Source organism: Gymnoscopelus braueri (genome assembly GCF_963280865.1).
Source record: "Gymnoscopelus braueri genome assembly, chromosome: 4".
Lineage (NCBI taxonomy): Eukaryota > Metazoa > Chordata > Actinopteri > Myctophiformes > Myctophidae > Gymnoscopelus > Gymnoscopelus braueri.
The window spans coordinates 9523656-9647007 of NC_137605.1; the positions used below are offsets into that span (position 1 = coordinate 9523656).

At 39.3% G+C, this 123352-nt stretch overlaps 4 protein-coding genes and 3 long non-coding RNA genes across 10 annotated transcripts in view; 4 read left to right on the top strand and 3 right to left on the bottom strand.

Moving 5' to 3' along the window:
• The window catches only part of LOC308084732 (protein S100-A1-like), a 1591-nt gene extending 1214 nt beyond the window's left edge, over positions 1-377 (bottom strand). The window contains exon 1 of the mRNA XM_080427579.1: positions 198-377. Coding sequence (XP_080283705.1) covers positions 198-347 — 150 coding nt within the window. The 5' untranslated portion in view covers positions 348-377. The remainder of the gene's footprint in view (positions 1-197) is intronic.
• Positions 378-3490: 3113 nt separating this feature from the next.
• LOC308084731 (ictacalcin-like) lies at positions 3491-22150 on the bottom strand. Of its 2 annotated transcripts, none has more exons than XM_080427578.1 (3): positions 21991-22150; positions 4702-4853; positions 3491-3806 (listed from the first exon to the last, which is right to left on the bottom strand). In XM_080427578.1, the coding sequence occupies exons 2-3, from the start codon at positions 4849-4851 to the stop codon at positions 3666-3668; spliced, it is 291 nt and encodes a 96-aa protein (XP_080283704.1). In that variant the 5' UTR covers positions 4852-4853; positions 21991-22150; the 3' UTR covers positions 3491-3665. The 2 variants fall into 2 exon arrangements, with proteins under 2 accessions (XP_080283704.1, XP_080283703.1); XM_080427577.1 differs by lacking the exons at positions 3491-3806; positions 4702-4853 and adding exons at positions 16778-16968; positions 17297-17445 and having other exon boundaries at positions 21991-22144.
• A 30513-nt stretch (positions 22151-52663) lies between these two features.
• LOC308083763 (prosaposin-like) lies at positions 52664-60186 on the bottom strand. Its single transcript, XM_080426100.1, has 7 exons — positions 59427-60186; positions 59130-59242; positions 57938-58118; positions 57607-57690; positions 56999-57102; positions 55288-55460; positions 52664-54498 (listed from the first exon to the last, which is right to left on the bottom strand). Exons 1-7 carry the CDS (start codon positions 59704-59706, stop codon positions 54444-54446), a joined length of 990 nt encoding a protein of 329 aa, XP_080282226.1. The 5' UTR covers positions 59707-60186; the 3' UTR covers positions 52664-54443.
• A 437-nt stretch (positions 60187-60623) lies between these two features.
• LOC308084736 lies at positions 60624-100870 on the top strand. The gene is made up of 2 exons (XR_013933112.1): positions 60624-60664; positions 99948-100870. It is a non-coding gene; the product is annotated as an uncharacterized lncRNA (long non-coding RNA).
• On the top strand, positions 76705-80641 carry LOC308084734. The gene is made up of 4 exons (XR_013933110.1): positions 76705-76791; positions 79810-79894; positions 80066-80114; positions 80503-80641. It is a non-coding gene; the product is annotated as an uncharacterized lncRNA (long non-coding RNA).
• Positions 96412-97913, top strand: LOC308084735. The gene is made up of 3 exons (XR_013933111.1): positions 96412-96552; positions 96669-96743; positions 97792-97913. It is a non-coding gene; the product is annotated as an uncharacterized lncRNA (long non-coding RNA).
• Positions 100871-106034: 5164 nt separating the features above from the next.
• Positions 106035-112892, top strand: LOC308084728 (tumor necrosis factor receptor superfamily member 14-like). 3 transcript variants are annotated; one of them, XR_013933109.1, is made up of 9 exons: positions 106035-106148; positions 107335-107454; positions 107617-107710; positions 107885-108010; positions 109405-109554; positions 110627-110714; positions 110811-111225; positions 111328-112580; positions 112684-112892. XR_013933109.1 is itself a non-coding variant. In XM_080427574.1 (8 exons), exons 2-8 carry the CDS (start codon positions 107413-107415, stop codon positions 110834-110836), a joined length of 570 nt encoding a protein of 189 aa, XP_080283700.1. In that variant the 5' UTR covers positions 106035-106148; positions 107335-107412; the 3' UTR covers positions 110837-110974. The 3 variants fall into 3 exon arrangements, 1 of the variants encoding a protein (XP_080283700.1); XR_013933108.1 differs by having other exon boundaries at positions 110811-112580; XM_080427574.1 differs by lacking the exons at positions 111328-112580; positions 112684-112892 and adding an exon at positions 110129-110172 and having other exon boundaries at positions 110811-110974.
• Positions 112893-123352: the final 10460 nt, after the last annotated feature.

Consider the following 123352-nt stretch of genomic DNA (forward strand, 5'->3'; position numbering starts at 1 on the left):
CACTAGTCCTCCCTAACACTTGTGTAGTTTTTATTTGTTGACAGAATTGTCAATATATTTATAGTCATAGTTTGTCATCATGGCTACATTTAGTTTATCAGTGAAAAAAAAGGTAGTCGATTAAAAAAAAAATGGGTAACAAAATGAACACTGGCCAAAAGTAAAAGGAGTAAAAATAATTAAAAAAGAACACTCACACTTGTGAAGTCTCCCAGCTCGGACTTGAGCAGGTCACTGAGCTCACCCTTGCTGAGTGACTCAGCGTCTCCGTCCTTCTTGGCGAACTTATTGAAGGTGTCGATCATGAGGATCATGGCAGCGGCCAGTTGAGGAACTTTCTGAGACATGGCTAAGGGGGACAGAGGACAAACATTAGAAGTCAAATGGAGAGGGAGAGAGAGAGAGAGAGACACACGCAGGAGGGCCAATGTCACACCCCAGGTTGGGGGAGGGTAGTGTGTAACCTTTAGTACAACTACACATGTTCTCAAAGATGGCAAGAGGCACGCAGATAGGCAAGTTTGAACACGTTTTTATTTCCCCCAAGTGTCAAGAATAAAGTATCAAAATACAATGGAGACCAGGCGTCTGTAAATCAGGACAAAGAAAACCTATAACTCAAAATAATCCAATATTATAAGTCAAGTATTATTACAATAGAAATAAAATATAACAAATTATCTAATGATTATAATGAGTTATATAATGACAAATAAACAACAAATGCATTTAAACACCAAAATACACACCTCCTTAGAGACTGGACACTGAGCACCTCTCTCAGCAGAACTCTGACAGCAAACTGCGAGAAAATGGACAGCTCACCCCTATATAGCCCCATGGCCCCTCCCACCAGAACAAACCAAATACTCAGGGTGATTTCCGATACTGTCACTTCTCTTCACGAGCCATAAACAGACACAAAATACTTTAGGTACATTTCATTTAAGATTATAAGATATTTTTTCCCTTCAATGTAATGTCCAGTGTAATGGCCAGTGTTCCTCTTCAACACCTCTTTTACGAAACCTTGTCCACAGACAAGGTGGCTTGGCCCAATCAGTGGTTGCAGGTGTGTCTCCTGACAAACCTACAAATTGGCCTGAACCCCACCTTGACTCTTTTCTAATCCAGTCCAGAGCCATGGTGAGAGAGAATGATTTGTTTTTAATGTCTGAATAAATAACCTTAAACTCTGCTTTTGGTGGTTTCTGTTTGTCCATACGACCTTACAATTGTGCATCATTGATAGGCCATGTGTCAAAACAGTGACAGTGTGTGGTCACACTGTCACAGCCGTCACACTGTGAAATGTCATCTCCTGAGTCCAGACACCAGAAACCACATCTACTGCCCTCTAGTGGTCCATGATAAAATCATGCACCAGATTTTTTCTACCTTTTTCTGCACCGACGCTTTGTCTCTCCTACACAGCTGTCTGTCTGTCCTAAACTGTCCAGTTAAACCAGTTATATATATATATATATATATATATATATATATATATATATATATATATATATATATATATATATATATATATATATATATATATATATATATATATATATATATATATATATATAGAGAGAGAGATTTTGTAATACTGCTCACCACCAGTGGTGGAAGGAGTACTCAGATTGTTTACTTAAGTAAAAGTAGCAATACCACAATGTAGAATTACTCTAAAGCCTGTATTCAAAATTGTACTTGAGTACAAACGTTTTGGCATTATGTACAGCATGGCCCATTTCACTTTTTTATTGCTGATCTCCAAGCTCACCACGCGACACATTGTGACACGTTGTGAGCTTGTAGATTCGAATTCTGAAGTATAAATTAGGGTTAAGAGGATAATTTGTTTTTGTAATAATAAAACAAGATACGGACCAGGATACTGACACCAGGACCATGATACTGACACTAGGATACTGACACCAGGATACTGACACTAGGATATTGACACCAGGATACTGACAAGGATACTGATACCAGGACCATGATACTGACACCAGGATACTGACCAGGATACTGACCAGGATACTGATACCAGGATACTGACACAGCTTCACAAATAATAAAATATTAGGCTTGTCTGACCATTTTGGGGTTATGCAGTAATGTAGTTATCACACCAGTAAACTATCTTTAATGCATGAGGACATTTCCATGAGGCTTCATTTGCTAGTTGAGGCAAGGTGATAAGAGGTCCCCGTACTCTGCCTCTCATTTGTGGTTGAATTTGTTCTGAGGGTAAGCCAATCAGAGGCAGAGTAGAAGTGTCATCTCACTATTTTTTCTTTTCTTCATTCATTCCACAGTTTATAAACCTGTGTAAATGTTTAAAATATGTCAATTTGAGAATTAAATGACATATTCTATGTATTTAAAATACAGAAAAAAACAAGATCTGAAAGAAACTTGATACAAGTACAAATCTATATTTTTTCACGTTCCAGCCAAATAAAAAATGCAAAAAAAAGTGTTAAATACGTATTTCAACTACATGTATTTGAAATACTGCCCATCTATGGCAACAGTTGACACTATATGAATGTCACATTGTAATGCAGAAACCGCAACATCAACATATCAGGAATTGACATCACAGACAGTGACCAAACCTCCATCATGAAGTCAATAATGTTTCTATTATACACATGTAATATGTAGATTAGATGGCTTGTCATTGTCAAGTGCATTTAACAGGAAGATGTATAAGTAGTACCTGTACTTTGTCACAAGATGGGGCACTTTCCTAACATTAGGTGTGTTATCATTAGTATGTCCAAAATGAAGCATAGGCCCTATGTATGCGCTCAAAAGTATTGTGGAAAACTGCATGCTGATACGTAGCATGTGATTTCGGACGCAACCAGGACCTTCTGAGTTGCTGCCCCCTGTCTCTGGAGAGTTTAAAACCTATTTTAACAAAACTAAAATCTCTTACACCCATTATTTGAATTGTTAACAAGGATGCTGGTGTGACAAGGGAGGAACATAGATCAGGGGTCTTCAAGGTTTTTCAGGCCAAGGACCCCTTAGCTGTGAGAGACATGAAGCAGGGACCCCCACTACATATTGTATAAAAATGTGTTGCATATTAAACTTTTTCATAGATTTCATAGACTTTGTTTGACAGCCCTGTCATCAGTGTTGTGTAAATTAATGTTTGTTTTGTGTGTATTTAACCACGCAAACCCTCAATTGTAAACTTGACATTTGGCTCTGTACTTGGTCTGCTCTTTTTTAACCTCTACAACACCAATTTTCTTCACCAAAAATAGCTGATCTACAAGCTCACAACAAGTGAGCTTGTAGATCGGTTAATAAGAATAATAGCGATGCTAGGGTTCAAGTGGTTAATGTAAAAAACAAAGTTCCTATCACAAAAAAATTTGCCGGCCCCCCTGTAGTAACTCTAAGGACCCCCCAGGGGTCCCAAGACCCCTGACACAGATTAAGTTATAAGGAACATTGAGGCAGACAGAATTGTATCAACAATGTTTATTTGTGTTATGAAATGACATGTTACACTTTTTCCCCCCCCAACTCGTGAACATGCGTTATTGTTTTCTCCATGAGTCACAGCAAGGTATAGACCCCACAGCATGGTCACCCATTCCATCATCCTCTCTCTCTAGATGGAAGTTGCATTGATTGAATTAAATTCCTTTCTTGGACAGTCCCTGGATCATCATGGTCAGCGCCGCTGTGAAGACCATGAACTCCTGGAAGGAGATGGTTCCGTCCTTGTTCTCGTCCAGCTGGTTGAAGAATTCATCTACCTTCACCTTTTCACCGCCCTAGAGAGAGCAGGAGGGAGTGAGAGAGAATCAGAATCATCATTGTTACATCACAGGTTTACAGAAGTGTTGCCATGTCCGCTTTTTATAAGAGACTTTGGGCTTGCTTTTCTGTGCTGTAAAGACGCTTGTGAATATTGGTAGTTGCGGGTTGCGTTGCATTTTTTGGGCTCGTTTCTAAAAGTGTAGTTGCGTATTTGACCTTGCTTGCTAAATGTTGTTTACAGTGGTTCTCAAACATTTTCATGTCAAAGACCATCAAATTAATACAGTATGTAATTATCCACGTATCCCCATCTGAATAATATTTGTGGCCCATACCAGATTTGTGTGGTTAAAATGTTTCAAAAATATATCAACTTTTTCCCTGTTTGCCTGCTCGGGATGAATTAAATCTTGACCTTCAGGTCAAATTTTGTGTCAAACCAGAAACAGGATGGTGTCAAAGGTCATGTCTCACCTATAGACACAGGATCTAAATGTCTCAATAGAAGAGCAGGGAGACCAAATACAACCATCCCAATTGTATAAGTTATATTGTATTAACATATTCTACCATACAGATTTGACATTACATTTTATTCTTTTTTTTACATGGTGTCGCTTTTAGTAAATGCTGAAGACTTCTTCCATCACTGCACTTGTGAAGGTCCTATACTAAATCTGTGTAGGACCTTCTACTAGTCTCTTCTCCACTAGTCCTCCCTAACACTTGTGTAGTTTTTATTTGTTGACAGAATTGTCAATATATTTATAGTCATAGTTTGTCATCATGGCTTCGTTTACATTTAGTTTTTGTCAGTGAAAAAAAGGTAGTCGATTAAAAAAAATGGGTAACAAAATGAACACTGGCCAACAGTAAAAGGAGTACAAATAATTTAAAAAGAACGCTCACACTTGTGAAGTCTCCCAGCTCGGACTTGAGCAGGTCACTGAGCTCACCCTTGCTGAGTGACTCAGCGTCTCCGTCCTTCTTGGCGAACTTATTGAAGGTGTCGATCATGAGGATCATGGCAGCGGCCAGTTGAGGAACTTTCTGAGACATGGCTAAGGGGGACAGAGGACAAACATTAGAAGTCAAATGGAGAGAGGGAGAGCGACACGCAGGAGGGCCGATGTCACACCCCAGGTTGGGTGAGGCCGGGTAGTGTGTACCCTTTAGTACCTTCAAGTACAACTACACATGTTCTCAAGGATGGCAAGAGGCACGCAGATAGGCAAGTTTGAACACGTTTTTATTTCCCCCAAGTGTCAAGAATAAAGTATCAAAATACAATGGAGACCAGACGTCTGTAAATCAGGACAAAGAAAACCTATAACTCAAAATAATCCAATATTATAAGTCAAGTATTATTACAATAAAAATAAAATATAACAAATTATCTAATGATTATAATGAGTTATATAATGACAAATAAACAAATGCATTTAAACACCAAAATACCACACCTTCTTAGAGACTGGACACTGAGCACCTCTCTCAGCAGACCTCAGACAGCACACTGCGAGAAAATGGACAGCTCACCCCTATATAGCCCCATGGCCCCTCCCACCAGAACAAACCAAATACTCAGGGTGATTTCCGATACTGTCACTTCTCTTCACGAGCCATAAACAGACACAAAATACTTTAGGTACATTTCATTTAAGATTATAAGATATTTTTCCCTTCAATGTAATGTCCAGTGTAATGGCCAGTGTTCCTCTTCAACACCTCTTTTACGAAACCTTGTCCACAGACAAGGTGGCTTGGCCCAATCAGTGGTTGCAGGTGTGTCTCCTGACAAACCTACAAATTGGCCTGAACCCCACCCTGACTATTTTCTAATCCAGTCCAGAGCCATGGTGAGAGAGAATGATTTGTTTGTTAATGTCTGAATAAATAACCTTAAACTCTGCTTTTGGTGGTTTCTCTTTGTCCATACGACTTTCCATACGACCTCTCTGATGACAAGGACATATATAGACAGCGTCGGAAGCTGTATGCTCAAGGGAACATGCTGTGTCGCAAATTTAGCATGTGCTCAGTACCGGTGAAGATTTCACTATTTAAATCTTTTTGTACACCTCTGTATACTGCACACCTGTGGTGTCGCTACAAGCAAGGCAGCATCAGACGACTCACAGTGGCTTATAATGACTGTATGCGGCTGCTGCTGAGAGCTCCAAGAAGCTCCAGTGCAAGCCAGATGTTTGTTAGTGTTGGGGTACCCACCTGCCCTGCTGTGCTACGCAATCTTATGTATAGATTTATGTGTAGGGCATCTGAGTCAGTAAATGACATCATTTCTGTCATAAGTAACCCGTTACGTAGTTCTGTCAGGTTCTCCTCTAGACTGTGGAACCATTGGCGCACTTGTCTGTATGTTCAAAACTGAACATGGTGGAATTCTTTTTATTGTATTTCTTTTTCTTTTGTTATATTTTGTATGGTGTTTTTTTATTTTGTGATATGGATCGCCTTGGGTCTGAAATAAAGATTGAATTGAATTGAATTTACAATTGTGCACCATTGATAGGCCATGTGTCAAAACAGTGACAGTGTGTGGTCACACTGTCACAGCCGTCACACTGTGAAATGTCATCTCCAGAGTCCAGACACCAGAAACCACATCTACTGCCCTCTAGTGGTCCATGATAAAATCATGCACATGATTTTTTTCCTACCTTTTTCTGCACCGACGCTTTATGCAGTAAAAGTTTTACTTTTACTGCAAAGGTCATGAAATTGATCCATGAAGTGACTCACCACATAGGCAAAAAAACGCCTACCCTGAAAGTGGGAGCTCCAAGTAAATCCTCTGTCATTTTCTACCTGCTGGTTGTTTTTAGATCATACTTGTACAGATGGTCTACAGGTAGTGTCCCTACATCCCAAAACAATCAGAATGCCAATTTGTGGTTCTATTGTGAATCAGCAGTCTTTTATATAAGGCCTTAAATAGGCGGAAATAGCAAAAAGTTTACTTTTCTGAGCAATATTTACTTGTAACTTTGGTCCAGCTCTTTATCAGGGGTAGAACTAGATGTGACATTGTTTTTTTCATGTCTTTAAGATGTCCTCTTGCTGAATGATAGTCAGAAGTTTTACTTTTACTGCAAAAGTCATGAAATTCATCCACAAAGTGACTCACCACTGCCAAAACACGCCTACCCTGAAAAAGGGAGTTTGAAGTCAATCCTTTCTCATTTTCTACCTGATGTTTTTTGTTTTACATCATACTTGCACAGATGGTCTACAGGTAGTGTCCCTACTCTCTACATCCTAAAACAATCAGAATGCCAATATTTGGTTCTATTGTGAATCAGCAGCCTTTTATACAAGGCCTTATTACAGGCAGAAATAGCAAAAAGTGGACTTTTCTTAGAAATATTCACATGGAATACTGGTCCTACTCTTCTATCAGGGGTAGAAATAAACGTCACTTTTTTTTCCATAACTTTGACTTGTCCTCTTCATGAAATGGATGGTCCGAATTTTTTCTTAGATGTCGAAATTCATGAAATGTATCCATGAACATTTGCAAAAAGAAAAAAACAATGCCGAAAAGTCCCTACCTACCTAAGTTAATCCTGCTTCATTGACCACCTACTGGTTGGATTTACATCATATTTGCACAGATTGTCTACAGGTAGGACCCCAACACCCAAACAACCAGAAAGATATGTCAAAATATTCTGTATTGTGAATCAGCAGGATTTTAGGCTCCTAGGCCTTGTTAAATATTATATATGATTTTTTTTTTCAGAGTTACTTCTAATCCTAATATATTACTGTAAAATGCCTGCAAACAAAATGACTGCTTACTAACAGGACATGTATTCTGATACCATGTTTTTACCCACTCCATATTCATGTGGAATCTAAGGATGTTTCTCAGGTAGGCCAAATATCCTGATGCCTCAAAACAGATGGAATGACAAAATATAGTTCTATAAGCCTTCTATGGTAGCCAGACTTAAAATGCAGTATGGGCTAAGTAGAATACACTACTGTGTGCCATTCTTAATGAATAATCATCAATCAGCAGCTTATTCTCAATTTCATATATTTATTAACTTTTTTGAGCAGTGTGAGGGGGGGGGGGGGGACTGACTGACGGGGGCCAAACCGTTTTCCATAAGCTGCTGATTGATGATTATTCATTAAGAATGGCACACAAAAAGTGTATTCTACAGCATGTACTTAAGCCATACTGCATTTAGGTTGTATGAGCTTATAGAAATATATTTTGTCATTCCTGAGGCTTTGAGGTGTAGAGATATTAGGCCTACCTGAGGATCATAGATTCCATATGAATATGAAGTGGCAGGGTAAAACATGGTATCAAACTGTATTCCCTGAAGCAGTCATTTTGTTGTATTTGTAGGCATTTTACAGTATTAATAGATCAGGATTAGAAGTAACTCTTTAGTAACTCAAAAAAAAAAAAAAGCCTTTAACCAGGCCCAAGAGCCTATAAAACCCTGCGGATTCACAATACAAGCCAATTTTAACATATTTGTCTGGTGGCTTTGGGGTGTAGGGGTCTTACCTGTAGACAATCTGGGCAAATATGATCCCTTTTTCATGCAAGGTTGGGGGCAGTTCTGCATTTTCTTGGTGCAGACATTTTATTGAAGAATTTCATGACCTTTGCAGTCAATGTAAATAGTTTGATGGTTGATAGTTAGATGACAAGTCAAAGTTATGAAAAAACAAGACCAGGAGACCTGGGGCCTGTTCCTCAAAAGGTGAATTAGAGCTAAAGCCTGGCTTTACCACCTATCCTGGCTTAATTTAGCCAGGATTAGAGCTGAATCGGTTCCACAAAAGCTGAATTATCTTGAAGATTAGTTTAGCCAGTTCACACTGGCTAAGTTTAGCCTTATCCGATTCCACAAAAGAGAATTGAAGCAAGCCTAGCTTAGTTACCATGGCAATTTAGCTGTGAAGTTAGCCTGGTCAGGAGCAGGCTAACAGCCAAGCTTACTTAATCCAGTGCCTTGTTCTTGAAGTTTTTCCACAGTTAATTCAAAACATGTGTTTGTATATGGACTCATTTTAATGACCCTGCATTCAAATAAAATGAAATCAATACAATAAGATATAATCAATGTAATTATATTACTGAAATAGTGTGTGACCATGAATCATAATTGTTTCACAATGACTCATGTGATATGTCATTGTCACTCTGTTAACACTATAGTTGTCTCCGCCAGGCCGAAAGGCATGGCGAGAGAGTATGTTTTCCACCCCGTCCGTCCGTCCGTCCGTGTGTCCTTGTGTCCGTGTGTCCGTCCGTCCGTCTGTGACCAGCTAATCTCTGGCACCGTTGTCTTGATCGCAGCGAAACTGTGCACACACACTCCCTGGATGCCAATTCAGAACCTTTGCCCCAAATTCTTCTCATGGGCCTTTTATAGCGCCACCAGGAGGCCGATTTGTGCAAAACACATTTTTTGACAGTACTCCTACAGATTTTGTCCAAAAGTCACGCAAATCGGTACACCGTATCTCTTTAGTCATTAAACGAAACAGTTCTTTCAGATTTCTCATATTCCATCCTGATTGGCTAAAAATGTCTTCCAAAGTTTGCAGGAGTGCTCCGTTTTGAACAAAATGCCTCAAATCATGAACACAGCATGCAATTTCCGTGAAATTTTGCACGCACAGTCCCACTAGACCGAGGAAGAACTACCATTTGAATTTAGTCAAATCAGCCTCATGGTGGCGCTATAACAGGCTGATTCGTGTTTTTACCTATAGCTGCACCGATCTGTGTAAAACTTTGTATGCACACTCCCTAGAGGTCAAGGAAAAACCTTTGCCCTGCATTTTTCACATCTGCCTTTTATAGCGCCACCAGGAGACCGACTTATGTAAAACACATTATTTTATACTACTCCTTCCAATTTTATCCAAATTTCACGCAATTCGGTACACATGATCTCTATAGTCATGTGATCACGACGGATGTGTTTGATTTTTCATATTCCATACTGATTGGCTAAGATTGACATCTAAAGTTTGCATTATTGGCTTGTTTTTAACAACATTCCGCAAATCATGAACGCAGCGTCCAATTGCGCTCAAACTTTGCACACACATTCACACTATGTTGAGGAACAAATGCCACCCTTTTAACATTGGCCTGTTATAGCGCCACCAACAGGTCTAATTTAGTGAAACAAATGTTTTTTAACAAAATGCCTCAAATCATGAATGCAGTCAGTGTCCGATTGTCGTGCAAGGCCTAAGAAGAAATGTCACCCTTTTCACGTTGGCCTGTTATAGCGCCACCAGGAGGCCACAATAGCCTACCTGACCTGGCGGAGACCTGTGCTCCGAGGAGCACTTTTTCTAGTTCATATTGTTGTTAGATGTTTGGTAATATATTACCAATTTTTTTTAATATTATAAAAAATGTCTAACACATACATAACATTCATTCACAGAGCCTCTGTGTAAGTCAATAAGGAGCATATTTTAAATTATCAATTTCTAGTCAATGGAGAAATAGTTTTTTATTTCTTGTCCACCTTTGGAGTTACATCATGATGGCAAGGTAACTACACAACCCAAACCTCTACCAAAGTGGTCTTGCAAATGTGGGGTTATTGCGTGTCTCGTCCCGTCCCCCGCTCATCCCGTCGCGGTCAACTACCCCCCACCCCCCCCCCCCCCCGGCCCGTCCTGTCCCGTCCGTCCGTCCTGTTGCCCGTCCGTCGCAAACACACACACACACACACACACACACACACACACACACACACACACACACACACACACACACACACACACACACACACACACACACACACACACACACACACACACTCTGTGTGTGCTTGCAATACTTTGCCACGCTTTCTCCCTGGATTTATTAATAACGGCCGTGTTTCCTTTTCTGTTGATAACATGTTTCACTTCCTCATATGCTTGCATGAGCTGCTGCTGTTCGGCCACAGAGAAAAACGCTGCTCGAGTTTTGTTCCCCGCTGCCATGCCCATGATTGGTCAAGTTCAAGGAATCTGCGCTCGAGTTCATGGTCTTTTATAGAAATACGTCGCCGGCGAATCGCCGCCCATTCAGCCTGGCTGGACACAGCCTGGCTTGACATAGCCTAGCTCGACAAAGTTTCTCCTTTTCAGCCTGGCTTGGCGTTCGAGGAACGGAATAAACGAGGCTTTTCGGACCCGACTTTGTCAAGCCTGGATTTGGCTTAAGGCCAGGCTTATTTAATTCACCTTTCGAGGAACAGGCCCCTGGTTTTGCCAGACCCAGACTTCACATGACGTGTCAGCCTGTGTCTATGCCCATGTATGGACGAAAGGGGGACAGACTTTTATTATGGCTGGGGCCTAAGGGCAAAGTGACCAAAACCTGTTTTTTGCCCATGTATGGAGAAAACAGGTACAAAACATGCCCATGTATGGACGAAAGGGGGACAGACTTTTATGGCTGGGGCCTAAGGACAAAGTGACCAAAACCATTTTTTTGCCCATGTATGGAGAAAACAGGTACAAAACATGCCCATGTATGGACGAAAGGGGGACAGACTTTTATGGCTGGGGCCTAAGGACAAAGTGACCATGCCCATGTATGGAGAAAACAGGTACAAAGCCTCATGTAAGCCAGACCCCCTGGGTCCGCCAACAAGGTCAGGTTTTGTTCTACCTCCGACCAAAATCACAAGTGAGTATTCCTATTTCTGCCTTGAATAAGGCCTTATATTATATAAAGGGCTGCTGGACACTACCTGTACGACCATATGTGTATAAGTGCAGTGTGAAAACAACCAGCGTGTAGAAAATGAACTCCCTATTTCAGGGTAGGTGTGTTTTTGCAGTGGTGAGCCACTTCATGGATGAATTTCATGACTTTTGCAGTAAAAGTACAATTTGGGACAATCCATTTCATGAAGAGGACATCTTAAAGATATGAAAAAAAAAACAATGTCACATTTTGTTTTACCGCTCAAGGGTCCTTCTGGCCGATCTTCACTGTCACAACATTTTTCTGTTCTGGCCCCACAGTGGTTGAATGAACTCCCCACTGATGTCAGGACAGCAGAGTCACTGCTGAAAACCCACCTCTTCAGGAAACACTACCCTTCCTCTTCGCCTTGCCTACTTGTTGTTAACTAGTTGTACAAACTCTTGTTTTATTGTTTTATTGGATCTTGTTTATTCGATACACTTATTTGGTTTAGCACTTGCTCATTTGCATTTGATTTTCCTATTTTGCCTCATCTGTTTATGAAAGTAGGTAGCTGATATATTGCACTTTTACTTTAGCGCTAGGTATACTCTTGGTTGCTTGTTTTAGAAGAGAATGCACTTAATACTTCTGGGTGATTAGTAGTTTAGTTCCCTACCTATGTTGAATGCACTTATTGTAAGCTTTGGATAAAAGCGTCTGCTAAATGACTGTAATGTAATGTAATGCACCCCTGATAGAAGAGTAGGACCAGTATTACATGTGAATATTCCTCAGAAAAGTCCACTTTTTGCTATTTCCACCCATAATAAAGCCTTATATAAAAGGCTGTAGACCATCTGTGCAAGTATGATGTGAAAACAACCAGCAAGTAAAATGAGAAAGGATTGGCTTGGAACACCCTATTTCAGGGTAGGCGTTTTTTTTTGCAGTGGTCACTTAACCCTCCAAGACCCGCAGTTGTAATATTACAACATTTGTATTTTATCAAAAACATGGTATAAATCATTTGTTTTCCTGTTATTCTTTCACCTAAACATCATCATTGGATCCTATTGTTTAGTCTTGCAATGTCATTGGCCGGGATATTTGCATATAAATACCCCCCACAGAGGCAGGAAAAGTCACAACTTGAAAATCCTTGAAGGAAGAACAATCTCTTTTTCACTGGACAGGATTTCTCACAAAAAAGTAAGTAAAATGTCTTCAATATTTTTTTTGGTGATCATTAGAATGTCTAGAACATGTACATATGATATTATTGGGAAAGATATCCCCCAAATGTAAATTAGAGCATGCTTTATACTTGTTGTTTTTTTACAACTCTGGGTCATAGTGGTAGCAAATAGCAATGCCACCTGTTCACCTGGCTAAGTGGAGTCTTATAGTTTTCACAATACATTTATACAATTATGTGTATTTTCCCCACATTGCATTACTATATATATATATATATATATACCACAAATAACCACAAACATGTAAACCAAAATGTTTTGCTAAACCATTATAGGCAATGAAATGTTATAACTTATAAGCTAAAGCAGTATATTTGTCTTCGAGTACAATTGGTTAAAACATACAAATTGGTATATGTGTGTGTGTGTGTGTGTGTGTGTGTGTGTGTGTGTGTGTGTGTGTGTGTGTGTGTGTGTGTGTATATAAATATATATATATATATACCAATTTGTATATTGTAACCAATTGTACTCGAAGACAAATATACTGCATCATTAGCTTATAACATGTCATTGCCTATAATGTTTTAGTAAAACATTTTGGTAATGTTTGTGGTTAGCAATCAGTGTATGGTAATTGTTCATATGGGAGTCGCCCAGTTAAGAATCTCTCATCATTGTTCATGTGATGGGTGTTGGGATTGCCCACTTACAGTCATCCCCAATCCCTTTGTTAGGCTAAGCATCATCATTCATCACTGATGGTGCTAAGTATCATCACTGATGCCACTTGTGAGGATAAGCAAAGTACAATAGGTTGGCCAGACAGTATTGTGTGACTTGTGAAATATGTACCTGCAGTGAGATGTGCTAGTACTAATGTACTAATGGTATTTCTTTATTTTCATTTCAGAATGCCACAAGCAAGGAGAGAGCCTCGCTTCACTGCAAGGGATGTGTTGGATATTGTAATGAATGGAGAGAGTGATGTGGACATCGACTTTACTGAAACTGATGAAGAGTCGGATGAAGAGGCCTGTGGAGAGGAGTCCAAAGAAAACCATCCACCCAGTGAACCCAGTGAACCCACTGACCCACTGCCCCCCCCCCCAACCGGCCAAACACGCCAAACCCAGTGAAAGATATCAGTGGCAGAAGAAGACCTTCATCAGCCCTAATACAGACTTTTCTGGTCCACCTTTGACTGAAGATGTGAGTTCACTCCACACACCACTGCAGTACTTCCGCCGGTTTGTGTCCGAAGACATGATTGACTCCCTGACAACAAACACAAATGTGTACAGCCTTCAAACATCAGGAACATCAGTTAACACAAGTGGAAAAGAAATAGAGCAAATGATGGGCATGCATCTGAACATGGGCCTTGTACAAATGAATGGATGCCGAATGTACTGGGAAGCCAACACACGATATGCCCCTGTAGCTGATGTGATGCCACGCAACAGATTTCAGTCTTTGATGACCTCGTTACATCTAGTTGACAACTTGACAGTGCCAGAGAGTGAAAAGAAGGACAAACTCTGGAAAATCCGACCATGGCTGAATTCGTTCAGAGAGAAGTGCCTACAGGTGGTGCCAGAAGAGCACAACTCTGTGGATGAGATGATGATTCCATTCAAGGGGAGGTTCAGCAGCATCAAGCAGTACATGAGAGGCAAGCCACATCCCTGGGGGTTCAAAGTATGGGTCAGAACAGGGATCAGCGGCATCATGTGTGAGAGGGGGTGCCCGTTTCATTTTGAGCAGGTGTGAATTGGTCTTCGGTGGAGGGCTGTTTGCATCACATTGTGACCAGTGTATATTGTAATTAGGTTTCTTTAGTACATTCATTGTACTGTTTTTCATTTTGTTCTTTTAATAAAATCAAAATTCTTAAAAATATGGCTTATTGATGTTATTATTCATAATGTACTGTTCTGAGGCCCAATATTATTCATAATGTATACTGTTCTGAGGCCAAATGATAAACCATAACCATATAAATGAACCCTTAAGTTGTTTTAGTGAAGTATATAGACATTTGCCATGTTATTCTGACAGTTAGTAAAAATGGCCTATAGGAAATTCTGCTACCCGTTAGACCCACTGTTGTAATATTACAACATTTCAATAAAACCTTACGAAAACTATTTTTTTTAAAAAACATTATATTTTCCTCTCCAAAGTACTCCTAAAACACCATCTGAAAGGTTGATTATTTTTTTTTGTAAGTAGAAATATATCCGGGTCTTGCAGGGTTAATGGATGAATTTCATGACTTTTGCAGTAAAAGTAAAACTTCTGACCATCCATTTCCGGAAGAGGACATCTTAAAGACATGAAAAAACAATTTCACATCTAGTTCTACCCCTGATAAAGAGTTGGACCAAAGTTAGAAGTATATATTGCCCAGAAAAGTCAACTTTTTGCTATTTCCGCCTATTTAAGGCCTTATATAAAAGATTGCTGATTCACAATTGAACCACATATTGGCATTCTGATTGTTTTGGGATGTAGGGACACTACCTGTAGACCATCTGTGCAAGTATGATCTAAAAACAACCAGCAGGTAGAAAATGACAGAGGATTTACTTGGAACTCCCACTTTCAGGGTAGACGTTTTTCAGTAATGTAGTTATCACACCATTAAACTATCTTTAATGCATGAGGACATTTCCATGAGGCTTCATTTGCTAGTTGAGGCAAGGTGATATGAAGTCCCCATACTCTGCCTCTCATTTGTGGTTGAATTTGTTCTGAGGGTGGGTAAGCCAATCAGAGGCAGAGTAGTCATCTCACTATTCTTTTTTCTTTTTTTCATTCATTCCAGTTTATATGTGTAAATGTTTAAAATAGGTCAATTTGAGAATTAAATGACATTATGTATTTAAAATACAGAAAAAACAAGATCTGAAAGAAACTTGATACAAGTTACATCTATATTTTTTCACGTTCCAGCCAAATGCAAAATGCAAAAAAGGTGTTTTAAATACGTATTTCAACTACAGTACATGTATTAGAAATACTGCCCATCTACGGCAACAGTTGACACTATATGAATGTCACAGTGTAATGCAGAAACCGCGACATCAACATATGAGGAATTATATCACAGACAGTGACCAAACCTCCATTGTGAAGTCAATAATGTTTCTATTATACACATGTAATATGTAGATTAGATGGCTTGTCATTGTCAAGTAGCCTCGGAAACCCACGCCTTTTTTTTTATTGTCAAGTGCATGAAACAGGAATATGTATGTGTAGTACCTCTGCTTTTTCACAAGATGGGGCACTTTCCTAACATTAGGTGTGTTATCATTAGTATGTCCAAAATGAAGCATAGGCCCCTATGTATGCACTCAAAAGTATTGTGGGAAACTGCATGATGATACGTAGCATGTGATTTCGGACGCAACCAGGACCTTCTGAGTTGTTGCCCCCTGTCTCTGGAGAGTTTAAAACCTATTTTAACAACAAAACTAAAATCTCTTACACCCCCATTATTTGAATTGTTAACAAGGAGGCTGATGTGACAAGGGAGGAACATAGATCAGGGGTCTTCAAGGTTTTTCAGGCCAAGGACCCCTTAGCTGTGAGACATGAAGCAGGGACCCCCCACTACATATTGTATTGTATAAAAATGTGTTGCAGATTAAACTTTCATAGATTTCATAGCTTCATAGACTTTGTTTGACAGCCCTGTCATCAGTGTTGTGTAAATTAATGTTTGTTTTGTGTGTATTTAACCACGCAAACCCTCAATTGTAAACTTGACATTTGGCTCTGTACTTGGTCTGCTCTTTTTTCCCCTCTACAACACCAATTTTCTTCACCGAAAATATCTGATCTACAAGCTCACAACGCATCACAACGCGTGAGCTTGTAGATCGGCTAATTTCGGCAAATAGGAGAGAATAATAGCGATGCTAGGGTTCAAGCGGTTAATGTAAAAAACTAAGTTCCTATCACACAAAGATTTGCCGGCCCCCCTGTACTAACTCTAAGGACAGCCCCCCCCCCAGGGATCCCGAACCCCCTGTTGAAGACATAGATTAAGTTATAAGGAACATTGAAGCAGACAGAATTGTATCAACAATGTTTATTTGTGTTATGAAATGACATGCGTTACACTTTTTTTCCCCCCTTGGACATTTCCCCCTGGATCAACATGGTCAGCGACGCTGTGAAGACCATGAACTCCTGGAAGGAGATGGTTCCGTCCTTGTTCTCGTCCAGCTGGTTGAAGAATTCATCTACCTTCGCCTTATCACCGCCCTAGAGAGAGAGAGAGAGAGGGAGAGGGAGGGAGGGAGGGAGGGAGAGAGAGAGAGAGAGAGAGAGAGAGAGAGAGAGAGAGAGAATCAAAATCAACATCATTGTCACGTCACAGGTTTACAGCAGCGTTGCCATGTCTGCTTTTTATAAGTGACTTTGGGCTTGCTTTTCTGTACTGTAAAGACCCTTGTGAATATTGGTCTGGCGGGTTGCGTTGAGTTTTTTGGGCTTGTTTCTAAAAGTGTAGTTGCGTATTTAGCCTTGCTTGCTCTTGTGATTCTCAAACATTTTCATGTCTAAGACCCCCAAATTAATACAGTACACTTACACTTGTGAAGTCTCCCAGCTCGGACTTGAGCAGGTCACTGAGCTCACCCTTGCTGAGTGACTCGGCGTCTCCGTCCTTCTTGGCGAACTTATCGAAGGTGTCGATCATGAGGATCATGGCAGCGGCCAGTTGAGGAACTTTAGACATGGCTGAGGAGGACAGAGGACAGAGGTAAAAGGTCAAACATTAGAAGTCAAGTGGAGAGAGAGAGAGAGAGACACACAAGAGGGCCGTCACACTGTGAAATGTCATCTCCAGAGTCAAGACACCAGAAACCACATCTACTGCCCTCTAGTGGTTTATGACGGAATCATACACAGGAGGTTGATACCTTTTTCTTCAGCGACACTCTGTCTCTTCTACTGCTGTCTGTCTGTCTGTCTGTCTGTCTGTCTGTCTGTCTGTCTGTCTGTCTTTCCTAAACTGTCCCCCTCCCAAAAAGTTCAAAGTGGCTTTATTGGCATGAGAAAACATACATTTCCTACATCGCAAAAGTCAAACAAAACAGTCAAACAGAAATAATTAATCTTACAAAAGCATAAGAATTGTGCATTTACTGTCTCCCTCTCAGCTGCCCGACGGTCTGTCTGTCCTACACTGTCTCCCTCTCAGCAGGCCCTGCTGTACTGTATATCTCTCCTACTGTCCTACACTGTCTCCCTCTCAGCTGTACTGTCTGTCTCTCCTACGCTGTCTCCCTCTCGGCTGTACTGTCTGTCTCTCCTACACTGTCTCCCTCTCAGCTGTACTGTCTGTCTCTCCTACACTGTCTCCTTCTCTGTTTGAACAGTAGAACCCACTGTTGGAGGTACAGGGCAAGAGTCACGGGAGGCTTTGCATGTGGTCTGGGAAAAGAGGCTACGTGGAGACAAGGTGTGGCTCACCTGTCGACAAACTAACCCCCGCCCTCCGCCCACCTGTCCTGGCAGGTGTTCCCTATTAGGCGTGTCCATGGATACTCTCTCATGTGGTCCGTGTGCCATTTGATTGTTTGTTTTAGAGTTATCTGCTTTGAATTCATGCTTCCGGGAAGAAGCCAAAGGCAATGCAACCGCTTTGATGGGACAATAATGATTAACCATCTGCTGTACGCATACTGTATGCCTACTACTTTGAAAATGTCATTAAAAGCATGTCTGTATTACGTCTTCAAAACTTTTGTAAATGCTTGAATAACGTTGTATTTTTTTGCTGATGCATTCAAAGCAGTTGTTCTCAAAGTGAGGTCCACAGACACTCTGGATTCTGTGAGGGAGTTCCAAATGGACCCTTACAGGTCTGTAACTCTGAGAGTGTACAAATGGAACCGAATGGACCCGTCACGGGTCCATTCGGTTCCATTTGTACACTCTCAGAGTCACGGGTGGCCTCGAAATAAAAAAAAATACATCAAAAAGGTTTGAGAACCACTTAAAGTGCAACAGTTCTGAGTTCGGGACATCTGAAGATGCAACCCTGTCTGTCGCTCTGCTGTTCACTGTATGCGTGCGCATGCATGTGAGAGAGAGAGAGATAGAGAGAGAGAGAGAGAGAGAGAGAGAGAGACAGAGAGAGAGAGACAGAGATACTAGTGTGTGCTATCGTGATCAAACTACTCGACAAGACAAAAGAGGGAGTAGAGAGAAAATTAAAGGAATGAAAGAGGCTGGCACAACCGACGCCAGACTGATCCTGTTTAAACACAAACAAGAATGTCTCCCCACCACACCCATGGCATACACCACCCCCCCCCCTACTCTCTCTCTCTCTTTCTCTCAGACTCTCCCTCATCCGTACCCTCTCTCTCTCTCCCTCCCCCCCTCTCTCTCTCTCTCTCTCTCTCTCGTTAAGGGCGTGGTCGTGGTTTTAATGGGTTCGAGACAGAGAAACCCGAAACAGATGAAATTCTGGTCTCATTACAACCATGTTCTATAAACTCCACACTGGCATTGCAACACTTCTAGACATTGACATGCGGTCATTTTTGTCTGATCTCGCTCGCACACACAGTGGCCCGTTCCTCTTTTTGCCTCTATACTATAGCTTCTCTAATTATTCTTCCTCTCTCTCTTTCTCTCTCTCTCTACAGCCCTACAGTATACATTTCCGCCATTTTAAAACAGCCGACCTACAAGCTCAAAATGCGTCGCATCTTGTAGATCTACTATTTTCAAAAGATGTTTATACATTTGAAATGGGACATTCTTCATAATGAGTACTTTTACTTTTGGTACTTTAAGTACGTTTTGATACAAATACTTTTGTACTTTTATGTAAAAAAAAGTTAAAATGTTGAGTACTTTTTTCCACAACTGTCCCTGTCCCTCTCTCTCTCTCTCTCTCTCTCTCTTTCTGTCTCTCTCTGTCTATCTGTGTGTCTGTCTGCCTAGCTGTCTCTGCCTCTCTCTCTCTCTCTCTCTCTCTCTCTCTCTCTCTCTCTCTCTCTCTCTCTCTCTCTCTCTCTCTCTCTCTCTCTCTGTCTATCTGTGTGTCTCTCTGCCTAGTCTCTGCCTCTCTGCCTCTCTGCTTCTCTACCTCTTTCTCTCTCTCTCTCTCTCTCTCTCTCTCTCTCTCTCTCTCTCTGATGTGAAGCGCTGTGAGCTTGTACATCTGCTATTTTCACAACTTGTGTGCGACAGTCTTGTATGATGTATTAGGGCACTGATTTACTAAAAAGACATACAAAGTCTCCTCCTACTGGTGATATCTAAATTCAATGAATGGGGTAAAGCTGGGGGGAGACTATTCTGAGATTTAAATAATAACAGCTTCACAGAGCCAATGCAAAGACTGGGTGGTTCTTATGGGGATGGTATCAGGATTGGTTTTCAAAGCAGTGGGCGTGTACAGGTTTAGTTACCGCTGGTTTTCTTTGTCGTCCAATAAGCCAAGTCCATACAACTCAATTCAGTTCAATTCAAAAAGGAGCTTTACTGGGCATGAGAAAACTTGCGTTTACATTGCCAAAGCAAAGTGTCAACATAAAAACGTATTAAAAAAACTATTTCTTAGTTTTTATTTTGACACTTTGCTTTGTATGCACAAATAAATTGAATATGGAAATGTGTCAACTTTAAAAAAGAAAACTAGCTAGCTTACAAAACCACTAAAATGCTAATTTGCTGTTAAAATAGTGCATACAGATATATCTGCTGTCAGACAGAAACCAGCTATGTTCAAAATATTAACTTTTCAGGAAATGAAAAAAGAAAAAACATGTTTTTAGAACAACACAATACTACCTCATCATCATCATCAAAAATGTGTCCTTATATTATCATCAATTTACCCAAATACAGCTCAAGTGGAGGTTTTGACCACCTAACTCCACAAGTTGGAGTTACAGTAGGTGGTTTGTCCGACAGTTTTAGGAACCAATGGAGTTAGGAGGTTTAGTCAGAAACACTTTTTTAATAGTTTTCATTGGTTAAATATTTGTAAAAACCCACACACAGACGTAGAGGGTGTTCAATAGCACTGATTTATGAAGACAAATTCAAAAGTTGAAACATAGAGATAGCCGGTTTCTGCCCGACAGCGATGGGTAGCTATTGGCGCGAAGCTTTTTCAAAGAAATATAGCAGCAATCTTTTCTAAATTAAAATAATGTAGATTTCCCCACAGACACATCGTCAGTGGGCCCAGATCTCTGATCATCTCAATACGTAAGACAAAACCGTTCCTTTGTTCATCATTATTGTAAAAAAATAAAATAATAGTGAAAATAGCTGATCTACAAGCCCACAACGCGTCGCAGCGCGACACGTGGTGGGCTTGTAGATCTGCTTTTTTAGTGCAACTTTTTGTGCAACACTTTTGTATGACGAAGTAGGGCATTAATTCACAGAGAAAAAAAAGTACAAGGTTGAATTATGGAGGTACAAGGTTTCTGCCTGACGACAACGATACAGAACTACATCATAAATATATACAATGTAGAACAAAGTATACACTAAACCAAACCATAGTGTAGAAATACATAATTATAGAGCATGATCAAAATCACATTTTTTTCACCAACACTGTCTGTCTCTCCTACACTGTCTCTCTCTCAGCTGTCCTACTGTCTGTCTCTCTTACACTGTCTCTCTCTCAGCTGTCCTACTGTCTGTCTGTTTCTCCTACACTGTCTCTCTCTCAGCTGTCCTACTGTCTGTCTCTCTTACACTGTCTCTCTCTCAGCTGTCCTACTGTCTGTCTCTCCTACAATGTCTCCCTTTCTGTAAATCAGACTGAAACAGAAGTGCTCATCGGATGAATTTATTATCAATAGAGCCTTTTTTTTGGTATAGGTAAATATATCCAGCACCGACAGAAAACAAAGGAACAACATCAAATACCAAAAGAATAGCAAATAATAGGACAAAATCATGAATATTATAAATCCAGTTCGAAGGCATACTTGAAATGAACTTGCAGTGGTTCTCAAATTGAGGTCCAGGGACCCTTGGGTATCGTTGGCGGGGTTCCAAATGGACCCTTACAGGTCCGTAACACGGAGAATGTGAAAATGGTACCAAATGGGACCCTTATGGGTCCCATTTGGTACCCATTTGCACTCTCTCAGAGTTATGGGAGGTCCTTGCAATAAAAAAAAAAAAGTTTGAGAACCACTGGAGTAAAAAGAAATGGCTGTTGTCCAACTTTCATAACAAAAGCAAAGCTTTTTTTTAAATGTGATAAAAGATTTAAAGTTTCTTAAAAAGTGTACTCACTGCAGAGCTGGGCGGATGAAGACGAGAAGAGAGAGAGAGGAGAGTGAAGGAGTGGAGTTGTGGAGACAAGGCGAGGAGAGGAGAGGACAGGAGCTCTTTATATCGAGGTGCACACGCCCCTTCTCTCTGATTCTCCCCCCCTCTCTCTCTCTCTCTCTCTCTCTCTTTCTTTCAACCCTCTCTGTTGGCCTGTGTGTGTGCCTGTGTGTGTGCCTGTGTGTGTGCCTGTGTGTGTCCATGTGTGTGTCCATGTGTGTGTGTGTGTGTGTGTGTGTGTGTGTGTGTGTGTGTGTGTGTGTGTGTGTGTGTGTGTGTGTGTGTGTGTGTGTGTGTGTGTGTGTGTGTGTGTGTGTGTGTGTGATCTCCATGGCGACTATTTGCCTTTCATCACCTGATGGGCAGACAATCAGAGAGACAGACAGACAGATAGAGAGAGAGAGACAGACAGACAGATAGAGAGAGAGAAGGAGGGACAGAGGGAGGGAGGGAGGGAGAGAGAGAGAGAGAGAGAGAGAGAGAGAGAGAGAGAGAGAGAGAGAGAGAGAGAGAGAGAGAGGGAGGAGGGCGGGATGTGTGATTTGACTGTGTTAACCTCATCGTGTCGTTATATAACCCAACTGATGATTCACTGGAAGAAAATGCATCTGTGTGTGTGTGTGTGCATGCGTGCGACCGTGCGTGCAGCATTGTGTAACGTAGATCAGAGATGGTGACTAGTGGGTTCTTGATACAAGGCAGTGAGTGCGGGAAGCAACAACTACAGTTAAGTAGAATAAACTCAGATGAACTTCTGTTGTTTCCTGGATACCAAACGACAAAGCCTGGTTGGTCAGCTGGTAGCTTGAAGCTGGCTATTGCTCCTATGAGACAGAGAGAGAGAGACAGACAGAGAGAGAGCCAGAGAGAGAGAGTCAGTGTGTGTGAGAGAGAGAGAGAGAGAGAGAGAGAGAGAGAGAGAGAGAGAGAGAGAGAGAGAGAGAGAGAGAGAGAGAGAGAGAGAGGGAGAGACAGAGACAGCTAGGCAGAGAGACACACAGATAGACAGAAAGAGAGAGAGGGGGAGTCTATAAGTGGGAGAGAGAGAGAGAGACAGTGTTGGAAAAAATACTAAAGTGTTATACTTAAGTAAACGTAAAAGTAACTATTAACTATTAACTAAAGTTTTCAAATCATTGTAGTGGAGTAAAAGTACAATATTTGCCTCTGAGATGTAGTGGAGTAGAACTAAAAGTACTGAAATTTGGAAATACCTTGGTAAAGTAAAAGTAACTCATAATTGTACTTACAGTAAGTAAAGGCCAAAGTGCAGTTTTTGGACACGCCCACTTATTTGTGTATCCCAAAGGTCAAATTAGCCTTCGTGATTTTGGGGGATGAACAATTACCTCAAGAACAGATGTACATTTATTGTAACATCACTTATATGCCGATATCTCATTTGGCTGACCAGTTGACTTTTAAACCTCTTTTTCAGTGATTTTCCCCCCCCGTAGTTACTGCATTTTGGCTTGGCTGTAAATGCACTTAGTTACTTTACACCACACCACAGAGGGAGAGCTTGTTTTAGAAATGGTTTCACTTCACTTCAGTTCAGGCCCACAGTGCATGCCACCTGCAAAACGTGCTGCATTGTCTTTGCAGCTCAACAGGTGTTATGGCCAAACCCTGGCCAAACATCCTGAGGCTCGCCTACAGCCACAGAGCGACAGTAACCTGACCAAAGAGCAGACTAGCCTCCAAGTACTGTAGCTTTGGGCCTATTTACTCCCGTTCAAAATGCCGGGCAACAGGTACCGCCATCACAGTACTGCGGTCATAGGTTGGTGTCCAACTATCACGCCACCTGGACAGCAATATGTAACAATATATGGAATGTGACGTATACTGAGGGCACAGACGTTGTAGAATGGCCTTCTATACTCTGACAACGTGTAGCAACGATCAGCTTCACATCGATCATTTGGGAGAAATAGCGCCTTGAGCTAGCGCAGTGTTTTTCAAACTTTTTTGGGCCGGTACCTAAATCCCCATACTGATTACTAACCATGACACTGTCATGATACTGACTATGATACTGACATGATACTGACATGATACTGGCCATGACACTGACCATGATACTGACATGATACTGACATGATACTGACATGATACTGACCATGATACTGACATGATACTGTCATGATACTGACATGATACTGACATGATACTGACCATGATACTGACATGATACTGGCCATCACACTGACCTTGATACTGACATGATACTGCCATGATACTGACATGATACTGACATGATACTGACATGATACTGACCATGATACTGACCATGATACTGACCATGACACTGACATGATACTGACATGATACTGCCATGATACTGACATGATACTGACATGATACTGACCATGATACTGACATGATACTGGCCATGCCACTGACATGATACTGACATTATACTGACCATGATACTGACCATGATACTGACCATGACACTGACCATGATACTGACCATGATACTAGAGTCCAAAGGGAAGCACTATGAACTCTGCAGTATGTGGTTAGCTCCGTTCTCTCTACATATATACCAGGGCTTGCAGTCTGCAACAAAGAGACTGCGTTCAAATGCATTCAATGCACCCATTACACTCGTTTCATGCTGGTACAGGCTTCTACACCAGGTATTTAATAAGGTAAACTTTTTGACCTGTGTTATGCAACTGTAACTGCAACTGCAGATTAATACGCCTCTGTGTTCTTTTGTTTAGCGACCGTCTTTTGCAACCAGTGGGGGGAGGGGGGGCAACCTCACCAGCACAGCACATTTTGTATTTTTTAAATTGCTTTTGAGTGCCTTTTGCGTTTGTTCTTCATTCATGCTTATAAAACGCAACTGTTTTCACGTCCAACCTCATCGCTTTGAAGAAAAGAGAGTCGAGTCAATTTGGTTTAATAAGCTTATACAACACGTTGTGCAATGTTCACTTCAACACTAACCCATTACGACCTGAGGCCGATTCTACAAATACCTTCTAAATCAGCAGTTCACACGCTTTCAAGATTTTTTAAAATGTTTTCAAAAATAGCAGATGTACAAGCTCGCAGTGTGGCACGAAGTGACGGCACTGTGAGTTGTGAGCTTGTAGATCTGCTATTTTTCAATAGCCAAGGCTAAAAATCTAAAATGACCCAGACGCTTTCCCGGTCATGAAGCTAAGTCTTGAGGCCTGGAAGCACACACCTGGAAAGACTCACTCTCACTCTCTCTCTCTCTCTCTCTCTCTCTCTCTCTCTCTCTCTCTCTCTCTCTCTCTCTCTCTCTCTCTCTGTAGTTTCTTACTGGCGGCAGACCAGGCTGTATTAGAGAGGCTTTTTTAATTAAGTCAGTGGTGCTATGATATAACCACTGGCTGAATGAAAGACCTTGGATGATATTGCATGCGGTCGCAGCTTCTTCTTCTTTTTTTAAATGTCAGTTACTATGTGTTCCTCTATTGACACGACAATCTACAGCATCATAAAGGTTAATGTTTTGCCATTGCTGCGTTTTTGACTTCCCTACAGTATATAGCGCCAGTAAGTGCTGATGCTCTGGAGAATCAGCTTTCGATTTCAGTGTATTATCTTCATACAGTTTACAGTTTAGGCATTTAGCAGACACTCTTAATCCAGAGCGGTTTACAGTAAGCAAGGACACAACATAATATATCAATAATACATCAAATGCATAAAAATATTAATCTAATAATCAGTGGTATAAAGTAACTAAGTACATTTACTATATATAATAGAATATGATGCATTATAGACCCGACCTTTAAGTAAAGTGTTACCTGGTAGTTATAATGTGCTGTTCCACTGAGTTTACATAATGCTTTATGACCAGCACTTATAAATTATATTATTATAAGTTATAATACCTCATAAACCTTGTTATAAGTTATGTGCATAATTATAAACATTTATAACGAGTGTCATAATGCCTTATAAGTGCATTACTGCATTATAATGCATTATAAATGTGGTTATAATGCATTATAGACCCAACCTTTAAGTCCATATTTTTTAATAAATAAGAGTGAGATATAAAGTATCAAAACAAACATGTCTACTTTGTTTAAGTTTATTTAATAGTGCTTAAATTCTTCTTAGCCTTTCTTTTATTTGGTCATGATCTCTCACTTTTTGGGGGGCAGTTCGCAAAGTCTTTGCCCACGACACATACAATTGCCCTTAGTGTCTAGGGGCGTTACCTATGCCAGTGCAGACATTTTCCTGTCAAGGACCCCCAAATTGATATGTATTTGGCCGGGCAGGATCCCCATCTGAAAACCTTTTTGTGCCAACGTGCCATAAGACCCCCATGCAACGTGTTGTGCGCTTGTAGATCGCTCGTAGATTGTGGATTTTCAAATAGTCTATATAGGGTTTTGATGGGGACCCCCTGGAACTTTCATACATGTTTGGAGTCATTTTATCATCTACTCTGACTTTTGTGAGCACCCCAGACAAGTTGCTTGATTCAGTATTTAGATATTTTATATTAATTTGATCAGACACGCCCCCTTTCTATACAAACACATTGTGACTTCAAACTCCATTTTAATGTTTAATCTTAGATTAATGAAAACACCTGTCCTTGGTTCTGGTGTCTGATATTGTCCTTCTAATTCTTGAGGAGTTGAGTTTATGTTGTATAACTTTGGAGGGAAATGAAAAACATATAAATAAATTGAAAAAGTAATTGAAAAAACACGGACCCCTCACGTATTAGAAGGACAATATCAGGCACCAGAACCAAGGACGAGTGTTTTCAATGAATATAAGTTTGAAGTTACAATGGGTTTGTATAGGAAGGGGGCGTGTCTGATAAAATGAACATCAAATATCTAAATACTGAACCAAGCAACTTAAAAACTGTCTGGGGGTGCTCACAAAAGCCTGAGTAGGCAATAAAATGACCTCAAACATGTTTGAAAGTGAATTATACCTTTAAGTTCTTTAGCAATCTAGTGCCAGTGGTCTTGTGGCTGCGGAGCTACTTTCCACGTGGGCAGAAGAGTATTATATGAATGTAGTCCGTTTACCACTGACTGCATGCAGGGAGAGGCATCTGGTGCCAAATCAGAGCAGTTCAGGGGGACATGTGACAGCGGTGAGGGGAGGGGACATGGCAGGGGAAGGCCCAGAGGAAGGTGACTCACCCACTCCAGTATCAACTGGCACAATAGTATGAAAGCTAAACCGTGCGTGTGTGTGCGCGCGCGCGCGCGTGTGTGTGTGTGTGTGTGTGTGTGTGTGTGTGTGTGTGTGTGTGTGTGTGTGTGTGTGTGTGTGTGTGTGTGTGTGTGTGTGTATGTGTGTGTGTGTGTGTGTGTGTGTGTGTGTGTGTGTGTGTGAGAGAGAGAGAGAGAGAGAGAGAGAAGAAGAGAGGGAGAGAGGGAGTGTGGGAGAGAAAATTTCCACTACAAACTGGAGGCTGACGCCAGAACGGAATTCTGTTTGTGTGTGTATAGTTAGTGAATGTAAGTACATGTGTGTGTGTGTGTGTGTGTGTGTGCGTGCGTGCGTGCGTGCGTGCGTGCGTGCGTGCGTGCGCGCGCGTGCGCGTGTGTGTGTGTCGTGTATGCGTGCGTGCATGTTTGCTACGTGCATGTGCACGTGCAACTAACTACTAACTATGTTAGAGACGTTTACTATGAGGAAGAGGCTTAATTATGGAAGTCAGTCGAGGACACAGCTTCTACTAACCAAACCCAGATGACTCTCTCTCTCTCTCTCTCTCTCTCTCTCTCTCTCTCTCTCTCTCTCTCTCTCTCTCTCTCTCTCTCTCTCTCTCTCTCTCTCTCTCTCTCCGTTGTCCCCTTTTTCTTCCAATATAGTTGTTATGCCAGTTCCCAATTTTCCCCACAGATGTACAGTCCCTGACCCTGCTCACCCCTACAGTTAAACACGTGGGAGGGTGTAGACCAGTGTTCCTTATGGGTCTGTAACTCTAGGAGTGTACAGGGCCTGACATCCATAGCCTGGCATGGCCAGACTAATATCACTGCGTGTAGATATTAGTCTGGAATCTCTGTGTGGAACCTGCATTTCCAAGGGACGAATTCAAAAAATGCCTCTGGTGATAAATCCAATCACAACCGAGCGGGGCCAGACCAAATCTGCAGAGGTCAATTTGTTTTGTTGCACTCGCAGATTCATCTGGTTTCCAGGCTGTGAAAGAGCTGTGACAGGCCCTGTCACAGGGATGTCAGGCACTGTCACAGCCCTGGTACATGATACTGACATAGTCAGTATCAGTATCATGTCAGTATTTAGCGAGGGGACGCGTTGATGACGCTTCTATTGTCGAGCAGAGAAGAGCCTCCCCTCCTCCTCTCAAGGTGTTTGGAGAGAGATATAGGGCGGATTCACACTGTGGTTTAAAAACATATTGCTTCCAACGTCCTCCCAGACTTCTCTGTACCGCCCCCATTGATAAACCCTAGTATAGATGTACAAACCAAACTATGATGCAAATAAATAAATAAATGAATCAAATGCAACCACTTGGTCATGAAGGCAAAGAAAAGCAAGCCAACCACCTCCCCTTAACACACACACCTCCTTCACACACCCCTCACACACACCCCTCACACACACCTCCTTCACACACCCCTAACACACACCTCTACACACTTCTACACACTTCTACACAACAGAACACAATGGTTTCTTCTGTTTGTCTATATAGTTCATGGCTCTGTTCATGGTGATTATGTTGGTCTTTTTGTGGTTCGTGCCTTTATGTGTGTGTGTGTGTGTGTGTGTGTGTGTGTGTGTGTGTGTGTGTGTGTGTGTGTGTGTGTGTGTGTGTGTGTGTGTGTGTGTGTGTGTGTGTGTGTGTGTGTGTGTGTGTGTGTGTGTGTGTGCGCGCGCGCAAGCAAGGTGGCTAGATGCCGACCGCAGGTGATTGTATTAACAAAATCTCTCTCTTTCTCTCTCTCACACACTGTAACTTCCATCATTAGGAAGCAAAAGTTTTGATGATTTCCACAAGTGTGGAAACACACACATGCGCACACAAACACACTGTGTGTCTCTGATGCCTTGCAGTGGAAAACTACAACACTGCCCACCGTCTCTCTCTCTCCGCCCTCTCTGTATCACTCCTCCCTCTCTCTCTCTCTCCTCCTCAGGAATCCCCCCCCCCCCCACACACACACACACGTAAAGGCACAAACCACAAACACACAACTTCAACACACACTTTGTACTGTAAGCTGAGAGACAGACAGTGTGGAGAGACAGACAGTAGGAAAGCTGAGAGGGAGACATAGGAGAGACATACAGGACAGCTGAGAGGGATACAGTGTAGGAGAGACAGACAGTAGGAAAGCTGAGAGACAGACAGTGTAGGAGAGACAGACAGTACATCTGAGAGGGACACAGTGTAGGAGAGACAGACAGTAGGACAGCTGAGAGAGAGACATTGTGGGAGAGACAGACGGTAGCGGAGAACGTTAATGGCCGGAAGCGAAAGATCAGTCACATGAAAGACGGAAAGCCCTCCGCCCTTCTTCAAGAATACTTAGAGGATGTGTGTGTGTGTGTGTGTGTGTGTGTGTGTGTGTGTGTGTGTGTGTGTGTGTGTGTGTGTGTGTGTGTGTGTGTGTGTGTGTGTGTGTGTGTGTGTGTGTGTGTGTGTGTGTGTGTGTGTGTGTGTGTGTGTGTGTGTGGTTTGAAAGAGAGAGAGAGAGAGAGAGAGAGAGAGAGAGAGAGAGAGAGAGAGAGAGAGAGAGAGAGAGAGAGAGAGAGAGAGGAGTGGAGTCATTCGGCCAATCAAAACTCTTGTTCCTTCACTCTTTCTTCTGTATTGTGACTCACTCCTGAAACACTTTTATAATTACCATGGCAACCACAGTGATAGTGACTGCACCTATTTATTATTGTTGTTTTTATATCCACAACCGTTTGGCACGCCTCTCCTCCCACAGTGTTTTTGTGGCACATACCAGGCCCGGAATTTCCTCATTTCTGAGGGCAAGGCCACTCGGCCTTTGGTGGCAAAATACCAGAGAGGGCAGCAAGGCCGTCAAAACAGTGGTTTTAACCCATTAAGACATGAGGCCGATTCTACTAAGTGAGCTTGTAGATCTGCTATTTTTGAATAGCCAACGCAAACATCTAAAATGACACCTATCCCGGTTTTAACTTTTAATGGGTTAAATCCACAGAAATGAATTTAGCGAGTGTTTACAGTGACGACAAACGAACAGAACAAAACAGCCGCCGCAGCAAACCATGAAAAAAACAGCAAGATAGGAAGACACATACAAACAATAACTAATAAATAAAAGAAAAATCTAGATACTAAAATATGTAAATGAAAAACTGCGTAGGTTAAAAACTATTACAAACAGATACACAATGGAGCATCATCGTGGATTTGAACAGTTCTAAAAGAAAAGGAGGATTCACCAAACTCAGTGTGCGCCCTAGGATGTTCAGTAAAAGTACGTCATTTGATCTTGTACAGCTCTCATTTTTCCAGGACAACATCTCAGACAGATACAAAGGAAGTTTCCAGTGGTGGAAAGTAACCAAGTACTCAAGTACTCAAGAAGTAGGGTACCTTTCAATACTTTTACTTCTACTCCACTACATCTCAGAGGCAATTATTGTTGCTTACATTTTTCATTATTTTTTTATTTTTATTATTGTATTATTAGGTTTTTCATTTTCCCCAAAACTATTTAAAATAAATGAAAAAAGTAGTTGAAAAAACACACAATATCAGTCACCAGAACCAAGGACGGGTATTTCCGATTAATCTAACATGGTTAAAATGGAGTTTGAAGTTACAATGGGTTTGTATAGGAAGGGGGCGTGTCAGATAAAATGAATATCAAATATCTAAATACTGAATCAAGCTACTTAAAAACTGTCTGGGGTGCTCCCAAAAGCCTGAGTAAATGACTCAATTACTCAATTTTCTAAGTGAAATATTCCTTTAATATAATATCCATCTATCCATCTTGAACCGCCTATCCAGAATCGGGTCGCGGGGGTAACAGTTCCAACAGAGATTTCTAGTCTTCCCTTTCCAGAGCAACATCCTCCTGGGGAATCCCGAGGCATTCCAAGGCCAGTGTGGAGATGGAATCCCCCCATCTGGTCCTTGGTCTGCCACGGGGTCTCTTCCCTGGGACATGCAGCGAGGATCTCCCGATCGAGACACTTGGGAGGCATCCGTACTAGATGCCTGAACCACCTAAACTGGCTCCTTTCCAAGTCAAGGAGCAGCGGTTTTACTCCGAGTTTTTCACAAATGACTGAACTTATACAACTGGGGTGGTTGTACTTTGTCTCCCTGCTCTTCTATTGAGACATTTAGATCGTGTCAAAGGTTGTGTCTCACCTAGACACAGGATCTGACACACATTTTGACCTGATGGTCAGGATTCAATTTATCCCCTGAGCAAGCAGGCCGGCTCTATTAGATCAATGGTAAAAAATGTCAGCACTTGCGCAGGAAACCACGTTCAAATGCGGGGCAGAAGAGAAAAGTTACATAGTGCAGCTTCAACAAAAGATACTTGTTTCTACAAAACCTATTGACAGGACAAGAGGCGGAGGGGAAAACGGTTAAATCAGCTGAGACAATGTGGGTGCAGGGTTATCAAGCCCACCGCAGCCTCGGGGCATAATTATACTTTTCAGAGTGGCATCAGGCCAAACCGAACGGGCACGCCACTGACCATGGCCTCCATGAAATTCCTGCACTGGCACATGCACTACACATGTGTATCGTTGTTGTCGGGCAGAAATCTCTTTAACTCCATATTCTAACCTTTTGTGTTTTTTCGTAAATGAATGCCCTATACTTGATCACACTACAGCGTCACACAAAAGTATCAAAAGTAGAAGATCTACAAGCTCGAAACGCGGCGCAAAGCGGCGCGTTTTGAACTTGTAGATCTGCTACTTTTAATACTTTTGAATTTGAATCCTGAAAAGTAACCGTTTTGTACATATGAGGTTTCCACCCGACAGAGACGATATATTCATGTCTGCAGTGCGCTACATTTTCCAATGCGCACATTTGAGCAGTGCCATTGTACCTGTCAAACTAGGCCTACTTCAAAAGAGTGAGAAACGCCCACACCAGAGGGAGCTCCACTGATCTCATTCCACCAAATTATATATTATGCCACCAAAATGTGGAATGCACTGCCAACAGCCATCAAAAAGTGTGATTCCCTACCCTCCTTAAAAACCGGCCTTAAAGAGCACCTGTCTGCAATTTACACCTGGACCTAGACAAGTCTTCTAGCTTGCCAAAATAAATGCTTTTCTGTAAATATACTTTTTGGTGATTTCTTCTGTAGTGTTGTATATCTTTCAATGTCTTGATGCATTGAATTCGTAGGACCACAATGGGAACAAGCCCTCAGGGATTTTTGTGTTATCCTTTTAGCATTATTGTATAACTGTACCTCTGTACTTTTTGCAAACTGTAGATAAAGCATTCAATCAATCAATCAATCAATGACAGCTCTTAAAAGTCGCTATGAGTCAGATACCATAAAGCTTGATCTAAGACGTAGTTGTTCTCTTCAAGTTTATCGTCACATCACAGGTTTACACGTGTAAAAAACAGAGTGTGTGAAACTATGTTCAGTTCCGCTCCATCGCGGCCTGGAGGAATGATGAGTATGAGATTATTCGTTCACAAAAATGATACCGTTCAATGTGAAAGATATTATCTGGGGGTGGAATTCCTTGGCCTGCTGGCGGTGTGCACAAGACATGACTCTGATCTGTGACGTAGTTTGTGAGATTAGCCACAGACAGACAACACAGACAGACAGACAGACAGACAGACAGACAGACAGACAGACAGACAGACTACAGAGTGCACCGCCCACAAGCCGGTTTCTCGTCTGACCATAGGCGCCACAAATGTGATAAGTTCGACCATAAAAGTCGTAGAAACACAATTCCTCCCTGCAGTGCAGACTCTTGCATCGGGGGAGCACCCACAATTTGCAACATCTAGAAATTGCCAAATTTTTTATTTATACTGTTACATCCCATCTTGATTTTGTTGGGTAATGTAACAATCTTTCTCTTAATAATACAATGCCTTTCTTTCTTGCTTGCTTGGTCTGCCTTTGTGATGTATTCCAATTCGGGCTCTAATATTATTGCCTCCAAGGTGGAGGATGTTAAAACGACAGGTTAGAGGTGAGATGTCTCGTCTAGATATAGTAGTCCCCACCTGTCTCTCACTTTGCCTTCAGGTATAGTCTGAAGATCATGTGCAATGCATGTTGGTTCACGTTGGCCCTGTAGTTCAGACTCAGAGTTAATGTAACATGCAGAGGGAACTGAATTGCTTCAGTTGACTACACTGACCATCAATACGTTTTGTACATGTACCAAAAAGGAGCCAAATTCTGTATTACCCAGTCTTACACCCTATAAACTTTGTTGACTGGGGTCTCCCAGGGGTTTCCCCAGGGGTCCATGCTTGGTCCCCTCCTTTTTTCCCTCCACACCAAACCTCTTGAATGAAAATAGCTGACCTACGTGTTGCGGCGGGTTGCTATTTTCACCAAATATTCAGCTAATTCCGCCAGATGTTCGCCTCTCATGACATGTCCAGACTAGGGACGATGAGGTTTCATGTGGCTAACTCATTTCCAGTGGTGTAAAGTAACTAAGTACATTTACTCAAGTGCTGTACTTATAGGTACAATTCTGAGGTACTTTTACTTTACCGGAGTATTTCCAATTGTCTATACTTTTACTTCTACTCCATTACATCTCAGAGGTAAATACTTTTACTGAACTACAATTATTTGAAAACTTAAGTTACTAGTTACTTTGCGGATATAAATATATTACATTATAAACATACATTAACCACTTAAGCCCTATTTTATTCCTAGGCTATTTGAAAATAGCCAATCTACAAGCTCACAACGCGTCGCGATGCGGCGCGTTGTGAGCTTGTAGATCTGCTATTTTCAAACATTTTGGTACTTTTACTTTTGGTACTTTAAGTACATTTTGATACCAATACTTTTGTACTTTTACTCAAGTAAATTCTGAATACCAGACTTTTACTTGTAACAGAGTACTTCTACATTGCAGTATTGATACTTTTATTACGTAAAACATTTGAGTACTTTTTTCCACCACTGCTCATTTCCATAGGATGACAGGCACCTGGGCCAACAGCTCATTTGCAAAACGCCACCAACACAAGAGAGAAGCTTGTTTCCCGTTTGCATAGAAATCTAATCCAGTGCTTGTGTGACGCTGCATTCAGGATGATGAATGCCTCGCACTATGTCAACTACATGACACACATTACTGCAGTTTAGTTGGGCGTTAATCTACTTGACATCAGTTCAGTCAAAGCGGCCGTCGTAAAAGGATGAAGAAACAAACGGCTTCGCCCGCGTCTCGTGGAAGACATTATGCAAATGAGCAATAAGACCTGAATGTGAACGTTGACTGGTCCAGGGTCTTTTTTACATTTTATGTTCTGTATTTACATCAGAGGCATGAGACTTGTGTTGCCCAAAACCACTTTCATACTGGTCAGTCATTAAATGTCGTCATAGAAATATGATATAATATTACTGTTTTGGCAGAGTAATACCTTACACTACTGGTTACTGGGTAAAATAATAATATTACAGTAATATTAAAATTTACTTGTTACTGCCGAACACTGCACAGGAGGGACACAGTATGGAGCCTAAGTATAGGTTGTAAATGGACCAAAATACATTTTAGTCGACTAAATCAACTGTAGATTTAGTTGACTAAAATCTTATGATATCTATAAATAACACTAGACCAAAAGTAAAACATTTCAGGTGACTAAAATATGACTAAGACTAAATGGAATTTTATTCAAAAGACTAAAACAAAATCAAAATGAACTCTGCAGGGTTTGTGCGGTTAACATGTTATGTGGTTAACAAGCAGCCCTTTAGGAATGAAGGCGGTGAGCAGAATGTTTGTTTGATCTTGATTGAACCACATACAGTAGCAGGTATAGGAGTGGGATAGAGTCTCAGGGACTCTTTCATGAATGGAGGTGCAAGAGGTGTTGTCTGTCACATGTTCCTACAGGTATGTGAGGGGAACGAGGGTGTGGCGGACCCCGCCGCAACGTGATAACAACAGTGGTGGAAAAAGTACTCCGATATTTAACTTAAGTAAAAGTAGCAATACCACAATATAGAAATACTCTGTTACAAGTAAAAGGCCTGTGTTCGAAATGTTATACTTGAGTAAAATACAGTACAAAAGTCTTGGCATCAAAATAAACTTAAAGTACCAAAAGTAAAAGTACTAAAATGTTTGAAAATATCCGATCTACAAGCTCACAACGCGTCGCATTGTAGATCGCATCTTTTCATGTGGAAAATAGGCCTATAGTGGTTAAAGTATGTTTTATACTAATAATAAATATTTGTTAACTTAACGAGGGGTGCTTAAGTAACTAGTAACTAAAGCTTTCAAATAATTGTAGTGGAGTAGAAGTAAAAGTACTGAAAAATCGAAATACTCCAGTAAAGTAAAAATACCGAAAAAAGTACTGTACTTTAGTAAATGTACTTAGTTACTTTCAACCACTGGATAACAATATATCGTCTCTGTCGGGTGGAAACCTTGTATGTCAAAAAACATTTATTTTCTTTTATTATTACAAAAAAAAAAAAAACATTTTAAAATAGTGAAAACAGCAGATCAACAAGCTCACGCGTCGCGGCGTGACACGTGAACGAGCATCGTTCCCAACTGCATCGGCGGCCTAGTGTTGCATTATGCAACTTTGGGATTGAGTCTTCCCTGTTACTGAGGAATGATATCTATCTGTTGAATTCTATAGAGACGGAGCCCACCTCACAAGACGGCGCCCCCACCTTCCATTGAGTCCAATGAATTAGGTGATCTTGTGAGGTCCGCCGCTGTTAACCCATTGAGACCTGGAACTGTCTCATTTTTTGATTTGAGCAAAAAAGCATTATTTTACACATTATTTTACACAAAAATAGCAGATATGCAAGCTCATAGCGCGGCACCGAGTGCCGCGCTACGAGCTTGTAGATCTGCTATTTTTGAAAAATCGTCAAAATGTGAGCAAATCTTTGAATATATATATTTTTAAAGCAAACATTTTTAACTCAAATCTTTGCTTCTGGGGGGCCCTGGAACAAAATATTTTGATGGGGGTCCGCGGCCAAATACATATAATTTTGGGGGTCCTTGACATGAAAAAGATTGAGCACCACTGATATAGAAACAAACGTTTTTCAGAAAACTGTTTAGATTTAGGAGACATGTTGTAGAATCGGCTTCAGGTCTTAATAAACAGCACGCCGTGTGATGTCACATTCTCTTTCTCGATATAGAAGATATAGAAATGTGTCAATAAACTGTCAACTGGGATATGCGTACAGAATATACATTCATAGAGCAGAAGGATGAACACAGTGTGTATAGTGCAAATAGCACTACATGCATGGAACATTTTGTTGCCTGTATACCAGCATGGCAAAGAAACCCTTGTGATTCTTGACGCTTGAGTAAATAACACCATCCAAAGAATGTACCATCTGTGTCAAGAGATACATTGGTGCAAAGTAACTAAGTACATTTACTCAAGTACTGTGCTTAAGTACAGTTTTGAGGTGTTTTTACTTTTCTGGAGTATTTCCAGTTTTCAGAACTTTTACTTCTACTCTACTGCATCTCAGAGGCAAATTTTGTACTTTTACTCCACTACAATTATTTGACAACTTTAGTTACTTTGTAGATTTTAATTATTATTACTAGAGTAGATCTACGTTGCATTATTGATACTTTTACTTAAGTAAAGCATTTCAGTACTTTTTCCACCACTGAAGAGATGTGTAAAGAGATTGTCCACGAATAAAAAAAGGCCGTTATGATCTCTGTTGATGAGCGGGTTAAAGACAGTCGGGTCATTGTTCAGGCCTCTGATTGGCTGAGGGAAAGACTCGTCACATGGCTGTTTGTTGGAATCAAACCTCCAAATATTTAGTTAATTTAGTTTCCTAGGCATGTATATTTGATTTAGTGTAGAGGGAACACAGGAGCAGTGTTGGACAATATTACTCAGGAGAGTAATATGTTACATATTACTCCTTCAAAAAAGTAATATATTACTTTTGCCTCTACCCGCTAAAAAAAGAAAAATTAGATGTACAACAACACAATCTGTGTAGCCAGCTCCTTTTAGAACTGAATCAAAGCCAACAAAACCTGAGTAATATGTTACATGTAAAAATGTTTACATAGAAATATGGTATAATATTACTGTTTTGGCAGAGTAATACCTTACACTACTGGTTACTGGGTAAAATAATAATATTACAGTAATATTAAAATTAACTTGTTACTGCCGAACACTGCACAGGAGGGACACAGTATGGAGCCTAAGTATAGGTTGTAAATGGTTAAGGGACAGACACACACACACACACACACACACACACACACACACACACACACACACACACACACACACACACACACACACACACACACACACACACACACACACACACACACACACACACACACACACACACACACACACACAGCTGAATGCGTTGCTTGAACAGTGTGACTGGCAGAGGAGCCGTTGGTTGAATGAGTCGGCTGTTCTCAGGTCAGTGGAGGAGTGGGGAGGAATGCTCCTGCCATGCTACTACGCTGTCAAACAAGGACACAAAAACTCTAACCTGTGCGTGCGTGCATGAGTGCACTACGAGTGCATGTGTGTGTGTGCGTCTCCGTCTGAAATGAGGCGCAGTTTACGGAGCTAGTTCAGGCCAGGCAACTCAAGGGATTGGGCTAACCGATCAGGTGACTAAGTCACATGCACTCTTCTCCTGGTCGGTGAGTTATAAGTAATGCTCTGCCTACCTATCCAGTCTGGTTGCGCTCTTCTGCTGCTCTGACGTGCGACGCTGCTGCTGCTGCTGCTCTGCTGCCGAGATCCTGCCGGATCTGCTGCCCTTGCTTGCTCCCTCTGCTGCTGCCCATGAATAGTCTCATATTGTTCATGTAGGTGGTCATACGGCGTCGGTGTTCTTGGTTGATGGTTGTAATCATAGCTACTCAGCGGCGTGCTACTGGTCCTAATCGTGGTATTACTTTCTTTACTTAAGTAAAAAACTAAATTAAATTATGGCTAAATCTCTTGCTAAACGCTCAGCTCAAAAGCAGTAGCGTTCGGCATTGATCGATATCAGTATGGTCAACTAGAGTGTAGAAATAGAGTAACGACACGCTTGATTCCGCCGCAAAACTGGCTCCTTAGGCTATAGTTCCAAACATTGAGTTAGACGGAGCACTTCCGCATTCCGGGCTATAGTTCCAAACAATGGGACTGCCTCATTGAGTTAGACGGAGCACTTCCGCATTCCATTCTTACAATGGGAGTCGACGCTAGTGTCAGAACTCTCTCTATGGCACTGGGCTGACGGTAATTCACCAACAGTGTTGCTTAAGTTGCTATGTTTTCTTATCGTAAGCAACGATGGGCTCGGGGTTCTGTTATGGTCCCCAGTTTAGCGTGTATTTGTTCAAAGTAGTTCACTTTATCTCAAGATTGGGTTTCTAGACCTGGTTGTTTACTTCTCTCTCAAGAGATGACGTCACCGATCTATGCGCGCTGATATGGCTGGTAAGTACTGCTTGGTAGAGAGAGGGCATGGCTTCACTTTGTGATTTGCTTTGCTTGTTCTGGCTCTAATGTTCAGATTAATATCTTTATGTACTGGTTAAAACACGGATATGCTCAGTTGGCTGCATCTTGCTTAATTTATAGTTTAATGTATCATGGTTAGTTCAGTGGCTTTAGATGGTACTCTTATTCTGAAGAGATCGTCCACCGGAAGCTAACTTGTGAGTAGCGTTCAAGAAGTAGTCGTTAATGCTGCTAGAATTTATTGAAATCGATTTAGCAGTTATCTATAGGAGGTTCTGTTTTGGCGTAGGGCTGGAACGGATGAACTATTACGTTATGGGATAAAGGGATAAGTTTGGTTCCGTAGTCATGCTGTCTGACTCTATGATTGGTTGACTTTTCTGGTGTAACCTGGGAATTGTAGTCTCTGCTCAAGCCTCCGGCGTCAGATCAGTGGTTATGATACAGGCAGAGAGATTTTATTCACGTGCCGATCGCTGCATAAGCTATATTTATTATTTTATGTAGTCTGCGTGGGAAAATAAATTTCAATCAGGCTGGATGGCATAAGATGTTAAGTAATCTCAGTAAGCCACAGCAACTAAAGCATTATATTGATAACATTATTATACGTTATGAACTTGCTTGTGACTTGCAATATGAGTTATACGTTATGAACTTGCTTGTGACTTGCAATATGAGTTAAACAGCAATAATATTAAGTATCACAGCGTAGGATTAATAAATGTGCAAGTCTAGTTGGTATTAAATATCATAGGTTACGGGTCCGTTCGGATTCCAATCATCATTTAGCAGTATCTTTATCAGAAGGCTGCGAGTATGTTGTAAGGATGTGCATAGATCATTCTATGCTTAAAGCAGTCTGTAGTTGTGCAGACTGGCATTATATCGCGTTAATTTTAGTTATGGGCGGATAGTAGTGGTAGGGATGATTTATCTCCATGTGCGATGGTGGCTATAGTTTATCTCTCCTGTAGATATGTCTGGCATCTATTTGCAGAGTAGGAAATGGCACCAGACGTTGTCAATTCATGTAGCAGTTCAATTGCTCTAATATGTGGTGGAGGTAAAGTAGGCGTTTCATATTACGATGAAATAAACAAATGAACTTGCAGTGCAGATTAGACGTTATTGGTTGCATTCTACCGTTGCTTATGCTCTTGTATTGCTAAATTACACTTGTTAAGGATCAGGATGAGCTAAAGGGATTCTCATTTTGCTGCATACATTTGGATAAGAGATGGTAGAGACGTTGTAGCACAGGCTAACACAGTACGTTTGCTTCTTTGTGGAAGCTTTAGATTGTCGTAGCACAGGTTAGCACAGCATGTTTGCTTATGTGGAAGCTTTACATTGTTTGTAGCACAGGCTAGCTCAGCATGTTTGCTTCTATGTGGAAGATTAGAGTGGTGTAGCACAGGCTAGCACAGCATGTTTTGCCTACGTGGAGGCCGAATTGTTAGCACAAGCTATCTCAGCATGCCTTGCTACGTGGATAGCTCTGGATTGTTTGTAGCACAGGCTAGCATAGCATGGTTTGCTTCCCACGTGGAAGCTCGAATTGTCTTAGCACAAGCTATCTCAGCATGCTCGCTACATGGATAGCTCTGGATTGGTTGTAACACAGGCTAGCATAGCATGGTGCTTCCGACGCGGAAGCTTGGATTGTTCGTAGCAAAAGCTAATTCAGCATGTTTGCTTCTCATGTGGAAGCTTGGATTGTTGGTAGCACAAGCTAAACACAACATGTTTTGCTTCCCATGCGTAAAGCTATCAAATTGGTTGTAGCACAAGCTAAACACTGCATGCTTTCTTCCATGTGGGAGGTACATGGTATATAGAAAAGTTGGTTGCCGAGTGATGTTGTCATGAGCATCAAGATTACAGAAGTTAAGTTATTGCAACAGGATAGATAGTGGGGCTTCAGTAGAGTCAAGATATCAGTCATTTGTCCAGGTTGGCTGGTGCGCATCAATTAAAAAAAAAAAAAATATATATATATATATATATATATATTTTGCTGCGACATATCTCGCAGGACGGATAAAAGAGGGACTCCGATCCTGGCTGCTCCTGTTATCAATAGTTACACTATGTTGATGGGCTCTTTGCTTGTCTCATGCTTATCAAAAGCTGGGTGACTGGAAGTATTTGTCCCCGTATAAGAGGCGCTGCTGTATTCGCCAGAGTGGGATGCTCACGGCATATTTAGCACCACATCAAGGTGTGTTCATCACTGGTGACGAGTGTTGCAGCGCAACCAGCAGCTTGCGGTGTGCGACTGACTGTGTCAGGATTGAGGCCACACTCGTGCATTGACGTGCAGCATGCGTCCCCACTCATCCACAGTGAAGCACGCACGATTCACCGTGGCTATGTGAGTGGCTTCAGGAAGTAAATTCCTGTCCCAGCTGTCTATAACGGCGTCATCTCGTCCAGGGTGGCTTATCATGGTAATTGCAAGAATAATTCTGCTTCTGGTTCTAGATTCCAGGTTGAGCTACCTACGCTCTCGGCGGCACTGTGAGCTCTCAAGGCAGCGTGAGAGAGCTGTTCGAGATGTGGGCTTCTCAGTGTTCTCAGCACTATGCTGCATCATCTACTGTGCGGGCCAGCACAAGGCTCTCAAGGCAGCGTGAGAGCACTTGAGATGTGGGCTTCTCAAGGTCTTCTCGGCACCTATGCTGCATCATCTACTGAGCTGCCTAGCCTCGCTGCTAAACTCTGCTAAATCAATTCTGCCAACCCTCTGGCGTCTGGCTCTGTTGGGCCGATCCAGACTTGCAACAGATGGCATTTCGTGCTAAATCTATTAGGCTATGGATGGAGAGGGATATCGGCGTTAGCTAACATTATTCACATGTCTAATAATCTGCGTCAAGCTCTGCAAGCTATAATTTAAGCTTGTATACCAAAAAATTTCTGCATCAACTGCTATGATGCTAATTGCTAACATGCTGCCACATGGCGCTTAACCCATTTAGACCATGGCCGATTCAAAAATCGCCTTCTAAATCTGACTAAATTCTGCAAACTTAGTTTAAAATATATATAATATATATATAAAATGCATGTTGCTATACGGTAAATGGCAACATGAACCCAAAATGGGTTAAATTGGTCATAGGATGGCCGGGCTAATCCAGAATTGCAATAACATTGTGTTTGTCTCTCCATCTGTAGGCCTAAACTTGAACTGGTTCACTGCAAAGCTGCGAGAGATCTGCTCAAGCTGCGGGCTTTCTCCATCCTCCGTATTGGTGTAGCTACACCTGCAGCGCTGCTTGCTTCTGCTTCTCTTAAATCTATGGGGCGAGGGTCCTCAGGAGCTTACGTAGATAACGTAGATATTGGTTAATAAGGATGACATTCTGCAGGCTAAAAGCTCATGAGTATGAGCGCTCTCGCTGTTCTATCGCTAATTCAATAAATGCTGCTCGCTTTAATTACAACTCGGGTGGATTGCTGGGGATTTAGTTATTGGTGACTTCATGGCGTTAAAATGTTGGGCTATTTAATATGTTGGGTTTAAAAATGTTGGGCTATTTAATATGTTGGGTTTTAAAAATGTTGGGCTATTTATGACTATAGTCAGGCTAATATATTATATATATATATAGTACTGATTCAGATGTTAAGTAAAGATAGCACGTCTTTACACACATAGTCAGTACACTTTATTTATTATGGATGATAAACAATAGTTATCATTCATCATAGGATGACTCATTATATATATATGTGTATATATATATATAGCAGATTTCTTTGAAAAAGAAATAAATATAGAATGTCCTCTTCGAATCCGAGTTGGTGCGGCACAGCGTGGACGCCATATTAGGATACCGTCTAGGACTCCTGATTTCAGGGAGCAGCGGGTACCTGGATTCATCAGGCTCGCTGAACACATGGATGCATGCTGCATTTGTTTAGTTAAATTTAAAAATGAAATGTGAGGAACACTATCATGTTAGTAAGAAACAAGTCATGGAGCTCCACCATTCTCACAGATGGTTGGTCCGGCGTCAGGCCCTGTGCTCTCAAGCCGTTTTGGGGGTTCTTGCTGTTTTGGGGGTTTAATTCATTCCCTGTAAATGCTAATTGGCATGTAACATTCATTAAAATGTTATCCTTACATGGAATGAATGGATTCAGAGGCCTGACGCCAAACTATGCTTCCTCTTGTTTCTATACCATGCTCAAGCTTGCTAAATATATATTGCTAATAAATATATATTCTAATCCAATCTAAGAGTTGTCTGACTGAAATGAGGCGCAGTTTACGGAGCTAGTTCAGGCCAGGCAACTCAAGGGATTGGGCTAACCGATCAGGTGACTAAGTCACATGCACTCTTCTCCTGGTCGGTGAGTTATAAGTAATGCTCTGCCTACCTATCCAGTCTGGTTGCGCTCTTCTGCTGCTCTGACGTGCGACGCTGCTGCTGCTGCTGCTCTGCTGCCGAGATCCTGCCGGATCTGCTGCCCTTGCTTGCTCCCTCTGCTGCTGCCCATGAAAGTCATCCCACCCGCCTCCCCGGCATCCACCTGTAGGCTCTGTTTCTAGATCCCCTTGGGGGTTTAATTCATTCCCTGTAAATGCTAATTGGCATGTAACATTCATTAAAATGTTATCCTTACATGGAATGAATGGATTCAGAGGCCTGACGCCAAACTATGCTTCCTCTTGTTTCTATACCATGCTCAAGCTTGCTAAATATATATTGCTAATAAATATATATTCTAATCCAATCTAAGAGTTGTCTGACTGAACTATTATAGTGAAGTTAAAAGCTAATATTCTCCGGGTTTGTGTGCTGTTGACAGCGAGTTGCAACAAGTCAGGCCGGTTTACAACAGGCCTTTGTTGTGTAGGGGAGGATTTAGTGTACCCACTCACGCATATATTCACACGCATGCACGTGCGTGCGTGCGTGCGTGCGTGCGTGCGCGCACACACACACACACACTCACACACACACACACAAACAAACACACACACACACACACACGCAAGTACTGTATATTTACGCACGCACATTTTTGTATTACCGAAAATAGCAAATCAAGAAGCTCGCTTTGTGAGCTGATAGGTTGGCTATTTGGGTTGCACAACACTGGGTTGCAACTAAGTATAAATCAGATAACTCAAACCTTAACCCTTAAACCAAGCCTCTACATGTCTAATCATAACCCTCACCCCAACCTGAATCTTTTCCTAATTATAAGCCTATAACGCTAAACAGGTTTAAAAGCATTTTCTTACTATAAAACAACCATAGTACAGGAACATTGTCCTCACATTGTCTATTACTCAATTTCTACTACAGTACACACACACACACACACACACACACACACACACACACACACACACACACACACACACACACACACACACACACACACACACACACACACACACACACACACACACACACACACACACACACACAGCAGTGTGACTCAGCCACTCCGCTCGAGGCTGGAATTAATTGTCCGCCTTTTTCCACAGATCCATTTTGAACATTTGCAACCCATAACGGCGTCTCAACACAAAGTGTCACATCACACGCTTTAAAACAAGATAGCGCAAGGACACACTAAAGGTCAAATGTCACACAATCAAGAGAGGGATCAAGGGATTAAGAATCAACGGCTGTATTTGTGTATATACAGGTGCAATGATACTGTGCAACAACAGCAATGCAATGTACCAACCAATGAAACCAACATAAAAAGAAAAAGGTCTGCGCTCGGGTGGCGCGCACACACACACACGCACATGCACACGTACACACACACACACACACACACACACGCACGCACGCACGCACGCGCACACGCACACACGCACACACGCACACACACATACACACACACACACACACACACACACACACACACACACACACACCCTTGTACTGCCAGACTTGTGAGCACTAACCTGAATACATTCATTCATACATAATAACATAATTACGTCCCTAACCTTTACACTTGATTAGATAGATAAGTCCTTTATTGATTCCAGAAGGGAAACTCAGTTGCCATAGAGACGCCACTGCATGAAACACAGGACAGGCACAGATAGGAGAGAGATGTCAGTGACAAGAGAACAAAATAATGTCATAATGTATGACACTGTATATTGTTGCAGTCGGGCAGAAACCCTATTTCAACTTTTTATGTGGTTATTTTCTCGTAAATTAACGCCCTACTTCATCATACATGAGTGTCACACAAAAGTAGTGAAAACAGCAGATCGACAAGCTTGCAGCACGTCACAATGTCAATCTGCTATTTTCACTATTTATTTTCTTTTTTGGGGGGGGGGGGAAATAATAATAAAAAAGGAAGGTTTTGGACATACAAGGTTTCCACCCGACAGCAACTATACTGTATACTGTATATAGCGTTTCACAGGCTTATTTCTGGAGGCTATGATGACACTTAAAAAGGGCTTAGGGCTTCAGTGTTAAACTCCTGAACTTGTTTGACCCGCTTCACTCATGCGTGAGACGAGGTTGTCCCGATTAGTAACACATAACATGTTAAATTAAAAAGGTGGAACAATACAATAGGATGTGCTGTCATTCTCTGGTCCTGAAGCAAACATGATAAACAAATATTTTCATGAACAAAACATCCCGCACACTGCTCTTGCTCAGCAGCCTCTGCTTTTATTCAAATTGACAGTGTCATTGTGAGTGAGTGTCAATTTGAATAAAAGTAGGGGGGGGGGGAGACCCATATCCAGGGGTTTCCTGTTTACCTGTTTATGGGGCGGCCATAGCTGAGTGTTTAGTGAGCCCGCCTAGGGAGCCAGAGGCCCTGGTTGCCCCAGGTTCGATTCCAGGTCAGGCCAGCATATGTGTCGATGAAATGACCCTGAGCAAGACTCTTAACCCCTAATTGCTCACAGGTTCTCATTGGAAACAAGACCGCAAGGACTTTCATGAACGACCTGTTAAAAGGAATTACCTGTTACCAGTGTTGCCATGTCTGCTTATAATAAGCGACTTTGGGCCCTTTTCTCAAGTGTAGTTGATTATTTTGGCTTGCTTCCATAATGTCTTTTAAACCAGTGATTCCCAAACAAAATCATGTCGTGTTTTTCATTTGTCCGCGGACCCCCATCTGACAATATTTTGTGCCAAGGACCCCTATACAAGATTTTTGTTTTTTGTTTCAAAAATATGCGAAAAATCGTACTTTTTCCCCCAATATTTTTTGAAAATAGCAGATCTACAAGCTCACAACATGTGACGCATTGTTAGCTTGTAGATCTGCTATTTTCAAATAGCTGATGTAAAGTGGTATTGGGGGCTTGTTTTCATAGACCTGGCCGCTTGTTTCTCTTGCGAAATCTGGCAACACACTGATTACCTGCACCTCTAGCCTACTAGGGAGGAAGTGGACAGATATAGAATGAAACAGCGGAAAAGGGCAATGGCGCCGCCCGGAGAGGGGCCAAGAATAAGGTGAATACATTGGCTATTAGAAAATAGTCCATTTAAAAAAAAATCTCCATAGGGGTCCGTACCCCTATGACATGAAAAACGTTTGAGAACAAAGAGAGTCTGTTAACCATTGAACAGTGACAGATAGTCTTTGGTGGCTCGTTTTATGGGTGTCATTAGTGTGTTTACCTTAACCTTAACAAACATAACTAAATGACTAGGCGTGGCAGTGGCTCAGGAAGTAGAGTGGCGGTCGGAAGATGAGTCAGAAGATAGTGTCAACGTGTCCTTGAGCAAGACACTGAAGGCCTAAAGTATTCTGATGAGCAGTATAATCTTCGAGTGGTCAGTAGACTAGAAAACACTTTTCATCCATTCTAAACCATAACTAAACCATAACTAACCTAGCTCTAATCCTATAACCTTAACATTTACTCCAACCTTAAAGCTCAGGGACTTATTTTAATGAATAAAATGTTATTGTTATGGTAGAGTATGTAATGCAATATAACTACATCTTCATGGTAGAGTATGTCAATACAATATAACCAATACCTAGTCGGCCCCAGTCGAATTCTGGCTATGCCTATACCTGACCTTATTCCTGACCTTAATCTCAGTAAAACTATACCTAAACCTAACCTTATTCCTGACCTTAACCTCAGTAAAACTATGACTAAACCTGACCTTATTCCTAACATTAGCCTCAGTAAAACTATGCCTAAACCTGACCTTATTCCTAACATTAGTCTCAGTAAAACTATGCCTAAACCTAGCCTTATTCCTAACATGCAAAACTCGGCACCAGCAGGCCGAGTGTTTCGGAAAAAAAATGGCGCCGAGTGGGTATTGGTACCGAGCGTACCGGTTACCAATATAAGTACATGTGTATGGTAGAGTATGTTAATACAATAGAACTAGTACATGTGAAGTGGTTGGAGGTGGTCTCCCTACTCTTCCATTGAGACATTTACACCCTGGTGTTGGGTAGGACACCTACTGGTTGATAAGTAGCCCTGCCTGAAGCGCATGAGCCCAATATCCCTGATGATGACCAAGCAAGAATGCCCTCGAGGGAGAGCAGTAGACGACCAGGGTTCAAATCCCGGTTAGGACATTACACATTACACTCTAAAACAGCATATTTTACCTTTCTCTTTCTCTATTTTACACACACACACACACACACACACACACACACACACACACACACACACACACACACACACACACACACACACACACACACACACACACACACACACACACACACACACACACACACACTGAGAGACACACTGACTCCGCTGAGAGAGAGCATGATACACATAAACAACAGACTAGCACTAGTAAACATCTAATTAGTGTTTAATTACATTGTTTAGTAGAAAATGGACCCAGTAATTTTCATATGCGCGCTCACGCGCGCACGCACGCACGCACGCACGCACGCACACACACACACACACACACACACACACACACACACACACACACACACACACACACACACACACACACACACACACACACACACACACAGAGAGAGAGAGAGAGAAAGACCACCAAGGAATTACAGTTTATCTTAGTTATTTATTTATTTTTTTTCTTATTCTCATATACTGTAACCTATTTTCTAACATCTTTATTTTCTACTTTCTGATATTAAAACTGATAATTGTATACAAATAATTCATATAATACACTGTAAATCAAATGTGTGTGGATGGCTGGGGTTAGACCAGTGGTTAAACGCTGATGATGGAAGTTTTATACAATGGCGCCACCTGCCTGCCAGTACAGGTAACGTTGGTTTATATTTAAGCAATATTACACGAGAGGGTGTGCTTTACCGTCATTATTAGCACGCCTGTGATGCGGTCAGGAACGAGGCGCAGCCGAGTTCCGCCGCGATCACAGAAGTGCTAATAATGTAAGGTAAAGCACACCCTCGAGTGTAATATTGCGATTATACAACAGTTACCAACAAAACACATCCAAATGTATTCATATTGTGGGGCAATTCATAATAAAAAAAAATCGCTTATCCGTTTCCCTGTAAAGAGAAGAGTTTATTTGACTGAGACAAAATAGTCCCTGTGGCAGCGCAGCACTCTGTCTCTCTGACTCTCGTCTCATCAACACAGCTGATTCCAGTAGGCTATATGCTCCGTCGTACAATCGTGTTACGTGGCCAAAATAACTGATCTACAAGCTCACAACGCGTCAAGATGGCGATGCCTTGTGAACTTGTAGATCGGCTATTTTTGCCGTGCGATACCTTCGTACGATAAAGTATAACATACACTGGACTGTTAACGAAATGGGAGTAATTTTACTTTAACACAGGAGGATATTTATACAGTATGGATGTTACCATTGAAATAAAGCACACTTTTTCCCAGTTATTCCTTTTATTATAGGATTTTAGGCGATTTAGTGTGCTCTCTTCTAACCATTGATCAACAGTAAGTCCACCAAATAAGTCAAAATTAACAACATAGTCCATCTTGCGTAGCTGTTTGTTCTCCGCCCGGTGGCGGCGGTGGGTACTGTCTGTTTGTTTTCCTACCGTGGGACAGTCACAGCGTGACTTCACAGCACAGCTGCGTCATATATGGTCTAATCAGGTGCGGACTGCAGTGCGGAGTGATTTATTTAATGTGATTAGGCCCGTGATATGATGCTGGTTTGAAGCACGGCTAGAAAGCTATTTCAACCAATCAGATTGCTTGGTCGGAACTACCTGTTGTATAATACCACTTATTATGCTGTGTCTGATGCAGGCGTTCTCAAACGTTTAAATGTCAAGGACCATCATAGAATACAGACCCATAAGTGTCCATTTGGAACCCCCTCAGGGAGGGTCTACTTTGAGAACCTCTGGTGTAATTTAAGTCTGATACTGTCTGAAAGGATAGGATGTGTCTATAGTTCAAGTTCAGGTTAAATTTGATTTAAAGAGAAAATCTGTCTCAATACAACAGATTGTCACCTTCTTCAACTAATGGCCTAAGTCATTTTTTGAGGAAAAAGTTATTTTTGCTTAAGTCAGCTCCTCATGATACCTCTGGTAAAATCGCCTATCTCCTAATTGAAAAGGATCATGCTGTTCCCTCCCCTTTTAGTATAATGGCCTATCTCCCTAGTGTGACTTAAGCCAAAATAGGCCATTCTTTTGGCAATTGCATAAGTCTGGAGTAAATCAGTAAATAATTTGGCCTAAGCCAGGTTTAATCCTCTTATGTTACATAACTGACAGACAATGTTATTTTTATGTTAATAGTCATAATTTGTTAAAAACATTTTGGGTAAAATGATTAGGAAATATCATATTTTTTTCTTTTGGATCTTTTTTTTTTTCTTCTGAAAATAAAGAAGTCAATTTGTTTTGTTGGACGTTTATAAACGTCTTTGGCAGGCAACAGCTAATTTCTCAAAGACGTTTATAAACGTCTTTGGCAGTTATCTCAAACCGAGGATTTTAGAATATTTAATCCAACAACCACCGTAAGAACAACAGAAAAAAGGACAAACATTACAAATGTAACTGCCCCTCAGCTTGGTAAGTATGATAATGAAGTACGAGTTTCAAACAGATGCTGGTTTATTCCTGAAGCACCGTGAAAACTATAGGAAAATATGACACAAAATATGTGCATGAAATGTCAAGTCTACAGTGTCACAAAATAAAGTAATTTAACAAACATTTGACCAAAAATAAGCTTGAACATGCAATAAACAAATAACACACTTCTTAAACGGTACAAAAAAGCCATCTTGGGACAATAAAACAACATTAGACATGAAATTAACCTTTGTAAACAAAGGCTATGCCTTAGGAAGACATAATACATCTATTGCATTCATCATGGCATGGAATTAAAGTAGTTACATTAGAGCAGTAAAAAACGATATCTTTAACTGAAAGTAAACACACACTCTTGGCACTATATGACATGTTCAGCTTACAAACCTCATTCCGCCTTCCAAGGGGTGTTGAATTAAAACATGATTTAAAACTTATAATTATCTCTGACAAAAGTTTTGGACTGGCAAAGTCGCTTATAATAAGCAGACATGGCAACAGAGAGAGAAAGCATGTAGGCCTACTTCCGGGTTGAAAGGGAAGGAGAAGTTAGATTGGCTTAAAGTGAACCCATCTGATTGGCTGATGAACCTGTCAATCAGAATCATGATTTTGATTGACAGATTTATCAGCCAATGACGACGTTCGTCTACGCCCACCGTCAGGTCAGTCTCAAAAAGATTCGTGAATACACAGAGGAGATCCACCACAGAGAAGCAGTGTGTAAATGCACACCAACCGATTTGTGTTGTAGTTAATTCAATGTGCATTTGTAAATTGAGTGTTTTGGAGATAAATAGAGAATTATATTTGTGAAGCAGAGCATCTGGAATGTGACTTTAAAATACAAACTGTGAATTTTAAACTGTGGATTTCAAACACAAAATATAAATGTGACTTTAACATTGACTGCCAGAATTATTTCAGATTTTTTGTAGTTTCATGCCAGGGTTTTTACATTGAAAAAAAGAAAGTACTCAGGAGCTGAGATACCGAATTTTTAAGTTTTAAGTTAACAAGGAAGTGGATAGGAGTCTAGATCTTCGACAAATCATATCTCCTTGGTCCTTTGGGTCAATTATTTTTTTTTTAAATGATTTTTTTCTTAAAAACGAGTTAACTCGATCTTGGCAATCAAGTGATGGATTTTAAAAACGAGTAAAAACGAGTTAACTCGTTCTTGGCAATCAATACACAAACTGTGGATTTAAAGCTGTGGATTTGAAACACAAAATACAAACTGTGAATTTTAAACTGTGAATTTCAAACACAAAACACAAACGTGACTTTAATACACAGACTGTGGATTTAAAGCTGTGGACTTGAAACACGAACGCAAAGCATCGCATTTGTAGTGCTGAACCAAAAAAACACATGCAAACCAGAACTTGTTCATTCAAAAATGAAATGTGTGGATACAAACCAGGCAGGACTTGTGCATTTACTCATTATGAGACTGTTCTGACTATATATATATATATATATATATATATATACACACACACCAATTTGTATTTTGTAACCAATTGTACTCGATATATACTGATATATACTACAAATATACTGCATTAACTTATAACATTTCATTGCCTATAATGTTTTAGCAAAACATTTTGGTAATGTTTGTGATTAGCAATCAGTGTATGGTAATTGTTCATATGGGATTTGCCCAGTTAAGACTCTCTCATCATTGTTCATGTGATGGGTGTTGGGGATTGCCCACTTACAGCCATCCTCAATCCCTTTGTTAGGCTAAGCACCATCAGTGATGATGGTGCTTAGACTTTGAGAGGATAAGCAAAGCACAATAGGTTGGCCAGACAGAATTGTGTGACTTGTGAAATATGTACCTGCAGTGAGATGTGCTACTAATGTACTAAAGGTATGTCTTTATTTTGATTTCAGAATGCCACAAGCAAGGAGAGAGCCTCGCTTCACTGCAAGGGATGTGTTGGATATTGTAATGAATGGAGAGAGTGATGTGGACATCAACTAAAATAAAATAAAATCTTAAAAATATGGCTTATTGATGTTATTATTCATAATGTACTGTTCTGAAGCCAAATATTATTCATAATGTATACTGTTCTGAGGCCAAATAATAAACCATAACCATGTAAATGAACCCTTAAGTTGTTTTAGTGAAGTACATAGACATTTGCCATGTTATTCTGATAGTGAGTAAAAATGTCCTATAGGAAATTCTGCTACCCGTTAGACCCAATGTTGTAAAATTACAACATTTTAATAAAACCTTACGAAACCTTTTTTTTTTTTTTTACATTATATTTTCCTCTCCAAAGTACTCCTACAACACCATCTGAAAGGTTGAAACGTTTTTTTTGCAAGAAGAAATATATCCGGGTCTTGCAGGGTTAAACCAGTGGTGTAAAATAGCTGAGTACATTTACCAACACATTTACCCAAGTACTGTACTTAAGTACAATTTTGAGGTACTTTTACTTGTACTCCACTACATCTCAGAGGCAAATATTGTACTTTTTACTCCACTACAATTATTTGAAAACTTAGTTACTTTGTAGATTTTGATTATTAACAATACAAAACATACATTAACCACTTCAGCCATATTTAAACTTTGGCTATTTGAAAATAGCAGATCTACAAGCTCACAACGCAAGCTTGTAGATCTGCTATTTTCAAAAGATTTAGCATAATGGGTACTTAAAGTGCATTTTGATACCAAATACTTTTGTACTTTTACTCAAGTAAATCTTGAATTTCAGACTTTTACTTGTAACAGAGTTATTTCTACATTGCAGTGTTGATACTTTTACCTAAGTAAGACATTTGAGTCACTTTTTCCACCACTGCATCACACACAACCCAACAACAACAGACAGACGACATAACTGTATGCATTTCTTTATTCTAGAGCTACATAGTGAATAAAGACATACAAAAAGAAAATACGTTAGATTTGCATATAGGCTATGAATTGGGGGGTACTGGTGTGACAGGATCCATCGGTTTCTTTCTGTTTTTTTTAAACGTTGTTTTAACTCTATAAACGCCATTGACTCGAAAACGCATCAATTACTACTTAATCCACCCACGCCATTCACGCGTTTGACGCGTTGGATTTGCGTTCATTGTTTAATCTCTGATCGCGCTATGCTGCTTAAAATCCAATGTTATTCTCGAGTTCCACTTACTTCACCCATATCTGCATCCGGTTTCATGTCCTGGGTTCCGTTTCCGGTTTTTGATTATTTTCCCCCAGTCATTTTCGTCAAGAATAGGTAAACAAACGGTTTTTCACACGGTATGACAGACAAACGGACAGATTCTCTTCTATAATCTATGGTCTGGGTGACGATCAGTCATCGCCGTCGTGTATCACATCGTAATTTTGGCGATCAAAACAATCTGGGACGACGTCACTTCCGTTTTCATGTTTTTCCCTGTCTAATCGCTCAAGGAGGGTAACAGTGACCCCAGGAGCTGATCAGGCTGTCATGTGCTGCTCTCTAGTGGCGGATTTGTGCTGCGTCTTTATAAAACAGTCTGATCAATTATTTTCATGAACATTTTCAAAATATAAAAATAAAAAAAACTCGAAAATTGCTGGCAATGGGGGAGTACTTTATGAAAATACTCTGGCAGTCTTAATAGTCGTCGTTAAAACATTTAAGCTCTGTCCATTACTACCCCATCCCTTCATCCCCAAACATCATACATTGGCAACTGGCGGCCCGGGGGCCACATACGGCCCCCACCTTCACTTAATGCGGCCCGCAGGTTAAAATCGGAATACTGATATATTATTGATTTCAGCTGTTATGATTCCAAACATGCAAACATGACCCGCTCCATCATCAAAGTTTCATCACCCCTGACAGCTTGTAGAGCTGCCATTTTCGGCTAATGTTCCACGCCAGAATAGGGATGCGAGGGTTCAAGTGGTTAATGTAAAAGTATCTGCAGTATCTCTGAGGACCCCCTAGGCGTCCCGGACCCTCTGTTGAAGACCCTTTAATTATACCATCCCTTCACCACTAAAATAGAAACACCTATGTTTATATGCCTGTCACTTTCAAGTGACACCTGGCTGCCATCGGAGAACAGTAACACAGATGTTAACCCATTCAGACTGGGAACGCATCTGTGTCATTTTTTGATTTCTTTGGCTATTCAAAAATAGCAGATCTTATTTTTTTTTTACATTTTTAACCCAAATCTTTGCTTTTGGGGATTCTACAAATGTCTTCTAAATCCTATAACAGTTTTTTTTTTTAAATAAAACTTATGTTGCTATAATATCAGTGGTTCTCAAACTTTTTTCATGTCAAGGACCAAATTATATGTATTTGTCCCCCAGAAGCAAATATTTGAGTTAAAAATGTATATATATATATTCAAAGATTTGCACAAATGTTCACGATAACAACTGTGTTCCAAAAATGAACAAATGAACCCTGCGGTTTGATTCATATGGATATGAAGCATCAACTTACCGCCGCCAAATTACAAGCTCATAGCGCGGCACTCGGTGCCGCGCTATGAGCTTGTAGATCTGCTATTTTTGAATAGCCAAAGAAATCAAAAAATGACACAGATACGTTCCCGGTCTTAAAGGGTTAATGTCACTGGGAGTGGTTTATGGCGATGCCACTCAGCCATGGCGTGCCGTCTACGTTTTTTTGGTCTGGCCGTCCCTCCAGCGGTCACAGCCTGTTCCATCACAGCTAGAGAGGAGGAAAGTAAATACTGTACAGTCAACTTGTTTTAAAACACAAGTCCTTAAAGGACCCAAAAAATGACTTATTTTCTATCAATTACTCACCCCATGAAGGAGATTCAAGGAGATTTTTTAGTTTTTGTTAAATTCCTGAGACAATAATTTGATAGCATCAAAATAGCATGACAAAAGCATGAAAGAAAAAATAGTCTCCGCCGGTCAAGAAATGATTGGCTTAGGAATGGAACAAAAACCAAAAAATAGCTCCATGAATTCAAGGCTTCATGGGGTGTGATAGGAAATTGATAGAAAATAAGTCATGTTTTGTGTGAACTATTCCTTTAAACCCCCAGAAGCCCTTCTGGGTTTCTTGCCTCCTCCTGACACCCTTTATTTTTTATCTTTTTATATTGTGCTAAATAAAAGAAACCAAATAAATCATATCAAAAAAATTTATCCATTAAGAGAAACACAAGTGTGTCATTTTAAGATTTCTTTGGCAATTTTGCAGGACATTTGTGCAAATCTTTGAATATATATGTATATTTTTAAAGCGAACATTTGTACAGTATTTTGTTCCAGGCACCTCCAGAAGCAAAGATTTTAGTTCAAAATGTTCGCTTAAAAAAATTATAATACTCAAAGATTTTCACGATTTTTCAAAAATAGAAGATCTACAAGCTTTGAATATCCAAAGTATAAAATAATGGTTCTAGCTCAAATCTAAAATGACACAGTATGAGTTCCCGATTTGAATGGCTTAAAGGTGCCATGAAAGCATCCTGAGCACACTTACGTGCTGGCCTCCTTGCAGAACCCCAGCGCGGTGCAGATAGCCTTGGGACTGGCATCCTGTTGCACTAGCTGAACCATCTTGTCAATGGAAGTCTCAACCAGACGCTCACACATGTTTTTAAAGTAGGAGGGCAACTTGAAGCACGCTCTGTCAACTGCATGGATTATTGCCGCCTGTGAGAAATACAGTGGTGGTGTAAAGTAACTAAGTACATTTACTCAAGTACAGTTTTGAGGAATTTTTACTTTACTGGAGTATTTCCAAATGTATGTACTTTCACTTCTACTCCACTACACCTCAGGGGCAAATATTGTACTTTTACTCCACTACAATTATTTGAAAACTTTAGTTACTAGTTACTTTGCAGATATAAATGATTACGTTGTAAAACATACATTAACCAATTTAGCCCCATTTTATACCTAGGCTATTTGAAAAAAGCCGATCTACAAGCTCACAACGTGTCGCATTGCGACGCGTTGTGAGCTTGTAGATCTGCTATTTTCAAACATTTTAGTAGTTTTAGTTTTGGTACTTTAAGTACATTTTGATACCAATACTTTTGTACTTTTACTCAAGTAAATTTAGAATTCCAGACTTTTGCTTGTAAGGGCGCGCTCCCACCAAGAGTTGGCTGGCCGCTGTTAAACGCAGGTTGTGCGCGGCCACAGTTTTTTGCAGCCAGCGGATTCTAAAAAACGGGAGTGTCGCGCCTGTCACTCACTTTCAGGAGCCTCCCCGTAGCACCGCCTGTGCCTGCTGCCTTGAGCACCGCACCATGTTGCTTCCTGAGTCTTGAGACGGTCCGCCTTCGACTCACCCGATTGGACAGAGGGAGAAAATCAGCGCCTGCCTCCAGCAGTTTTATGCTTAGTCGCGGAGAGCAGATAAACGCAAGGTCTGCGCGACTAGCGGAAAAATCTGCTCTTGCGTGAATCAACGCATTTGCATTGACAATGCATTGGCAGATTCTGCAAACAGCGGCCAGCCAACTCTTGGTGGGAGCGCGCCCTAACACAGTACTTCTACATTGCAGTATTGATACTTTTACTTAAGTAAAACATTTGAGTACTTTTTCCACCACTGGAAATACAGAGCGGTTCAAAGCAGTGTAATAAGCTACAGCGCTGCGGAAATATTTTGTGATCATTTGCATTGCACTTTCGTGGCTATGACAGACAGACAGACAGACTGTCTGCCATTGGTGTAAAAAGTACTCAAATGTTTTACTTAAGCATACTATGTTACAAGTAAAAGTCTGGAATTATAAATTTACCTGAGTAAAATAACAAAGGTATTGGTATCAAAATGCATATGTATTATGCAGAATGTACCCTTTCAAGTTTTCAAATGTATAAACATATTTAGAAAATAGCAGATCTACAACCTCACATGGCGACGCATTGTGAGCTTGTAGAAATTGAAATGTATATAGGGCTGAAATGGTTTATGTATGTTTTGTAATAATAATCAAAATCTACAAAGTAACTAGTAACTAAAGTTTTCAAATAATTGTAGTGGAGTAAAAAGTACAATATTTTCCTCTGAGATGTACAGTAGTGGAGTAGAAGTAAAAGTACAGAAAATTGGAAATACTCCAGTAAAGTAAAAAAAAATACCTCAACATTTTACTTAAGTACAGTACTTGAGTACATGTACTTAGTTACTTTACACGACTGATGACAGATACATCAAGATGCAAACAACTCACCTTTGCTGTATTGTTCCCCAGCTCCTTCAAAGCAGCCGTGATGACAAACTTACATGTGGGACAGCTGACACCAGATTCATCATCGCCGAAGGCAGCAAAGGAATCTAAAATAATTGAAATTACAATTTGATTTAATTTCTTGAATGTTTCTAATGAAGTCTATGGGGCTGAAATGGTACAGACAATGCTACCCCCCTTTCACGTATCAAACCCCTCATACACACACACACACACACGCACGCACGCACGCACGCACGCACGCACGTACGTACGTACATACATACATACATACATACATACATACATACGTACATACGTAAATATGAGGTTTAACATAAGCAAATGGGCATTCTTCCAGAAATATGCATTAATTATTGAAGAAATATACATATATAAATTATATATAATATATATATATAAATTATATATAATATATATATATATATATATATATATATATATATATATATATATATATATATATATATACACACACACACACACACACACACACACACACACACACACACACACACACACACACACACACACACACACACACACACACACACACACACAGAACAAGTTTGTAAAACATGAATATATACCTCCAATATGTTGCTTCAGTTCTGCCACAGTATTCTCATGGTCAGTCAGCCTCATGTCCATGATGAACAGCTCATCAAGGTAGGCTGAAATCAGCACAGCATTAACGTCAAGTCAATCATAAATAGTTCTGAGTGGTCAACTCAGAAGTATCTATTGTCAAGTGTTACATATTTGATCCATACAATCCAGTCATTTATTTATACCAAGTGTTTATCTCGATTGTACAGATAAAATATGCATTGTATAATCAAAACAGTTCCTGTTCACTGAGGTTGCCTCAAAATACATTTTTAACACTTAAGGTGCCGTGAAATCAGCTCGAGTGCTTACAGAAGGAGTTGTCGCCGCAGAGCCGCAATTTCTTGCAGATAGACGTGGGATCAGAGTTCTCTCCGATTATTTGAACAAGCTTTTGAGTGAACTTCTTAACAAAGAATTGACAGAATTTTCTCGCAAAGGGGTTTTTGAAGGACTTGTCGCACACCGTGCCCAGGGCTCTCTCTATCGCAGCCTGTGAGACAGAGACAGAGAGAGGTTCAGTTTGAAATCGAAACAATCCAATAGCTATAACTGTGTAGATAATGTATTTTATCACACAACAGTGGCAGCTACACACATCACACGTTTATTTGTGGTGCTGGGTCAGAAATGATCATGAAGAGAAAGAATATAACCTGCACACCAGGGTTAATTTTGTCAACTAAAACTATGACGAATTCTTTTCGTCGACTACCTTTTATCACTGACAAATACTAAATAAAAACTAAGCTATGATGACTAAAACTATGACTAAATATATTGACATTTGCATCAATAAATTAGAATAGAAAAACACTAAAATGTCAGTGAGGGACTAGTGGAGAAGAGATCCAGTGGAACTAAGACAAATCATGTTATGCTTGGTTGTGTGCAGGTTTCACTCTCCGAAAATAGACAATCTTGTAGATCTGCTATTTTCGGCACACAGCTGAGTATAAATCAGGCGTTTCACACCGTCACTAAAATGCATTTTAGTCGACTAAAACTAGACTAACACTAAAACATTTCAGATGACTAAAATATGACTAAAACTAAAATGGAATTTTATTCAAAAGATTATTATTAAACTTAATCAAAATGTGGCGTCAAAATGAACACCGCTGCACACTCGTATCACACATCAGTTAAAATGACGTCTTTTGACGGCCGTTTTCAGTGTGCCATTAGTGCCAATGACGTCTTTTGACGTCACCTAAAAAAATATAATTTTTTCAAAATATTTTTTTAATATATATATATTTTTTTTGGGGTATATATATATTTTTTTAATCTCAAGGGAACTAGGAGAAAACGATTTTCAAAAAGTTAATGCTCCATCCACTTCAATGTTAAAATGTAAACGGAGAAATAAATAACTTTTTTCCATTTTTCCTGCCTGTGGCATATGGATCAACAAGCTTGAAATAAGCCTGGCAGTGAATGAGTTAACATTTGCATTGCGCTTTCAGGTTATGACTGACAGATCAATCTGCACACCACACACCTTTGATCTGTCGTTCCCCAGGATGTCCAAAACGCCCTTGATGATTGTCTGACAGATTCCACAGCGTGAGATCCCTTCCTCGTCGTCAAAGCCAGCAGTGAGATCTAAAAAAACTAAAATAGTGTAATAATTATTATATATATTTTTTTACAAGAGTAGTTCTGATTATTAACCAAAAAGTATCCCTAGTCCAGCACCTTTAATCTTTCCCTTATGGATTTATTGGATCAAGTGTACATTACATTATCAAAACTCAAATGAAGTAATAACAACATTAGCCAATCGTCCCTCTCCTACCTGGATCCACTGAACAGCCTCCTGTTCCTTCACCGTCTTTCTTCAGGACTTGCAGCTTGTTCTCACTTTTCGCAGGAGAGAGAAAAAAGCATAGAAGGAAAAAGAGGAGAATGTGGACAAAGACAGTGAAAATACTAAACCAATGTCCCTTTTCCAGGGTCTTTAATTTATTTTTGACTGAATCCAGCATCAGTTTTAAGTCCTGCATCAGATTTGGGTTCTGCAACGGTAAATTGTTTGCACAATTGTTTGCACAATTCAAACATATCGGTGGATCCATTTGCAGCAGTATTAATTTTGTTGACTAAGTCTAAGACTAAAAAACTAAGATTTTGATAATTAGTCGACTAATTTCAGATGACTAAAATATGACTAAAACTAAATGATGTGTTATTCAAAAGACTAAAGGTCCTTACACACCGGCGAATATGCGAATATACGCAAAATTCGGACTCGTTCCGAATAATTAAAAGACGCTTCGCGAAACTGATGTGGACGCTTGCATTGACTTTATAAGGTTTAAAAAAAAAACGTATTTATTCGCATGAAGAATTCGCCCCGGTGTGTAAGGACCTTTAGACTAAGCCTAAATCAGAATTTGCTGCAGTGTTAATTTTGTTGACTAAGACTAAAAAAACTAAGATTTTGATATTTAATCGACTAATTGCAGATGACTAAAATAGGACTAAAACTAGATGGTGTGTTATTCAAAAGACTAAGACTAAATCAGAGTTTTAGAAATGAACACTAGGCAGACAGTCTATTCTATGCAGAGAAGTGCAGTGCTTTGGGTGGAACACTGTACTTATCACTGTCACTTTCCCTCAGCTGTCCAATCACAGTGGAGGAGGGGCGGGACACATCTGAATAGCCTACCCCTAAACCAGCGGTTCTCAACCTGTGGGTCGGGACCCCAGGGGGGTCCCCACATGATTTTGGGGTGACAATTTATGGACTTTTAATACCTAATACAAAACAAAAAAAAGAAGAAGTAAAAAGACCATTACTGCATCAAAAGTAATCAATAAACTACACTATAAAAACTGGTGAAACATCGGCCAAATTGTCAAATAATATAAGAAAGAAGCTAAATAACTGATCTATAAGCTCGCAATGCGAGGCGTTGTGAGCTTATAGATCGGCTATTTTCACAATATTTATCCGTGGAACCGAGTCAAACTAAATGTAATGCCTCAACTCCTACAATTCCAAGTGCTTGTCAGGGTGGGGGGTCCCCAGTTCAAATATGATTATTTTGGGGGTCCCCAGTCCAAATACGATTATTTTGGGGGGTCCCCAGTCCAAATATGATTATTTTGGGGGGTCCCCAGTCCAAATAAGATTATTTCTGGGGGTCCCCAGTTCAAATATGATATGTTTGGGGGGTCACGGTCTGAAAAGGTTGAGAACCACTGCTCTAAACCATAGAACATTAAATAAAATCTGCTTCAAACTCGTTGGAAATGTTTTAACAACATAAAAAAATAAGCCAATGTGGACGTGTCTTAACCCAACTAGCCCTATAACCCAACCCTAATGAGCCTAAGTACAGTATATGTTGTTTATTCATTATTATACAAAGATAAATAAGTGACTTATAGGGTAACAGAAGTCCTGACGTCACTCGCTCATCTCATGGGTTAGGTAAGTAATTTCTCTATGGAGAATAACATTGGGTCATCTTAGAATCGTCTCATATGAGAATTGTGGTCCGAAAATAAACAAACTGTCTCTGCGATATTGTCAAGGAGGCTCTGTATCGTTTATGATAGTCAGTCACTTATATTTGATACAGTCTGTTTCTGGTGAAAATTGTATTAATTTGGCGGTAACATTAGCGTTTTCTCACCGTCAGTTGATGCTTCATATCCATTAGAGTCAAACCGCAGGGTTCATTTGTTTATTTTTGGAACACAGTTCTTATTTGACGCGATATTAAAGACGTCTATGGGAATTCAGAATGGGGGGAAAAAACGTGACCCAGGTAGGATGCGTAAATTACGTCAGACCAATTTTAATTCTTTCAGTTTTTTCCCCAGGCCCTCCGGGTACCCCGACTTTGATTAGCTCCCGCAAAGTTTCCCATGGGAGTTGGGTTGGAACAAATTGACACCTTATTTATTTTGTAGATTGGTCAAAAATGTGGCTAACTTTCCCTAACTACACATTATGTTTTGAACTACAGTCTGATTATGTTGTAATTTTGTGTGTACAGTCTGCGTGTGAAATCCACTTCCTGCATGAAATGTACTCTATGCCGCAATGTACTGGTGCCACACCTGGTGATTGGACTAAGCTTATTAACCCAAGGTTTTGATTTCAAATAATGCATCTGACTAGAAAGTAAGTGTTACAAAACAACTTCATGAAGTACGTAGGTTGCTGATGGTACCATCGGGTTGCTAGACAAAAGACCTCAGTGTCAGTGAACTCAATCCAGATATGTATTGCCCCTCTTCAGACAGCATCCAGTCTGTAAAGGTCAGGATTATCCAGCCTCTGTGTGCGAGCTAGCAGCTCAGTGGCCTTGTGTCTGCCCTGAGATTGGGAGGTCGGGGTTACTTGTACTTGTACATCATGGCTGGGGGATGTACTTGTACATCAAGCTGACTCATGCTACTGCCCTATGGGCCAAATGGTTCGGCAAGGCATACTACTACTTGTGCGAGCTATGAAGGTTGTGTACATCCATATAGTTTGAGTGGATTTCCTGCCTTTAAATGACATGGAAACTTTGTCTTTCCCTTCCAAGCGCAGGAGGGCTTTCTTGGCAAGATGGATGCCTTTGATGCTGTTTGACAGGAACTGTTTTGCTGATACTTTCCCCAATGGTGTGTCATCTTCCGCATGGTAAGTAGTTGGGGGCTTTCCAACCTGGATCTCTTCCGTGTGGCCTCCTAGCGAGATAGACAGTCAGCTCATCTTCCATCCTGTTTGACAGGAACTGTTTTATTGAAACTTTCCCCTAATGGTATGAAGCCTTCCACGTGGCAAGCAGTTGGAGGGTTGCCAACTTGCCACCGGTTAACTTAGAAAGGTATTCCGAGAGTCTAAGATGTTTGTGATGTCCAGAAATGAATCTATTACCATGGTGCAGTCGTGCAACCTTTCCTCATTAGCATCTTTTTCATAAATGATGCAAAAATACGATACAAATCAGGAAATTACTGCATTTCTCACCTTTTCACCTAACTGATGACTTTGGCGATGCTGATCAGCAACCACAAAATACTACCATTGATGGTTATCCCCTGTAAACTAAGAAGGCAACTCTCATGGATGGAATGGTAGTGGTACAGCGAATTGGAAAGCCATCATGGATCATGTGCCCAGTAGGCTGACCACTTCACAGCAACACTGGACCGCAAGTCCAAAGAGTATAGGGAGATCCATGTAGTGTATGACCTCTACAATCTCCCATCTTTACTGAAGGAGGCCACACGGAAGAGATTCCAGGGTGGAGGAAGGACAGAGTTGAACCCATCATCAGAATAACTGCCTTCTTTCCTCCATAACATCCACATCTTTAGATCAGTCCTCCATCTTCTCTGTTGTGCCTGCCTCCTCACTCAGACATGTAAAAAAAATCACCTACACTATAACGGAACAGATATTAGATAAAATGAACATGATTGATTCAATACTTTATTAACAAGTTTGTTGACAGTAAATGTAGTACAGTCAAAAGTTATGCTAAAAGGATAACACAAAAAGACACATGGGGTTTGTTTCCATTGTGGACATACAATACAATACATAACGGTAAAAGTTCAAGTAGCAGCAGAAGGTATATACTAAAAGAGGAGGGGTGGGGGCAGGGGACAGAGGATGCTACTACCAAGGCATTCCTAGGGTGTTCTACTAAGCCCAACAGTATTTTGAAGGTCAGCCATTCTTTTAGGTTATGGCTTTTGGTATAATGGATTCCACATTTTGGTGGCAGCCCAGTAGAATGCATTTCCCCCAAAGTTTGAGCCAAATTTTGGGGAAACAAGGTCAACATGGTCACTATTGCAACCTATCTACAAGCTCACGCATTGTGATCTTGTTGGTAAAGCTATTTATTGTAGAGTAAAAAGTACAACACAAATACAGTATAACACATTACAGAGTTTGATTCAAGCTACATGTATCAAATTCAATTTGAAAAATGTTACATAATATCACCACGATTATACATTTGTACTGTAAGAGTATGCAACATGGGTATTTGATGTGAGGAGACAAATTAAACTGTTTTGGTTAATGTTACAGTATTTTGTGTTTTTTTGTTTTTATATACCTATTTTATGACTATTAGTTTTTAATGTCAAATGGACACAAAGTTAATAAAACTAAGTTACTCTGAAACCTTAAATCAATCATCTTGTGAGTGCACCTTGCTCTGACTCCACCTAAGATATTTAACATAGCTGTCCCTCATCTGGAGAAGTATCTGCCACAGTGTTGCCAGATGTACGATAATTATCGTATTTGTAATATAATTTTACCCTCTGTACGATGTACAGTACGATTAATAATTCCAAAAATGCCCAAATGTACGATCATTTCGCCATATCACAAAAAAGTGTGTGAATTTACTAAATTCCCTGGCTGCTGATTCGGGATCGAATTTAGCTTTTCAAAATAAGTAATAATCTGCTCAGCAATGATCCATGGAGAGGTGGCTGTCTCCCTTAGTCTGTGCTTGCAACATCTGAGAATAGAAGAAACAGTGAATATCGTAATCAAACAGTTACTAGGGTGTTTTCTTCACAAAATAATACATTAAATAAGACTGCCAGGTGTTCAACAATTCCATTTAAAAGCATTGTAGTATACAGTAATTCAATTAATTTTAAGCTAAGCTAAATGAAGTCAACTACTCATGTCTGCATTCATTTAGCATTTCAAAGGATGAGACAACCTGTTAGTATTAAGATTTACAGTATGAAAAGTGCTTGGTCACTGCCTACTCACCTCTTATAATAATTCTTGGTAATTTATCACTTAAAAGCCTCATAAATTATAATTTGAGGTCCATGTCATAATGACACACAGACTGCATTCTGCAGCTCCTTGTAGGCTTCTAGGCTTCTTTATAGTATAGTAACTATCAAGTCAGTTAATGTCCTTAAAAATATGATTAGCTGCTGTGAAGATAGCACAGTAACACATTACTGTGTTACTGTGCTATGCATTGATTAGCATTAAGGTAACTTTAGCTCTGTCTGAAAAGTCATGACAAAGTTAAATGAAAAAAGGGAATGAAAACAAACGTGTTAAGACCAGTCCATTGTCTCACTAGGTGCACAGTTTTGTCAGTCAAATCACGTAGTGATTTTCGTGGAACATGTACTGTACATTGGGGAAAATATGTTGTACCTTGGCCAATGCTATTATTCTGACTGCCTCCACACACACACACAGTCTGTCTGTCTAAGAGTTCTCAACGGGCCTGAAAATTAAGGCCTCCTTAAGGCCTAGGATCTCCTCCAACCTAAAAGTTAGCTCACGTCTGATCAAAGTTAGGTGCCTTAATCAAACTATTGTGACACGGCATGGCATGCCCTTCATTAATCACTCATCATGTACATATCTTTTTTGTCTCTCAAGTTTCCTCGTTCCAGTGTTCCATTGGCATTTTATCCTTGAAGTTTCCGTGAGAAGCATTTAACATGTAATCATTATGTCTAATAAATCAAAAACAAATCAAGTGTAGCTTGTAGGGTGACACGGCATGGCATGCCCTTCATTAATCACTCATCATGTACATATCTTTTTTGTCTCTCAAGTTTCCTCGTTCCAGTGTTCCATTGGCATTTTATCCTTGAAGTTTCCGTGAGAAGCATTTAACATGTAATCATTATGTCTATTAAATCAAAAACTAATCAAGTGTAGCTTGTAGGGTGTCTTTTTCCTTTGATACATGTGCATGCCTTGGACTTTCTCATCAACAGAGAATACCTGATCACCTTAACAGAGAATACCTGATCACCTTAAAGGAGAATTCCGGACATTTTAAGTGTTATCTTTGATGTGTCGTTACTCACCTACCGACGTAAACAGTGGCATTGTTTATTTCCAGAGATTCCCCTGTCGTCATATTTTCAACCCCCTCCGTTGTCATAATGGGAGCGCGTGTCATAGGGAAATTCGTCTATTATAACCGATGCAAAGTTATTTTTTTCTCTACTACTACTCATTGTGGAGTCTCATGATAGTCAAACATGCAGTGAAAGTTCCTGAGAGGCTACCGCTAATGACGAACGAGCTAACGCTAGTTGCTTGTTTCTCAACATGGCAACACCAAGTTGCCAGGTTCTATATATTAGCCCCAATGGTGAGTAAATCAAGCAGGCGTGTCATGTCAGCTGTCAATCACTCAACTCAATGAAAGCCAATGGAAGCTGATTTGGGCAGATTCTGCCCCAGAGGTAAAATAAAAGTGCAAAGGGAGCGCGACCTAACAGAGTATTTTTATATTGTGGTATTGCTACTTTTACTAAAAAATGTGAGTACTTTTTCCACCACTACCTGATGGTCAAGATTCAATTTATCCCCTGAGCAAGCAGGCAGGCTCTATTATAACATTCAGGACTTGCACAGAAAACCAGGTTCAAATCCGGGGTAGAGGAAAGTTACGTAGTGCAGCTTTAAGTGCAAATTGTTCACATTACATAACACACTGGTTCTCAACGTTGGGTCTGGGCAGACCCAACGTTGAGAACCAGTGTGTTATGTAATGTGAACAATTTGGTGCACATTACTCAGTCCGGGCCCCGGACTCTGGGGACCCCCAGGGGTCCTTGGGAGGGTATCAGGGGGTACCCAAAAAAAAGTGTTAATATAACGTCACAATCATTTTAACCACTTTAACCATATTGTATACTCTTTGGCTATTCAAAAATAGCAGATCTACAGATCTGCTATTTTTGAAAGAGAGATGTATTCATTAAACATTAAACCCTCAATCACAATCAGTTGTGAGCTTGTAGATCTGCTATTTTCACAATATTTCTCTGTGGAACTGAGTCAAACTAAATGTGATGCCTCAGGTCCTACAATTCCAAGTGATTGTCAGGGTGGGGGGTCCCCTGTTCAAATATGATTTTTATGGGGGGTCCCCAGTTCAAATATGATTATTTGGGGGGTCCCCAGTTCAAAATAAGATTATTTTGGGGGGTCCCCAGTTCAAATATGATTATTTGGGGGGTCCCCAGTTCAAATATGATTATTTGGGGGGGTCCCCACCCCAGATCAAAAAAAGATTATTTTGGGGGGTCCCCAGTTCAAAAATGATTCTTCAGTGGGGTCCCCAGTTCAAATATGATTATTTTGTGAAGGTAACAAACTGAAAGGTTTATAAGAACCACTGATTTAAACTAACAAACAAGCCAATAGTAGCCATGGTTCACATGACGCTCGTCTGACAGTCATGTTTCAGGGCTAAAGCCAATGGATGCCATGTTAGCACAACAAAACTAACAGCAGCATTCAAACAGTGACTACATCATGACGTCGTTGTGTTTAAGACGCTAAATCGCTAATGCACGAGCCATGGATCCCAGACGGACCGTCATGGATGAACTTCAACATAGTGTTTGCACTGTCTCCCTTTTTGGTCCGTACATCTACATAAACGTTCAGATTTCAAATAATAAGTGCTTACCCCATGGACACGGATAATACAATTATATACGTTCCCTCAGAAGTACCCGTATCTTCCGTTTTGTTCAATAGAAAGCATTGTAATCCCATCAGTGGCCATTTTCTCATAGTTATAACGTATCAGAGTGCAATACACCTCCCACCCGATAGGGTCACGTAGTTGAAAGCATATGGAGGAAATACGGAGAAAAAAGCCACCGATCGGATTAAGATGCTTTTTATTGTACAATACGGAACATACGGGTACTTCTGACGGCCCGTACATAATTGTAACATCCGTGGCCATGGGGTAAGCACTTTATATTTGAAATCTGAACGTTTATGTAGATGTACGGACCAAAAGGGGAGAAAGTGCAGACACTGTGTTGAAGGTCATCCATGACTATGACCGCCATGTATCAGGGCTAGTTTAACCTGTGAAACGATGATTCTGTGTTCTCTAACATTTCAGCTAACACCCCTGATGTCATTGTTGTTAATGAAAACCATAGGGAGTTGTTCATTCTCGAAGTCGGCTGTACTTTTGATTACAGCTTAGAGGAAGCCTTCCTAACCAAAGTGCTAAAATATCATCAGCTAGAGCAGACGATCTCTCAGCTAGGCTACAGATGTAAACTTTTGGTTTTGGTAGCCTAGGTCCTAGGTCCTAGGACACGTGCACAAGTTGGTTGGAGGGGCCTTCAAATGGCCGGCCTCTCCAAAAGGAGGGCTAAGCAATTAGCAAGGTACTGCTCAATATCAGCTATTATAGGAAGCCGATCAATTGGGAGGAGGCGTTGTTTCCATTACCCATGATTGTTGTCCTCTGTGTTCGACAAGTATGCCATCTTTTGTTTTGTATGCCTTACATGCACTTTTTAACTGGCTGTTTTCCCTTTATCTGGCTGCACTGGCAGTGTTTATGTCCTTTGTACATGTACATGTACTTCTGTTTATGTGGACATAAATAAATATTTCAAATGTGTGTGTGTGTGTGTGTGTGTGTGTGTGTGTGTCCAGCAGAGGGCACCTCTGTGTTGTTTCTTGTTTTCTATTATTGAGGTACCAGTGTTAATGTGTCCTGTCTTGTTTTGGGACTGGTTAAGTTAGGGTACCATGCTCTATATCAGAGGTTCTCAAATTAAGGGCCGACTCCTCCTGGGGTCGTATGGGCCTGTTATAGCGCCACCATGAGGCCAATTTCTGACCTGGCGGAGACCTGAGCTCCGAGGTGCACTTTTTCTAGTTTAATTTGTTTTTGAAAGCTTGTGAATTAATTTTCTTTTTCTTTCTTTTCTTATTTTCTTTCTTTTTTTTCATTAATTTTTTATTGAATTTTTCAGAACATGAAAACAAACATACACAAAAAAGAAAAGACTAGCACATTACTAACAAACAAACCGAACATACAAAACATACAGATACAAACATATAAGGGGAGGAAACTGTCTCTCTTGGTCACTTACTTGATCACCTACTATGCATACGTATAACCCATACACTCACATCTTCAAAACCGGTGAACAAAAAGTCCATTAATGGGACAGACTCAACATACACCTCATTCAATATGGTCAATCAAAGAAAATAAAGGAAATTCAATTAAAATGACTGAATTCAAATAAAAATCTAGTCTTAATGTAGAGACATGAGTAGGCCATTTAAACCAGTTGTCCATGAAGACTTCAGTTTGACCTCTAAAGCTGAATGTAATTCTCTCCATAATAAATATACTATAGATTAAATCAATCCATTCATTTATAGTTGGTATAACGTTTGTAAGCCATTTTTTAGTTAAGGCCTTTTTGGATGCTACTAGTAATACCCTTAGCAAGTATTGATCCTGCTTTGTACAATGACGTTCTTCTAGATCAGCAAGATACATGGTTTTAAAATCAAAATGAATTACAACTCCAATAACAGCTTCCAGGACACTGTGGACACTTCTCCAAAATGGAACCACAGAAGAGCAACCCCAAAAAACATGAAAATGGTTCGCCATTGTCTCCCCACATGATCTCCAACAGTCAGACTGCATCGAATATCTTCTTTTCTGCGCTGGAGTCACATTTTTCCAACTGAATTCTCTCCATGTGGGGGAACTAGTCATTTTCCATTGGTGTTTGCATATCCTGTCCCATTCTTCCGTAGTTATTGTAAGGTTGCTCTCTGTTTCCCATCTTGCTTTAATATTCAGAGTATTATCTCCTTTCAAATTTTGAAGAACCACATATAGTTTTGATACTATCTTTTGATAAGTAGAGTCTTCATACGCATTTTGGAAAAGCTCAATGATCTCTACTCCCAGTGTACATTCTCTTCTTAATAGTTTCCTATTTATAAAGTTTATAAAGTCATAATATTACCCTGCTTTAAAAGTGTACAATATGCAGAAAGGCCATTCCAAATCCAACCTTTAAACCTCATGTCATATGTACTAGGCCTGAAGTCTGAGTCATGTGCAAACCATTTGAGAATTCCAATTTTATCCTTCAACTGATACCTCTTTTATTATTTCACTCCACACCCTCAATGAACCTGCTATCATCACATTTTTAGGGTCTGACAGGTGTTTTAACTAAGGATGGGTCTCCTACCATCATGTTAATAGGTAGACCCCTCCCCATCGAACCCTCCATGTCCTTCCATCTTGATCTATAACTCGGCTTACACCATCCAATCAGTGGTCGGATTTGAGCTGCTCTGTCTCCCTCAAACATGGAAGGGCCAATCCCCCTTTTTCCTTTGGTAGGAATAATTTAACTCTTCTAATTTGGATAAATCTGTTGGTAGTACAATACCTAGATATTTCACAGATTGTTTATCCCACCTAATTTTGTACCTAGAGCGAAGACATTGAGGGGGATTGTAATGCAGAGAGCCTGTGTTTTTTGTTCATTTAATTTGTACCCTGAGTATGACCCATATTCACCCAGCACAGACATCAATGTAGGCAAGGTCTCTGTCGGGCTCGAAAGATACAACAAAATATTGTCCGCGAACAAGGCCAGTTTTTGTTCACCTGCTGGCATTAATATACCTTTAATCAAATTATTCTGTCTAATCCATTGTGCCAAAGGCTCAATAAAAATTTAATTGCGAAATATACTGGAGAAATCGGACAGCCCTGCCTGGAAGACCTCTCCTCTGAAGTCGTGCAACCTCTCCTCATTGGCATAATTTGCATAAATTATGCAAAAATACGATATAAATCAGGAAATTACTGTATTTTTCACCTTTCCCAACTTAGAGAAATGATCTCAGACTCCCATAGACTCTAAGTCTATGTTTACATGTCCAGGCATTATTACCTAGCTATGGTATATAGTCAGCACAAACTGGCTGACCAGGTGTGAATTGAAGTTTGGTCAGAGATCAATCTGAAATAAACTATTGGCCAGCACAAGTTCACCGCCAAGGTACAGTACGTGCCCTCTTCGCAGTGAGTGGTGACCTGCCATGCACAGACAAGATCAGCTCATGACCATACTCAAGAAACTGCCCAACCAGGAGAGGAGAGGACTACTGATGACTTTGACAATGCTGATCAGCAACCACAAAATACTACCAGTGATGGTTATCCCCTATAAACTAAGAAGGTAATTCTCATGGATGGAATGGCAGTGGTACAGGGAATTGGAAAGCCATCATGGATCATGTGATCACTTCACAGCCACACTGGACAGCAAGTCCAAGGAGTCTAGGGAGATCAATGTAGAGTTCTTCAATCTCCCATCTTTACTGAAGGAGGCCACATGGAAGAGATTCCAATGTGGCAAGCCTCCAACTACTTACAGTACCATGTGGAAGACGACACACCATTGGGGAAAGTATCAGCAAAACAGTTCCTGTCAAACAGGATAAAAAATGAGCTGACTGTCTATCTCGCCAAGGAGGCCACACGGAAAAGATTCCAGAGTGGCAAGCCTCCAACTACTTACCATAAGGAAGACGACACACCATTGGGGAAAGTACTGTATCATCAAAACAGTTCCTGTCAAACAGCATCTGTCTATCTCGCCAAGAAACCCCTATACTCCTTCAAGGGAAAGCCAAAGTTTTCATAGTCAGTTTCATATCAGTTCCTGTCAAACAGGATCAAAGATGAGCTAACTCCTACACTGACCTGGTGTGACCTTGAAGCTAAATCATGTCCTACCACCTCATTTCTAGCCTTACTTACATCTAAATTACCTATTCAACCTAAAACATTCTCAGCTAATCAAATTGTGGTCTCTACTTTAAGAATCTGGTCTCAATTCAGAGTTGCCCTTGGACTCAGAGGAATGTCTAACCATAGTCCTATTCTGAACAACCACCTTTTCTCCCCACCCAAGAATGATGCAGCCTTTTCTTTGTGGCAGAGAGCAGGCCTTGTTAAGTTAAGGGATCTTTATATAGACAACTTATTCTGTTGCTTCAGCGAACTGTGTGAAAAGTTTAACCTCCCAAATTCATATTTCCAGGTTCGAAACTTTGTGAAAAATAATAACTCCTCCTTTCCAAATGCTATCCCCAATTCTTTAATTGACACAGTTTTGGACATCTCCATGATGGGGAAAGGTTTAATTTCAAAGGTTTACACCTCAATTTCCAGTCATACAGTAATTTCTTTGGACAAAATTAAAACAGATTGGGAACAGGAACTGGGCAGGGTTATAGATGATGAACTGTGGGAGGAGGCCCTAATGAGAGTGAATGACAGTACATCATGTGCTAGGCTGAACCTAATACAATTTAAAGTGGTGCACCGTATTTATTTTACTAATCTTAAACTTTCTAAAATATACCCAAGTATCACAGATTCCTGTAATAGATGCCATATGTCCCCAGCAAATATGACACACATGTTTTGGTCTTGTCCCCGCCTACAAGGCTACTGGACTGCCATTTTCAAACATCTTGCTGAAGCTTGGAACATAGAGCTGTCACCAGGTGCAGAGATGGCGTTGTTTGGAATTTGTCCAGATCATCATCATATTGGAAGGGGTAGGCCTATGAAGCAGAATCTTGCCTTTATATCTTTATTAGCAAGAAGAAGGATACTACTGGAGTGGAAATCACCACTGGCCCCTAAAGCGTCTGTTTGGCTTAAAGACCTCATGATGTACCTACATTTGGAGAAAATTTAATTTAATCTGAGAGGATCACCGGGAAAATTTGATCAGATTTGGAGCCCTATGATTGAATATATAACTAAATTAAAGACGTTACAGGACAGATAAAACAAACACCGCCATCGACACATTGACAAGCTCTAGGTTAGTATGCTAAAGGAAGAAAATAATGGATTCCTACTTTTCTTTTTTGTATACACTCCATATGTACCATGGGGAGGGTTAGCGAGGGAAATCATAATACATATGAACTGATTATTCTTTATTTCTTATTTTTTATTTTGAGTTAAATGTATGTTTATGTTACATGTTTGAATGTTGTATGTTGTATGTGGGATTGGGGGGGGGTAGATGTAAGGGCACAAAAAAAAATGGCAACTGTGTTGTTATAGATCATGCAAGATGGTAAATGCATAGAATGTTGCCCCCTGCCCAAACCTTTATCCCAAGAACAAAAACATCTGTAACCCAACCAGTTACATTAATATAGGCTACTCTATCCACAGGTTTCCAGTGTCCCATGAGCCATTGCGTGAATTTTGGGCATTGCTTCATGTTGACACTCATTCAATTAATTTGAGTGATCCTTACCTACATTACCTACAACATCTCCTTCCAAAAACATATAAACACTGGCAGCCTCTCATCTCCCACTTTGACACACTACAGAACATTCCACTTGATTAGATGGACCATCCGAAATTTGGGGGTGTGGGTTGTGAGGTACTTGCAACGCATGAGGTACATGAAATAATGTGGGAACCAAGTGGTTTAAACAACATTAGGTAGCAAGCCCAAATAAGCAACTACACTTTAGAAAAAAATAAAAAATAAAGCAACTTTAAATAAAAAAAATGTACAAGGAGCTTTACAGAAAAACAAGCCAAAAGTCGTTTATAATAAGCAGAAATGGCAACACTGGCTGTGAAGCCTGAAACTCTTGTAGGGAAATACTCTTGTAGGGGAAGTACTGTAGACAGACTAATATGACCCTTGATTTCATGTGTTAATGTTCCCACATTATTGTTGATTGATTTGATCCCTCAAATGAATTGAATGAGGAAGTGATGCCCAAAATTAACACACCCCTTTCCCCAGTAAACTCCTTGGGAAACCTTGGATACCAAAAAAGAAAGTAGTATTACGTAAATCTTTCTGCAGTTCTGGCGGGATACTTGGCTGCTGCCCGGTGGGAGGACTGGTAGTAGGAGGTCTATATGACTGCACCACAGGCTGAACAGCTGGTCTGTTGTGGACCTGTGTGTTCAAATAGGCCATGTAGTTGCGTACTGCATTGTCATATCCCTGAGGATTAGAAAAAATAATACATTATTCTTCCCTGAATGTACGGTCATAAGCTATGGTCCCTATAAACATTTCATATAGCTTATAATGTCTCCCACATGTGGGTAGTGATGGATAAACAAGATTTCAGTAAGAGTAAAACAGTAAAAGTAGTCAAATGTTTTACTTGAGTAAAAGTATTAATACTGCAATGTAGAAATTACAAGTAAAAGTCCGGAATTAAAATTCACTTGTGTAAAAGTATGAAAGTATTGGCTAATAAATATACTTAAAGTACGTAAGTAAAAGTACTCATTGTGCAGAATATCCCATTTCCCAAGTTCAAAATGTATTTAAAAGAATCATGCATTATGTAGATCGGCTATTTTCAAATAGCCTAAATGCATAGGGCATAAGTGGTTAATGTATGTTATGTAATGATAATCAAAATCCACAGATTAACTAGTAACTAAAGTTTTCATATAATAGTGGATTAAAAGTACATTATTTCCTCTGAGAATTGTGGCTGCCTGCGGATCACATTCATGTCGCATAATGATTGAGCTGCATTTGGCCAACGCAATTGTCATTGTGATTCAATAATAACATGGATGTATGGGCGATCTTTGTGCATCACAAGTACAGTCTGTTTCCATGTTCGTTTCACAGAGAAGACTGAGTTTTCCCTCGCACTTGGGTCGGCCATTAGAGATTGAATGAAAACATCTAGTATGAAACGAAACTAAATAAAGTAGCTAAGCTCGACCCCATGCTCAGAATAGGGATGCTATGGTTCCTGAGGCTTTGTGCCACTTTATGAGTCTCTTGCTTGCAGCACTGTTTGACTAAAGCTAAGTTAGCTGCTAAGATAAATAGCAAATGACGTTGCCCAGCCAACAACAACATGTTAGACGTTTAGCAAAATAGCCAAGCTACATTACATTACATTACAGTCATTTAGCAGACGCTTTTATCCAAAGCGACTTACAATAAGTGTATTCAACATAGGTAGGGAACGAAAACTACTAATCACCAGAAGTCTTTAGTGCATTTTCTGCAAAAACAAGCAACCAAGAGTATACCTAGCGCTAAGGTAAAAGTGCAATATATCAGCTACCTATTTCCTTAAACAGATGAGACAAAATAGCTAAATCAAATGAGCATGAGCTAAAACAAATAAGTGTATCGACTAAACAAGATCCAATAAACAATCCAATAAACAATACAGCAATAGAAAACAAGCGTTCGTACAACTAGTTAACAACAAGTAGGTCAGGCAGAGAGGAAGGGTAGTGTTTCCTGAAGAGGTGAGTTTTCAGCCTGCGGCGAAATATGGGCAGTGACTCTGCTGTCCTAACATCAGTGGGAAGTTCATTCCACCACTGTGGGGCCAGAACAGAAAAGAGTCGTGACCGTGTGGATCGGCCAGAAGGACCCTTGAGTGACGAGGCAATCAGTCGCCCCGAGGTGGCAGACCGAAGTGGTCGGGCAGGGGTGTAGGCATCGACCATAGCCCGGAGGTAGGAAGGAGCTGTTCCTTTCACTGCCCTATAGGCTAGCACCAGGGTTTTGAACTGGATGCGAGCCGCTACGGGGAGCCAGTGTAGAGAGCGGAGAAGGATGGTTGTGTGGGAGAACTTGGGGCGGTTGAACACCAGGCGAGCCGCAGCGTTCTGAACAAGCTCCAGAGGTTTGATGGCAGATGCCGGAGCACCAGCAAGGAGGGAGTTGCAGTAGTCCAGGCGGGAGATGACGAGAGCCTGGATGAGCACCTGGGCTGCCTTCTCTGTGAGGAAGGGGCGAATCCTCCTGATGTTGTAGAGCAGGAATCTGCAGGACCTCGTCACTGATGCGATGTTTGCCGAGAACGTCAGTTGATCGTCCAGGGTCACACCCAGATTCTTCGCAGTCCGAGTTGAGGTCACCACAGCATTATCAATGGTGATGGCCATGTCTCGGTGCGGACAGCCCTTCCCCGGGAGGAACATCAGCTCGGTCTTGTCCAGGTTGAGCTTCAGGTGGTTTGTCGACATCCACTCCGAGATGTCAGCCAGACAAGCAGCAATGCGTGTCTCCACCTGGGTATCAGAGGGGGGGAATGAGAGGATTAGCTGGGTGTCATCGGCATAGCAGTGGTAGGAGAAGCCAAGCTATCAGCGAGAGAATCGCTACAAAGTAAAGGTTTCACTCTCATCACTCCACTCCACTGCTGTTCAAACAAAACAATACAATTTCTGTCACAGGCCCATGATAATATTGAGAATATGTTTTTGTTATTGCAATATTACAATAATGACAATATTGTTATATCCCTATGCTGCACTGATGTCTGTATACAGCCAGTATACAGTGACTAGACTTGACCATGCTGCATTGATGCAGTTTTTTTTTCCAGAATAGGTTGCACACTGATTTAATCCATGCAGCAATAGGCCTACTATCATTTTAAATGTGTTGCTATGGCACATTATTAGTCCACTAGAATACATCAGGGTTAGTTCTATGTGTTTCTTGTTATATTATTAACCACTCATTTTGTATGTCTGTGGCACAAATAAAGTTGGATCAAAATGACAATTACAAGCCAGAATGGTGATGACCCCAGTCATGTAGATTACCTGTTATTTGTTGGATTCTGTGTGCATTCGAGTAGCCAGGGGCGGACTGGCCATATGGCATCCTGGGCATATGCCCGGTGGGCCGCTTTTTGAAAATATTTTTGCTCCCGTTTTGGGATCATCGCGTAGTTATCATTTATTTTACTCAAGGCTCCAGAACTCCAGAACATGGGATGCTTTTCAGTAAAAGTGGTGGTATTAAGGGCGTGCGTTTGAATGTGCCTCGACGGAGTGGGGCGGTAGAGTATCTGCTATCTGCGTGCCGATTGTGGTGGGCCGGTCTGGGCCAAAATGCAAGGGCCGAATTTTGGTCCCAGTCCAGCCCTGCGAGTAACTATTAAGTCCTAAGGTTCTGACACTAAAAGTGTATTTTTCAGACATACAAATCAGGAGGAAATTGACCTCACTTCAGGTCTCTGTCTCGGCAACACCGAGATGTGACAACAAACAACATTCATGTGGCGTGACCAGAAGTCTGTACTTCTGGCATGGCATGCCATTGTAATGGCATGAAATGCCATTCCATTGGCATCCTTCCAATGTCTTTGCATTGCAATGACTTGTTTTTTCTTTAGCATCTCTGGCCTCACCTTACCCTATAAGAGGACTGGATCAGGCATTTGTTTCCTTGTACGTTTCCTGCATGTTGCTCATGTATGTACCGTAGAAGCTTCTACTGTCTTTCTCCCGTTGACTGGACCTGGATGCATTATTGGAGTAAGTTATGGATATTTGTTATAGGTACTACTGTATGTTTCCTTCTTCAATGGTGAATGAGTGTTTTGATTTTATTAAGAGTTATTAGAGTATCTTCACTGATTATGGTTTATGGTTTAACCATTAAGTAATATATGCCAGTCAAACTATTTAACCACTTAAACCCTAAATACTTCATTGGGCTCCCTCAGGGCTCTATACTAGGACAGGTGCTTTTTTCTTTTCTCGAGTGTTTGCTGTTTTTTATCTCTCTCTCTCTTTGCTCTCCCTGACCCGAACCCCTCATCAGTATTTTTGGAATAAGCCATGTTTTAATGCCATAAGCCTAATGCATTTTAACAGTGAATTAAGCACTCTATTTACCCTGCCATGTAATGTATGATGCAATATGTATTTTATAGAAATAGGCAGACACTCGTGGGTTTCTACATTCTTTATCCAACTCAGACGAGCATTACTCGTTTTCGTTTTAGACTTTAACAGTATATTAAACCATTAAAACCGGGAAAAACATCTGTGTCATTTAGAATTTTAGTTTTATATATATATAGCAACATATGGTTTTTCAGAAAACTCTTGGGATTTAGAACAGAAGATGTTCTAAGCAGATGTACAAGCTTCGCGAGCTTGTACATCTGCTATTTTTGAAAAAAAAAAAAAATCTTGAAAGTGTTTAAATAATTCAGCATTTCTTTAACACAAATCTTCTATTCTGGGGGTCCCTGGCACAAAACATTTTACAGATGGGGGTCCGCAGCCGATTACATTTCATTTTGGGGGTCCTTGGCACGAAAACTTTTGAGAACTACTGATTTAGAAGGCATTTGTAGAATCGGCCTCAGGTCTTAATGGGTTAAAATATGAATCTGAAAACAGTTGAGGTGAAAAACAGGCAATAGACGAGTCTCAGCCAGCACTGCCTCTGTCTCTCCTGACGAGAGACAAACAGCCGTGCTGGTGACGGACTCTCTCTTTTACTGGTGGTTTTGAGGTTAGGTTTGGATCAGATTTGACTTCGTCAGAATTAGAATTAACTAATTATTTATTTTACTTTAATGTCACATCACAGGTTTACAGGTGTAAAGTAGTGGGTGAGATTAAAATTTTCCTCCATTTTGTAGTTTTCATGAGAAGCGAGGATGGTAGGGTAGAGCAGGAGAGTATGTTCCTATATTCAAACACTTTTCTTTTTTTTTTTTGAAAAAAAAGTGCTGTAAAGTAGTATTTCCAATTTTCAGTACTTCCACTCCACTACATCGCAGAGGCAAATATTACAATTATTTAAAAACTTCAGTTACTAGTTACTTTGTAGATTTTGATCATTATTTCAATTTCAATTTCATAAATTAACCACCTCAACCCTATATACATTTCGGCCATTTGAAAATAGCAGATCTACAAGCTCACAATGCATTGTGAGCTTGTAGATCTGCTATTTTCAAAAGATTTTGATACTTTAAGTATATATTGATGCAGATACTTTTGTGAAACAGAGTGTTTCTACATTGCAGTATTGATTTTACTTAAAGGTAGGGTAAGTGATATTTTTGGGTAGTTTTCTTTTTTTTGTTAAAAGGTTAAAGTACTATTATGATAGTAGTCGTTGCTACAGAGCGTTTGTTCGGTCACAGGGGTCTCTCCAGCTCTTTAGTAAACAGAATATAGGTACATTTTCAGGTACTGTAGGTGACACAATTTAAGCCAATCAGGAGAGAGTACTGAAAATGCATTTTCTGTTTAATAAAGAGCTGGAGAGACATGGGAGACTCCTTTTACTGAACAAACACTCTATAGCAATGATACTATATCAGAATATAGAGCAATTTAACACTTATTTTAACCAAAGTAAATCACTTTTAAGTAAAGAAATGTATAGTACTTTTTCCACCACTGTTGAAAATTAAGGGGGGATTTTTTTTTTTAAGAAAAAGCAGTAGGCAGCGCCAGTGGCTCAAATTATAGCAGAGAGTGAGTCTGAGAGAACCAACTTATAGTCTACATGCGAAGTGGCACACAACAAAATAAAGTTAAATAAACACACCAGAAGCCTACAGTAGCCTACTCTACAATCTCTCTCTCTCTCTCTCTCTGGCTGTCTCTGGCTGTGCTGCCTGTAATGTATACTTTGTCGCGCACAGAACACAGCAGCAGATCTACAAACCCACAACGCATGGCATCTGCGTCGCATTCTGGGCTTGCAGATCTGCTGTGTTCGGTGCGCAACACCGCCATGCGACAAAGTGCAAATCAGGCTTTATTTCTGCCTCAGAGTCTGTAGTCTGAGTTTGGCGTCTGTCGTCTTATTTATGACCGATCTAACAGGTTAGATGGCATGCATTGCGAGATTCAGTGAGCTTGTAGATCGAATTGCTAACAGTGACCAGTGTTTTTTTTTGTATACCTTTTAATCTGTGATGTGACAGTAAAGGTGATTCTAATTCAATAGACCAGTTTGTGCAACAAGGAAAAGTATAAACCTCCAATTTCACACAGGTAAATCCAGGTAACACAGAGATAAACCCTGATACTAACTGGAGTGCTGCTGTGTGCATTCCATGCTGGCACCAAACCAACAACTCTGAGACAACTGTTATCTGTGGCATGCCATATATCCTGTTCCATGTATACAAATCATTTACCACTTAAACCCTATATCATGGGTCTTCAACAGGGGTCCCCTGAAAAACGCTGGAGACCCTGCCCTATAGTTGTTCGGGATCCCCCAGGGGTCTCTACTGGATCCCCTCCTTTTTTATTTATTCCTCCACACCAAACCTCTGTGTTGAAAGAACAGGTAGCACATCTACAAGCTGAAGTTCATCATGAGAGAGCGTCTGAAAACGTTGTATTTTTATGCCAAGTTGACATTTATTTCATGATATGACCAGATTTATTTCATCAGTATTTGTGGAATAAGCAATTTCTTTATGCCATAAGCATAATGCAATGTGACAGTGATTTAAGCACTCTGATTACCCTGTAATGTAAAGTTACAGTATGTTTTATTTTTTATTCCAGACATTCCAGCTGCGTTTTGAACAGGCTTTGAAAACCATCGAAAATGGAGAGAAAACTTTGTGCGCTTGGTTCATGTGTCTTGCTGGTAATGTAATTAACTATGCAAACAGCCTCTCATTCACACACCTGTACATCACACACACTCCATTTAATGTAAACTATTTCTAGCTATGAAACAGGTTGACACCTTAACAATGATAGTTTATTAAAGACATCAAAATGAATAACTAATGATCATGTTTTCATTGTTCAATAGATTTGCATCATGCATATGGATGTTGGACGTGCTGCCACTTGTCCCTCTGGTAAGAGCTACATTCATTTGATGAATTGTCTGGGTGTCATTTACGTGCATTACTACACACACACACACACACGCACACGCACACACACACACACACACACACACACACACACACACACACACACACACACACACACACACACACATACATACATACATACATACATACATACATACATACATACATACATACATACACACACATACACACATACATACATACATACATACATACATACATACATATAATATATTTAAACAACCTTAAGCTAGAATGTCCTCCATACACCTTTAATATGTTCTCTTGCAAATAATGATCTGGGCAAATTTACTGGACGTATGTCATCCTTGTGTCATGTGTTGTGATTGTGTTTTTTGTTTGAATATAGGAACATCATCCGAAGAGTGCACTGAGTCAGAAGAACGAACAACAATGACTGTTTTCGGTGGTGTTGTTGGTCTCTTTGTTGCTGTTGTTACTGCTGTTGTATCTCTTGGTCAGAAAGGTTTCAAAGGTGGCATTAAAGGTAATGCTATAGGCATTTGGAAAAAGCTTGGTTTTGGTGGTATTATTGGTGGTGCTGTTGGTGCTGTTTCTGGCCTTGTCAGTGTTGTTGGTCGCGTTCTTCGTGTTTTGTATGTTCTTCTTTATGGAGTTTGGGCTGCTTGTTCTGGAGTTATTGTTTCGGTTGTTGCTTGTGTCTTTCACGCTGTTCTTGACGTTTGTGGTGGTGCTTTGAATGTTTTGCTCGCTTTTGGTGATGTCTTTAGTAGTAGTAGTAGAGGGGTGTTAGTATTGTTCTATGGGGTCAAAGGTCACCTATTCATAATTTCAATTCTATTGTTTATAGGTCATAATTCTTTTGTTTCATAGAACAAAGGATTTCTTTAGAAATCTGATATGGGGGTTATGGGAACCATGAGGAGTGGGGGCTGTCTGGGGTGAGGTCATACAGGGGTGAATGCATTGTGTACATTATGTCTTTTGTTAAGTGTTTTATTATTAACCCCCCCTCTATCATCAATTACCTATCACTCAAGTCTCCACGTAATATCTTATTATTTGTCTAACACACATCATTTTGATGCAGTCAGAGGATCTGCTCTTTGTCTCTGCTCAAGCAAGGATCCAGCCCCGTGGGGCTGCTAGTGGTTACTGGCTTGTGACGTTGAAAGACAGAGAGAGCCTGCCATTCCATTCAATTCCATTCAATGCTTCCCCAACAATAGAATGAATGTGTTTTGTTTGTGTGTGTGTGTGTGTGTGTGTGTGTGTGTGTGTGTGTGTGTGTGTGTGTGTGTGTGTGTGTGTGTGTGTGTGTGTGTGTGTGTGTGTGTGTGTGTGTGTGTGTGTGTGTGTGTGTGTGGGTGTGTGTGGGTGGGTGGGTGAGTGTCTGGTGTGTGTGTTTGCACTGGATGGAGAGGTTTGTCACAGACAGCATTAGTATTGTATATAGAAATTAGCCTACATCTTATTGCCTATTTTAGGGTTTTATGGGTTTTATTCAGGAAATAACTTTAGAACATGTTTAATGTAGTTAAAGTGATTGCTTTAGGTGAAGATGATATAGTATTTTATACTATCACTTCCAATACATGGGCACCAGGGTTTAAAAGTGGTGGTTCTATGGTCCTTTGGTGTGTACATATAGTCAGTAAATTAAAATAATTGTTTAATATCTGACATGACTGAGCATGTCTTTTAGATCACGATATTTAGTTTAAATGGTTTACTTCAATATATTTTAGTATGGCAGCCTACATCTTATAGCCTATTTTAGGGTTTATGGGTTTTATTCAGGAAATAACTTTAGAACATGTTTAATGTAGTTAAAGTGATTGCTTTAGGTGAAGATGATATAGTATTTTATACTATCACTTCCAATACATGGGCACCAGGGTTTAAAAGTGGTGATTCTATGGATTCTATGGTCCTTTGGTGTGAACATATAGTCAGTAAATTAAAATAATTGTTTAATATCTGACATGACTGAGCATGTCTTTTAGATCACGATATTTAGTTTAAATGGTTTACTTCAATATATTTTATTATGGTTGACATAGAATCTGACAGAAAATCAGCCGATCTGGTCAGATTGGACTTTTGATGTGTAAATAATTCTGTTAACTGGTGCTTTGCTCTGTGAAAGAGAATGACAGTAATTGATACATACATACATACATACATACATACATACATACATACATACATACATACATACATACATACATACATACATACATACATACATACATACATACATACAAATATACATACATACATACATACATACATACATGTATACAGAGTATACATACATACATACATACATACATACATACATACATAGTATACAGAGTATACATACATACATACATACATACATACATACACACATACATACATACATGCGTACATGCGTACATACATACATGCGTACATGCGTACATACAGTAATACACACATACATACATAAATACATACATACATGCGTACATGCGTACATGCAGTAATACAATACATACATACATGCGTACATGCAGTAATACACACATACATACATGCGTACATGCAGTAATACAATACATGCGTACATGCGTACATGCGTACATGCAGTAATACACACATACATACATGCGTACATGCAGTAATACAATACATACATACATGCGTACATGCGTACATGCAGTAATACACACATACATACATGCGTACATGCAGTAATACAATACATACATACATACATGCGTACATGCAGTAATACAATACATACATACATGCGTACATGCAGTAATACAATACATACATACATGCGTACATGCGTACATGTGTACATGCGTACATGCGTACATACAGTAATACACACATACATACATAAATACATACATACATGCGTACATGCGTACATACAGTAATACACACATACATACATAAATACATACATACATGCGTACATGCAGTAATACACACATACATACATTCATACATTCATACATACATACATACATACATACATACATACATACATGCGTACACACATACATACATACATACATACATACATACATTACAATTTCAATAAATGCACTGTGTTTCATGTTTAATATTTGACATGACTGGACACGTTCTATAAAACCCTCACGCCTAGTTTAAAATATATTCTGTACTACCATCAGAAGAGTACAGAAGTTAAAGTTTTTAAAAATGGTCCTGTTTTTTCATGCTTTTAATGCGTTTTTTAAAGTTGCTCTTACTTGCTACTCTTAAAATTCCCTAATGTAATATTACTCAGACTCACATTTCTCACACAAGCGTTGAAAGCTTTTGAAAAAACGTTGTTGATTCTAAAGAAAAATGTGTTACAGACACAGTTTCGAAAATGATACGTAAATAGCTGATCTACAATCTCACAATGCATCACGGTTCACGGCCAATGTTTTTAACTGTAGCTTGTGGATGTATATTCATGCTATTTATTTATTTTCATGCAATGGTACACCATAAAATCGTAACACTTAGGCCATACACAAGGTTCCACAAGATGGCCCTTAGTAACAGACATCATAAATCTTATGCAACAATGCGCATGAGCAGAGACTCTATAGGGGGTAGGTTACTCTAGGGAGTCTACAGTACATTACTTTTAAGGAATATGCGATTACAAATAAATGTTTCAGGTTATTTTAAACTGTAGTGCAGTTTTATGATGTAAATATGGGTTGTATAGTGACTAGGTTTTTAGATTTAGTAATGTTAACACTTTACACATTTACTATCATGTGCACATAGGGTGGACCCAACTTATAGCTTCAGCTAGTTTAACAGTAGCAACTCTCACAGATTACCACACATATCACCAGAGTTTAAAAGTATTATTCACTGTTAAGTAGTATCTAGCATGTTTTATAACAACATTTGTATGTATCTAAATACTTTGTTTGCATACATGCATTGAAAACTATGCAACCTAAAGAAACACAAGCTATGATGCTCTGTTTTCTCCTAGTATGATGCATATATTTATTCTCTCTATGCATTACTTTTACCAGAATGTATCTATGCAAGGGGGTTGAATCTCACTCTATGGCAAATAGCCACACTATGTCTCCATACTCAAATGTTCTTAACCCATGTTAAGAGAGTATATATAGTTTGATGATACAACTTTTTGAAAAATATCTCTCTCCATTATGACAACCAATAGTTGCATATGGTATTGTATGATCTGGGGCCTGGCTGTGGTCAGATAAGGATTTTCCGCCAAGCATGTATGGGGTGCGCATAGTAATTAGACAACTTATTAGTGCTTATTTCTAAGGTGTTGTGTATGCCAAATACATTATGACCTAATTGTATAGTTTTGGTTATTGTGAACCATTTAGCATTATGTTTAGAACTAATGAGCCAGCCAAGCTTAGGTATACAGTAGTGAGGCAATCTACCTGGCTATGATTCCTGGGAAAGTTATCCTCCTTCAAAATAACCTGTGATTACTCACACATGATACGGTAAATTGTCAGAATGTAGAAGAGTTTACCTAAGATGGCTAAGTAGTGTATCTTTTTTTCTAAGGCATTTAGTTATACAGTTATAGTATAGTTGTAAAAAAAAAAAAACGAACAGCCTGCAATATTTTAAAATAAGTCACCATTATGGCCCTTGAATCAAGGCATATGACTCAGCAAGCTTTACATTTAGACAGTTTGCTGAAGGGACACTCTTTACCACAAGACACATCATGTGTTATAGGCAGTTAATATATATTAGCGGGTGCAAAAATGTTTGTAAAATGGCATAGTATAGCCTGGAGGGTCAGCTATTGAATGCAACCTGACTATTTACCCTCCAACTACATATTCTTTCCAATTCAAATTTAAAAGCACACACATACACATCAACAGAACTACACATCACCAGTACAACATCAGCACCACTACACTAAATATAGTTACTATTTTTCATCATTGGCTATATTTGCTAGTTTATTAAAACATGGATATAAGCTATAAGCATTCAATTATGTTTTTTTTTTTTGAAGATATATCTGTACATATTCTAGTCAAAACTGTAGCTAGAGTTTTTTCTGCACACAAATCATATACTGTTTGTGAGTAAATCTCAAACTAAACTATTCTCATCACATGGTATGATAGTAAATATGGAATATTATCAACTTTTTTGTTTTTTGTTTGTCAAATATAGGGTCATATGCATCTTCACATTACAAAAGGAAAGATATAACATTAGTTATATATATGGCAAGGTCAGCATATGTTGTGCAGGTTGTTGTTTACTGTGATCCTCTGGATGTGTAGATATTTGATCAAAAACTATATTTATAGTGGTCAGTGGTGGTTTCTCTTAACATCTCTTTCCTCTCCTCTTTCCTCTCCTCTGTCAATCTTTCTCCTCTCTTGTCCCTTCACACACACAACCTCTCTCTCTCTCTCACATTATCTTCTCACATTATCTTCTCACATAATTTCTCTATTTTTTCTCTTTAAGTCATAACATGTACACACGTAGCTGTCAAAATACTTCAAAAAACGTACTGATCATGTCCACACCAGATTTGGCACAAACAAGGGTTTGAACTCGTTCTCATGCTATGCAACAAAAATGTGGAAAGCCCTACCAAAAGGAGTAAAGGAGTGTAAAACCTTATACACACTTTCAAAACTGCCCTAAAAGAAATAACCTTCAGGAGGCTGCAATTCCAAAACTGGTCCCTGTCAAAGTCTTAACCTAATAATAATCGTGGTCATTGGAAGCTATACCATAAATAATGGTCATTTATACATAGTAAAACGTTAAGGTTAGTAAAGTAATGGTTAATATTCACTATATGTATACTATTTGTGAACATAGTTTGAGAACATTGTGAATGTGTCCGAAAAAACATAGCTGAGTTTGAATTGTAACTTGAATAACCATGCATACATCGAATGAAATAGAAATAAGGGGTTATAATCAGTGTCTAACAATTGGACGCTAGACAATATCTGCAAAAGATGTCTATTATTATTATTATCATTATTGCTATTATGTAGAATGCATGCAACTATCTCTACATAGCTTCTAAATATATCTAATAATATAGTAAAACCCATCCTTTTTCCATTTTCTTCAAGCCTTTCATTCCATTGCTTCAAACACTGGGTTGTCATGGTGTGTCATGGGGTTTATGCTTGTTCGTACATCCTTCGTGCTACAAAAACAAAACAAAAAAAACAATTTTCAATCCTATTATGAGTGTATGATATGGTTGTTTGTCAAGAAAGTATGTACATGAACATATATTGTTACGACTATGTTACCCATTGGGTTTAAACAAATAACCAACAAAAATAAAACATGACTAAATACAAATCATGACAAACTATGCACAGGTTTCAGCTTCTATAACATGCTTTTTAACTATTACGTACCGTTAATATTAGTTTTACTATAACAATATATATTTTACTCTTACATACTAAGCAACAATAATTATAAAAAACCTTTGTTCTGTCCAGTAATTACTGTCTATTACTAAGATCTACACACTTCTATTTCTATGCAGAGAGCAAAATCAGTTACAGGGTAAAAACTGGAGGGTGCTAATGGAGGTTCCTATTTATCTCATCTCAAGAGAGTAGGTAGCTGATATATGGCACTTTTACCATAGTGCTAGGTACACTCTTAGTTGCTTGTTTTTGGAATAGAATACAATTAAGACTTCTGATTGATTGATTGATTGATGCACTTTATTTAGTAAGACATTTCTTGCGACATTTCTTGCCTACCTATGGTGAATGCACTTATAAGTCAATTTGGATGACAAAACGTCTGCTAAATGACTGTAATGTAATGTAATGCAATAGGTTAGAAGTAACATCATGGTACTTCTACATTAGCTGACCGTTTCATATTGTATTAGAAATATTATATTGTGTACGACGATATAATAATAGCATGACTTTTACTGTAACTATATAATAAACCCTTCCTTTTGAACTGAATTGTTCACATTAGACTCTACACAGAATCTAACCCCTCTAGTAAAAAATAAATAAACAAACTTTGATACAAGATTTGATACGTGCTTGATATTTTTATTTCACAAGAAACATGAAAATATAATTTAAACATGTTACACTTAAACACCAAAACATCAACATAAAAACATGGGTGTGTGGTAAGAAATTACAAATTACAAATCAGTGGCTTTCAATACAGATTTTACAGCATTACGGTTGTCCATTGAGAATAACGTTGCTCCAGCCGGATTGCGCATTGAGTACTTTATCGCTCCAGCCGGATTGTGCATTTAGAAATCTGTTGCTCCAGCCAGATTCCCCATTGAGTACTTTATTACTCCAGCCGGATTGTGCATTGAGAACTCTGTTGCTCCAGCCGGTTTATTGTATATATTGTGGTAAGATAAGCGACGTGGTTCATTCAGACTTACGCGTCTCGGTTTCTTTGCAGAGAGAAAGGATACTACACGATTGACTCCACTAATGCGTTCCTCCAACAGGGCCATCTTTCGACTCTCTTTTGCTTTGGCGAAAAACCCATTAATTAATTTAATCACATCCCGTAGCAGCCAGAAATCTCCTGCATGAAAGGCTAAACGAATTGGAAAATACGTTTCTTTCTCCAATACAGTTTTAGGTCTTTCAGAAGTAGGGCCCTGAGACCGGAATCTCACCAACAACCATTCATTTGTCCTTGAACAGTCAATAAGGAAAGCTTCGCCCCCTGATAAGCGGCAAGGGATTGACTCGTCCACTTTCACCATAGTTGATGGTTTGATATAGTCGTCGTTGGCCCATCTCCCCCAGAGCAGATAATCAGTGAAATCCAAAATGCCAGTCTTGAATCTTTCAAATTCAGATGCATAAACTCTCACATGATGCAATCCATCTTCCAACAATACTTCATCCTCTTCCATTGTATACAGATCAACAAATGGAAAACGGGTGGATGATGAAAAACGGCACAGTAATTTTCGCTCATTGGACAGTTGCCATATCTTTTCATCATCGGCATCGTAAATCAAGCGGGTAGAGTACATCTTGTTTTTTTGTTTTGTTTTTTTTTTTACAACTTTTGTGTCTAGACTTTCAGAGTTTTCTTTAAAAGAAAGGGACCAGGAGAGGCAGAGTTTTTAGTCAGGCTAACCGTTTTTTCATGACCGGTCATGGAGGACAGCCTACAGCATATACGTTTTTTGTAGGTCCACTCCCCCACAGTGACATAGGAGGGTCATTTTACCAATGTATGGGCCTGAATAGTTACAATAGGTTAAAGCGACTCCCCCCTGACACTGGTAAAATAACTAAAAATGATTCCAAAATATGAAATTCCAAGAACACTAATGCTTCTTACGACCTAGAAAACTTTAAACAGACAATAGGTAAAGGTTTTTTAATTATTGTTGCTTAGTATGTAAGAGTAAAATATATTTTGTTATAGTAAAACTAATATTAACGGTACGTAATAGTTAAAAAGCATGTTATAGAAGCTGAAACATAGAGTAGATTAATTTACTGATAAAAGTGTAATTGGCTAAATTGTATGAGCTGATATTTGGCTGTGTTTAAGCATACGTTTATTAGGAGGTAAATTTACACCTAGTTTTAGACTAACAGATGTACTAACTAATGTTATATCTATCCTTTGTAATATGAAGACACCTTTTACTTCTTACTTCTAAACATAGAGTAGATTAACTTACTGATAAAAGCGTGGTTGGTTATACTGTATAAGGGGGTATTTGGAGTGTTCAGGTTTGTATATCTATTATATATGTATATATATATAGATTTTTTTTTTTTAACATATAGGTATATTTATACCATCTCCCATATGATCTAGACCAAAAAACAAGATGTACTCTACCCGCTTGATTTACGATGCCGATGATGAAAAGATATGGCAACTGTCCAATGAGCGAAAATTACTGTGCCGTTTTTCATCATCCACCCGTTTTCCATTTGTTGATCTGTATACAATGGAAGAGGATGAAGTATTGTTGGAAGATGGATTGCATCATGTGAGAGTTTATGCATCTGAATTTGAAAGATTCAAGACTGGCATTTTGGATTTCACTGATTATCTGCTCTGGGGGAGATGGGCCAACGACGACTATATCAAACCATCAACTATGGTGAAAGTGGACGAGTCAATCCCTTGCCGCTTATCAGGGGGCGAAGCTTTCCTTATTGACTGTTCAAGGACAAATGAATGGTTGTTGGTGAGATTCCGGTCTCAGGGCCCTACTTCTGAAAGACCTAAAACTGTATTGGAGAAAGAAACGTATTTTCCAATTCGTTTAGCCTTTCATGCAGGAGATTTCTGGCTGCTACGGGATGTGATTAAATTAATTAATGGGTTTTTCGCCAAAGCAAAAGAGAGTCGAAAGATGGCCCTGTTGGAGGAACGCATTAGTGGAGTCAATCGTGTAGTATCCTTTCTCTCTGCAAAGAAACCGAGACGCGTAAGTCTGAATGAACCACGTCGCTTATCTTACCACAATATATACAATAAACCGGCTGGAGCAACAGAGTTCTCAATGCACAATCCGGCTGGAGTAATAAAGTACTCAATGGGGAATCTGGCTGGAGCAACAGATTTCTAAATGCACAATCCGGCTGGAGCGATAAAGTACTCAATGCGCAATCCGGCTGGAGCAACGTTATTCTCAATGGACAACCGTAATGCTGTAAAATCTGTATTGAAAGCCACTGATTTGTAATTTGTAATTTCTTACCACACACCCATGTTTTTATGTTGATGTTTTGGTGTTTAAGTGTAACATGTTTAAATTATATTTTCATGTTTCTTGTGAAATAAAAATATCAAGCACGTATCAAATCTTGTATCAAAGTTTGTTTATTTATTTTTTACTAGAGGGGTTAGATTCTGTGTAGAGTCTAATGTGAACAATTCAGTTCAAAAGGAAGGGTTTATTATATAGTTACAGTAAAAGTCATGCTATTATTATATCGTCGTACACAATATAATATTTCTAATACAATATGAAACGGTCAGCTAATGTAGAAGTACCATGATGTTACTTCTAACCTATTGCATTACATTACATTACAGTCATTTAGCAGACGTTTTGTCATCCAAATTGACTTATAAGTGCATTCACCATAGGTAGGCAAGAAATGTCGCAAGAAATGTCTTACTAAATAAAGTGCATCAATCAATCAATCAATCAGAAGTCTTAATTGTATTCTATTCCAAAAACAAGCAACTAAGAGTGTACCTAGCACTATGGTAAAAGTGCCATATATCAGCTACCTACTCTCTTGAGATGAGATAAATAGGAACCTCCATTAGCACCCTCCAGTTTTTACCCTGTAACTGATTTTGCTCTCTGCATAGAAATAGAAGTGTGTAGATCTTAGTAATAGACAGTAATTACTGGACAGAACAAAGGTTTTTTATAATTATTGTTGCTTAGTATGTAAGAGTAAAATATATATTGTTATAGTAAAACTAATATTAACGGTACGTAATAGTTAAAAAGCATGTTATAGAAGCTGAAACCTGTGCATAGTTTGTCATGATTTGTATTTAGTCATGTTTTATTTTTGTTGGTTATTTGTTTAAACCCAATGGGTAACATAGTCGTAACAATATATGTTCATGTACATACTTTCTTGACAAACAACCATATCATACACTCATAATAGGATTGAAAATTGTTTTTTTTGTTTTGTTTTTGTAGCACGAAGGATGTACGAACAAGCATAAACCCCATGACACACCATGACAACCCAGTGTTTGAAGCAATGGAATGAAAGGCTTGAAGAAAATGGAAAAAGGATGGGTTTTACTATATTATTAGATATATTTAGAAGCTATGTAGAGATAGTTGCATGCATTCTACATAATAGCAATAATGATAATAATAATAATAGACATCTTTTGCAGATATTGTCTAGCGTCCAATTGTTAGACACTGATTATAACCCCTTATTTCTATTTCATTCGATGTATGCATGGTTATTCAAGTTACAATTCAAACTCAGCTATGTTTTTTCGGACACATTCACAATGTTCTCAAACTATGTTCACAAATAGTATACATATAGTGAATATTAACCATTACTTTACTAACCTTAACGTTTTACTATGTATAAATGACCATTATTTATGGTATAGCTTCCAATGACCACGATTATTATTAGGTTAAGACTTTGACAGGGACCAGTTTTGGAATTGCAGCCTCCTGAAGGTTATTTCTTTTAGGGCAGTTTTGAAAGTGTGTATAAGGTTTTACACTCCTTTACTCCTTTTGGTAGGGCTTTCCACATTTTTGTTGCATAGCATGAGAACGAGTTCAAACCCTTGTTTGTGCCAAATCTGGTGTGGACATGATCAGTACGTTTTTTGAAGTATTTTGACAGCTACGTGTGTACATGTTATGACTTAAAGAGAAAAAATAGAGAAATTATGTGAGAAGATAATGTGAGAAGATAATGTGAGAGAGAGAGAGAGGTTGTGTGTGTGAAGGGACAAGAGAGGAGAAAGATTGACAGAGGAGAGGAAAGAGGAGAGGAAAGAGATGTTAAGAGAAACCACCACTGACCACTATAAATATAGTTTTTGATCAAATATCTACACATCCAGAGGATCACAGTAAACAACAACCTGCACAACATATGCTGACCTTGCCATATATATAACTAATGTTATATCTTTCCTTTTGTAATGTGAAGATGCATATGACCCTATATTTGACAAACAAAAAACAAAAAAGTTGATAATATTCCATATTTACTATCATACCATGTGATGAGAATAGTTTAGTTTGAGATTTACTCACAAACAGTATATGATTTGTGTGCAGAAAAAACTCTAGCTACAGTTTTGACTAGAATATGTACAGATATATCTTCAAAAAAAAAAACATAATTGAATGCTTATAGCTTATATCCATGTTTTAATAAACTAGCAAATATAGCCAATGATGAAAAATAGTAACTATATTTAGTGTAGTGGTGCTGATGTTGTACTGGTGATGTGTAGTTCTGTTGATGTGTATGTGTGTGCTTTTAAATTTGAATTGGAAAGAATATGTAGTTGGAGGGTAAATAGTCAGGTTGCATTCAATAGCTGACCCTCCAGGCTATACTATGCCATTTTACATTTTTGCACCCGCTAATATATATTAACTGCCTATAACACATGATGTGTCTTGTGGTAAAGAGTGTCCCTTCAGCAAACTGTCTAAATGTAAAGCTTGCTGAGTCATATGCCTTGATTCAAGGGCCATAATGGTGACTTATTTTAAAATATTGCAGGCTGTTCGTTTTTTTTTTTTTACAACTATACTATAACTGTATAACTAAATGCCTTAGAAAAAAAGATACACTACTTAGCCATCTTAGGTAAACTCTTCTACATTCTGACAATTTACCGTATCATGTGTGAGTAATCACAGGTTATTTTGAAGGAGGATAACTTTCCCAGGAATCATAGCCAGGTAGATTGCCTCACTACTGTATACCTAAGCTTGGCTGGCTCATTAGTTCTAAACATAATGCTAAATGGTTCACAATAACCAAAACTATACAATTAGGTCATAATGTATTTGGCATACACAACACCTTAGAAATAAGCACTAATAAGTTGTCTAATTACTATGCGCACCCCATACATGCTTGGCGGAAAATCCTTATCTGACCACAGCCAGGCCCCAGATCATACAATACCATATGCAACTATTGGTTGTCATAATGGAGAGAGATATTTTTCAAAAAGTTGTATCATCAAACTATATATACTCTCTTAACATGGGTTAAGAACATTTGAGTATGGAGACATAGTGTGGCTATTTGCCATAGAGTGAGATTCAACCCCCTTGCATAGATACATTCTGGTAAAAGTAATGCATAGAGAGAATAAATATATGCATCATACTAGGAGAAAACAGAGCATCATAGCTTGTGTTTCTTTAGGTTGCATAGTTTTCAATGCATGTATGCAAACAAAGTATTTAGATACATACAAATGTTGTTATAAAACATGCTAGATACTACTTAACAGTGAATAATACTTTTAAACTCTGGTGATATGTGTGGTAATCTGTGAGAGTTGCTACTGTTAAACTAGCTGAAGCTATAAGTTGGGTCCACCCTATGTGCACATGATAGTAAATGTGTAAAGTGTTAACATTACTAAATCTAAAAACCTAGTCACTATACAACCCATATTTACATCATAAAACTGCACTACAGTTTAAAATAACCTGAAACATTTATTTGTAATCGCATATTCCTTAAAAGTAATGTACTGTAGACTCCCTAGAGTAACCTACCCCCTATAGAGTCTCTGCTCATGCGCATTGTTGCATAAGATTTATGATGTCTGTTACTAAGGGCCATCTTGTGGAACCTTGTGTATGGCCTAAGTGTTACGATTTTATGGTGTACCATTGCATGAAAATAAATAAATAGCATGAATATACATCCACAAGCTACAGTTAAAAACATTGGCCGTGAACCGTGATGCATTGTGAGATTGTAGATCAGCTATTTACGTATCATTTTCGAAACTGTGTCTGTAACACATTTTTCTTTAGAATCAACAACGTTTTTTCAAAAGCTTTCAACGCTTGTGTGAGAAATGTGAGTCTGAGTAATATTACATTAGGGAATTTTAAGAGTAGCAAGTAAGAGCAACTTTAAAAAACGCATTAAAAGCATGAAAAAACAGGACCATTTTTAAAAACTTTAACTTCTGTACTCTTCTGATGGTAGTACAGAATATATTTTAAACTAGGCGTGAGGGTTTTATAGAACGTGTCCAGTCATGTCAAATATTAAACATGAAACACAGTGCATTTATTGAAATTGTAATGTATGTATGTATGTATGTATGTATGTATGTATGTGTGTACGCATGTATGTATGTATGTATGTATGTATGTATGAATGTATGAATGTATGTATGTGTGTATTACTGCATGTACGCATGTATGTATGTATTTATGTATGTATGTGTGTATTACTGTATGTACGCATGTACGCATGTATGTATGTATTTATGTATGTATGTGTGTATTACTGTATGTACGCATGTACGCATGTACACATGTACGCATGTACGCATGTATGTATGTATTGTATTACTGCATGTACGCATGTATGTATGTATTGTATTACTGCATGTACGCATGTATGTATGTATGTATTGTATTACTGCATGTACGCATGTATGTATGTGTGTATTACTGCATGTACGCATGTACGCATGTATGTATGTATTGTATTACTGCATGTACGCATGTATGTATGTGTGTATTACTGCATGTACGCATGTACGCATGTACGCATGTATTGTATTACTGCATGTACGCATGTATGTATGTGTGTATTACTGCATGTACGCATGTATGTATGTATTGTATTACTGCATGTACGCATGTACGCATGTATGTATGTATTTATGTATGTATGTGTGTATTACTGTATGTACGCATGTACGCATGTATGTATGTACGCATGTACGCATGTATGTATGTATGTGTGTATGTATGTATGTATGTATGTATGTATGTATACTCTGTATACTATGTATGTATGTATGTATGTATGTATGTATGTATGTATGTATGTATGTATGTATGTATGTATGTATGTATGTATACTCTGTATACATGTATGTATGTATGTATGTATGTATGTATATTTGTATGTATGTATGTATGTATGTATGTATGTATGTATGTATGTATGTATGTATGTATGTATGTATGTATGTATGTATGTATGTATGTATGTATGTATCAATTACTGTCATTCTCTTTCACAGAGCAAAGCACCAGTTAACAGAATTATTTACACATCAAAAGTCCAATCTGACCAGATCGGCTGATTTTCTGTCAGATTCTATGTCAACCATAATAAAATATATTGAAGTAAACCATTTAAACTAAATATCGTGATCTAAAAGACATGCTCAGTCATGTCAGATATTAAACAATTATTTTAATTTACTGACTATATGTTCACACCAAAGGACCATAGAATCCATAGAATCACCACTTTTAAACCCTGGTGCCCATGTATTGGAAGTGATAGTATAAAATACTATATCATCTTCACCTAAAGCAATCACTTTAACTACATTAAACATGTTCTAAAGTTATTTCCTGAATAAAACCCATAAACCCTAAAATAGGCTATAAGATGTAGGCTGCCATAATAAAATATATTGAAGTAAACCATTTAAACTAAATATCGTGATCTAAAAGACATGCTCAGTCATGTCAGATATTAAACAATTATTTTAATTTACTGACTATATGTACACACCAAAGGACCATAGAACCACCACTTTTAAACCCTGGTGCCCATGTATTGGAAGTGATAGTATAAAATACTATATCATCTTCACCTAAAGCAATCACTTTAACTACATTAAACATGTTCTAAAGTTATTTCCTGAATAAAACCCATAAAACCCTAAAATAGGCAATAAGATGTAGGCTAATTTCTATATACAATACTAATGCTGTCTGTGACAAACCTCTCCATCCAGTGCAAACACACACACCAGACACTCACCCACCCACCCACACACACCCCCACACACACACACACACACACACACACACACACACACACACACACACACACACACACACACACACACACACACACACACACACACACACACACACACACACACACACACACACAAACAAAACACATTCATTCTATTGTTGGGGAAGCATTGAATGGAATTGAATGGAATGGCAGGCTCTCTCTGTCTTTCAACGTCACAAGCCAGTAACCACTAGCAGCCCCACGGGGCTGGATCCTTGCTTGAGCAGAGACAAAGAGCAGATCCTCTGACTGCATCAAAATGATGTGTGTTAGACAAATAATAAGATATTACGTGGAGACTTGAGTGATAGGTAATTGATGATAGAGGGGGGGTTAATAATAAAACACTTAACAAAAGACATAATGTACACAATGCATTCACCCCTGTATGACCTCACCCCAGACAGCCCCCACTCCTCATGGTTCCCATAACCCCCATATCAGATTTCTAAAGAAATCCTTTGTTCTATGAAACAAAAGAATTATGACCTATAAACAATAGAATTGAAATTATGAATAGGTGACCTTTGACCCCATAGAACAATACTAACACCCCTCTACTACTACTGTCTTTCACATTTTTGGCAGTGGTGGTGTTGTCATTGTCCTTTATGGTGTTGTGGCTGCCGGATTTTTTCTTGCTCAGAAAGATGGTGTTTTTCGTTTTTTCATCGGATTTGTTCATGGGCAACATGGCGTTTTTCGTATTGTTAGTTTTGGTTTTGCTGCTGCTTTCCTTTGTGTTATTATTTTTGATGGTTTTGTTTATGGTGTTGTTGTTGGTGGTGGTGTTGCTGTTGGGCTGGTGTATCTGAAAATAATTGGTAAGTTTAAATAATTAGAAAACGTTTTATATTCAATTTGATGTAACATTCACTCTTGCTCTACAATTGTGACGTTGCCATTGAATGAACTGATTGTTCATATTGTTATTCTACAGGCGCCGAATCTGCCACCGCTTCAAAAAATGATTGAGAGATTATTCTACAGGAAAAGAAAAATAATTCCATAACAGGTGTGTATTCCCACGCTCTTCTATTTAACACCATGTACGAGAGATGTAAAACAACGTTTGTTAATGTTACTCTGGCACATTTTAGATATTTTTTTTGGACCGTCATGGGTAAGAAGCCACTCATGTCCTTAACCCAGACACACTAAAAGCAGCACTAGTGTCACACGAGTCTGCCTGTTCACATTGTCTATCCTATCCTCCTATATATATTAAGATTGCCTAGGCCTACACCACTGGCCTAGAGGGTGGGTGGGTGTGCAGAGCGACGGACGTCACAAATGTAACATACATACGGACTTGCAATGTGCGCCGTTGCTCCAATCTGCACCAAACGTGGCATCATTCAGGGGTCTGAGAATAGCGTGAGAATAGTCACACACAGAAAACGAAATTGCACACAACTCTGACCCTCCAGCAGTGATACAGCAGCATTTAACAAATTAACAATTCAAATGGCCATAGCTCGGCGACCGTTGCTCTGATCAGCACAATAGAGAACCCAAGTCTGCCGCTAGAGGCCGCTAGAAGCTGCTATATCCCCCCTGGGTCACTGAGTTAGTTTTTTCTATTGAAAATCCCATAATGAAAAAATCTCCAAACACAGATCATAAACGACACAGAGTCACATACCTGATGATAACGCCGGGCTGATTTGATTATTTTTGGAAGGCATTTCTAATGACGCGATGCTACGATGACCCTATGGGGTCAATAGAAAGAATACTTCCGTGACACAGGGGTAGTGGGAGTGATGTCTATCTAGTCCATTTAGGACTAGATTTGAAGGGCGGCCTGAAAATCTAGACATTTAAAAACTGACTTGTGTTTATAGAATGGTCTAACAAGTGAAAACAATCATAAAATACACTGCAATACAAGCTAGGAAAGAAAGAAAAAAATATTGTACATTAACGAAATAACGATAACTATAATTGACAAAACAATTTAGTTAACTGACAATGTTTATGGAGTGAGGATCTTTACTTCATGAATGCATGCCAAAGACTGTGGTTCAACAACAAACATGTTTCTTTTTTTTTTTCACCAGGTTCAAAGCATCTCTGTATCTTCATCATCTACAAACACAGACTACAAATCACTGAATTGAGGCACGAGATGGACAACAACAACGAGAGGGTCCGGGGGTTGGACACCAAGCTGGACAACATCATAGCACGTGCGGCGGACGAAGCCAAAGGCAATGCTGAGAGAGCCGCTGCTCTGCGCGCCAACATGGCCGCGCTGCAAGGCTATTTGACCATGATTAGAGCGGGCATGGACAGACTGGAAGGCCCACAGTAACTAATAGTAGATAAATTGTCTGCTTCGGATTATTTTAGGATCGATTTGGACCCCCCCACGCCAAAAAAACCTGGACTTTTTCCCCCAGCGAAATACAGTGAAGATGCCACCCCACCCCCCCCCCCCCCCCACACCCGCATACCCATACCAACAACCCCCCCACCACCAGCCCTCATGGACACCTGGTGTTATGACTTTGGTTTGGAAGCCATTCAAGGACGTCTCGCACAGCCTCACAACTCGCTGATATTGCTCTACACCAAGCGATAAGCTCTGACATCAGCCAAGAAGACTGCTCTGAACTGGGTGAAGCCCAAGGACATGTCCCAGGCTTCCACACATACACACACACACACACACACACACACACACACATGTGACATATCCTGCACTACACGCCTTCGCCCCCCTGCTCCTATCCCCCATCCCACTCACCTCCCCACTCCCCCCCTGGGCTCCCTTTTTTTTGCTTCTACCACGCTCTGCCCCCTTCTGGGAGCAGAGCGTGAGAGCAGTGCTTTTTTTGCCCGTCTACTCCATTCCATCCCACCCCGCACCCACGCCCCCACCCAACTCTTCTTATGAGGGATCGTTTAGCGCCATGGTGTTGTGGTTATGTTTGTTGTTCATGTTTCATTGAGAGGCAACGCAGTTGCCGCCCTGTATCATGTCATCGTTCATGCCAGTCCACTGTTTACGGCTGCTGTGGTGTTGTTTTTTATTAAGCTGCACTAAAATGAATTTCACCCACTTTTTTACCTTGTAAACCTGTGATGTGACAATAAAACTGATTCTGATTCTGATTCTGATTCTGATTCTGACACAGATGTCTTCCTGACAATGAACTGTAGAATCCAGTACTTTTTACTCCACTACATTTAGTACATGTATTTGAGAGCTTTAGATCATTACTAATTAATCAAATCATTAATCAGATATCGTCTCCATCTTTTGAAAATAGCCAGAAAATAAAATAGCGCTTAAGTGGTTAATGATCAATAATTATTGTCCAATAACAAGAACTGTATATGATTCTGAAATGAGCAGTCTGCATAATGAGTATACTTTAAGTATATCTTCATGCTAATACCTTTTTTACTTTGACTTAATTAACATTTTGAATACAGTACATTTACTAGTAACAAAGTATTTTTGTATACTGTGGATCCACAATGTTGACAGCATCATGCAACAACTAGCCAGATCTTTTGGACTGACTGTTTTAGGACCGATTGTCCACACTGTTATTACATCTGATATTAAGGACTGACTGTCCATACTGTTATTAAATGTGATATTTGGGACTGACTGTCCACAATGTTTAATCAAATTTTTAGGACTGACTGTCAACACTGTTTAATCAGATATTTAGGACTGACTGTCCACACTGTAATTAATTCTGATCCTTAGGACTGACTCTGATCTTTAGGACCGACTGTCCACACTGTTATTAAATCTGATCTCTAGGACTGACTGTCCACACATGTTATTTGCAAGTGATCAGACCAGATTTGTGTATCCAGACATATTTCGAAAATAGCCAATGGATAAGCTCACCACGCGTCTCAACGCATTGTGAGCTTTCAGTTCAGCTATTTTCGGCATTGTACAACAAATTATCAACCGGGCTGCAGTGTCTGAGTGTCTATACTGAGACACATGTTAGAAATAAGATTTCAATCAGATTTCAAACCCCCTAGGAATGCGATTCAAATGTGATTTGGAAAAATCTGTTTCCATTTTGTTGTGCTGGGAACATAATAATAACACCAATACTGCATCAAATGTATCAACACACTATACGATTATAAAGTGTCAAACATTGGCCAAATTGTCAAATATTACTTAAGGCTATGTTCACATTATTTATCTGTGGAAAATAAATGTAATGGGGGGTCCCAGTTCAAATATGATTATTGTGGGGGGTCACGCCAGTATAGTTTGAGAACCACTGGCCTATGTCACAATGCCAGTTCACATGAATGATCATTACAATGTCCTGATGTGAAAGAAAAAGGTTTCTTAAAGATGTTATTACAACATATATGTTGGGCAGAAACCTTGTATCTCCATATTTAATGTTTGATGTTTGTTTTTGTCTTTGTAAATGAATGCCCTACTTCATCATACTACTCTGTCACACAAAAATAGCAGATCTACAAGCTCCCAACGCCGTGCAATGCAACACGTTGTGACCTTGGGTGCGTTCGGAAAAAAAGCACTGAGCCCACTGGCCGATACAAACTAATAGGCGAGTGCGCTCCGGTGCGCAATTTCCGAACACACCCCTTGTGTGACCTTTTTTTTAAAGTAAAAGTGGTTAAGTGAGTCTATGAGAATTATTAATATTGATCCAAAGAGCTTGTGACTAAAATAATAACTACATTGGATCCATTGGCACACCGGTTCTTTTTTTCCATTTCCTGAAACGGAACATACAACAAGGTTTTCAGTGGTGGAAAGTAACTAAGTACATTTACTCAAGTAATGTACTTAAATTGTACTTAACAATATACTTTATATCAAAATACTTTCACTTTACTGTATTTCCAATTTTCAATACTTTTAGTTCTACTCTACATCTCAGATGTAGTATTACAAAACATACCAGCCCTATTTAAACTTTGGCTATTTTAATAGGATTTGTATACATTTCATACAGATAACTTGTGAAACGGGGCATTCTGCATAATGAGTACTTTTACTGTTGTGTTTTGTATGTGTTTTAAATGTTGTAAAGTAGAGTATAATGACAGTGTAACTGAAAAAACAAAAGCTTGCTCTCAATTGGTCGTCCCTGAATAAATAAAGTTGTGAAATAAAATTATTTTAACTGTTCATATGTTCATTGTTCATAGATAATGTAATATTAATCAAATTGGATATGTCTATTGCTATTATTAATAATAGCAATAGTCACTATATATGACCTTAGTAGATCTACAAGCTCACACCGCGTCACAACGCAATCTGTCTTCTTGAGACAACTTGTATTTAATTAAATTAAATTAAATTGATTTAGTTTAATTTAATTTAATCATAATTTTAGCAGTATCTCTGTGTTGCTATATATTATGACTTGTGTGTCCTATCTTGTTTTGGGACTGACACTGGGTATGTTAGGTCAGTGGTTCTCAAAGTGGGATCCAGGGACCCCCAAGGGTCCTTCAGGGGTTCCAAAGGGGCCCCAGCTAAATGATTAATTGTTGGGAACAAAATGGACCCTTACAGGTTTGTACAATACAATGTGGGGTCCTTGAAATGAAAAAGTTGGAGAACCACTTTCCGACTTCAAAACAGATCCAATTCAGACAGCCTTTCGAATTGCTCAAGTCCATATGGTTGTGTGCCTTTGGTGACATCATCAAAGTAATGTTAGTTATCTCCAGATTTGGGTATAGTTTCTCGTAGACAGACAGACAGACAGACAGACAGACAGACAGACAGACAGACAGACAGACAGACAGACAGACAGACAGACAGACACACACCTATAACATTAACACAGAAGGTTTTAAGGAAGACATAATTATAAGTAGCCCTAGCACTAATACAAAGTCAAGTTTGTTACTGTGCACAGGTTTGGGGAAATGCAAGGAAAGGTGAAATAAAGAGGCTTCAGAATATAGGTAGCACACTGATTTAATTCATGTAGAAATACTATAAAATATTAATGTGTTGCACATTGGGCATAGACACAATGGCACATTATGAGTGAACTAGTATACATTTAGGGCTAGGACTATGTGTTTCAGGTTATATTATTGTCTCCGCCGTCCGTCCGTCCGTGTGTCCGTCCGTCCTTCTGTCTGTGACCAGCTAATCTCCACCCCGGTCGCTGTGAAACTGTGCACACACACTCCCTGGATGCCACAGCAGAACCTCTGCCCCACATTTATTAGATCTGCCTGTCATAGCGCCACCATGAGGCCGACTTTTGCAAAACACATTTTTGGATATTACTCCTACAGATTTTGTCCAAAAAACACGCACATCGGTACACAGTATCTCTAAAGTCATGTGATCAACAGGGATCTGTCCGATTTTCCAGATTCCATCCTGATTGGCTAAGATTGCCTCCCAAAGTTTGCAAGATTGCTCCGTTTTGAACACAATGCCTCAAATTATGAACGCAGCTTGCGATTTCTGTGAAATTTCACACGCACATTCCCACTAGGCCGAGGAAGAAATGCCACATTTAAATCAGCCTCATGGTGGCGCTATAACAGGCCGATTTGCGTTTTTAACTATAACTGCACCGATCTGCCAGAAACTTTGCACGCACACTCCCTAGAGGCCAAGGAAAAACATCTGCCCTGCATTTTTCACATTTGCCCTTTATAGCGCCACCAGGCGCTATAAACGCCAGACTTATGTAAAACAATTTTTTTGATATTTTTGTTTATTTCTGTGCAGCACTTTGGGAAATCTTTGGTTGTATATAAATGTAATCTATAAATAAAGTTTGATTTGATTTGAACTGCTTCCTCCTCCGCACTCCTCTTTGGGCAGCACTCAGCTGGGTGAAGCTGAAAACAAGTTCCCCGGTAGGATGAAAAAGGTCACAAAAAAAAAAAAAAAAAAAAAAGAAAAAAACATTGAAGACCCTTGCTCTACGGCACTGTTTCTCAACCAGTGGGTCGGCACCCAAAAGCAGGCAAGGGACCGTAATATATTGGGCACAGACTTCTTGGTCAAAATGAAATACTCCAGTAAAGTAAAAATACCTAAAAAGTGTACTTACTGTAAGTACAGAACATGAGTACTGTACTGTAAAATTAGACCATTGTCTATCCAAAAGTAGATATTCAACTTGATGTTCACAGATGGAACAAGACACAGAGAGATTCTCTTCCTCATAAGTTCACGATTTCTTCACCTCAACTGTGATGTATGTATCAGTGCCCGTTTACTTCTCTTTTCCACCAGCTATTTTAACACCAGTTTATTTTATTACATTTAATTTTATTTGATGGAGGTACAGGACAACAGTTGTAGAAAAACAGCATGTACAGTACTCGTTCATAAATAAATAAGTATATACATAAATCTATTCCATGTTCTCTGGTTATAGAGCCTGCCTGGGAAGTCAGAGGTCCCAGGTTTGAGTCCAGGCCTCAGCCATGTGTCAAAGTGTCCTTGAGCAAGATAAATAAATATATATATATACATATATATATATATATATATATATAACTGCTTATATATATTATATATATATATATATATATATATATATATATATATATATATATATATATATATATATATATATATATATATATATATATATATATATATATATATATATATATATATGTCACTGTATATGCAGTATATGCAAATATACAGTGACATATATATATGTCGCGATGTGACGCATTGTGAGCTTTTAGACCGGCCGAAAATGTATATAGAGCTGAAGTTGTCAATGTATGTTTTGTAATCAAAATCAAAATCTAATTAACAAGCAACTAAAGTTTTCAAATAATTGTGGTGGAGTAAAAGTACAATATTTGCCTCTGAGATGTAGTGGAGTAGAAGTAAAAGTACTGAAAACTGGAAATACTAAGTACAGTAGAGTAAATGTTCTTAGTCACTTTACACCACTGCGTTTTTGTACTTCTATTGTCATTAAGTTATTTAGCTGTTCCTGTCGTGTTTTTCCACACTTACTGCGGGCTGTGATGACACACAGGCATCAATAAAGATCTATAATTTATGCACAATAAATGACAATGCGGAAATTTGAGGAAAGTATTGCAACAGCATGACTTTATCAACCTACAATGAGAGCATTATAGGTTGACTAGATACCCAAACTAGATATTCAACTTCATTTTCACAGATGCGACAATTTCCTTTAGGCAAAACTCCAACAGACTTATTTACTGTTGCCAGTTTCCTTCTCTTATCCACCAGTGTGTGTGTGTGTGTGTGTGTGTGTGTGTGTGTGTGTGTGTGTGTGTGTGTGTGTGTGTGTGTGTGTGTGTGCGCGTGCGTGTGCGCGTGCGTGCGTGCGTGCGTGCGTGCGTGCGTGCGTGCGTGCGTGCGTGCGTGCGTGCGTGCGTGCGTGCGTGCGTGCGTGCGTGCGTGCGTGCGTGCGTGCGTGCGAATCATTTGGCCTAGATTTTCCAGCAAGACCCAATTTTGCAGTCTCACTCTTGTGTTTCGATAGCATGTGAGTCTCTAGATTAGAGGTGTTGCCTCCAGATGCTTGCACCTTGCCCAGACACAGTTTACAGATAACCTCATTGACATTCTCATGGGATCCCTATCAGCATTGGGTTTAAAACCAAAATATCGCCCACTAGGCCGAGGAAGAAATGCCACCCTTTTCACATCGGCCTGTTATAACGCCACCAGCAGGTCTAATCTAGCAAAACAATTTTTTTGGAACAAAATGGCTCAAATAATGGATGCAGTGTCCGATTGCCATGAAAGGCCTAAGAATAAATGCCACCCTTTTCACATTGGCCTATTATAGCGCCACCAGGAGGCCACAATAACGTACGTGACCTGGGGGAGACCTGTGCTCCGAGGAGCACTTTTTCTAGTTAAAGGGTAAGACCACTTTGGTAGAGGTTTGGGTTGTGTAGTTACCTTGCCATGATGTAACTCCAAAGGTGGGCAAGAAATAAAAAATAATTGCTCCATTGATTAGAAATTGATAATTCAAAATATGCTCCTCATTGACTTACATTGTACGGTAAAACAGCTCTCAAAGTCACACTCTTAGCACGTAAATGAACCCAAACAAAGTTGATTCAGGCAATATAGAGCATCACCAAACCCAGTACTGTTTGTTTTTTTATTAAAAATGTCAACTTCCTGTTGATTTTACTATTTGAAGATCTGGATCCGGATCCGCCGATCCAGTCCGGGTTTTCTACTTATTAAAAATGGCAAAATCAACAGGAAGTTGACATTTTTATAAAAAAACAAAAACAGTACTGGGTTTGGTGATGTTCTATATTGTCTGAATCAACTTTGTTTGCGTTTGTTTTTGTGCTAAAAGAGTGACTTTGAGAGCTGTTTTACCGTACAATGTAAGTCAATGAGGAGCATATTTTGAATTATCAATTTCTAATCAATGGAGCAATTATTTTTGATTTCTTGCCCACCTTTGGAGTTACATCATGGCAAGGTAACTACACAACCCAAACCTCTACCAAAGTGGTCTTGCCCTTTAACCACTCATTTTGTATGTTTGTGGCAAGAATGGATGTTGACTAAAATGTCAATCACAAGCCAGAATGGTAATGATCCCAGTCATGTAGATCAGTGGTTCTCAACCTGTGGGTCGGGACCCCGAGGGCCGGGGAGTCCCCATATGATTGGGGGGGGGGGGGGGGTCCCCAGATGACAGTGAAGTGACAATTTACTTTTAAGACCTTTTTTAATACCTACAAAAAAAGAAAGAAAGAAAGAAAGAAAGAAAAAAAACACAATTACTGCATCAAAAGTAATCAACAAACTGTACTAAAAAAAAATGCTCAAACATTGGCCAAATTGTGAAATATTAATTGTCACAATATTTATCTGTGGAACCGAATCAAACTAGATGTAACACCTCACTCCTACAATTCCAAGTGCTTATCAGTTCAAATAGGATTATTTTGGGGGGTCACAGCTTGAAAAGGCTGAGAACCACTGATGTAGATTACCTGTTATTAATACCTGTTGGATTCTGTCTGCCTGCGGGGAGGGCCAATGGGAGAAATGAACATGAGCATAAGATTATGATTATAATTTCGCCCCTCTTTTCTGATATACTAAAATTTCATTTGTTAGACAGACAAATAAGGAGGAAATTAGCTGTGTTTCAGACCTGTCTCTGTCTCAGCAGCACATGAGATCTGGCAACAAAACAACATTCATGTGGGGTGAACAGAATACCCGTTGGCATCCTTCCAACACCATTGGAATGCCATTCATTCCAAAGCCATTGCAATGAGCATCTCTGGCCTCACCTGAACCTATGAGAGGGCTGGATTAGTCATTTGTTTCCTTGTATGATCCTGCTTGTTGCTCATGTATAGGCCTACCGTAGAAGCTTCTACTATCTTTCTCCAGTTGACTGGACCTGGATACATTATTGGAGTAAGTTATGGATATTTGTTATATAATTACTATGTTTCCGTCTTTAATGGTGAATGAGTGTTTTGATTTGATTAGTTCTTATAGGGTACCTTTGAATGTTTTATTTTGTTAAAAAGTTAAAGCTCTACATTCTGATAGTAATCATTACTATAGAATGTTTGATCAGTAACAAGGGTCTCCTCTCCCCATATCTCTCTAGCTCTTTAAAAAACTGAAAATATAATTTCACGTGGGTTACAAATTCCATCCAATCGGGCAAAAGAACCCGGTAAAGATTTATCAGCTTATGTTCCATTTCCGATTTGATTGGTCATTTAATTGAACTTGCCAATTTCACTTGTTTATCATTTATCCAGTGTGAGATCCCTCTCCTGATTGGATGAAATTGGTATACTAAGCTGAAAATGTGTTTTATGTTTACTAAAAAGCTGGAGAGACTATATTTTCGCCCCTGTCTGTCTGTCTGTCTGTCCGTCCGTGTGTGTGTGTGTGTGTGTGTGTGTGTGTGTGTGTGTGTGTGTGTGTGTGTGTGTGTGTGTGTGTGTGTGTGTGTGTGTGTGTGTGTGTGTGTGTGTGTGTGTGTGTGTGTGTGTGTGTGTGTGTGTGTGTGTGTGTATTCCGGCACCGTTGAAGTGATCCACGTGAAACTGTGTAGGCGCACTCCCTGGAGCCCAGAGCACAATCTCTGCCCCACATTCTTTACAAGATTTTTGCAAAAGAAATGTTTTAATATTACTCCTACAGATTTTGTCGAAACCTCACGCAAATCACTACACATTATCTCACATTTATTTAAAAATGTGTAGCTCTATTTGCAAGTTTAAGAAAATGTATAAAATTGATATGGTAATTAAATAGAAAATCATTATCATAATAAATATAACATGTAATATTTACAAATATAGAAATATTGTCTTTTGTTTCTACTGATTGATGTTTCTGCAATTGTTCTTCTGTTTTATATAGCTTATTTAAAGTAAGAAGGTAGGCACTGTAAGCTAAGGCTTCAGCCAACACCTTTTCTAGTCTAGCTGTCTTGTGTTTGTTTTGTTGTATGAAGTGTCATATTTGTACATGGCTAATGCCCGAAATAAACTACTACTACTACTGATAGTGAATGAAGCACTCTAATTACCCTGTAATGTAACATGTAATATGTTTGTATTTGTTTTCCTTTTTCTTCCAGACATTCCAGATGTGTTTTGAAAAGGCTCATGATTGCTGTTGTCATTATTGATGAAAACCACTGAACATCTTTTATGAAATGGAGAGAAAACGTTGTGTATTTGATTCATTTGTCTTACTGGTAATGCAATTAATTATGCAAAGAGCATATCCCTCAACTGTACGTCATACTCACTCAATGTAATTTAAACTATTTCCAGCTATTAAACAGGTTAACACCTTAATGATATTTTTTTAAAGACAAACTTGAATAACTAATGATCATGTTTTTATTATTCAATAGATTTGCATCATGCATATGGATGTTGGACGTGCTGCCACTTGTTCTGATGTGGAGTATAATCTAGGGGGCAAATGCTGCCCCCTCTGTCCCTCTGGTGAGAACTACATTCATTTCATGTATTGTCTGGGTGTCCTTTGCCTGTTGTGCATTAGTGCGTGCGTGCGTGTGTGCGTGCGTGCGTGCGTGCGTACGTTACTGTATGTTATGTCATATTTAATTACAAAGGTATTTAGTCATCTATAACAATATACATTTGTGTCCTATACAGGAAGTCATGTTTCTAAACATTGCACACAGGAAGCAGGTACATCATGTGTTTCTTGCACTGAGGGAACCTTCATGGATCAACCTAATGGACGCACCAACTGTTTTCCATGTAACACCTGTTCTGCAGGTATTGTAGTTAATAATAATAATTGTTTTCCATGTAACAAATATCCGGACTCGTGAGGTGCTCTGATACCTACCAAACATGGCACACACACTGTTCTGGGGTCTGCCATGACAATAGTCACCAGGGGCAATGCGTGGCCCCCAGGGACTATGTCAGGAGCTCTCCGGTGACCACAGGCCACATGTTCAGGCGGCTATGGGGCCTTCAAATCTAGTCCTAGTCACCAAGTTATGGGTAAATAGTGGCTGTCGAGATGTGAATGGTGAAGCAAACTCAAGTCGGGATAGTTTAACTTAAATTCATTAATTCCTTTGCATCGGCCCGTTTGTGTCAATTCACATCTTTGTGTTGGCTTTGTACGTAAGCGTGCGGTCCGCACCAAAAATATTTTCACCTCTAGTCTGAACACACTATTACAATAACGATCTTAGGGCTGTATCTTACCTAACATTAAACGATGCAAAGTGCATTTTTTGGACATGTTTTTTGAAACATCATTTTGGACATGTCCCGAAGGCACTTGTGCCTTGTGCTTTAGACCTTATGCCATCTTACTTGTGCCACCTTGTGTTACAGATAATCTTAATAGGGCCCAAAATGTTGCATCAGCCCTCCCAGACAACATTTTGCAAACACCAAATGAGTTAAGATAACACAAAACTTTATTGATCCCTGGAGGGACCTTCAGGGGTAACACTTTGCTTAAAGGTCAGGTCTAGAATGCATTATAATCACATTTATAATGCATTATAATGCACTTAGAAGGCAAAGTGTTACCTGGTAGTTATAATGTGCTGTTCCACTGAGTTAATAATGCATTATGACCAGCACTTATACATTATATTATTATAAGTTATAATACATCATAAACCTTGTTTAGTTGTTATGCATAATTATAAACATGTGTTATAATCACATTTATAATGCATTATAATTAGTGACACAACAGCAGTGACAACAAAGAAATGTGTGTAGGGAGGAAGTAATTGGCATAACGACTACATTGGGGAGAAAAAGGGAGGAAATAGCTACTCAAAATTAAAAATAAATTAAAAGAGGAAGAGTAAATAGTTGAATGACTACAGCCAGAAACTTAATTGATTATCTCATGAATGCTGCATGTTCTCACTATACACAAACCATCCATAATCCCATTTGGTACTGATCTATCACTCTACCCCAGCTGTCTAAGCATAATGACTGATCCAATGGCATTATTTATTATCAACAGCACATATCTGATGGGATAAATAGAATGATGAACTATAGAAGAGTCCATAGAGAATACATGTATTTTTTTTATTTTTAATCCAATCAGAAAATATTGCTCTACAGTTAAATTCATTTAGTTTTGCATTTGAGAAGCTTTTTTTGCTCTCATCTTTAATCCACAGGTTTGAAAGTGAAGACGCCATGTACACCAACATCAGATGCAGTGTGTGAACCATTAGAGGGATTCTACTGTGTATCTCCAACAGAGAATGGATGTTTTAAAACACCGAAACGCAGCATCTGCAGACCTGGTCAATACATGGTTCAAAGAGGTTAGTCTACTTATTTAACCCATTAAGAGCCGGACATTTTAGTCATATTTTATACTTTGGCTATTCAAAAATAGCAGATCTACACGCTATGAGCTTGTAGACAAGCATTCAAGACTGGCTTATAGATTCATGTCTGCTCTTGAATGCCAAAAATCTGAAAAGATGGTTGCTTGAAAAACCAAAGCTGCAACCATTTTGTGATCATGTTTTAGGTTTATTTTTAGGCTATGTAATGTTACGTAAATGTCTTCCACCGTTTGTCTGTCTGTTTTTCTGATTGTATGTTTTGTGTGAGGACTGCGGATGAAAATTAGCGTCTTTGCTAAATCCGGTGTATTTACGTTCATGTGACATTCATTAATATGCTCTGTGCTGTCTAAATAAACAAATAAAGTAAAGTAAAAAGATCTCACTGGGTGAAAAGGGTGATATACCTGGATCTGTGGGCAGGGCATATCCCCACCAAACATAAATGATGGGTGGGAGTTTTTTGAATGAATGCGGGAGAGGACTAGGACACTTAGAAATGTGTATATCAGCCTTTAAAATACCTGGATCTCTCTTTTCTCTGCAGACACTCTGTTACAAGTCATGTATTTAAAAAAATACTTGAACTGTGTAAGTACTTGAGTCAAAGTATAGATACTCCTGGTCAAATATTATTCAACTTACAAGTGGAAGTTGCTCTGTCAAATGTGTAGTCTATTGAATTAAAGTACTGGAGTACTTGCTTTTTTAACAATGCATATTTTCACAATTTTTCAAAAATAGCAGATCTGCTATTTTTTGAAAAATCATGAAAATGTGTGCAAACCTTTGAATATTATATTTTTTAAAGCTAACATTTTAACTCAAATCTTTGCTTCTGGGGGTCCCTGGAACAACACATTTTGAGATGGGGGTCGGCGGCCAAATACATATCATTTCAACATTTAATTCAGAAAACTGTTTCTGGATTTAGAAGACGTTTTTAGAATCGACCTCAGGGTTAAAAATGATAGGACAGAGGACCGGGTTTAGGAGATCTTGATTCATCATAACACAGGGATTGTGTTTTCTTGTTTGACAATAGGAACATCATCTACAGATACTAAGTGTGCTGACTGTACTGGTGATACATATTCAGATGGTACTTTTACAGCTTGTCAACCACACACCGAGTAAGTGTAAATTAACTTCTGTCCAACCTTCACCAAACAAATAAAATACAAAATAAATAAAAAAAGACCCAATACATTTTCTTTCTGTTATTCCAGCTGTAAATCTATTGGCTGTCGACTAAAAGAACCAGGAAACCATTCAAATGATTCTACATGTGAAACAAAGTCTTCACATTTTGCTGCTGTGTTCCTTGGTGTTTTTGTCGGTGTTGTTATCGGCGGTGTTTCGTCTGCCGTCTATGATGTCCATCTTTTCGATGTTGTCGGTGTTGTTATCGGCGGTGTTTCGTCTGCCGTCTCTGATGTCCGTCGTTTCGGTGTTGTCGGTGTTGTTATCGGCGGTGTTTCGTCTGCCGTCTCTGATGTCCGTCGTATCGGTGTTGTCGGTGTTGTCGTTGGTGGTGTTATTGGTGTTTGCGTTGCTTATTTTGTTGCTGGTGGTGTTTCTTGTATTGTTAGTGGTGTTTATAATCTTGTCAGTGGCATAGTTGGTAGTGTTGTTTATGAACAGGTTGGTGGTGTATTGTGTATTGTTTTTCATCCTGTTAGTGTTGTAGTTCATGGTGTTTATGGTCTTGTCAGTGGCATAGTTGATCGTGTTGTTTATGAACAGGTTGGTGGTGTATTGTGTATTATTTTCCATCCTGTTAGTGGTGTAGTTGGTTATGTTTATGATCTTGTTAGTGGTGTAGTTCATGGGCTTGTTAGTGGTGTAGTTGGTAGTTATATTCTACACTATGCTAAGGACATACTGGCCACTAGGGGGTGGTGGCGCTAGTGAGCAATTAGATTGATATCCTATATATAGATTTTATATAAATAGATACATATAAATAGATACCTATTAATACCATGGTTATAAATACCATAGACTATAAATAACTTTATGGTACACCATCTGGTGTTATTATTATTATTATTTTTTTGTTAATGTATTTATAGGTCAAGCGGTGTTAGTGAAGGTTTAAAATAAACTTTATGGTAAACAGGTGGTTGGGTGTGTTATGTATATAAGAATGGTGGGTAGGGCTTACTATAGGGTATACAGTATATAGGTGTGGGTATGGTTGTTCAGTATCTGCTCTTCCTCTCTCATTTTGTATGATAATATGGCTTCTAAGGATGTTGAAGGTATGTCTGATACCGATCTACAAGTTAATGCTTGTGATGTAATGTCAAAAGACATCAAAAGAAGATGGGTGGATTCCTCAGACGTACTAAGAGTAATGATCCTGAAGTCCATATAGAATACAAAGGGGCAGATAGGTGTGTATATGATTTTCGATATAAGGATGGGTATGTTACCATGAGTAATGGTGATTTAGGGTGTATCTATAGGCCATATAGAGTTACAGATCTAACTATGCCTGTTAGAGACAGTGTTATCTTCCGTAACTGGATATGTGGTGAGATGACTAAGGATAGGACTTTCCTTAATTATATATGGGATGATTTTGCATGGAATAATCCCTATGAGAATAGACAGTATAGGATCAGTGGGGTGGGTGGAGATAGATATGATTCTGATTCTTTCATAGATTTTTTTTCATCGCTTTTCCCCTGAGGGGAAAATGGTAATGCATGAGGATGCTGTAGAGTTATCTCTTGAGCATACGGATCCTGATATGTATGAAATTAGAGTTCATTTTGCAATACAGTGGCGTGATTGGGATGACCTGCAAGGAGTGTTCGAACAGATTGACGAGGCTATCCTCGGAGGATGTTTCAGTTACGAATACGAATGCATCAGGAGAAAGATTCTTTACGGCAATAATTCGTCTATTTACTAACTCTGTATACCAATCCTTTGCTGTCTGAGTCGAGGATCAACAGAAGACTCGATTTCTGATGAATCTCAATAAAACGGTAAATAGTGGGGGTACTTTTATTATTTTATATGTATATTTGATTATACATATCACTGAATATTAACTCTACTGTATATATGTATTACATATGTTTTATCCAGGACGACGTACTCCTGAGCTGCGTGCTCCTACAGACAATGCGGTGGAGTATACTGCATCTCATCTAGAGGACGATACCGTAACCGCATGGATAAAGGAATATGATCAGACCGACGGAAAACAGCATTTGTCATCACTATACACTCCAGAGTGTATAAATAATATAAATATGCATATTATATGTGTGTGTGTGTGTGTGTGTGTGTGTGTGTGTGTGTGTGTGTGTGTGTGTGTGTGTGTGTGTGTGTGTGTGTATAGATATATATATATATATATATATATATATATATATATATATATATATATATATATATATATATATATATATATATATATATATATATATATATATATATATATATATATATGTATATATATATATATATATATATATATATATATATATATATAGATATAGATATATATATATATATATATATATATATATATATATGGGTAAAGTGGTGATAATATAATGACACATGCAAGTATCTGACAATATATGAAGTCACTATACGAACTTTGATGAGGCTGTACTGCTTTGTTTTAAAAAAATATAAGGTTTTCTTCATTTCCTGAAAAACTAAAAAGAAATTACTATATTTTGTTGTTTCATTTCCTGAAAAATTAGGTTTTGGAGGTAGCTGGTTGCTGCTGGACAGCAGAGATATAATAAATTAATTATTGTAATCAAATGTTATATTATAATTGCATATATTATAATACTATGTATTATAATGTATATGATATATTATAATATAATAGATATTGTATTAATGATGTAATCTATTATTATTATATATGTTTAAATATAATATATTATTATAATGTTATATGTTGTATTATTGTATATATGATATAACATCAATGATATCATATTTATATTTTAAATATTTTATAATATAAATATAAATAATGTTATGAGATATAAATATAAAAATATTTATATATATTTATTTATATACATTTATAAATGTTTTTTAAATATATAAATATACAAATGAGCCATAAATGAGCCAGTCTTTTGAACAGCTCTGTGAAAGGAACGGATCGCCAAGATCCGGCTCCCTTAAAAGATTGATTGATTGATTGATGTAGTTTATTTAGTAAGACATGAGAATAGTACATGACAGTACATAACAGTACATGGAAGTACAAATTCACAATACAAGGTCTACTAAACTGGAACTCTCATTAAGCACTAAGCTTGTTTAAGATGAGAACCCCATGCACACAAATCATGATGAAATATAAGAGGCAGATAGATATACACACTACTATACAGAATGTCATACAATCAGCTTTCAGGTTACTGGTATGAAGAGAGAAAAAAAAATATATATATATACAAAAGAGGAAAATGAAGGAGGGGGGGGTAGGGGGGGGTAGGTTAAGACTTAGACAGGGGCCATTTTCGAATTGCAGCCTCCTGAAGGTGTATCTTTAGGGCAGTTTTGAAAGTGAGTAGGGTTTTACACTCCTTTACTCCTTTTGGTAGGGCATTCCACATTTTTGATGAATAGCATGAGAACGAGTTCATTCCCTTAGTTGAGTTCTGGGTTGAACATGATTTGTGGAGCTGCCTCTGGTGTTATGATCATGGACTGCATTAACATTTTGGAAGTATTTTGACAAATACAGGGGGATCCCAATGTTGTAGTGTATCTTGAAGACCAGGCCCATAGCAAGTTGCCATACTCTGTCCTCAACCCTAAGCCATCCAATCCTAGCAAAATGAACAGGGGTTAGATGGGTTTTGTGATTGAGGCCAAGAAGTAGCCTTACAAGTTTGTTTTGGGATGTTTGGAGCCTTGTTTTTAAGGCCTTGGAGGTGTTGTGATACCATGAAGTGCATGCATAATCATAATGACCTTGAATGAGGGCCCCTGCAAGAATTTTCAGAGTATTCTTACTGACTAGACGATCAATCCTCCACAAAAAGCGTGTTGTTTGGTTGACATTTTTGATCACTTTTTCGGCGTTTTTGTTACCAGAGAGGTTTGCCTCCAAGATGGAGCCCAGGTAGGTAATTTCATCCTTCTTTTGATGACATCATCACCCACTTTGATCGTGAAACTCTCTGCCTTGCTAAGGTTAGGACTGGACCCAAAGAGGATGGATTCAGTTTTACCCAGGTGTAATGAAAGTTTGTTGTCAGAGAGCCAGATGCAGATCTTGTTGAGTTCGGAGCTGAGAGTTTTCTCAACCTGCAGCCTGTCCCTGTCCGAGACTAGCAGGGCCGAGTCATCTGCGAACAGGAACAGTTTGCAGAGCCATACATCCCATCTCTATTGTGCTGGTGATGTACGTGGAATGTGAATACTGATTAAGTGTGACATATCTATTGGTAAATAGACGTGTGAACTACTTCGAAACTTCCATATGCTGTGATTAACACCACTTCAATAGCACAGGAAGGCATCACCTTGAAGCACCATTATTACCTGAAAAGCCGTTTGAACAGCTATTATAGTTTACTATGTATAGGCGATATATTTTGGCAGTGGTGGAAAAAGTACTCAAAGTGGTTACTTAAGTTAAGTACCAATATTGCAATATAGAAATACTCTGTTACAAGTTTAAATCCATACAACTTAGCAATACACATTTTTGGAACAAAATGCCTCAAATCATGAATGAAGTGTCTGTTTGCCGTGAAAGGCCTAAGAAGAAATGCCACCCTTTTCACATTGGCCTATTATAGCGCCACCAGGAGGCCATAATAACCTACCTGACCTGGTGGAGACCTGTGCTCCGAGGAGCACTTTTTCTAGTTATTAATATTATTACTAGTGGTGGTGGTGGTAGTAGAAAATAGCAGATCTACAAGCTATCAACAAATAACTCATGGCAAATATCAACAACGTTTTAGAAACAGGGGCAAAGCCCTACCACCAGTCTTTACAAGTACCTTCACAGAAAAACAAGGGCAATGTCGCTTATAATTACAGGAGATGGCAACACTGAGCGTGTCATTTACTCCTAAATGTATTCAAATATTCTGTATTGGGCCCTAAATGTATACTGTAATTGAGGGGGGGAAGAATTATATGTATTTATCTCCTCATTTGTAATGGAAATGTATGCTGTTAGGGACTGTTTGTTATGTAGTTACCAGGGGGGGGTAGTCCAGATGTAATGTATTTATTTTTATTTCCCCCCCCCCCCCCCACCCAATAAACCATATTTTTTTTATATTGACACACACACACACACACACACACACACACACACACACACACACACACACACACACACACACACACACACACACACACACACACACACTCTCTCACACACACACACACACACACACACACACACACACACACTGCACACTGACTCCGCTGAGAGAGAGCATGATACACATAAACAACAGATTAGCACTAGTAAACATCTAATTAGTGTTTAATTACATTGTTTAATGGACCCAGTAATTTTCATATGCGCGCACGCGGGCTCACACACACACACACACACACACACACACACACACACACACACACACACACACACACACACACACACACACACACACACACACACACACACACACACACACACAGACAAACAAACAAACACACACAGAGAGAGAGAGAGAGGCCACCAAAGAATTACAGTTTATCTTAGTTATTTTATTTTATATTTTATTATTCTTATATACTGTAACCTATTTTCTGACATCTTTATTTTCTACTTTCTGATATTAAAACTGATAATTGTATTAAAATAATTCATATAATACACTGTAAATCAAATGTGTCGATGGCTGGGGTTAGACCAGTGGTTAAACGCTGATGATGGAAGTTAGTTTTATACAATGGCGCCACCTGCCTGCCAGTACAGATAACGTTGGTTTATATCACCACTTATGCTGTGTCTGATGCAGGCGTTCTCAAACGTTTGAATATCAAGGACATCTGAGAGTTACAGACCCAAGTGTCCATTTTGAACCCCCTCAGGGAGGGTCTACTTTGAGAACCTCTGGTGTCATTTAAGTCTGATACTGTCTGAAAGCATAGGATGCTGTGTCTATAGTTCAAGTTCAGGTTAAATTTGATTTAAAGAGAAAATCTGTCTCAATACAACAGATTGTCACCTTCTTCAACTAATCATGACCATAAAACGTTTGATTCTGTGATTTTTTTTTTGTGAAAACGGCAAAACAAAGGGTATTTATTCAATATAGTATATCATATAATTAAATATAAAATAAAATAAAATCACAGAAAAAAACGTTTTATGGTCATGATTCATGTCATGTCATGATGGCTTGATTCGAGGCTTAAATTAATAGATATAAATATTTTTGGAAAAATGCATTGAGTTTTTCCTTCCGGCACCAGGAAAAACCAGGAAGTGGGCACCTTCTTCAACTAATGGCCTAAGTCATTTTTTTGAGGAAAAAGTTATTTTTGCTTAAAGGGATATTTCACTTTCAGAAAAACTTTGGGTCATTTTATCATCTACTCAGGCTTTTGTCAGCCCCCCAGACCGTTTTTAAGTTGCTTGATTCAGTATTTAGATATTTGATATTCATTTTATCAGACACGCCCCCTTCCTATACAAACCCATTATAACTTCAAACTACATTTTTAACATGTTAGATTCATCTAAAACACCCGTCTTTTGGTGACTCACCCCGCCCTCCTAATACGCGAGGGGGCCGTGTTTTTTCGATTTATTTTTTATATTATTTTTGGAAATTGAAAAAAATGTAATACAATAAGAAAATTAAATAAAATAAGTGAAAAAAGTTATCGAAAAAACACGGCCCCCTCGCGTATTAGGAGGGCAGGGTGAGTCACCAGAACCAAGGACGGGTGTTTTTGATAAATCTAACATGGTTAAAATGGAGTTTGAAGTAAATACTGAATCAAGCAACTTAAAAACGGTCTGGGGGGCCTGAGTAGATGATAAAATGACCCAAAGTTTTTTTGAAAGTGAAATATCCCTTTAAGTCAGCTCCTCATGATACCTCTGGTAAAAATCGCCCATCTCCTAATTGAAAAGGATCATGCTGTTCCCTCCTCTTTTAGTATAATTGCCTATCTCCCTAGTGTGACTTAGGCCAAAATAGGCCATTCTTTTGGCCTAAGTCACATGTTTTGGTGAAAAAATTGCATAAGTCTGGAGTAAATCAGTAAATAATTTGGCCTAAGCCAGGTTTAATCCTATTTAAACCTATTTAAATCTCTTATGTTACATAACTGACATAACAGACACTATTATTTTGTATGTTAATAGTCATAATTTGTTATAAACATTTTGGGTGAAATGAGTAGGATTCTTTTGTTTTGGATAATTTTTTTTTCTTTTGATAATTTTTTTTAAAAGTAAAAAAAAGTTGACGACTGTCTGAATTAGCCTGGGCACCATTCCTTTTCGGGTATATGATCCGGTCGGGAGCGGAAGTAAAAAAAATAAAAAGTGGCCGGATGGGCAGAACCGGAAAGACGTCTCACCCCAAAATAGGTCCGTCCTAATAAAATCCTTGATGCGGCGTAGTTTAGCTTATTTTTTAAATGTAAATGTGCGTGCACTATCCGGTGACTATTTAGCGTCTGTATTATCCCACGGGGAAATTCTATTCCATTTAAATAGGGATTGGGGAACCAAAACAAAGCGGCACCGCAAAACCGGATGGGCAGAATCCGGAAAGAGGATTCTTTTTTCTTTTTTTCCCCAGTAGGCGTGGCCTAGACCGGCTCATATGGGTCTTTAGTAACACAGACCAGGCTTTCCTCCGAGGTGGAAAGACTGGTGATGCGAGGTTAGTCTGAATAGACGTTGTGTCAGTTGTATTATACTAGAAGTTCTGCCCGCTACGCGGGCAGAATTCTAGTACCCCCCCCCTACCCCCCCCCAAAGAAAATGTCGTTTGGGGGTACAAAATCATGGGATAAAAAAAAATAAAAAAAAACCCCAGAGGGTCTCCCCCCCCCCCCCTTAGGGGTCCCTGGAGGCCGTGACCTACAGACACTGCGAAGGAAAACTGTGAAGCCACAGCCACGCATGCAAGATGTTGCACATGAACTCTGCAGCCGCACTGAGGCGCTCCAACACAAACACTCTGACATTAAGCTTCACACAACAAACATCAGCAGCACACACAAACATTCACCACAATGACAAACAAATTACGTCCGCGCAAAAATAATCAAGGGCTCGCTTATTTTAGGGTTCAAAAATCGTGGGATAAAAATTTCCCCCAAAAAAGTTTTTAAATTTTTAACAGGGCATCGCCTCCTGCCGTCCTTCCTCTCTCTCCATCTCCGTGTCTCTCTCTCTCTCTCTCCCCTCTGGCCCTCTCTCTCTCCCTGTCTTCCTCTCTCTCCCTCGTTCCCTCTCTCTCTCTTTCCCTCCCTCCCTCCCTCTCTTCCTCTCTCTCCCTCTATGTCTCTCTGTCTCTCTCTGTCCGTCAGCGAAAATTCTGTCGCTGTGTTTGGCTAACTATTCTCTCTCTCCCACCCTCCCTCTCTCTCCCTGTGTGCGCGCATGGCTGTCCCCCCCGCCCCACCCCCACCACACTGACGCAACGGGACTGTTGACATGGCCATGCCCAAAATAGGTTGACTTATTCGGATACATGCGTGTGACTGGCCACCCCTGCCGGTTCTCTGAATTTTTATTTTTAAATAGGCTCTGTCATGAATAATTGACCACACATATGAAGTGAAACAACAAAATTCTATCCAAACGATATGTTATAAGTAAATTCCGTGCCTCAGAGAAGAAGTTTGAGAGCGTTGTATAAGCTAAAGTAAGAAATGAAGGCACTCGCACCCTGACTCGCACAAAACAATGGCTGCCGTTCGTCTTTTGTCGGCTGCACTCGGAGCCATTCGGGCTCACTCGAACTCGCCACCTGATTGGCCAGCTTTTGCTGTCAATCACAGAACGATGAGCGACGTTGCCATGTCCAGGTTTTGTAAGCGTGAAGTGGGTGTAAATTGGTTAGAGAAAGTGCGTCGACGCATGTGCAGTGGGCAGCTTTGTGTGTTAGGTTGCTTGTTGCTCGCTTAGGTTGCTTGTTGCTCGCGCACGATCTGGCAACAGCTGGTTTTTTGTCCTGAGTCGTTTGCCCTTTCAGCCAATGTCCCGATTGTAAGGTAGATGTGAGGCCTGTCAATTTGTCACTAATTGTGTGTCAATATTTTCTGGGACCTTTTATTGATAGTATACAGTAGACTGACAGGAAATGGGGAGAGAGAGAGATGGGGATTGACACACAGCAAAGGTTGTCGGGGTCTGGACTCGAACCCGCGACACGCTATTCAGCCTAGGTGCCCGGACCGCTACGCCAGTCGTCCGGGCCTGTGTGTTAATCGTTGAATATTTTTATACAGTAGTTTAATGTGTTTATTGTTTGTGTAAATAATGTAATGTGTTATAGTGTAAGAGAGAGAGAGAGAGAGAGAGAGAGAGAGAGAGAGAGAGAGAGAGAGAGAGAGGAGAGAGAGAGAGAGAGAGAGAGAGAGAGAGAGAGAGAGAGAGAGAGAGAGAGCAGAGTATCACATTATTTAGACTCCTCCCCGAGTCCCCACACATTTCTGTGTGTTGCCACTGCTGTTGTATCCTACTGGCTCACCAGTGAGGAGCCCCCACCGGAAGGACGTAGCGCCGTCATCCTACTCCTCCCATGCAACTCCTCCCAAAACATCATCAACCACTTTAGCCCTTATTTTATACCTAGGCTATTTGAAAATAGCCGATCTACAAGCTCACAACGATGCGACGCGTTGTGAGCTTGTGAGCTTTTACTTTTGTGATACTTTTACTTTTGGTATTTAAGTACATCTTGATACCAATACTTTAGTACTTTTAACTCAAGTACATTTTGAATTACGGACATCCGTAACATTGCAGTATTGATACTTTAACTTAAAGGGACCACACCATGAATTTCATTTTTTTTTGGGGGGGGGGGGGTCTTTTTTGGGCTCCCCAGTGTCTCTTGTACCCCAAATTTTTATTTTTTTTAACATTCAGTCATTCATTCTCATTTCAGAGATTTTCAGAATGGGCGTGTCTGAACAGGCCATTTCAGAATGGCAATGCAAGTGACATCACTTGCATTGCCATTGCTGATGGCCAGACAGAATTGCTCAGTAGCCCCCCCCTGCCCAAAAGGACGTTTTGGTATTGCAGCTGAAAGTGCTGTATAAGCCAAAGACAATTGACTTGGGATGAGTATATCTGAGTGATGATTTAGGCTCAAACCTTTTGAAAAAGGTTTGAGGGACATACACGATATTAAATATCAAATATTTTTTTTAAATTCATGGTGTAGTAAAACATTTGAGTACTTTTTCCATCACTGCACGCGCGCACACACTCCATGGAGGTATTCACCCTGCGTCACCTGAGCGCACGTGTGTCAATAATTGAACGTGATAGTTTCACGTGGTCATAGTTTAATGTTTTAACATTTCAGTGTGTTGCATAATTTAATGTGTTAATGCATTATTAGCTTAATTCGTTAATAATGTAACGATTTAATAGTTTTAATGTGTTATTATTATAGTTAGATGTAGATCTAGTGACTAGTCAATCAAACCCTTAGCAATTTAGCATAGCATAGAAGTGTGTATGTTAGTAATGATACAACAAAAACTTGTTTTAATGAGTAAAATGTAATTTAGTCCAATCTGTATGGTAGAGTATGTTAGTACAATATAACTTATACAATTGGGGTGGTTGTATTTAGTCTCCCTGTTCTTCTATTGAGACATTTAGATGGTGTCAAAGGTCATGTCTCACCTAGACACAGGATCTGACACTAATTCTGACCTGATGGCAGTGGTGTAAAGTAACAAAGTACATTTACTCAAGTACGGTACTTAAGTAGAATTTGAGGTATTTTGACTTTACTGGAGTGTTTCCAATTTTCAATACTTTTACTTCTACTCCACTACAATTATTTGAAAACTTTATTTACTAGTTACTTTGCGGATATAAATTATTATATTATAAAACATGAATCAACCACTTTAGCCCTATTTTATACATAAGCTATCACATGGCGACGCGTTGTGAGCTTGTAGATCTGCTATTTGTTTTGTACTTTTACTTTTGTTACTTTAAGTATATTTTGATGCCAATACTTTTGTACTTTTACTCAAGTAACATTTTGAACACAGGCCTTTTACTTGTAACAGAGTATTTTTATATTGTGTCATTGCTACTTATACTTAGGTAAAAAAAATGGAGTACTTTTTCCACCACTACCTGATGGTCAAGATTCAATTTATCCCCTGAGCAAGGAGGCAGGCTCTATTATAACATGCAGGACTTGCGCAGAAAACCAGGTTCAAATCCGGGGTAGAGGAAAGTTACGTAGTGCAGTTTTAAGTGCAAATCGTGCACATTACATAACACACTGGTTCTCAACGTTGGGTCTGGGGACCACCAGGGGTCCAAATCAATCGATGCGGTATACAAATGGTATGCAAATGGGGTCCCTAGGGGTCCATTTGGTTCCATTTGTACACTCTCAGAGTCAAATAAACATTGAGCATTTATTTTACCGTGTAGATTGGTTGAGAGCAGTGGTGGAAAAAGTTTTAAATACTGCAAAAAAAAAGTATCAATACTGCAATGTAGAAATACTCTGATACAAGTAAAAGGCCCGTGTTCAAAATGTTACTTGAGTAAAAGTACAAAAGTATAGGCATCAAAATATACTTAAAGTACCAAAAGCAAAAGTACTAAAATCTTTGAAAATAGCAGATCTACAAGCTCACAACGCGTCGCGATGCGACACGTTGTGATTTTGTAGATCTGCTATTTTCAAGTAGCCTGTATATAAAACGGGGCTAAAGTGGTTAATGTATGTTTCATAATATAATTATTCATATCTGCAAAGTAACTATAACTAAACTTTTTATAACAACTAATTGTAGTGGAGTAAAAGTACAATATTTGCCTCTAAGATGTTGTAGAATAGAAGTAAAAGTATTAAACATGGGAAATACTCCAGTAAAGTAAAAGTACCTCAACATTGTACTTATAAGTACAGTACTTGAGTAAACGTACGCAGTTACTTTACACCACTGGTTGAGAATCACTTACATAAGCATGCATCCACAATGCTCTAGTCTTAAAAGTGTTGTGAACAGATACATGATACCGTACGTCTTGAGGATGAAAAGGAAGGATATGAATGATATGAAAAGAATTTGAGACCTTAACAGCCAGACAGAGTGACAAAGAGGGGGAGAGAGAGAGAGAGAGAGAGAGAGAGAGAGAGAGAGAGCAGAGGGGGTAACGTAATGACAGCAACCAGAGAACACAGTGAATGACCTGCCATCAATGTTTGATGAGTCAGGTCTCATTCCTTCATCTGGTGGCTGACCAGTGATGAAGTACTCGGATGTTGGACTGAAGTTAAAGTAGCAACACATACCACACAGTATAAAAATACGTTGTTACAATTAAGAGTCCATTTTCAAAATCTCGCTGAAGTCAAAGTACAAAAGTATTAGCATCAAAATATCGTTGCTATCGGGCAGAAACGTGAGATTTCCATAGTTTGTAAATTAACGGCCTACTTATACTACATACTACAGCGTCACGCAAAGAGCTTGTCGGTCTGCTACCGTTGCTATATTTTTATTTGAATCCTGAAAAGTAGCTGTTTTGGACATATGAGGTTTCCACCTGACAGAG

Excerpts from the sequence above, each read along its gene's own strand:
- LOC308084731 (XM_080427577.1), bottom strand. The coding sequence starts at position 17,443 with ATGTCTAAAGTTCCTCAACTGGCCGCTGCCATGATCCTCATGATCGAC. Across the intron at positions 16,969-17,296 it reads AGCTGGGAGACTTCACAAGT|GGCGGTGATAAGGCGAAGGT; the intron begins GTAAGTGTACTG and ends CTCTCTCTCTAG.
- LOC308083763 (XM_080426100.1), bottom strand. The coding sequence starts at position 59,706 with ATGGATCCACCGATATGTTTGAATTGTGCAAACAATTGTGCAAACAAT. Across the intron at positions 57,691-57,937 it reads CTGCGGCGACAACTCCTTCT|CCTACCTTGATGAGCTGTTC; the intron begins GTAAGCACTCGA and ends TGCTGATTTCAG. Across the intron at positions 57,103-57,606 it reads ACTGAAGCAACATATTGGAG|ATTCCTTTGCTGCCTTCGGC; the intron begins GTATATATTCAT and ends CAATTATTTTAG.
- LOC308084728 (XM_080427574.1), top strand. The coding sequence starts at position 107,413 with ATGGAGAGAAAACGTTGTGTATTTGATTCATTTGTCTTACTG. Across the intron at positions 108,011-109,404 it reads ATGTAACACCTGTTCTGCAG|GTTTGAAAGTGAAGACGCCA; the intron begins GTATTGTAGTTA and ends TTTAATCCACAG. Across the intron at positions 109,555-110,128 it reads TCAATACATGGTTCAAAGAG|ACACTCTGTTACAAGTCATG; the intron begins GTTAGTCTACTT and ends TTTTCTCTGCAG.